At 51.8% G+C, this 116,084-nt stretch overlaps 4 protein-coding genes across 8 annotated transcripts; all 4 read left to right on the top strand.

The window, feature by feature from the left end:
- The first annotated feature begins 8,973 nt into the window (after nt 1-8,973).
- Nucleotides 8,974-18,850, top strand: Cbx6 (chromobox 6). 2 transcript variants are annotated; one of them, XM_028789971.1, is made up of 5 exons: nt 8,974-9,071; nt 9,251-9,294; nt 9,443-9,508; nt 9,627-9,693; nt 13,909-18,850. In XM_028789971.1, the coding sequence occupies exons 1-5, from the start codon at nt 9,003-9,005 to the stop codon at nt 14,851-14,853; spliced, it is 1,191 nt and encodes a 396-aa protein (XP_028645804.1). In that variant the 5' UTR covers nt 8,974-9,002; the 3' UTR covers nt 14,854-18,850. The 2 variants fall into 2 exon arrangements, with proteins under 2 accessions (XP_028645804.1, XP_028645803.1); XM_028789970.1 differs by having other exon boundaries at nt 13,855-18,850.
- An 18,696-nt stretch (nt 18,851-37,546) lies between these two features.
- Nucleotides 37,547-55,214, top strand: Nptxr (neuronal pentraxin receptor). The gene is made up of 6 exons (XM_028789888.1): nt 37,547-37,577; nt 37,681-38,564; nt 47,167-47,386; nt 48,754-49,005; nt 51,277-51,452; nt 51,748-55,214. The coding sequence occupies exons 1-6, from the start codon at nt 37,547-37,549 to the stop codon at nt 51,970-51,972; spliced, it is 1,788 nt and encodes a 595-aa protein (XP_028645721.1). The 3' UTR covers nt 51,973-55,214.
- Nucleotides 55,215-66,241: 11,027 nt separating this feature from the next.
- On the top strand, nt 66,242-78,668 carry Dnal4 (dynein axonemal light chain 4). The gene is made up of 4 exons (XM_028789968.1): nt 66,242-66,350; nt 75,042-75,246; nt 76,538-76,621; nt 77,615-78,668. Exons 2-4 carry the CDS (start codon nt 75,178-75,180, stop codon nt 77,777-77,779), a joined length of 318 nt encoding a protein of 105 aa, XP_028645801.1. The 5' UTR covers nt 66,242-66,350; nt 75,042-75,177; the 3' UTR covers nt 77,780-78,668.
- Nucleotides 78,669-95,835: 17,167 nt separating this feature from the next.
- Sun2 (Sad1 and UNC84 domain containing 2) lies at nt 95,836-113,063 on the top strand. Of its 4 annotated transcripts, none has more exons than XM_028789901.1 (18): nt 95,839-95,966; nt 98,442-98,591; nt 99,304-99,494; nt 99,654-99,794; nt 100,543-100,638; nt 100,949-101,042; nt 102,037-102,110; nt 103,784-103,911; nt 106,749-107,003; nt 107,552-107,629; nt 108,025-108,068; nt 108,517-108,682; nt 109,006-109,227; nt 109,489-109,573; nt 109,926-110,041; nt 110,135-110,302; nt 110,476-110,568; nt 111,551-113,063. In XM_028789901.1, exons 2-18 carry the CDS (start codon nt 98,467-98,469, stop codon nt 111,662-111,664), a joined length of 2,190 nt encoding a protein of 729 aa, XP_028645734.1. In that variant the 5' UTR covers nt 95,839-95,966; nt 98,442-98,466; the 3' UTR covers nt 111,665-113,063. The 4 variants fall into 4 exon arrangements, 3 of the variants coding, with proteins under 3 accessions (XP_028645734.1, XP_028645732.1, XP_028645733.1); XM_028789899.1 differs by having other exon boundaries at nt 102,031-102,110; XM_028789900.1 differs by lacking the exon at nt 95,839-95,966 and adding an exon at nt 96,668-96,783 and having other exon boundaries at nt 102,031-102,110.
- Nucleotides 113,064-116,084: the final 3,021 nt, after the last annotated feature.

Genomic DNA, 116,084 nt, shown 5'->3' with positions numbered 1-116,084 from the left:
GGACCAGAGGCCAGGAAGAAGAGAGCCAAGGCTGGACCAGAGGCCAGCCTGTTGCTTCCATTTATTTGCCTGTTTGTTTTCTTTTCTTTTCTTTTTTTTCGAGACAGGGTTTCTCTGTATAGCCCTGGCTGTCCTGGAACTCACTCTGTAGACCAGGCTGGCCTCGAACTCAGAAATCCGCCTGCCTCTGCCTCCCGAGTGCTGGGATTAAAGGCGTGCGCCACCACTGCCCGGCTGTTTGTTTATTTGTATGTGTATGTATCTGTGCATTACATGTATGTTTGGTGTCCACAGAGAACAGAAGAGGACACTGGATTCCTTGAAACTTGGGCTATAGACAGTTGTGAGCTGCCATGAGGGGCGATCTGGATGAGCAGCCAGTGCTTTTAACCACTGAGCCATGTCTCCAGCCCCCAGGCTATAATATTCAAGGATCTGCCCCTAGAGACTACTTCTAAAAGTGAGATCTACATCCTAAAGTTTCCTTGGCCTCCAAAACGGCACCACCAGCTAGAGGACAAAACACGAACATGTTGGGAACATGTGGGGAACATAGCAAACTGAAGCTATGTCAGTACAGTGTGTGTGTGAGCCTGTATGTTATGTGTGCCTCGGTGCCTGTATCTGGTTGTACGTGCGTGCGTGAGAGAGAGAGCCCACATGTGTGCTTTGATGCATGTATCTGTGTGTGCACATGCACGTGTGTGAGTGTGTGTGTGTCTTGATACTTGAGTGGGCCTGGCTCTTAGACACACATACTTTCAGCACCACAGACCTACCACATGCCAGACTGAATCCCAGATGCCTAGAAACCAAAGGTTGTGTCCGCACAAGGCAGGAGACTCGCCATTTTACAGTGGAAGAAACCAGGCTCAGAGAACTTGCCAGCTCCAGGGCCACACAGCTGGGTGCACCTTAGGCTTCCTCAGCTGCTTAGTGTCTTTCCACTTTGTGCTTCCAGAGCTTGGTGTGTGTGTGTGAGGGAGGTTGCAGTGAGAGTCTGACCAGCTTCAAAATATCTCTTAGGTGACCCATCCACACATCTGACACATACAAACTGGATGCCTGTCTTTTTCAAGGTCCTGTGCTGGCAACAGTGAAGGAAGAGAGCCGGGCAGGCAAAGTTCCTTCCCTCAGGAGCCTGGGGATCTGGTGAAGGGGTTAGACGTTAAATGTGCAGGGAGTGTGGAGGGTCAGGAAGGGAATATGGTCAGGTAAGCCGGTCGAAAATGCCAGGGAGCAGAAGTGAGCTCCCTGACAGAAGGTGGTCAGAGGACACTTTCTGAAGAAGAGACATTTGGCCTGTGGTTCCTGCAACCCAGGGAGCTGAAGCTGGAACATTGCTCGGGCCCAGGAGTTTGAGACTCGCTGGGGCCATATAGTAAGACTCCATTAAAGAAAGGGGGAGGGGCTTCGAGGACGGCTCAGCAAGTAAAGGACCTGCCATGCAAGCCCTGAGTTCACTCCTGGGAATCCACACGGCGGGGGCCAGGAATCTATCATTTTAGCACTTATATAGTGGGATGGGAGGCAGAGAGGAGAAACTTCTGGAAGCTGGAGTGCCAGCGACCTCAGAGTACACAGAGCAGCAGAAATAAGAGGCTCTGCTTTAACGAGGTAGAGAGAGAAATGTGACCTTCCAAAGCTGCCCTCTGATCTCCACAAGGACACCATGGTATGTATGTGCACACACACACACACACACACACACCACACACATACACACACACACAAGCACACTTACACACACCACACACACACACACACACACACAAAGAGAGAGAGAGAGAGAGAGAGAGAGAGAGAGAGAGCATTAATAATATTTTAAATAAAGGGGAGAAAAGTGTAGTTAAATCCATCTGAAACCTCATGTTTTCCCATCCATCCACTTTGTTTCCAGAAATTATGATTCTGACACTAATATTTCATGAATAAATGCCTAGGCTAAAAGCTTTGCTTGTTCCCTGACTAGTTCATAACTTAATTACGTATTTGTTCTCTTCTAAATCATACCTGGTCCTCAGTTCCATGTGACCTGTGTCTGGGGCGAATCTCTCATGCCTGACTATCTCTTAGAATCCTTGCTCTCTTTACAGGATGTCCCACCTTCTCATCCTGTCTCAGCTTATTGGCCATAGGCTTTTTTATTGACAGATGAAGCTTCCACACATCGCGCAAGAAATTATTTCTAAAAAAAAAAGAGGTAACATTTGAATAAACACTAAAAGCATGAAGGAAGCCTGTGAAACTGTGACGCCTAAAAATGTCGTCTGCTCCACCTGTGAACTCTCTCCAACATGGCTGCCTAGGAGCTGAGCAGGGATGGCACCCGTGTTAATGTGGTGAGGGAGCCCATAGACAACGAGCTAAGGCAACCATGGAAACCACCTGCTTATCCAATAGCAAACGGCTAGCCCTAAAAGCATACATATAAGTAACATACCCAGACCGAGCAGGTTGTAGTTATATATTTAGGAACACACAATATTAAAGAAAAAGAATTTGAATGTAAAGAGGGGAGTAGTCACACATGGAAGGAATTGGAGAGTGGGGTGAAAAGGAGGAAATAAAGTAATTATATTAATCTCAAGAAAAGAAAGGAAAGGAACAGCCGCACATCCATCTGAAGGAGATACACATGATGTCTCACTCGGCTGACAGAGGGAAGGGCACGTGCCAAAGGCCTGGGGTGAGTGCCAGTTTGGAATCTGCAGAGTCTATGAAGATGCATGGGCTGAAGTGCTAGAGAGGTGGCCAGATGTTAAGACCACTGGCTGCTCTTGCAGAGGGCCCAGGTTCAATTCCTAGTATCCCAATGGCAGCTCACAACCATCTGTAACTCCAATTCCAAAGGATCCAGTGCCCTCTTCTGACCTCTGGATACACCAGGTAAGTATATGGTACACAGACATACGCGCAGACAAAACACCCATATACATAAAATAGTGTTGTCTCACTGAGGCACAGGAATATAAATGCTCTGCCCAGATGTCCTGGATCATTTAATCCCCACTCCTGATGCTGTTGTCCTCCTCCCAAGACCACACCCAGAATACTAAAGTTCACACAGACAGAAGCAGGCAGTGCCTAGAGTTAGCCTTCCTCATCTGCACCCCCATAGTCTTAAACTATGAGGAATACACTGATGGATAGTCCATGTACCAGGCCCCTCAAAAGATCAAGCTAGGGCCACTCACTGCTTGAACATTTACTGGGTAAGCCATGGTACTGAGTAGCCAGCAGGTAAATGAGAAGCATAGCATCTTCCAGTTTTCAGTGAGGGTGATGAGGACACAGTACCCTGCTGAGCTGAGGGTGATGAGGACACAGTACCCTGCTGAGCTGAGTCAGTCCTCTGGGCCAGAGCCCATATCATAGCCCCCAGGACCCCGCTGTGAGTGCAGAGAGATGGCCTGAAGTTCCCAAGCACAGGCTCTGCTCTGTGTCGCTAGGAAGGGATGTCCCACTCAGCAGTGAACTTGCCTTGGGACAACTGTGGGACAGATCTTCCATGGATGGACCTTCCATGGGTCCTGGGGAGTTACAGATCCTCCTTTCTAATTTTTTTTTCAAGACAGGGTTTCTCTGTGTAGCCCTGGCTGTCGTGGAACTCACTCTGTAGACCAGGCTGGTCTCAAATTCAGAGATCTGATTGCCTCTAGGGTTACTAGGGTTAAAGGTGTATGCCACTACTTCCTGGCCTAGTTATTAATTTAAAAAAACATTTATTTGATTGTTTTTCTGCATGTACATGTGCCATGCCTCACATGTGGAGGTTAGAGGACAGTCCATGAAAGTCAGCTCTCTTTCCCCCATGGGGATCAAATTCAGGCTGTCAGGTTGGTAGCAGGCACTTTCAGTGCTGTCTGGCCACAGTTACCTGCTCCCAGATCCTCTTTCTCTTCTGGTTCTGACCTTGCTCAAAGTCAGCAGGTCTGAGGGCATCTGTGACTCAAGACTGATGTGCTAATGCCAAGACTGATGTGCTAATGCCAGACAAGGCCCTTCCCTCCCCTCTCTGATCCACTTTCCTGCCCCAGGTGCCCCTCCCGCCCCCTGCACAGGGGTCTCCACACATCTGCTTCTTCACTTTAATTAAAGCAGTCACATGTGCCAAAGACTAAGGACATAGCATCAGCAGCTGGATGTCACAAAAGAAGTGTCCCCAAAATACTGCATTGTAAAAGGGGCATCTGCCCCCAGAGACCTCACTGGTTTAATTTTTTAGGTTTTGGTTTTTCCAGGCAGGATTTCTCTGTATGACATCCTTGACTGTTCTAAGCTTACTCTGTAGACCAGGCTGGCCTCAAACTCACAGAGATCCACTTGCCTCTGCCTCCAGAGTGCCAGGACTAAAGGTGTGCCCCACCACTGCCCAGCTGAGACCTCATCATTTATAACATGAGATTTGTCCCAAATTGGGACCTACTTGTGTTATTACAATAACCCTGAGTTGTTATAATATTATAATATATTATAATTATTAATAATTAATAGATTATTAATAATTATTAATAGAAGAGCAATTAATATAATCATATTAATATACTATTTATATAACTTGCCATTATATAATATTATATGATGTTAATATTTTCTTTTATATTAATTATGATATATAGTAATATTATAATATATAGCACCGACTTATATTATTGTAACAACCCTGAGTCTTTGTTACTGTTCTATTGCTCTGAAGAGACACCATGACCAAAGTAACTTATTAAAGAAAACATTTAATTGGGGACTTGCTTACAGTTTCAGAGAGTGAGTCCATGATCATCATGGCAGGAGATATGTGGCAGAAAGGCATGGCACAGTGGTTGAGAACTCACATCTCGTCCACAAGAAAGAGGCAGCGTGAGACTAGGCCTGGTACCAGCTTTTGAAACCTCAAAGCCTAGCCCCAGTGACACACATCCTCCAACAAGGCCACACCTCCTAATCCACCAACCAAGGGCTAAGTATTCATGTATATTAGTCTATAGGGTCCATTCTCATTCAAGCCACTACAGTCCCCTCACCATGTGACCTTGTCATTCTTCCTGTTTAGGGGAACAACTGTTTTCCCATTCAGGAGTCAGCCAGGACTTAGTGGCTGAACACAATACTAGCTTATTGCATCTATACCTGCAAGTCAACACACCAGAGACTGCGTTCTGGTCTCCAGGACCCTCATCAAGCTCAGGAACCTACAGCAAGCTCCAGAACTATTGATCCATTTCATTGCTTGGGATTGTAGGACGGAGGTCCACCATTTCTAGAAGCCATGCTCCATTCCTGTCACCGACTCTCTCTGAAGTGTGGCAGTTTGCCTCCTCAAAGCCAGCAGGATGGTATCTCTGTTGGCTAGATCTGTCACATAAGGAAAGCCTACCCAGGCTAACTTCCATTTGTGCAATTAAGAGTTAACTAATTAGGGATGTTAATCACATCTGCAAAATCATTTTACTTTTTCCAGAGAACCCAGTATGGGAGTACAATCCTAGTCAGTTCTGCAAGCTCTCCCCACATGTGAGGGGAAAGGTTTACTAAGGATATGCACACTTGGAACCTTGAGCCTAGGCCTTGCTTTGGCTGTAGGATGTGTGGATGGGAGTGTTGTGTAATTTCCCCAGTTGGTCCTTCAGGGCTCCTGCAGAGCTCCCAGGGAAGGGCAAGCGCTCCCCTGGAGACAAGAGGACCAGTCAGCTTTGGTCTCTCTCATTGTACCCACAATGAGGACCCTGGGCAAGACCAGCAAGGAAAACCATCAGCTGGGCCCAGTCAACAGAACAAGGGGAAGGAATACATTCTAACAACTTGAAGCCACACTTACATGTTTCATGCTTCAGGAAAGACAGTGGTTCTCAACCATGGGTGGAGACCCCTTTGGGGTCAATCAGAAATTCTGCATATCAGATATTACAATTCATAACAGTAGCAAAATTACAGTTATGAAGCAGAAACAAAATAATTTCATGGTTGGGGGTCACCACAGCATGAGGAACTGTATTGAAGGGTCACAGCATTAGGAAGGATGAGAACCACTGAGGTAAGAGGACCGTTTCTCTATGGACAGCAGCTTATGCAGACCAGGAAAGAAGTGTTTTCCTTATAATGAAGCAAACATCAGTACAGCTTGCGACAGGTGGAACAAACTTTGCTCCTCAGGATGAGATGGCCTTCTAGAGGTTGACAACCACAGGACAGGCTTCTAGGGGGCATCTACAAACTTCTCATTTTTTTTGAATGAATAACATCCAATATTTCCATTGAAAAATAATTGACTGTAACCATTCTCGGAATAGTCGACGACCAAAAAGTGCTATAAACCACTGAAATTTGAGGCGAGGCACTGGAGAGATGTCTCAGTCTGTAAAGTGCTGGCCACACAAATATGAGGATTTGAATTTGGATTCAGAGCATCCATGTGAAAAACCAGTAGTACAGTCTGCAATTGTGGGACTGGTGTGTGTGAGTGTGTCTGTGTGTGTGTATGTGTGTGTGTGTGAGTGGCTGGCCAGACCAACTAATCAACAAGCTTCAGGTTCAGTTGAGAGATCCTGAAATAAGTTGAATAATGATTGAGAAAGAGTCATGGCAACCTCTGGCTTCCACATGCGTGTGCACCTACTTACATGCATGCACGCATGTGCACCCCCCCCCCAAGCGAAACAGAAAAACAGGTCTAGAGAGGGGACCAGGGACCGTGTGAGAAGGCATAGTGCTGATATACTTAGACTAAGGTTGCTGCCACGGAGAGGTTATTTTGGTCCAATATATCCTCGAGGTCCTCTTGAAGAAGCAGGAAGGTAGTCAGTGGTGGTGAAGGTTCCATAGCATTAAAGCCGTGAGCAACAAAACCGTGTACCAAAGGAGCGACAGCCGCCTCTAGAAGCCAGCTGAGGCCGGGAGCTGGTTATCTCTTCAGGGTCTTTAGCCTTGACTTTAGCTCATTGACAGCTACCTGGGACTTCTGCACTCCAGAGAGTGTCACGTTAAGCTGCTATATTTGGGGCTGTCTGTTACAGCGGCAACATGACGGGAGTCCATCTCTGTCGGGGAACTATCTGTTGTGTGGTCACGCAGGGGAGAAAGGCAATCTTCTCACCCAACTGACTTTGGTTTCCTGAAGCTTCCACAGTGGCTCACAAAGATGGCTGAATGATCCGCTATGTGGATGGGTGATCATCGTCTTCATTCTGTGGCCTCCTCAGCTTCCACAAGCACAGACATTCAACTTACCACACGTTCAACTTACCACACGTTCAACTTACCACACGTTCAACTTACCACACATTCAACTTACTTACCACACGTTCAACTTACCACACGTTCAACTTACCTGCTCATCCACGCCACCCCGGCAAACAGCTCTCTACTCAGGTGAAGTTCACCTCAGGTTTGCTGTCATGTCAGCTAAGAGCATTTTCTCAGTAGCATAAAGACCTTGGGGGGGGGGGGGCGAGGGGCAGAAGGATTTCAGTCATATCTACAGGAGTGCGGGATGGGGAGATGTGTTTTCATTGGTGAATGTGCACCTTCTGGAAATGATGCTACAGTGGAGACTTGTACAACCCTCTGCCCCCTCCCCTTTCTAATAAGCCAATCATAAAATCAAAAGACAATCCTGACCCTTACAAATCTCCACACACACCCCTCCAGCCCACCCCTAGACAACAGGTGAACAGGGCAAAATCTATGTTAATGTCCACTCAATATCATTAAGGGAGAACAGCGTCTCCAGCGTAAATAGTACAACCCTGTGGTGCTTAAACATTTAAATATATAAAATGTATGTGCCTGTACTCTCCATGTGGGTGACGTGTGTGTGTGTGTGTGTGTGTGTGTGTGTGTGCATATTCATACAGGCCTGAGTTTAGGGAAAAACTGGGCTAGAAGATCCTAATGGCTTAACGCAGGTTATGAATTGTTCCTTCACCTTTCGTTTCCTTATTTGTATGTGTGTGTGTTTTGTTTTTCAAAGAACAAGACCACTGGCCTGATGGAAAATACGATTAAATAATTTGAAAACAAACGAACGGAATGGAAGATTTTTCGATGTGTGTTTCGCCAGGCGGGCTACATCCAAGAGGGAAAGCTCCAGATCCCACTTGCGCCTCCCCGAGAGCAATGGCGGAGTCATCCCTGCAGCTGTGGGCTGTAGAATTGTGTTGTGGCCTGAGGCCTGAAAATCCAAAAACAGATTTGACCACGGGGGCGGGTTCTGCTGAATGACCCAAAGAAAGCCTGCTTTGGACTCAATCTGGGGTGCCTTGTGGTCTGAGACCTCTCCCTCTTTGCTTTACAAACACACTTGCAGGTGTTGCGACCGTGGTCAGACCTCGGTCACCTCCGTCTCCACTCCCCTTTCCTGTGGTGGCGTTTTTTGTTTTAACTTATCTGAACCGGTTACAAAACCACACTCCCACGGATACATAAATAATGGATGGGGTGATGTATTAAAGAAATCCCCACAAGGCCTGGCAAAGCTGCAGTGAATGCATTTCTGCTGTATCATATTTAACTGTTTGCAAACGTCTGCAGGAGGATGCACTGCGCCTGCCGACTCCGGGGCTCATCGCACCTCTCTGTCGAGGGCCTGGCAATTCTGGCATGAGGAGTTACAAGGAGGGTGGGAGGTGGCAGGGATTCTGGGCCTGCAGGATGAAGGGGGACAATGTAAGATTGCACGGCACCTCACTCGACTTGCCACCAGCCAAGCATCTATCCATCTCTCGCCAGACTGCGGCGGAGAGGGCAGGCCCCTTTAAGAGCCTTCGCGCGCCCCCGCCCCGCGAGCGCTCATTTTCCCTAGCAACCGCCCCGGGGGAGGGGGAGGTCCTGGCAACGGCGCTCAGGCCCGGAGCATCACGTGACGGCCCGCAGCTGGAACACGAGCGCGCGCCCCGCCGAGCGCCCGCCCGCCGGGGGCCTGAGCGCTGGGGCGCGTGCGCGAGCGGTGCAGCACCGGCCGCGGGAGCAGGGAGTATTATGGGCTGTGGGTGCCGCTGAGCAAGATGGAGCTGTCTGCAGTAGGCGAGCGGGTCTTCGCGGCCGAATCCATCATCAAACGCCGGATCCGCAAGGTGAGCCCTGGGCCCGGACTGCCCTGTGTTCCCCGCGGCCGTGTCGGAGCCCGCGGCCCCTTGGGGCGCAGCGGTCCCGCTAACCCGGTTCCCTCAGCCACCCCCGCGCCGCCGTCTCTTCGCGTCCCTGCATCCTCCCCACCCCCACCCCTTATTTTTTTTTTCTTTCTGTTTTTCAGGGACGCATCGAGTACCTGGTGAAATGGAAAGGGTGGGCGATCAAGTGAGTGTCGTGGGATGGGTGGCATGGGGACCGGGGAGGCGGCAAGAAGACACCTGGGCCTTGGATAGGGGGTGCGTGATTGAGCCCTCGCGGTGTGCCCCTGCCCCTTGGGTTTTCATTTTGCTTTTCTGTACGCGTGACTCGGCAGGTACAGCACTTGGGAGCCAGAGGAGAACATTCTGGATTCGAGGCTCATCGCAGCCTTCGAGCAGAAGTGAGTTGGAGAAGCTGGCAGGCGCGGTGGGGCGCCGTGCGGGGAAGCGGGAAAGGCGGGTCGGGGAGTGGGGCCCTGGAAGGGACTCTTTTTCATCTTTGGCGTTTCTTGACTACAGGGAAAGGGAACGTGAGCTGTATGGGCCCAAGAAGAGGGGACCTAAACCAAAAACTTTCCTCCTAAAGGTAACCTGGCCCAGCCCCAGCAGCCCCCTCTTGGGCCCCCAGCCAGGGCGCAGCACAGGCTCTGCAAGGGAGGGACAGATCAGCCGCTGCCTAGGCGGGCAGGCTTTTCCAGAGGGGCCCCAGCTGGGCAGAGGGTGGTTGTGAGTCCCTGACAAGTCCCTGGCAGCAGGCCGCAGCCAGCCCAACTAGAGGGGCCTGGGAGTGGGGTAATCAGGGATGAAACCAGGAACTGGTGGTGGGAGACCTACTGTGCTCCAGGAAGCGGCTGAGTGAGGCAGGTGGGACATACTCAGGAGAGGTGACCGGGAAGCTGTATTTGCTAGTGAGACCCTTCATCTCCTCCAGCCTTGAACACACTGGCCTGTTTTGTGATTTAGAGCCTTGGAGCTATAGAGTATATAGGGTTACCTCCTGGCAAAACACTGGCTTCCCTTGCCCTGAAGCCCACCTCTCTTGGGGTGTATTCTGTGCCTTCTCCCATAGCACTTGGGGGCCCAACTTGAATTTGACCTTAAATTACTTCAATCTGAGTTTGATCATCCACACTGGACTACTAGCTTTCGGGTCCTGAGCCTGTCTACCCCCAACCCTGATATTTCTGGAGGTTCCAATGAAGATGGGGCGGGGCATGGTGAACACAGCCTGTTTGGCAAGAGAGCGAAGAACTTCATGGGAAGCCATCTTGGAGAGTTAGGGGTGTTTTTGTTTTTGTTTTTGATGAGGAAGAACAGAACCTGGGAAGAGGAAAGCAAGATGACCCGTGTTGTCCACTTAGTGCAAGGCTGCCGGTGGCCTCGGTACTTTCCCTAAAGAACTGTCAATGTCCCAGGTCTTTTCACCAAATTTGTCACCAGAAACACAGGAAGGGCTCCTTGGAGAAGAGACTGCAAGATGCAGAACCTCTTAATCTCCAGTTTGTCCAAGAAGCTCCAAGCTCAGTGGGGGAAGGGTGGACCAGTCTCGCTTTCTCGGCCTCCTCCCCCAGCCAAAGGACTGAGTGTAAAGAGTTAGCTTTGGACCAAGTGCAAATGTGGAAAAAACGTTTGGTTTCCGGAATCCTATAGTCTTGTAACCCCTACTCCCCTCCCCTAGCCACGGTGCATCTTCGGGGATTAACGCAGCAACCTTAACACTGACGCTTGAGGGTGGGGAGGGGTGGGTGGAGCAGCTGGAAGACTGGTGGGCTGTGTTGACAGCCTGTCGGCGCCCCTGGAGCGCCCTCTAGTGGTCAAGGCGGTAATGGTCTTGAGTATTGATTCTCAAAATGCCTTTTTCTTAAAAGTTGTAGTTTCTGAGTTGTTTTAGGGCCCAGCAGGGCCAAATCCTCTGCCCGAATCATCTCCTTTAATGTTCTCGACATCCCAGTGGAGTTGGTAGTACTAGTCCCCTTTCACAGATGGAAGTTGAACACATCTATAGGAAACAAGGCTCAGAGATGCGTGTGCAGGGTGGAGCTGCCTGCTGTGGCACCTCAATCCAGAATTTAGGAAGCAGCAGGACATGGAGGGATGCTCGTGAGGGATGCAGAGGTGGCTTAGGCTGGACCTGTCACTTTGTGATTAAGAGGCAGTTCAGCAAAATACACTCAGGTTTTTCTACAAAGAGTAATGCTGACACCCTGGAGCCTTTTGAGATGGCTGCCATATCCCCACTCCTCACCCTGGAAAAGAAAACAGGTTAATAACTTATCCACCACCACAGAGCTAGCAGCAGTGTCTAGATGCTGTCTGCAGTATTCCCCAAACCCCGGAGCCACCTGTCCTGTTAGTGCAGTGATTTTGAAATTCACTAAGCAGACCCGGGTCCTCCTGTCAAAAAACTTTCAACCTGAGGAGAATTACATCTGTGTGTGTGTGTGTGTGTGTGTGTGTCTATGTATACCATGTTCGTGCCTGGTGCCTGTGGAGGCCAAAGGTGGATCTCCAGAATTGGAGTTTCAGGCATTTGTGAGATGCCATGTGGGTGCTAGGAACTGAACCTGGGTCCTTTGGTAAGCCATTGTTCTTACCCGCTGAGCCTTCTGTCCAATCTGAGAACCATATCTTATGCAGTACTGTTTAGACACTGTAAAGTGAGAGATGTGTCTTATAGACCATTTGAAAGCATGGTTTAGGAAAAGCTGGTTTCTCAGAAGCCTGGACCTGACGAGTACTGGCTGCCTCCAGATACTGGTCAGCAGGAGCTCTAACGTTGCTCACAGGAGAGCACCATGGCAGGCACTGGGATGGCACAGAAAAGGGGAGTGAGGTTTGGACTGTCATCTTGGGTCCACTTTTGCACCCATTCTGCCACTCTAAGGACCGCTTGTCACCCCTCAACCTCTGTAGGGGCTAGCTAGTCAGTGGGGGCAGGAGAGGTGGCTCAGCAGCTAAGAGTGCTGCTCTCAGAGCACCAGACTCCCAAACACCTCTAACTTCAGCTCCAAGAGATCTGATGGCCAGGGAGTGGAGGCAGGATGCAGAATGAGCAGATGGCAGGCCTTTGTTTCTGAAGAGATTCCTTGAGCTCCCCCAGGGATGTGCCTGGGAGGGGTGTAAGGGGCCCCTTGTGGAACTCAACTGACTGGACAGAGGAGCCCTGGGAGCTAGCTGTGCCTGGCTCAGTGCTGCCACCTAGTGTCAGTGAATGCTGACAGGGATGCTTCAGCAGAGCCAGGTAGTCTTAGGTGTGCTTGCTCCTTGAGGGTCTCGGGCTACCTGGTAAGATAACACAGTTCACCATAAACCAGGAGACCCCGATGGGTTGTGATCTAGGTTTTGTCAGGGGACGTAACAGGTTTTCTCTTTGTACTGATTTAGCATCTAATGTGTAGGTGGAGAGTTCCCCCCCCCCCAACCCCAGACACCCAACAGATTAACCATGAGAATGAGCTCCTCCTTGGTGCCCCTAAAGTCTCACAACTAGACTGAAGTGTCACAACCTAACCCTATGCTTAGCCCCACTGGAGCCGGGGTCGCCATTAAAGTCAGGATTCTTGTCCTTCCCTATTTGGTCCTCGGCCACAGCTGTCCACTCTTACCATTACATCCTCTGAGCACTTGGGTGTGGCCTGCATGGGTCTCTGTCCCCATGTCCCACCATGGCCTCAGGAACTTCTGGGATTCTCTCTATATCTGGGCAGCGTCTGGTCTCTGTTGTCGTGTCTGCACTACATAAAGTCACCGCCTCCTGCTAGGCAGCCTGTGTCTCTAGAAAGCAGCACCTCATGGAAGGGGTGTCAGTCAGAGTAGATCTGAGTAGCTGGCCCTCATCCTTAGTGTTCTAGGTCATCTGGCAAGGGCTGAGCTGGGGTGGGACCTGAGCTGGAAGGGCCTTTCTGGGGTGGGGTTCTCATGAAGTAGCAGCTGAGCTGCTGTTGAATCCTGGGAGTTTCCAGAGCTCACATGTGCCTCTGCACCATTTCCTTGTGCCCACCAAAGGCCTAGGCTGGATTCTCACACGGGCTTCTGAGTATGGGCTTTAGACTGCTGGTGTGAATGCACTCTGGCCTGGGGAGGGAGGGTCCTGGAGCAAGGGCATCTTTTAAAGTCATGGTCATCTGTGGTCAGGGTGGATGGAGCTGGGAGGTACGAGCGGGAGTATCTACTCTGTCACCAAGAATTAGCCCTTGGAAGAGCCCTAGGCTTGCCTGAGATCCTTAACAGAAAAGAGGATTCCTCACAAGGTCCCTGTCACTATTGCTGAGTCAGCAAGAATGGCCCTGGGTTGGGAGGAGCAAACACACACACTTTGGGTAGTAAAAAGACCTTAAGAATTACCTGGCTCTTATAGACACACCAACATCTCTCTGTACTGGTTTCCTGTTTTGTTTTGTTTTGTTTTGTTTTAAAGAAGAGTATTATGTAATCCAGGCTATCCTCAAACACACTGTGTAGCTGAAGATAGCCTTGAACTTACGGTCCACCTGCCTCCATTTACAGGTATGCCCCACCATGTCAGGTTTGTTTGGTGCTAGGACGGAACCTAGGGCCCCGTGCATCCTAGGCAAGCCTGATTTGCTCTCCTCAGACCTTTCCTTTTCTGTCTGAAGGGTCATAAGTCACTGATTGTTCTGGATACTCTTTCTGAACTTGTACTGACGGAGCTCAGGGCTATCTGGCACAGGGGTGTCCAGGGACCGCGGGAAGTCTTGAGGTCCCACCCACGCCCCTTTGCCCGCAGGCCCGGGCCCAGGCGGAGGCCCTCCGCATCAGTGATGTGCATTTCTCTGTCAAGCCGAGCGCCAGCGCCTCCTCGCCCAAACTGCACTCCAGCGCTGCGGTGCACCGGCTCAAGAAAGACATTCGCCGCTGCCACCGTATGTCCCGCCGCCCCCTGCCACGACCAGACCCACAAGGGGGTAGCCCTGGCCTGCGCCCACCCATCTCGCCGTTTTCTGAGACGGTGCGCATCATCAACCGCAAGGTGAAGCCTCGGGAACCTAAGCGGAACCGCATCATCCTGAACCTGAAGGTGATTGACAAGGGCCCGGGAGGTGGCAGCACTGCGCAGGGCACCGGGGCACTGGCCCGCCCCAAAGTTCCCTCGCGGAACCGGGTCATTGGGAAGAGCAAGAAGTTCAGTGAGAGCATGCTCCGCACCCAGATCCGCCACATGAAGTTTGGCACCTTTGCGCTCTACAAGCCCCCTCCCGCCCCTCTGGCGCCCTCTACCGCGGGCAAAGCCGATGTGGCCTCCTCGGGGCCTGGGCTGCTCCTGGCCACCCCAGCTGCTGCCCCCTTTGACGCACACAGCTCTAGCTCTTCCGGCTGCCCCTCACCCACACTGCAGTCCTCTGACCCAGACGATGCACCACCCAAGCTCCTCCCCGAGACCATGAGCCGATCTGCACCCAACTGGCGAGAGTCAGAGGTGCTCGATCTGTCCATCCCTCCTGAGGCGGCTGCCATTGGCCAGCGGGTGCCCCCTGATGTCACTGCTGCTGCAGGCCAGGTGCTTCACACAGCTCTGGAGCCCACAGGTGCCGGATCCTCCGAGCCTGAGTCTGGGGACTGGCGCCCCGAGATGTCACCATGCTCCAATGTAGTCGTCACAGATGTCACCAGCAACCTCCTGACCGTGACCATCAAGGAATTCTGCAGCCCTGAGGATTTCGAGAAGGTGGCTGCTGGGGTGGCAGGTGCTACAGGGGGTGGGGGTGGCACTGGTCCAAGTAAGTGAGGGGCTTCCTCAAGGAGGGAGGCTTTGGGGGGCCTCCTTCCTGGAGTCATACTTGTGCTCCCACCCCGTCCCTGCCCTCAGACCCGTATGCCTGTGCTTTGCTTGCCTCAAACGGCTCAGTGTTGACCCAGGGATGGGGCTGGTAGTCCTGAACTTGGTTAGGGCCCTGGTAGGGCACAGGAACGAAGATCTGCTCCCTGGTGTCCCTGGCACTGTCCCTGACTCTGCAGGTGGGGCCCACTAGGTGGTTTCTGGGGATTCCCCAGAATTTGGGGTTCACCTATCCTATCTACACCCCACCCTGCCTCTCCTAGCTTGCTTCTTGCTCTGTGTGCAGTGTCTGGTCTCGGTGCTATCGGCATCTGCAGGGCCCCCAGGAGGTCCCACCTAGGGTGGACACAGTCCCTCACTACCACCCTGGCACTGAGTGAGGGAAGAGGCCAAAATGGGTCCCTCCCTCGACACCATTGAGGGTGGCAGCAGCTGGGCCAGAGGTCCCCTTCCCTGCTTGCCTACTTGTGGACCAGGCCTATGCAGATCTGCCCCACACACTGTCTCTATCCAAAACCCCCTTTCAAGTTGGAGGGGCTGGCGGACATGGCACCCTGCCACAGCCTCTGGGCATCTGAAAACCCCTTCCGTTTTCTACCAAAGGTGCTGCAAGAACCTGCTGTGGAAACTTCTGGCTGTGCATGTGTGTTTGCCCCTTGGCTCATTCTTGTGTAGATCTATGTGTGTGTTGGGTGCAGGGCCTTAGTTTTCCCCTGCAACACCCTTTACGGTTCCTCAGAACAGGGTCGCTGAAGGCGTGGCCTCTCTTGCCTTAGCCAGACCAGTCTGTGTGGTTTGTCGTGGAAGCCACAGGCCTCTCCAAACCCAGGTTGTTGGGGGGACATGGAGCCCTCAGGCTCTTCTTGGGATAGTCATCTTGAAGGTCAGACCTTTACTGCAGACATGGCAGGGGGGGGGGGACTGTGGTAGCGGAGGAGCCCAGCTGCAGCCTCTTGTTGCAGATGTTTGTGGAGGAAAGAGGAGGCCCAGAGGCCTCCCAGGGGTCTTCCCTTTCCTCTTCTCCTCTGGTTGCTTTCCCTGCTGAGGCTTCCTAACAGTCTAGTCTGTTGGAAGACCAGGTGCCTTCTGCTGCTAGGGAACAGAGGCAGCCATGCCAATGGCAGAGACCAAAGCCCCAGATTCAGGCCAGGCACCAGGAGAGTAGGCAGAGAGGAGAGAGAGCACAGAGAAGTCTGTGTTCAGCAGAGAGGGAGGTGCCGGTCCCCAGGCAGCACTGGCCTACCCTTGGCTACTGCCTGGGATTCACCTGAGTGTTGAATGGCGTGTTCCTGTGTGTAGCCTGAGCTGGCTTCTGGTATACCCAGCCCTTGGTACCTTGCTCAGAAGCATGGGGAGAGGCAGAACCACGTGCTCTAAGGACAAGTATTCTGGTCTTAGGGGGAGATACTCTTCCTTGCCACCTGCCTGCCAGGGTCTGCAGCACAGCCCCAGCCCTCCTTGCCCCAGGGTATAAAACAGGGCTCTCACAGGGTTCGAGGGGCCACAGTCTGGTCCCATCTCGTCCTGTGTTAGCTCCCATACCGTCCAAGTGCCAATTGGCTTTTCCCCCAAATAAGGGCTGGTATTTCGCCTCTGTCCCCAGGGGTGATTTCCCCCTCCCCCTTCCCCAGGTGAGCCACCACCTGGGTGCCAGTTACAGGTGTTTGCAGAGACCATAGAAATGTGTTTTCCTGAGAGTCTGTGTCATTTGTGACCTTTTTTTTGTAAAGAAGTTGTGTTTTCAGAGGTGATTTTATGACAGGAAAGTGAAAGAGTTAGTTTTGCAAAAAAAAAGAAAAAAAAAAAGAAAAAAATTTTTAAAAAGGTAAAAAAAAAAAAAAGAAAAGAAAAAATAGAAAAAAAACCCATTGTGGGACCCCTAAGAGTATAAGGTGGGGAGGGAGAAAGCTATTTAAGAAGAACGTATTAACGCAGCGATTGCACAGGTGAGGTGGCAATGTTGGGGTGGGTTGGAGGCCTGAGCTAGCTGGTGGGTTCCGTGGGATAGAAGCACCACAGAGGTGGCCACGGCTGTCCCCCTTTCCTTGACAGCAGGCAGGGTGAGTCTGTTGTGACATAGGAACATGCTTCTGCTTGCTTGAAAGAAAGGACAAGCAGTCCTAAGGTAACTAGCAGGAAGCCCAGGGACAGGCAGATGGCGGTAGTGGGACTCAGTGGGACCCGACTCACTGCTGCACGCATGCTCAGTGGGACCCGACTCACTGCTGCACGCATGCGCAAGGCCTCAGGGTGCATAGACAGGGAAGACGTGGGCCTGCCCCAAGCAGACTCCTTCCGTCTCCTGAGTGGTCTGGAGCAGGAGACCCAGAGGCTGCACAGACTCCTACACAGCCCTGCATCATCAGCCTACTGCAGGCCCCTCCCCCACCCCTGCTGCTTTTCATTTGCCTAATTACCAAGCAGAAGTTGCAGTCCAATTTGCTTTATTTTTTTTGTATGTGAAATGATCTCCCTACCCCGCCCTGCAGGTTGTACCCTGTAAGCACCCTTCCCACCCACTTGTCAGGAACTAGGAGTGGGTGAGTCCTGGGTCTTGGGTTTTGAAGATGGAGGATTGGGACCCATCCCTGTTGTGGTTCTTGCTCTGATCTCAGTCAGTTCCTCTGTGAAAAGCTGGACAGGGCAGCGAGGCCTCAGCTGGAAGCACTCTGGGACCTCCAGCTGCCCAGCCCGAGGGAGCAGGGTGAGCGCCCCTCCCTGGCTTCAGCGGGAGCTGGTGGAGGAGGGCATTGTCTCATTTCAAAGGAGGCTGAGCTACTTCACTGGAGTATGGAGGCTCAGAGCTCAGGCTGTTCTGCCCTTTAAAGGGAAAGATGGGACTCTCGCTGGCCATGGCCTAGGCTGGAGAGTTGGCCCTAGCAGAACGAGATCAGTCAAGGATGAGCTAGCCTCTGGGGACCTGAGAGGGCACATCTACCCCTTCTCCTTACTTTTCTGGTTTGTTTGGGTTTTTTGTTTGTTTGTTTTTCTTTTTCTTCTTTTGTTTTGTTTTTTTGCACTTCGATGGATGGTGGAGCCCAGCCTGGTCAGTTCTACCCTTGGGTTCCGGTGCACTAGACCAAGGTGGCCTCTCTGGGGCTTCTGTGGTTCAAGGAATCACTTTTTAAAAGATAAGAGAAAATTTAAGGGTTTTAGTTTTGTTCTGTCTGCTTCTCTTCTTGGTTCAGAGAGTGCAGAGAGTGGTTCCCCTTCTGACAGACACTTGAGAAGCAAAAATAGGCACCTGGTCAGGTGGGGGCTCAGGACCCCACTTCCCAGCCTACAGTTCCCTCCGTCCTTAAAGGAGTCAGGGTTTCGCTCCAGCTGTATGCAGTGTTCTGGCCGTGTGATGGAGCCAGAGGGTCTGAAGGGGCCGAGTGGTGGGTGTCAGACGCTGGACACACCTGGGCTGAGGGGGGGAAGCAGGCATCTTTTTGTTGGTTTTAACTTAAAAACACAAAGGCCTAAAGAAATATGTATCTTATAATTTTTTTAATTTTTAAGAAGCTTGTTTGATGAACTGCACGAATGGATTCTATATATATATATATAATATACGTACATAGCTCTATATTTGGGGACGGGCACTGTCTCTTTTCTCTCGCATTTTAAAGATGAAGTGTCTTTGCCTTTGTCTGTGGTTCAACCATCCAGCTCCCAGCTGGCTAAACTTTGCCTCCAGTGGTTAATGGCAGGAACTTAATAAAGCTGGCCAGTGGACGAAGGGGCAGGCCCCCAGTCTCCCCTGCCCCTCGGGGAGGATAGCTTATTTTGGACGTGGGTTTGGTAGATCTGGGCCAGGGGAGGGCGGGCTCGTGCTGATCACTCTGTCTTGTACGTTTTGTTCTGCTGCTCTTCAATATTGTATCGATGCCAGGAAAGGGGGTGAAACCTCCTTCACCCCCAAATAAATTGTCACATTCCGAAGCTATATCCTAGCCCCCTAGGTGAGATGTGTGCCTCATTTCTTCTGGTTCCCAGGGTAGTTTTTCTTGTTTTGAAGTGGTCTCTAATACACGCTGGTGTCACACTCTGGAGCTATAGGTGTGAGCCACTAGCCTGGGACAGCAGAGGCAGGTCAGTCAGTGCAGAGCAGATAAAGGCACTTGCTGTGAAACTTAGTAACCTGAGGTCTAGTCCCAGAACCCACACAAAAAGGAAAGAAGAATAACCAGCAACCAGCTCTGTACAGTTGTCCTCTCTCCACACTCATGACACGGCATGCTTACACATACTTCATGCAGGTGTGTACACACACAAACACACAAGGGGCTGGAGAGGTGGCCTAGAGTTACGAGCACTTCTGCTCTTGAAGAAGACCCACGTTCCAGTCACAGCACCCACGTAGGGTGGCTGTCGATGTCCTATAATTCTAGCTTCACATGTATCAGATGCCTCTGGCCTCCCTCCATGCACGGATACACATACATGTACCTCTTTTAAAATTTAGTCCACGAGGGTAGAGAGTTATTCATGAGGATGGATGGTGCCAGCACTGGGACAGTCCTCTGCCATGGCAAAACCCTCCCAACCCCTACCCACGATCAACTGTAGGCCTGTAGTACACTTGGCCAGGAACACTGAAGCCTGCTGTTCTTGGAAGTGTGGCTTGTGGCTGGTAGGCACATGGCTGGGGTGGAGGGGCCAGGGGCCAGCACCCATGAGGCTGTCACTCTATAGCCTAGAGCCATACAGGTCTGGAGGAGTACATGACTGCTTTCCTGCTGGTCCCCACAGTCTAGCACCATGGTCAGAGCGTGGAGTCTTTCAGATTCTGAGTGACATGAGTCATCCCCAGGACCTGAGCAGGAAGCAGCCTTCATCAGTGTCCTTGGTAAGCTGCAGGCTCCATCCAGCACATTCTGTGAACATCTGTTGGTGGGCAGTGTCACCACCCCCTCCTCCTCACACCCCAGTATGACGTCTCCATGTCCAGTGTCACAATTGCCTCCCCTCTTTGCGGCCCTGTTTCCTAGCCTGTTCCCTTTAGCAGAGCCATAGCCATGGACGACATGTCTGTATTCCTGCCTGCCTCCCAACAGGGGCTCTGCAAACTCTTCAGCCTGCAGTGGAGCTCAGTACCCTCAGCCTACAAGGTGTCCTCTCCCCCACCTCTTGTCACCCACCCCAATACATGTCCTTCAAGACCGCTCCCATTGTCCAAGTGCCTGGCCATTCCGGAAACCTGTCCTCCAGGCTCTGTCCTGATTGCACCTGGCATTGTCCTGTGATCTCTTCTGACCCCTCCTTCGAGGCTGGTTGCCTTCTCTCGTCTGCTGGCAGCTGGAGCACACTCTTGGCACACTGAAGACCCACCCTCTCAAACTGAAACTGAGGGGACAGTGATGCCCTCCAGCAGCTGAGAAGCAGATCTTCGCTGACTGACTCTGTTTTGGCACTGCCAGCGGCCTTGGCTTGTGGCCAGCAGGACCAACAAAGGAGGGGGGGGCATATATCTACCCAAGACTGGCCATGGAGATGAGGGCTGAAGAAACCAGGGTGAACAGGAGGAAAGGACCTCACAGAAGCGCTGGCAGGGGGTGAGGCAGAGGAGTCCAGTCATGAAGGCTATGCTGGGCCTTTGTGGCATTTGCTTTGTGTCATTGACACCTAGACACCATCTCATCACGTGGAGAACCAACCTCACTGTTGCACTCCTGGGAAGCTCCCAGGAGGGAAATTTTGTTTCTTGAAATGGATTCATGCAGCCCAGGCTAGTCTCATATTCAGTAGGTAGCTGAAGGTAGCCTTGGACTTCTACTCCTTCTGCTTTTACATCCCAAGTGCTGGAATTACAAACATGCACAACCAAACCTGGCAATGGAACTTACCCTGTAGACCAGGCTGGCCTCCAAGTCAGAGGACCACTTGCCTCTGTGTCCAGAGTCCTGGGGATGAAAGTCAGACTCGGGGCAGGGTGAGGAGTGGGGTTGCTGTTGGGTGAGAATGACTGTTCGTTTTTGCAAGCCTGATTTGTTGATTTTGAAAAGCTGTTGGGCTGTGTGAAGCAAGTGGTCAGAGAAGCTGTATTAGAAGGCCACGCCCCTCCTCCCAGGCCAGATGAGGATGCTATGATGCTTCATCCAGATGCTAGCCTCAATGAGAACTCAATTCAGAAGGTCCCATAACCTGCAGAGGCAGGGCACACCGACACCTGCTCTTCAGTGGTGTGCCATAGAGGAAGTGACAGGGGAGAGAGGCTGGGTCCTGGCCTCCTGAGTCCCAGGCAAACTGAGTATCTGTAAGGGAAGACATGTACCTAGGAGAGTCCTGGTGTGTGTATGTGTGACCATGGCCACTCCACGGTGAGATTTGAAGTGACATCTGTAGGGATGATGAGATCTGAGCATGGGAGACAATAGGACCAGAAGAAGTAGGTAGAGTCCGGGGTGTTTGGAATGTGTGGGACTTGGTGATCAAGTGCCTTTAGAGTTTTCTAGAAGGAGCTATAAAAACCACTAGTTATGTGAGGTGTAGGTAAAGAAGTAGGAGTTGGCACAGGGCCACGAACCCAGTGAGGAGGCAGCTGGGGAGATGACTTAGTGGGTAAAGTACTTGTCACACAAGCACAAAGCCCTGAGTTCGAATCCCAACTCCCATGTAGATAGTCAGGTGTGGTCCTGTGCATCTGTAATCCCAGGACAAGGGAGGTGGAGACAGAATCCTTAGGGTTTACTGGGCTAATCTAGGCTCATCTGTGAGTTCTAGGTTCAATGAGAGACCTTGTCTCAAAAACTAAGATAGAGGCCAGGAGGTGGTGGCACACGCCTTTAATCCCAGTACTCAGGAGGCAGAGTCAGGCAGATCTCTGAGTTCGAGGCCAGCCTGGTCTACAGAGTGAGTTCCAGGACAGCCAGGACTACACAGAGAAACCCTGTCTCAAAAAACTAAACAATAAAACAACAACAAAAGACAGAAAACCTAAGGTGGTGGGTCAGTGATAGAGAAACACCTGCTATGGACTTGAGGCGACTACAAGGAGGTTCTGGGGGGATATACACACTCTTGGAACACCTTGAGGGTGAGTGAATTAGACAGAGGGCCCAGAGGAACTATTTAGGAATATTCCTGAGGCTGAGCCAGTCCCTGCCAACTCAAGCACCACTGGAGTCTTGAAGTCTACCCCTGACATCCCTCAGCTCTGAGGTAACTCCACATCAGTCATTTTTTGAAGACCACCAGGCACTTGGGGATTAATTCTAGAGGGTACTGGGAAACTCAGGTGGGGGACAGTGTCAGCCCCTTGTACTCCCTGTCCCCTTCCCATTTCATGCCTTCCATCACTGTGAGCAGCTCAGTGGTGAGACACACCTCACACAGGTGAAGAGGCAAGGTACATTGTGGGGGAGCCCCCCAAATCTGTCCAGAGAGTGGAGCCTGGTCTGGGGTACAAGGACTAGAACCTTGTGTAGTAAATCAAAATATTAGAGGCACTATATAAAAAGTCACTGAAATCTTTTCAAATATTCAAGCTTCTAAGGTAGTATATTTTAGAAGTCCCTGGAGACCAAAAAAAAAAAAAAAAAAAAGAAGAAGAAGAAGAAAGAAAGAAAAAGAAAATGAAGCATCTGAGAGGCTGGCAGATGCTGCCCCATGGGCACTCCGTGGGCTGCTGGGAACAGAACTAAGACCTATTGGGAACAGAACTGGCCCCTGCAGGTCTTGGTAGTTAAAGAGCTTAAACTGCACCCCTATGTAGGGGTGGGGCCCTGGGACTGGGCCAGCAGAGATTCAGAACTAGGATGTCTGTGTTGAACTGGACCCCAGCCCGGGATCACCCCTGTACAGAGGTGATGCCTGAGAACTTGGCTCATTCCTGATGCTGCTAGAAACACACAGAAAGAATCCTCTCTTGAGAAATTATAACTCTAAACCTTTCCTGGCACAAAGTTAAAAGTGTGAACTTGTGTTTCTCACACAGCCCCAGAACTCTCAAATTGAGAAATTAATATAAAAACAACCCCGTGTTGCATGACACCAGAGAGCATGTGGGAATAGCAGATAAAAATCTCTCTGGAACACTGTGCCCACTGCATAGCCCACATGGGATTTCCTCTGAGGAAACCCCTGGTAGCCATGAGATCCCAAGCTCAGATGGCAAAACACAGCAAAGGCTCAAAGGTGGACTGTGGGTAAAGGATTTGGGACCGAACACTTCATTAGCAGTAAAGGGTAGGGAGCTCAGAAGATCCTGAGTGTCACTCAAAGAAGTGCTGGACCGCTGATCTACATCCCTGGCCCAGTTTTGATCTAGGGTCTCTCTCATTGAGTTGTCCAGACCAGCCATGAACTCACTCTGTAATCCTGGTGGGTTTTGAATATGATCCTTCTACCTCCATACCTGAATCTGAGATACAGAGTCTACACTGCCAGGCCTGGCTCCCAACACCTTTTAAAGTATGCACCAAGGATTTCAAAACTTAGCATGTCTATCCTAAACAGAACATAAAGCAAATCTCAGTAAAATTTTAAGAATCGGTGTCACAGATTACATAATTGGATTAAGAGTCAGTGGTGGTATCCTGGCACTGTGGTATGAAGGCCAGCGAGAGAGAGCAGAGAGCCCAGACACAGACATTCATTTATAGGGTCAGGTGACTTGCTTACATTTACTTACTTGCTTATTGTGTGCTGCAGCCACAGGTAGAGATCAGAGGACAACCTTTGGGAGGAATCTCTCTCTGTGGCTCCTGGGGAACAGTCTTAGGTCCTCTGGCTTGCCTGGCAAGAATCTTTACTTTCTGAGCCACCACACCAATCCTCATAAATTATTTTTTTCAAATGGGCCCAAACTAGCCAGTGGCAAAAGAACAGTCTTTTCCCTTTTGAGACAGGCTGCCCTTAAATTTTCTGTGTAGACAAAGATGTTTTTGAAGTCCTGCATACCACATGTGGTTTATGTGGTGCTGGGTGGGGTGGAAACTAAGGCTCTGTGCATGTTAGACAAGTGTTTTACCAATCGGACCACATCCCCAGCCGCCACCTTTTCAATGGATGAAACTTTGTCTGTTTGGAAGGAAGAGGAGGAGGAGGAAGAGGAGGAGGAGGAGGAGGAGGAAGAGGGGGAGGAGAAGGAGAAGGAGAAGGAGAAGGAGAAGGAGAAGGAGAAGGAGAAGGAGAAGGAGAAGGAGAAGGAGAAGAAGAAGAAGAAGAAGAAGAAGAAGAAGAAGAAGAAGAAGAAGAAGAAGAAGGAGAAATAATTAGATTTTTTAAAGATAGACACATGGTGCAGTAGAAAAGACTTTAAGGAGTTCTGGCAATACAGTCAGCTAGTACACAGTGTTTAGATGAAATATTTAAAATCTTGAGAGCTAGCGAGACATCTCAGCTGTCAAGAGTACTGGCTGCTGGTTCAGAGGACCCAGGTTTGGTTCCTAGTGCCTACAAGGTGACTCACAACTATCCTGAACTCCAGATCCAGGAGATCTGGTGCCCACTTCTGGCCTCCTATGGCACTGCACACATATGGTGCACAGACATACATGAAAGTAAGACTACCACACATAAGTCTAAAAATTTTTAAATGTTGTTGACAGCAAAGTAGCAATCCACAAATGGGCAAAATTGCAAAATCAAATATTTTAATAAAAGAATATATTTAGAATACACTGAATACACAAAAACTCTTAAATTTTAATGACAGAAAGGTTTTTCTTGATTCAAAACTGGGGAAAAATCCAAGCATGGTAGAACACACCTACAGACTTAGCATCCCAGAGGCTGAGGTAAGAGACTGAGAGTTCCAGGCCAGCCTTGGCTAGTTAGATACATTGTCTCAACAAAACAAAAACAGATGAACAACAAAATAAGCAAAGGACTTGGACAGAGAGTTCTCCAAAGAGGATGGACTATGCAGAGGCCAGTGAGCCCAGACTGGTTTGCATCAGTAACCATTAGGGAGCTGTCAGTCAAAGCTGCAGTGAGGGCTGGCCTTTCCCGTTAGGCACAGACCCTGGGTTTGATCCCAGCCCTGCATCAACCTGGCACAGGCTTCCAGGTAAATCCTGGGCTACATGACACTCTGTCAGAGAGAGAGAGAGAGAGAGAGAGAGAGAGAGAGAGAGAGAGAGAGAAAAGAAAGAAGAAGGGAATACCTCCAAAATCTCCTTACCCATGCACTCTGGTGACATTATGGAATTTAATATTTATAATATTAATATGTAATATTACATAGCACAAACACTTCAAAAAACGGGACAAAACATGATTCAAAACTTCCAAGTAGAATTACTGTAGGATCCCAGAAACTGATTCTGATTAACCTTAAAGTAAGACCTTCAAGAGATCAGTGGTTCCTCATTACCAAGAGCAGCACAGTTACCAACAATGAAAATGAAGAAGCAACCTGGGGGCCGTCGATGGACAATGAAAACGTTAAATGTGATACCTGCTACGGTAGAGCATTGCTCAGCCTTGATAAGGAAGACTATTCTGATACGTGCTACAGCAGGGATGAACCTCATGAACCCGGTGCTAAGGCAAAGCAAGGCGGCTACAGGACAGATTCTGTGTGACTCTGCTGCCTTATACTGAGGTATGTGTGTAGAATGGGGCCTGGAGGGCTTCAGGCAGAGAATGGAGAGTCTGAGGAAGAGCTCTGAAGTGGTGGTAGTGGTGGTAATATGACATTCTAACAGCAGCTGGGAGTGCTGGTACATGGTATAATCCCATAGGAGGTAGAGGCAGGAGGATCAGGTGTTCTAGGTCAGCTTTGGCTACATAGAGGGTTCGAGGACAGCCTGAGCCACTAAGATCTTATCTCAAAAAACAAAACAAAGACAACAGAACTGAAGGTCCTCCGGAGCCAGCTCAGGCAGGACAGTGCTTGCCGTGCAAGCATGAGGATCGTGTCCATCGTTAGCACCCAGGTTAGAGCAGAATGCAGAGACGGGCACTGGCAGCCCCAGCTCTGGGGACGTGGAGACCAGTGGATCCCTGGAGCTCATGGGAAGCCAGAGTAGCTAAATCAGTGAGCCCCAGTTTCCATGGGAGACCTCATCTCAAAAGACAAGGTAGAGGACATGGCTGGATGTTTAAAAGCTCTTCCTGATCTTCCAGGAGACCTGAGTTTGGTCCCCAGCGCCCATATCAGGTGGTTCATGAACACCTGTAACTCTAACTTCAACACCCTCTCCTGGTCTCCAAAGATACCTACACATCACAACACACACACACACACACACGCGCGCTTAAATAAAATAAAATCTCTTTCAAAAATTAAATAAGTCGAAGGGCTCATGAGAAGGCTCGGAAGGTAAAGGCTCTGGAAACCTGAGCACTCCTAAACCATGTAAAGGTGGAAAGAGAACCAGCTCCAGAGTTGTTCTCTGAGCTCCATTCTCACACCATGCCATTTGTGGACCAGCATCACACACACACACATACACACACACATACCACACACACATACATACCACACACACAGACACACACACACCACACACACAGACACACACACACACAGACATACACCACACACATACATACCACACACACACACAGACACACCACACACACACACACCACACACATACAGACACACCACATGCACACACACACACACACCACGCAAAACAAGTGAAATATAATATATTAAAAATAAGGTGAGTAAGCATTGAGGGAAGATGCCTGGCATCATCAACCTCTGGCTTACACACACACACACACACACACACACACACACACACCACACCATACACACACCCCAATGTGTACACATATAAGCACACAAAAAAATGGGAAAACATCACAAAAGCACTTACTCCTGCTGAGTTACATTAGTTTTTGTTTGTTTGTTTGTTTTTTGTTTTTTCGAGACAGGGTTTCTCTGTGTAGCCCTGGCTGTCCTGGAACTCACTCTGTAGACCAGGCTGGCCTCGAACTCAGAAATCCGCCTGCTTCTGCCTCCCAAGTGCTGGGATTAAAGGCGTGCACCACCACCGCCCGGCTCCTGAGTTACATTAGTAAAGATGGTCAATTTTATATTGTGCGTTTTCTGTAGTGAAACACTGGAAACAATATCAGTTCCCCAAATCACACCCAACTTCACCTACTCAGTAAGCATGTCACTGCTGTTGTTCACCTGTCCCCGCTGCCTCCACCAAATGTGTGTAGTCTCAGTGGGACAGTGAGATCTGAGGACAGCCATGACAAAGCCTAAGAGAAGGCGAACCACCCAGGAGGCCCGCATCTGATCCCAATTAATGCTGGATGGGACAGGGTCTCCTCCTGTTCCTCAGCTGGGATATGGCTTTCATTAGAGAAAGCTGGGACCAAAGTCTTTTCTGCCCTTTTCCAACGGCTTTGTGAGCTCAGAGAGTGACGAAGACCTGTGCCTTGGTTTACAATGATGGTCGGTGGTTACGGTCAGTTGCCACAGCAGGGGCCTTTATGAGTAAGTGGGCCTGGGGGGTGATTGGCAGAGCAGAGGGCTCATGGAAGCAGGACAGGCTTGGTGGCAGGGGTTCTGTGTTCTGGGAAATAATGACACCCCCTGCCATGTCCTCTGGTCACTCTTGCTTCATGGTCTAAAATGGAGCTGTAAGCAAAAGCCTTTGTGGTTGGATTTAGTGTCCCAGGCAGTCTCTGTCATGGCGGAGGCTCTGGCTGTGTGCAGGGAACCAAGATACGCTTTGGAAAGGCAAGCATGCCTCTGTCCCTGGTGGAGGTTCATAAACATGATTGTCATGGCTCCCATGGAGACCTCTGCCACACTCAGGTTTGCTTTTAGGGCAGTGGCACCTCAGCAAGTGGATTGCTGTTCTGAGTACCTCCCAGCACTCTTTACCTGCTTTCAAACTCAGGTACCATTAAAAGCTGCGTCCAGAACTCATGTGGCTTGCTGGGAACCTGACGGTCACCTCCCATCAGGCCTTGGTGTTCCTTTACCTTGAAGGAAAACAGGTCACCCTGGCAAACTGGGTTATCTGGGAGGATGTGGCTAAGAAGACACACCTTCCAGATCTATGTTCAGATGTGACTGCTCCTGGCATCTGGTTTGATGTCCCAGCTGCTTGGGCACCACCAGTTACCACTGGCCAACACCACCACAAACAGCTTGAAGATAGAAAAACAGGCTGAAGTCCCTGCCCTCTATGACCTCAGCCGGGCCAGTAGCCTGGCCATGCTTCTTCATTCTTCACCTGGAAAATGGGGGACAGGGCTTCCTCATTAAAGATCGCAAACATAGGCGGAGCATAATTTGTAGGGATTGGCCTACTAAGTTGAACTACCCAGCACACCGCTCCTTTAACGCCCAGAGAAGTCCCAGATCCTGCCAGGCAGATTCCTGAGAGCTAGTCCCCAACCCAGGCCCCAACCATCACACCACCCTGGCACAACAGAATCCCTGGAGCCTGGCTGCCTAGCTGTGTAGAACTCATGACACATCTCTTATCTGCTAGGATATCTTCATATCCCCCATCTACAAAATGGGGGAAAGTCTGGGGAGATAGTCTATGAAGTGCCTGCCTCAAAAGCATGTTCCCCCTCAGCACCCACAAAAAAGCCAGGCACGGTGGCACATGACTAACCCCAGGGCTGTACTGGGGCAATGGAAGAGAGAAAATGCAGGTGCCTGCAGTTTGTTGGCCAACCTTGCTGATTCCCCAAGCTCCAGGGTCAGTGAGAGACCCTGTATCAAAACACAAAAGCAGAGCAATCTGGCTCTATGGGTTAAGGCAGTTGCCGTCCAGCTGTACAACCAGAGTTTGAGCCTCATGTCCCCCATGGCGGAAGGAGAGAACCAACTCCTGCAAATTGTCCTCTGACTGTGTACACATGTGCACACATGAATAAATGAATGTAATTTATAAAAAAAATAGATAAAAGTGGAGAACAGTCCAGAAGACACCCGCTGATGATGACTGGCTTCCACGCACATGCACACACATGCACACATGTGCACACTAACAGGTATGCACGCCCTCCCCACAAACAGAACACAGTAGGAAAGCACAGTGACAGCCCTTTCTTTGTGAGGTTGCTAGGAGCCAGACTCTGACCGTGCATTTGTCCCCATGGTGCAGCCAATGAAGCTGGAGAGAGGTTGAGGCACCTGCCCTGGCGACGGCATTAAGTTGTACAGCAGGGATTGAAGCCAAAAGACTTACTTCAGAGCTCTGGCTCTCAAATCTCCCGTTCTACCTCAATGCAAGCCCCTGAGGTCCCACATTCAAAACCTAGCTCCCCACCACATGTGGTCCCCCAAGGCTATGTGACTCACCCCCTTTCCCTAGGAAGCCCAAACCCTATTCCTGCCTGTGACTCATTCCTTCCCAGCCAGCCACCAGCGGCTGTGACTAAGTGACCCCTGCATGGAAATGTTACTCTGATCTATCATTTCCTCTGCAACCTGCTGTCCCCTTCCAGTCCAGACCTCCAGTGGATGCCCTGCGACCACTCCAGAGTGTGAAGTCCCATAGGGGCAGGACAAAATATGCTTACTTCTCATGCCTTAACTCCACGTGCCCACAGAGCTAGGGGACCATGGATGAGGTGGGAGGTTAGTGCAGTGGGCCCTTCTTAGGGACAGCTAATGTCACTGGTTTTTTCCAAACCCTATCTCCCTAGGGAGAACCGAGTGCATGGTGGGTGTTGATGGAAATTTGGAAGTGAGGAAACATGTCTGAAATGTACTGTCCCATGAATCAGGATGGGTTCCTTAGGGCTCAACTGAGACTCTCAATATCTAGGGGTCACTAAGGAACATGTTTTTTTGGGGGGGCAGGGTAAATCTTGAAGAAGATGGCTGATTTGAGGCTGGAGAGATGGCTTAGTGATTGAGGTTTACTACTCTTACAGTGGACCCGGGTTCAGTTCCCAGCACCCACATGATGGTTCACAAAGGTATCTAACTCCCATTCCAGCAGATCTGATGCCCTCTTCTGGTTTCCAAGGACACTGAATGCATATAGTACACATAAATTGACATAGGCACACATGCATACACAAATTTAAATTTAGAAACTTTTCATATTTCAAGACAGGGTTTCTCTGTGTAGCTCTGGCTGTCCTGGAACTTACTCTGTAAACCAGGCTGGCCTCAAACTCAGAGATTCACCTGCCTCTGCCTCGAGTGCTGGACATCTAAACTCTGGAGAACCAAGACAGATGGGATTCCCCATCCACCTTCCTCCTGACCCAAACTGCTATGCTGGAGAATGCAGAGGCGACTGGTGAAGGGCAGATGCGGTCTTAAGAGGAGCATCCCTGAGCTCACACAAGAGACACACGCATGCTCTCCTCTGTCTCTGTTTCTCTCTCGTTCACTTCCTCCCTCCATCCTTCCTCATCCTTCCTCCTCTGTCTCAAAAGAAGGTAGAGATCGATATAGGTAGACACTTCTGGCCTCTGACCTCTGGCCTCCCTATGAATACATGTGTGCGTGTGTGTACACACGCACTCTCACATATGAAGGAATCTAGTAAAACCCAGAGGACACCGAACACATTGAGACTGCATCATCAGTGGGAAAGATGAGCGAACTGACTGGCCTAAAAAGGAAGCCACTGGACAAAAGTGAAGCCATTGGTGCCTGAAACAGCCTAGCACAGCTCTTCCTGGGTGTCTAAGGATACTCTTGTTTTGTTGAGAGAAGTTCTCACTAAGTAGCTCTAGCTTTCCTGGAATTCACTATGTAAACCAGGCTAGCCTTAAACTCACAGATATTCACCTGACTCTGCCTCCCAAGGGCTGGGATTAAAGGTGTACACCACCATGCCCAGCTTCTATGCTGCTGCTGCTGCTGCTGCTGCCGCTGCCGCTCCCCCTCCCCCTCCTCCTCCTCCTCCTCCTCCTCCTCCTCCTCCTCTTCCTCCTCCTCCTCCTCTTCCTCCTCCTCCTCCTCTTCTTCTTCTTCTTCTTCTTCTTCTTCTTCTTCTTCTTCTTCTTCTTCTTCTTCTTCTTCTTCTTCTTCATTTTCAAGACAGGGTTTCTCTGTGTAGCCCTAGCTGTCCTGGAACTCACACTGTAGACCAGCATGGCCTTGAACTCATACAGAGATCTGCCTGCCCCTCAAGTGCTGAGATTAAAGGCATGTACCACTGCCACCACCAGGCTCTCTGGATATTCTTAACAGGCCCTTCAGTCATGTCCTCAAATCCTGCTCCAGGCACTGGACACAGACTGGCCAGATGACATAGTCATCTGGCTATTGCCTAGAGACACAGAATACCCCAGCAGCATGGGTTTCAATGTGTGAATTTGAACATCAGTGCCCCAAATTAGCCACTGAGCAACCTGAAGCCACTTGCTTAACCTCTCTGTGGCTATCTACAACTTGGGAATGGTGGCAGTGGCCCAAGGTTTCCTAAGGATTTTGTGAGGCTTTAGTTGAGAGCTTCAGAGCAGTAGCTAGTGTGACAGCCATGTAGGGACAGCTCCCTCCTTGTCACATGCCTCTCCCGTAGATCCTGTAGCAGGCACTTCCCTTCATGCTTCCTGTTTTCCGAGTTGAGAAATGACATGTGGGTGCAGTTTGCTAATGGCTGCAGTTTTGGCGGGTTGTAGACAGACTTTAGACAAGAGAGACCTAAGCTGGAGTCAACTGAGGCTCAGGGACGGAAGCAAGGAGGATCTGGCTCATGGGGTTTCCCACTTGCCCCTCCTAGTTGTCCCATTTTCCAGCCAGAGAGGTTCCCTAACCATTTTTAGATTCACCCTAGGTACAGGAGGAACCAGATGGCATTGGAAGTTGCTGTCAGGCACATAGGAAGGACCACCCGAGCAAGGTCCCATGGCCTTGCCTTGCTGTAGCCAAATCAGGGCTGTTCAGACCCATTTAACAGACAAGAATGGGAGTCTTCCAAAACTCGAGGCTCTAAAGGCAGCATCTGAGGAACTCCCGCCCCCCCCCCCCATTTACTTTCCTAGATCACAAAACCCCCTTTGTGTAGAAAGCAGATGTACCTGGATCTACCCAGGGACCAGATACCCACATGCAGGGAAACTGGCTCCTGGGCCTCAAAATGCATGCAGGGCTCAGTGGTTAGAGGTGCCTGCCAGGAAGAGTGATGGACTGGATTCGATCCCTGAAACCCATGTGTGGGGGGAGAACTGACTCCTGCCAGTTGTTCCCTGACCCCTGGATGTGCGCACACATCTAGCTCCATCACCCCACAATAGATGTAAATAACTTAAATGTCTACACAAGCCATCGATTAGTGGGTGTGGGGCCACTAAGATGGGAAAGGAGGGGTGGCTGTCTAGCCAACAGAGCCCGGTGACTGTGCAGGAAGAAGCCATTTCTTAGGAGACCCATACAGGACAGGGACAGCAGGTGGCAATGGGAGATGTTGACTGACAACTGCCACACTCAAGTGCCAGCTTGGACATCCACTGTCCGTGGGACCCCAGGACAAACACTGAACCTGAGTTTAGCTTCCCCAGGAGTGGAATAAAACCTGGGTAGCATATAGCTGAGGTCTGGCCATGGATGAGACCCCCACAAGGCAAGACTCGGGAGGAAGAGGCCAGTATCTGGGAGCTACTGGGAACCCAGCCTGTCCCTCCCTCATAGCAACAGACGGCAGCCTTGCTGGCCCTGTTCCTACTGGCCTTTCTTCTCTGGCTCTGGCCAGGACTCTGCACAACTCGAATGCCTCTGCCAGCAGAATCCACTCTTCCTTCTGCTTTGGGGTCCCTCCAGAGCCTGCAGGAACAGATGTCCCCTTTCTGCCCAAGCCTGTGGCTGGGTTGTCTCTCTAGCTGCTTCCAGGAAGCATAGAGTCTGGATGGAAATCTCTTGGTTTTCTCAGGAGGCGTGCTCTTCCCCACGCCTCGCTCCCACGCTCCTCCCTATTGACTCAAACTCCTGATCCCAGCATTCACCACAAATGTGCAGACATTTTTGGATCCCAGAAAAGTCCTGCTTTCCTTCAGGGAGGCTGGAATGTGTTAAGCCAAATTTATAAATGAGTCCAGGATGCCAGTCATAAAGAGGCAAGAGGGCACCAAAAATGGGAACTAACATGACACCTAACCCATGCCCAGGAACACATAGGAAGCAGGTAGCATTTATTAGTCACTTGAATGTCAGGCACTCTACTGCAAACTGGAAATACAAAGCGATGTGGTAAGACATGGAGCCTGGAGCCTGGAAGATTTCTCAGTGGTTAGAGACACGTGCCACCAAACCCAACCCAAGTTCACTACTCAGGATCTACATGGTAGAAGGAAAAGAAAGCTGACTCCTGAAATTGTCTTCTGATCTCTATACATGCATGTGCACATGCACACACACACTAGATAGACAGACAGAGGATATGTAGGTAGGTAAGAAGATAGATAGATAGATAGAATAAAACAGTAAAAAAGAAAAGAAATGGCGCCTGTCCTGACTCCTGGAGAGAGGTCTATGCAATGTCTGTTACTTCTTATTACATCCTGCTGAGCAGGTCTCAGTGACTCCACAGCCCAGATGAGAACAGACAGCTCCTGCCAGAGACCAAACCTCATGGAGACCAGATCTACTCCTTAAAATGGAGAGGCAGCTCCTTCCCGACCCCCTTCAAGGAAGGGGTTGCTTTGCCCACAGACACACCCTCCAAGGAGGACACTGGCTCCAGTCACTTTGAGTGTGAGCATCCCTGTGTAGCAGCAGTTCTGGAGATAGGAGATGGGGCTGTGAAGGCTGGTCCCAGCCTGTGTACAGGCAGGAGGCACTGAGAGGTGTTGCAAGGGACGGCACCCAGGGCTGACAGGAGGGAAAGGTGTGTGGTGACAACTGGTCTCCTGGCAACATGGAGGGCGAGTGGCAGAATGGCTGGGGATCCAGGGGCGGGGTCACATTCATGGTTTGTCCATGGACTGAGAGATTCCCTGGGGTGCAGGACACTCACCCCTGAAACCGAGGAAAATCCCAGGCCATCTGGTGTGGGTTGGTGGCCCCAAGCCCACATTCAAATCCTGGCTCTGCTCCATGCCTGCTGTGGAGACAACCAGTAATCTATGTAGCAACGGCGCATGCTTACAGTTTTTATTCCATTCAGTCACTTATGGGGAGGGGGCAAGCATGCCGCAACACATGTGTGGAGGTCAGAGGACGACTTTCAGAAGCCATCCTCCTTCCACCATGTAGGTGCCAGGGATTGAACTCAGAATGTCAGGTTTGGCCGCAAGTACCTGCTAAGCCAGCCCACTGACCTGTGACCTATGTTTTTAGAAGGGATGTGATTATATTTCTTTCATCTGTACGGTGCCTGTTCCTTTTAAATTAACCATAGTGTGAGAAACAGTAATTGAGCAGAACTTTTATTTGTCGGATCACTTACTTTGTTGTATTTGTGGCATATTGTGCCACGTGTTTATGTACGTGGAGGTACACATGAATGTGTATACATGTATGCATGTATGTGTAGAAGCCAGAGATTAGCATGCATGCCTTCCTCACTTGCTCTCTGTCTCCATCTATCTGCCCAGACCCCTGTCACACTTAGGTTTGTGCCACCACACCTAGACTTTGGATTTTGTTGCTATACAGGGTCTTACGATGTAGCTCTAGCTGGCCTGAAATTCACAGCATAGACCAGGTTGGTCTGGCACTCTCAGAGATTCCCCTCCCAAGTGCTAGGATTAAAAGTGTGCACCACCACACTCAGCCCACCCCCAAATCCCAATAAGTAAATGTGTGATTTATAACAAAATTGCCTCATCCTAAAAATGGAATAAAAATGAAGAAATAAAAACCCCAGGAATCCTGAGGGTATAGCCCAGGATAGAGCGTCAGTGTGACAGGCACAGGGCCTGGGTTCTGTACCACACTAGAAGAGAAAATAAAGAAGGGATGATATAAGACTTGTGAGGAAAAACAAGGTTGCTATTGGTCTTAGGGGAGGTTTCCTGAGAACAGTGATCCCTGTAGGATCTTTATTAAGATTAAGGAGGGGCAGTCCCAGAAGAGATGGACCCAGAGCAGTGGTACTCACTGCCTGTGGGGAAGTTTTCTCCAAGAACCTACTGGAGATGGGGAAGGGGCTTGTGCTGAGTGCCAGAGCTAGAGAGAAATGGAGGCAGTGATCCTGCAGGCTGGGCGTCCGAGGACCAATGCAGGGCTGGGAGGTGCTGCCCTGCCTGGGGAATTCGCAGTGTGTGATCAACGTAGGCAGCGGGCACAACAATGGAGAACCAAGTTATGGTCAAATTACCAATTATCTATCTATCTATCTATCTATCTATCCATCCATCTATCTCCTCTCTGTATGTTTGTGAGTGTATCTGTCTCTCTGTTTCTGTGTGTGTTTTTCTCTCTGTGTGTGTCTGTCTGTCTCTCTATCTCTCATTATCTCCCTGTCCTCCTTTCTCTTTCTCTGTCTCTCTGTCTTTCAATGTTGTCTCACGAAGCCCAGAATGACCTGGAACTCTTGATCCTCCTGTCTCCACTTCCCAAACACTGCGATTACAGACATTACACTTCCTGGCTTTATGGGGTACCTGGGCTTCATGCCTGCTAGCCAAGAACACTGCCAGCTGAGCACTCTCCAGCCCAGACAGAAATGTTTTGTATACTCTCATTTTATATTTTGTATACTCTCATATTCCTCATTTTATAGAGGGAGACACAGAAGGTGTCGAGAAAGGTCTGAGAGCCAAACTTACCTGCAAACTGGCAAGTTAGGGCCAGGTGTAATCTCAGCTCTCTGAAGCAGAGGCAGAGGGATCTCTGAGTTTGAGGCCAACCTGGTCTCTTGAGGAACTTGAGATAGAGTTCAGAGCCTGCAAGGGCTACATAGAAAGACCTTGTCTTAAAAACAAACAAAAACAAACCAGCAAGTCATCAGGTTTCACAGATGCTGGAGAAAAGTCAAGATCCTTCCCTCCAGGAAGGTGGAGAGAAGGGGGTGGAGGTGGGAGTTGGGAGAACAAGGGGGGACGGGGTGAGGCAAAGAGAAACTTCATTCACATCAAAACAGGCAGCATTTACTGCATGTAGGCAATAGGTCCCTGTGCCTTCATGGAGCAATGTTAGGAACTCTAGATAGACACACACAGTAGGTCTGCAGTATAGCCAATACACTGTGAGTTAAGACAGCCTCAGTCTTCTTTTGATAGTGTATCAGCTGACCCACCCCACTGTGGTCCCAGAGATGTGAATTGTAATCTGATCAGCAAGCAAACCTGTTCTCTGCTCAGAGGACAACACTCGATGTTATTCATGGTTGTTACCATATAGACATTCCTGTAAAGACAGTCCCCAACAAGAGATGGGGTGCCGGTGGCAGGTGTTTAAGCAGAGGGGTGACTTATTAATACCATTGACTTAGTAATCATGTCATGCTAAGCAATGAATAGACCAGTTTACACAAGATTCACCTCCAGCCCCTGTACTTGTCTACTCAGCTGTCTCCGAACTCTCGGGGTGACTGATGACACTGAAATTACAGTTCTGCTACTAGAAGCGGCTTCCTCTTGGCCTCTCCTGGCATTCCTGGCTCTTGAAGGACATTTTCCCTGGGGATTTTGTCTGTGCGTCTGTCTTCATGGACATAGCCGATGCCTGTCATTGGCTCCAAAGATCTGAGGCTACATCTCCAGCTGTGGATGCGTCCTCTCAGCCGTGCTTCCTGGGCTGGGTTTCCAGGTTGTTAATTATCATCAGCTCAGCTCTGGGCGAGCCCATGATGAGCATAGCCTGCATTTGCAGGCTTCCTGTGCTACTCACTAGCATATCTGGACAACAATCCCTGACTCTAGGAGGAGGGTGAGCAGAGGGGACAAAATCCCCATACCTGGAGAGTGAAGGGAGTTGTAACCAATGTCCATGGACCATCTAGGGGGTATTAGTGGCTAGGTAAGGTCTCCCAGGATTCTGGGGGCTGCTGCCTCCTCAGGAATGTCCTGGTCCTCAGTCATGTCCACATTGGTAGCTGTGGGGGTCAGAGACTTTGAGATGGTGGAGGCTTGGCTCAGGATGTAGTGAGCAATTGCTGTGAGCCCCCGACTGCAGCACAAAAACCTTCATGGCCTTCCAGGGTTCCTCCAGCTCAGGGAATCCACCTCAGGCAGAGACAGCCTGCAGAAGAGTAAGGCTGAAGCTGGACTGGAAAGGGTGGGAAGATTTTTAAAGTTTTTCATTGCAAAGTTAGTTTTCAACAGAATATATATATAGACATTTTAGACACGATAAAGTAAAACCCACACACACATAGCCCACTCCTGCCTGGTCTTGGCGCCCACCAGCATGTGTCCCACCTGCCATTCTGACGGAGGCTGGAGCCAGCTAGGAGATTCTCCTCTGGGAACCTTGATGCTTGCAGGCCTAAGGACTCAGATGGGGTGCTAGAAAGAGGAGGCAGCAGGTGACGCTCAGGGAACCACAGCAGAAACAGATTAGGTCAAATTGCCTCCTCATTCCCCCCACACACACACACACACTACTGTTCTCTTTTCTCACTAGTTTCCACCATAGTAGTTCTGTCCAAGTAGACACAGCTCACCTCAGACGCTGCTTCAAATGGATTCTAGCTGTGTGACCTTGGGCTGCCACTTGACCTCCAAGGGTCTCAGTTTCCAATTTGTTATCAGGAGCCTGTTCACGCTGAGGTTTAACTACAGCAGAGCCAGCATCATGCTGGGCCCAGAGGCCTCAGTTTCCTCATCTGTACCGTGAACATGTTCAGGCTGAGTGTTAACTGTAGGCTGCAGCATGTTGAGACCAGAGCCCGGAAGCGACGCAGGTGTGGGCATTCCGGGGACCCGGAGAGAACCAGAGGCCAGAACGCAGGGTCGCCTTAGAACCTAGGCGCCACGTAGCCATCCAGTCACCTCCCTCCGCGTGAGATGAAGCCCTGGGCGTGGCTCACGCACCCGTGCTCCCGGCACGGAACGGGTGCGGGGCTGGGCTTCGGCTGGCCCCGGGGGAGCGAGTGGGGCGGGGCCGCCGCACCCGCCTTCTCCTCCTCCCGCCGCGCGGGCTCAGAGCGGCGGCAGCAGCGGCCGCGGCGACAGCTCCGGCTCCCGCTCCGGCTCCCGCGCTCCCGGGCCCTGCGCCCCGACCCCGCCGCCGCGCCTGCCGGGGGCCTCGCGCGCCCCCTCCGCGCCTCACGCTGAAGTTCCTGGCCGTGCTGCTGGCCGCGGGCATGCTGGCGTTCCTCGGTGCCGTCATCTGCATCATCGCCAGCGTGCCCCTGGCGGCCAGCCCCGCGCGCGCGCTGCCCGGCGGCACCGACAACGCCTCGGCCGCCTCGGCCGCCTCGGCCGCCGGTGCCTCGGGTCCGCAGCGCAGCCTGAGCGCCCTGCACGGCGCAGGCGGCTCGGCCGGGCCCTCGGTGTTGCCCGGGGAGCCGGCGGCCAGCGTCTTCCCGCCGCCGCCGGTGCCGCTGCTCAGTCGTTTCCTCTGCACGCCGCTGGCCGCTGCCTGCCCGTCGGGGACCGAGCAGGGGGACGCGGCGGGCGAGCGCGCGGAGCTGTTGCTGCTGCAGAGCACCGCGGAGCAGCTGCGCCAGACGGCGCTGCAGCAGGAGGCGCGCATCCGCGCAGACCGGGACACCATCCGCGAGCTCACCGGCAAACTGGGCCGCTGCGAGAGCGGCCTGCCGCGCGGCCTCCAGGACGCCGGGCCCCGCCGCGACACCATGGCCGACGGCGCCTGGGACTCACCCGCGCTGCTCCTGGAGCTGGAGGACGCGGTGCGCGCGCTGCGAGACCGCATCGAGCGCATCGAGGTGAGTGGCGTGCCGTCGGGGGACACGGGGTGGAGGGGCCCTGCTCTGCCTGCGGTGCGCCGGTCCCGGGTCCCTGGAGCTGCTGTCCGGTCACCTGAAGCATGTCCCTGGCAGGCACCATGGGAGCGTCCTGGTCTGAATCTCGGGTGGGAGCCTGGCATGGTGATCTGGGCACGAGAATGGGAGACCGGCGTCCACTTGTAGTGGGAATTGATTGAGACGCAGGTGTGCGGATGTTTGGCACGTATGATGCTCTCCTTAGATGTCCTTCCTCCGAAACCTAGAGCGGCTCCCACCCCATACTCACTACCGTTAGGTGTACCGTTAGCCGTACTCCTCGCAAGCCCAAAGGGTGCCTCAACACCAACCTGCACGCCTGCATCACCTCTCACCCTCGGGCCACGCCCAGCTTTATATACCTGAAGCTCCGGACTTTTGGAGAAATCAGCGGATGATTCCTAAATAGGGATCCACTTAGCTCCCTCCGCCTCCTTTTCCAGGTCAGATATAAGGAGCCCCGGGAGTAGGGACTCTACACGGGTTTGTGTGTGATACCAAGGCATTGATTGATTATACCTATGGTCCTTTTCCTTGCTGTTACAAATTCCCAGTCAGGGGAAGTATAGATAAGACAGATTGGGCAGAATGAACAGCCAGGAAAGCCTTGCCCATTCCCAGTCATGGACTGATTTCCAGACACAGGATAGATCCTCGAAGGAGGGGAGAGATAGGGCAGGTGCTGTGGGCTCTGCTTTCTCCCCCAGGCTGCAGCTGGGCACGGCAAATGTGAGGAGAAAGGGTGAACGAAGTAACTGGGCAGGGAGGCCGAGCATATGGCTCCAAGTTCAATCTGGGGTGCAGGAGGCCATACCTGTGGGAAAGTTGGCCATCAGACCACCAGGAAGTCGGCTGCTCACACCCCCACCTTCAGAGTATCAGACCTCAGCTTCCCCATACCATCTTCAGGGCTTCCACTCCCCTTATAGAGATGAGAAAATCCAGAAATTGGAACCTCCTGAGCTGAGTGGCAGAGGCCCAGGGGTGAAGTTCCTAAAGCCAAGAGCAGGAAAATGACCAGATAAAAGCTGCAAGGAAGAACAGCCTCAGTCTCCTCACCTGTACAATGGGCAGACACTCCAGTGGGAAAGATACAAACAAATACATAAAGGGCAGCAAATTCTCCCTTTAAGACTGTACTAACTCGAAAAGCATTTGAGTTTCCTTTCAACTTTCCCTCACTGCCCTATCCTTGGCACTATGGCTGACACAGGTGGCCCCTCCTACGTCTGTGACTGGCAAGGCTGTGCTGACCCTGGCCCTGTTCCCTGGCACCCAGCTCATGGCATGGTGGGCTTCCCTGCGATTGGCCTGCTGAGGCTGAGGGATCCTGGCAACTGGGACTTGGCAGTAGGTTGGCTTCCCAGGCTTGGGGAGCCCCGGCTTCTCCACATTCCCCTTCTGTTTTCTGAGTGAGACAGACATGGAGCTACCAGGTCTGGTCTCTGAGCCTGGCAGCAGCCAGAGTCAATGTCATGGGGCCACACCGCCACTCTCAATGGGGGCTCATGCACTTCTAGGCCACTGCCTGGTTTCTTCCCCTCTCTTCTCATTCAGTGTGGGTGAAAGCCCCAGATTTCCAGGGTCTGCTGTCACAGATGCAGTCCCCTGAGTTCACTCTTGCTAATGTCCCCAGAGGTTTTACTGAAGGGGTTTTCCAGTCTTTGCCTTGCTGGCCCCCTTCAGTCCTCTGCCACACAGTGTTTTCCTTCTTGGTCTCTAGATGCATCTCCCCTTCCCCTTCTTACTCTGAGAAGCGTCTCTGTCTGCTCTGAGGTCCTTGGTTCTCTGGTCCCCTGGGTGGGCTGAGCCACACATAGGCGCTTCCACTGCTCACTCCACGTGCCCCACAGATCCTGTTCGCATCTCTGTATGCTCACTCCCAGCTGCCTCTTGACTGGTCTCTCTCCTCCACGCACATCTGAGATATTCTTAAAGCCTACCATGGGGTCCTTCATGGGGGCACACAGAAAAAAACATTCATCTTTTTTAAAAAAAACAACAACTTATTTTCATTGTTCACTAAAAAAAAAAGTCAACAGGTTTGAGGAGATATTTCTCAATTAATTCCTTTAGTCTCTCTCCTCTTGTACCCCCGATACCAGTCCACTAGCAGGCACTGTAACAGGCCAGGGCAGAAGCACCATCCACCAACCCCCTGCCCCCATCCATCCATCACTAGCCTGCTCGTCTTGGATGGACACAGGTTGCCTCTGGTTCTTCTTTTCTGCATACGGTGGCAAAGCTGTCTGTTTCCTCTTCAGTCTGGTGAAAGGAGCCTCTAGCTGGCGTCCCGGGAGAGCCATTCTCGAGGGTCAGGGGATGTTCATTTCCAAGTACCGCTTTCCATGGCAGCCGGTCCACTTACGTGGCATCCGGCCATGCCAGAGTGTCCCAGAGTTCCATTTTTGTGTTCATGTATGTGTAGGGTAAAAATTCAGGATTAGTTTCTTTCCTTGACAAAATCCCTGCCCTCCACCACCCTGCCCCCTGTTCTGGAGCAGAGCCATGGTGAAGAGCGTCCTGATGAGAATCCCAGAGGATGCTGGGTTCAGGGAAGCAACACTTACTGATGTTCTAACAGCGATCTCCCGTATCACGAAGCACTTACTGTGCATTGGGAACTTCACAACATCTCATTTAATCCTACCTTCACTCTATGGAGGAGAAACTATTCCTCTCTTGCCAACAAACTGACCCAGAGAGATTAAAACACCGGCTCTTGGTCACCTAGCATCAGAGCCTAGATTTGACCCATTAGTACCTGGCTCCAGGGCCCTGTCTGGTTCTTCACTCTACACTAGGTGGGGTCAGACATTCCCCACCTACAAGACAGTGAGGAGTACAAGCGAGGGCCATGCCCACCTCCATCTTTGGGTACTAAGAGTGAGCACGGTGCTGGCCGGTCTCAGAGGCTGGCCCTGCTGGTGTGGAGGCTCCCCCAGGGCTGCCAGGAGCATCTGGCCCTTCTGAAGTATGTATTATGCATTAGCCCTTCTGTCTCTGTCATGTGAAATAGGCCATGCGGATTTCTGTCTTGGGAGAGGACACCCGAAGGCTCAGAGTCTGAGGGATGCAATACAGGCAGAGCTCTGCCCCTTGCTCCTGGCAGGGCTCCTCATTGTGAAGACTCGCCAGGGAGGGCCGGGGTGAAGTCCCATTGGTAGAGGGTTTGCCAAGCACGCACAAAACCCCAAGTCCAATTTCTAGCTCAGAATAAGTGGGACATTGTGGTACACACCTGTAATCCTAACTCTAAGAAGGTCGAAGCAAGTAGATAGGACTTTCAGAGTCTTCCTCAGCTATGTGGCAAGTTCAAGACCAGCCTAGGCTACATAAGAGTCCATCTCAAACAAAACCAAACAAAACCTTACAGCAGACTAGATACTTCCTAGACACCTTACAAACTCTAAATGGACCCAGTGGGCCCAGCTGCATGGGGTTCACTTAATGCTTGAAACACTCTCTTTCCAGATCTCAATTTTCATATCTGTAAAATGGGTATGCTGGGGTGTGAAAGGTCCTTAGCCTGAGTCTCTAAATAATAGGCCTTCATCCTAGGAAGAAGCCTGGCTTTATAAACCATGGGCCTGCCACTGTCATGCTGTGACCTCTGAAACCATCCAGTGTCTGATCCTCAATTACCCCGTCTGTTGGATGAGATGGGACATCCCATCCCCTAAAAAAAAACAAAAAAACAAAAAAACAAAAAAAAACTCTCTTGTCCTCGTAAGAAGAGAGTCTCTTCCTGCTGTGTCAGAAGCACAGTTACTTTTTATTTTTCTGGTTTACCACCAATAATAATAATAATAATAATAATAATACATCCACAGGCTGTAAGGGTTCATATGTCACACAAATCCCCAGTGGACAGGTCTGGGTAGAGATATGTGGACACCCCTTGGAAAACATCTCAGGGTAGCGGCTAGAACATTTGCAGGTCCTGAAGGCTCTCTTGGGCCTCCCAAATCACTGGGGTCCCCCAGTTCTCACCATGGTCACCACTGATGAGTTTTGCTTGTATTTGAACCTTGAACAGCTTTGTTCCTGGGCCATGAGTCAGGCGTCTGTGGCAGTGGCCATTTGTCACTGTGCAGAGGCATCATCACCCGCTTGTCCGAGGACAGACCAAATTCCGTCTGATACTGGTGTGAAGCTTCTGTGCACACTGTATGGTCTCTTTGGGTGGCCATCAGCCTTTCTGCTGGCCCCATCCCCAGCAGTGGGATGCCTGGGTGCCAGCAGGGACATATATTTAGCATCGGTAGATACTGTGACACATTTTCCCGAAGTGGCTGTAAGAGTTTCCACACCCACCCGAGAGCGAGCCTCGCCCACCAGGCCTGGTCATTTGCAAGCTTCCGGAAGCCGGTGGGTGTAAAGGACTCAGGACTCTCACGGTTTAAGTATGTATGGTTTGCTAAGCCATGATGTTGGGCACTGTTCAGCTCTGGAGGTCTTTGTCTATAGTGGGATAAGGTAGGAAGGATTAGGATTAGGCTGCTCACAAAGGAATGAATTTAACAGGGTGTCCCCAGGAGGGTTTGAGTGTCTTATCCCCACTGAACACCAAGGACCACAGTTGAGCTTGCGTGTCCTCCATGGCTCCACCCGTTAAGAATAGCATCAGAGAGACCGAGAGGCTTGTCCAAAGCCACACAGCTCAGTGGGGCTGAACCAAGACTGTTGCCAGGATTTCTGACTAAAATGAACTGGTATGGGGCTAGAGGTCCTGTCTCTGCTGAGGACACCAGGGGAGGCTCAGTCTCACCAGGAGCATGCCCGAGTGGCTCAGCTGGCTTTCTGATGCGGCCCTCCAGTTCTATTACCCTGTAAAGGTAACAGTAATGATAATAACCGTTCGAGGGCCACTTGTGACACGCCAGACTTAGGTCCTGCCCTGCATCTCATCCTTGCACCCCTGGACCCCAAATGTAGGAAGTAATAAAACCTGACCCGACGCTCACGGATGATCACCATGAGGGCCACAGATCCCGTGAGAAATCCAACACCTCGCAGACCACCCCGCTGGGAGCCAGCCGGTGACTGTTAGGCAGGCACGATGTTGCCAGGGTGCACACAGCTGGTGGAAGGGTGAGGGCTTGGAAGCCCCGGCAGAGCTCAGAACCCCATTCTCTTGCAGCATCCTGGCTCGGGAGTCAGGGAAGCTGCCATCTGGGAGAGCAGGCGCTCTCTCGGGAGAGGATGGGCTGGGGCAGGAAGAGTATTCCTGGCAGGAGGAACAGCGTGTGTTAAAGCCACAGGGTGAGATGGATTTGGGTTGTTGGGGCCATCTCACCCCTACCTTCTCCCTGCACCACCCCCTCCCTCTGTCACCTGACACCCGGCAGTGTGGACTCCTGGCCTCCCTGTGCCTAACTTCTCTCTCAGTGTAATAACTTGACACATGGTTTCGGGGCTGGGTATAGAGAAGCATGTATCTTTTCAAAGCAATTATTTGTTTGTTTATTTTTGAGATGGATCTCATGTAACCCAGGCTGGCCTTGAACTTGATATGTAGCCAAGGATAACCTAAAATTTCTCACCCTCCTGACTTCGCTTCCTGAGGGGTCACAGGATGTGCACCACCCCACACAGTTTGTGGAGGGCTAGAGTCCTCTGTCAACCGAGCTGTATCTCCAGCCCCCTTAGGACACAGTGAGTTAGGGTTGGTGGCAGTGATGACCGTTAGCACTCCACACAGCTCCCAGGTCCCTGGAGAGCCCTGAAAGTATATTGCTCTTGTGCCAATAGGGAAACTGAAGTACAGCATCTCTCCACAGCGAGCCACTCAGCTGGTGGAGAGCTGGCGGGACTCACAGGATATAGGCACAGTTGGGGGAGGGAAGCCTATACTACTGTCCTCAGAACCTGGGCGGAGCAGACAGGGACAGACTGTGCATGGACTCTGAAGTCAGGCTCTTCCTCATCTCCAACACAAAAGAAACATCTACTTGCACAAGGTCATGCAGTCAGCTTTCCAGTTCTATCTGCACCTCAGCAGTGTCACACTTCTGGATCCTCCTATGGGGCCCTCTGTGAGGCCATCCTACACAGTGTGACACAGCCTACCTTTCCTGGTGTTCTCATGGCCACTCAGATCATCCCTTTAGGCAGACAGGGCAATACTGCATACCTACTTGACAGAAGAACAAACTGAGACTCAGGCTGTGAGGGTTGGTATGAGGAGTGGGCACAGGACTGCTGAGTGACTTTAAGCAGGCAGCCCCACCCTCTCTGAGCCTCAACACTTAGTCCTCAGGAGATAAGAGCATCTGAGAAGTTTGCCCCCGTCCTCGGTGCTCCTTTCTTGGTGTCCCCTATTGAGGCTAAGGAGCTTCTCACTCCCACCTCATCCCCAGTAGCTCCTAGCCACTGAGCTGGGCCTAGAACCCTCGGCTTTGGCTCTAGGCCCAGATGTAATAAACTCTACCACGGTCTCTCAACAACTCGCCTGGAGTCCAGACCTCCCTTCCTGCCCTATCAGGCACTGAGTGGGGGATAGTGTGACATCATCCCTGCTGTCCCCCTACCGTCTCAGGCTGGGGCCCACTTGGTACAAGGCCCACAGAGCCCACGCCACACAGCCTGCGCAGTGGCAGATGGAAGCGGGGTGGGCGTCGTGTTTCTCTGATTCACATGCTGGGATGGGGGGAGACTGCCGCCCAGCCCCTGAACCCCCTCCTCCCTGGCCTCCTGGTGCCACCAAACAGGAACTTTGACCAAGGACAGCTTGTACACTCTCCCCACCCCCGGCCACCTTTGTGTCCCCTTTAAGGAAGCAGCTATACCCTACAATGTAAACTGTTCTGTCCTGGTCACTCTGGAAGGAGAATGGAGGGCACCCAGTCCCCAACTAGAGACAAGGCAGTGTCTCTCAGCCCTTCAGCATCCTGAGTCTCAAGGCACTGGCCCTGCCCCCAAGAACAAGTTAGGGACTCTTTCAGCCTCAGAGACCCAGCCCTGGCCTTACTGGTGGTCACTTGCTTGGTGACACTGGGCATGCCTCTTAACCTCTCCTGTGATAAGGGGATAAGTGTGTCCCTTGCATTAATGTGCTCTGGGGCACAGGAGCTGCCATGATAACCAACAATGTGGCCTCAGGCAGAGGATGTGTAGGGTTCAAACTCAGCTTTGGTATTATCTCTCGTGAGCAGGGTAGAGCCGTGACTGCCTGGTACCACCATTCTGACTATAGGCTGGGGCTCTGCGACACCCTACATGAGGGCTATGGTCAGGACTGTGGTGTACAGGGAGGAAGGCCCATAGCCTGGCCAGGATGTGTGTCAGCTACAGGGTTTCAGATGCATGGGTTGTGCCAAAAGATACCAGCAGAAGACAAGCCATAGTCACCCACTCGATCTGTCATGGTAGGGCAGGTCAGTGGGAGTTGCAGGAAGTCTACAGTCACGAGGAGCTTCAGACAGTTCTCCATAGCACCAGAAGGTTCAGACAGTTCTTTGTCCTGCTCACCACCACCAGCCACACACTCACATCATGAAGCCCCCTGAGAAGCCCTGCACCCTCCATGTCTCTCATCTGTCCCCAACTCTGCTGAGTGGCTCCTAGAAAAAGGTATGAGGTTACCTCAAAGGATTGGAGGTCTGGGACAAATTCAAACTTGGCCCTCACCTCTGCTCAGAGAATCTACCCAGTTTGTTCATTGACCAAACACGAATGAGCACCTGCTGTGTGCCACAAGCACCCACTGTGCGCCATGAGCACCTACTGTGTGCCAGATGCTATCCTAAACACTGAAGATACTATAGAGCTTCTGTCTTGGGGCCTAAGCCAGGGACTTAGGTATCACTCACTGCCTGGTCCCCTGAGGAGTGTGGAAACGTTGGGCCTTGCAGAAGTTGGGGGGAATGTGGAGGGCGAAGGAAGACATGCAATTTGGCTCCTCAAAGCTCTGCTGACACTTCTGTGATGTGTTCACCAAAGAATGTTCTTTCCAGTCTGAACCCATGGCCTAGTCTGCCTGCCTCAATTCTGCCCAATTTAAGACAGGACAAAGAGGACCCTGCACACTGCTCTCATCCTGGGCTAGACACAGAGTGTCGGAGCCAGCCTTGGAATACCCTGAATGCCAAAGACATTGGCAGCCAGCAGGCTCTGTTTATTGGTATTTGCCACATAATTCCCCCCAGAACGATTCCAAGGTGATAGTGCAATTGTCTCGTGAGGAAATAAGTTCAAAACAACTCACACGGTTTCCTAGCATCATACAGCAGGTTGGTTCCCAAGCTGGGTTTGAACCCTTGGCTGTCACTTGAGTCTGGGATTGTTTCTACAATCCCAAGATAATGGAATACTAACTAGAGTCCCATCCAGACGACTAGATCACAAGTGTCTCCCCGGAGGCCCTGCCCTCAACGGTGTCCCGGCCCTTGTGTCATGGGGCCCAGTCTGAGGGCCCTAGAAGCTCTCAGTGTGGTCCTTGTCCACTATGAGGCTGTTTTTGTGAGGGTCCTTGCCTGTGGTGGCCAGCAGGGTGGTGGTACCACCGTGTGACATCACCATCCTTCTTCTCCCTCTGGAGCAGCAGGAGCTCCCAGCCCGTGGGAACCTCTCCTCTGCGCCAGCCCCAGCTGTGCCCACCGCCCTGCACTCCAAGATGGACGAGCTAGAAGGCCAGCTGCTGGCCAAGGTGCTGGCTCTGGAGAAGGAGCGTGCTGCCCTCAGTCATGGCAGCCACCAGCAGCGACAGGAAGTGGAGAAGGAGCTGGACGCCCTGCAGGGTCGCGTGGCTGAGCTGGAGCACGGTAGGTCCTGGGGTGCAGATGGCTGAGCTTCCTGTCCTTCTGGCTGGAACTTCCAGAGGCTGTAGAACATGGCAGGGAGAGCCAGCTGGGGGATGGCTGTCACTTTCAAAGTCACAGTTGTCATTTCTAGCTCTGCTGGACCTGAAGGTGGGCTGTGTAATGACACCCTGGCTGATTTAATCTTCACTAACCACAGGGTTTTCACAGGTAAAGGCAGTGAGTTTGACAGAGGTCAAGTGACTTATCAATGGTCACACCGCAGGTAAGAGGATGGTCTAAACCTGTCACCTGATCCTTCAGACTCCACGCCATGCATTTAACCACCCACAATTGGCACCTTTGAGTAATCAATCAACCTCTGTCAGGGGTCAGAGATTTGTAATATAAGTGTAGATGTCAGACTCCTGGGTTCTAAGTCTGTCACAGGTTTGCTCTTCAACCTTGGAAAGTCATTTATTTCTCTCAGGCCTCACTGTCTTCATGTGAGAGATGGAGGGAGGGTTAGGGACTTAGGAGCTCTCGCTGGTCCTTATGAGGGCAAGTTGGAGGGACAGGGGAAGCAGGGAGTGGCTCAGGTGCAGGGCAGAAGTTCAGAAGAAAGAAATCTGGGTGTCTTCCTGGAGGAGGGGGTCTGGAGCCAACTCTGGAGAGCAAAAGCAGAAAGTACCTGTGGGAGCCAAGGGGCCACGGTGGGTTCAGCTGTGGGGGGGGCCAGTGGGCCTGGGGTGCTCCAGGGAGACACCCAGTTGACTGCTTAGACTATGGCAGCAGCCCCCATCCCCACTCAGTCCAGCTCCTGTCCCTCTGACATCCCTGAGGCCAGGGGAAATGCACCCTCTTTTAACTGTCTGCAGGAGGGAGGAAGTCGTGGATGGAAAATAACCTGTGTACCAAGGCATACCTGAAAAACGAGGATGACAGGGCCTGCCTCCTAGGCTTGTGACGAAGTGACACGAGGAGCACCACAAGTGGTGCGAGGAGCACCACACAGTGCTTCTTAAGTAGGCGAACAGCTGTAAATAGTCATGATTATAGCTAGTATCTGATGAGACTATGGGCCTACCACCCCTCACAGTGTGGAATGGAGAACGGTTCATTAGCCCGTTCTACTGAAGAAATGGAGGCTCCGGGCGAGGAGGCTGAATTTATCTCATAGAGACTCACAGGTCAGAAAGTAGTGATGGCGAGATTTGAACTCAGGACATCTGAATTCAAGAGCCCCTGGGCTCAATTTAATCACACTTCACAGCCCAGAGGCAAAAGTAGACTAGGTGAAGTCACGTGGCTCACACCCCCATCCCGCGGATGGTTTGGAGCCACCAGCCTTCATTGTACAGTGTTCTCTGACCCCGCCCTGTCTCTTCCAGGGTCCTCGGCCTACAGTCCCCCAGATGCCTTCAAGGTCAGCATCCCCATCCGCAACAACTATATGTATGCCCGCGTGCGCAAGGCGCTGCCGGAACTCTACGCCTTCACTGCCTGCATGTGGCTGCGCTCCAGATCGGGTGGCTCTGGCCAGGGCACCCCCTTCTCCTACTCGGTGCCTGGGCAGGCCAATGAGATTGTACTGCTGGAGGCCGGCCTTGAGCCAATGGAGCTGCTGATCAACGACAAGGTGGGCGGGGTCTAGGACCCTGGGCAGGGCATAGGGCCTCTGGGCGGGGACAGACGGGTTCCCGCTTCCCGCAGCGCAGTGCCCTGCACTACCTAGGAGCGGGATGAGCATGGATTGACACTTTCACTCTTCTGTTCACTATACTCAGCACACATTTAATACCTACTATGTGCCAAGTTCAGTTCTGGGAATATAGACAATTCAGATGCAGGGCTGGCTAAAGAAGGGGAAACAGAAGTTGCTCTGCTAAAGGCCAGCCTATAGGTATCTGTACCTGGAGCCCTGCTCATTCTAAATGAAGAGTGGGGGAGGAAAGGCGGAGGGGAGAGAGAGAAAGGAAGGCAGTTACCACGGAGGGCTGCTGGTGATCTCCAAAGCTTGCCCTTCTGCGCTCCCCACCGTGGAAGGAATGATGCCCATATGGGACTCCATTCTGAGGGTCACGTTTAAGTCCTGGCTATTTAGTGTGCTCACTAGGGGATCTCATTCACCAGCCTATGACTTAGTTTCCTCATCTGTCATGGCCTCCGGAACTTCCTTTTTTACTCCCACAGCCCTGCCCTTAGGTCATCCCCTGCCTGTCCAGGCCACCTGTCCCCATGACTAAGGCAGGCCTACGATCTGCCTGGCATCTGTGAAGTGACGGAGGAAGAACATGTCTCCCCAAGCTGCCTGCTGTGCCTGCTGCTTTCAGCCTAGGGGATGTCTGGTGTTATTTTGAGACACCCTGGAAATGCAGGTCACACTCATCTGGGACCAGCCTACAAGCTCTGCAGCAGGCAGCCCCACCGAGTGTCCAGGAGGTAGTAGCCCAGGGGGTCAGTGCGGTGCCTTAAGGTTCAAAACATCACGAGTGACCGGGCTCCGCGTGGAGAGGGCTGTCCTGCTCTGCTCATCGTGGCCCATCAGAGGGCAGGGCTAGGCCCGCGAGATGGAGATTTCAGCACCCTGGACAGGGCACCACTCGTCACCCTTGTTCCTGCCAGCCACCCTTCTCACCCGCCTCTGGGCCCTTGCTCTGGAGCGGGCACCATGTTTTCCCAATTCCATGTCCTTCCAGGGGGCCTTCAGTACATTCCCCTCCCATTACCCCCCCCCCAACCTCCCCTGCAGCCCCAGGCTTTTTTTTTTCTCTCTCTCTCTGAAGTCTATATCACTGCTGTGGCAAAACACCAAACAAAAGTAGTTTAAGGGTTTGCTCTGGCTCACAGTTTGAGGGAAGACTGAGTGGCAAGAGCAGCTGTAGCTGTCAGAGCAGGGGTGTGAGGAGGCTGGTCACATTGCATCCACAGGAATGTATCCTGTAGTCAGGAAGCGGAGCCAGAGGAACTCAGACTGTCAGCTGACCTCTTCCTATTTATTCTGTCGGGAACCCCAGCCCATCAGCCACATCTGGGGTAGGCCGTCCCTCAGTGAGATCTCTCTAGAAACTCCCTCACAAGCAGTAGTGCACAGAGGCGTGTCTCCTGTGTGATTCCACATCCAGTCAAGCTGACAGTAGACATGAATAGTTAGAGGCAATGCTGTCCCTAAAAGCCCTGCGTCCCATACAGACACAGCTTGTTCAAGGCCACGCCCAGATTCACCCTCTGAGTCTGGCGTGGGGCCTGGTACCTAGCAGGCATCAGAGAGTGCCTCCTGAAGTCGTGATCTCAAAGCAATTGTGAGGTACCGGAGCCATTTAAAGCCACAGGCAACAAGTAGCTTTCACCTCACAGACCAGCATCAAGCCATCAACAGAGGCTTCTAGAGCACCATGAGCAGCTGGAGTTTAGGCTCATGATTGATTAGTCATGTCTGCCTTGGATACAGGAAGGGGCAACAACTGGCTATTCTCTCTCCAACTTTATAGATGAGGCGCTGGAAGGAAAGAAGTCTCCCCAAGGTCAGATAGGGGGCTAGTGGCAGAGTCAAGGCCAGACACTGGGACCCACCCATCCTCTGAGTCCAAGGCACATTCTGTCTATGCCAGTGAATGAGCCTCACTGTGTGCTGGAGTCTATTTTAGGTGTGCAAGGGAAAATGGATTTGTGGACACTGTCCCTGCCATGTGTGACCTTGAAGCCCTGAAAACCAAAAAGGTAGTCCCTGTGAGCTGAAGAAAGCTGCTTGGTGGGGTCATGAGAGAAGAGGGAGAGTCGGGAGGGCAATAGGCAGGATGCAGGTCAGGCCTTGGGTTCCATCTGTGGAGGGAAGCTTGAGGCTGGCTGCCTCATCATCACACTTCTCCAGCCTTGGGCCTCTGACCTGGGGTTTGGGTCCTGTATCCAGGTAGCCCAGCTGCCTCTGAACCTGAAAGACAGCAACTGGCACCATATCTGCATCGCCTGGACTACAAGAGATGGACTGTGGTCTGCATACCAGGATGGAGAACTGCGGGGTTCTGGTGAGAACCTGGCAGCCTGGCACCCCATCAAGCCACACGGCATCCTTATCCTGGGCCAAGAACAGGTAAGGATCAGGGAGAGTGCTTCCCCAAGTCATTAACCCGCCCACTCCAGTTAGTATCCTGTCTGACCCGCCAATTTGCCTATGGGCAGCTGAGGGCTAAAGAAGCAGCTGGTGGAACTGGAACCTTGGAGCAGAGCTAGAGAGTGAGGCTAGAGCCCTGGGAGATAGCAGCCTTGGGGGCAGGGCTAGAACTTTGGGAACCAGGCTTTGACAGGTTCAGGACCTGGCTTGATTACCCTTCCCTTCCTCCCTCATTCCATGTTTCTCTCCTTTCTTTGTTGATGTCTTGACCCAGGATACCTTGGGAGGCCGATTTGACGCCACGCAGGCCTTCGTCGGTGACATTGCACAGTTCAACCTGTGGGACCATGCTCTGACACCTGCACAGGTGCTGGGCATGGCCAACTGCACCGGGCCACTGATGGGCAATGTCCTCCCCTGGGAAGATAAGCTGGTTGAGGCCTTTGGAGGTGCGAAGAAAGCCACCTTTGATGTTTGCAAAGGGAGGGCTAAGGCGTGAGGGGCCACCTCGGTCAGGGCCCCTCCCTTGCCTGTCAGTTCGGGGACTTTGAAGGGGCACTTCCCTCCTCCGCTTGTCCACATGCTGGCCTTCCCTTCTACCCTACTCCTAGTCATACCTCCCACTTCTCCTCACGGGCTCCCACTGCTCCAGAATGCCCTGGATGGATGTCCCCTCAGCCCTGGATAGGGACCAGTATCTCACATCAATTGGTCCAATGTAGGGGTTGAGGCAGTCCTGCCTCCTGGCAGCATATTGGCCTGGCCTCTCCCCTCTCATACACTGTCCTGTTAATCACATCAGATTCCACAAACTCCAAGGACGTCCCCTGAGGAGTTGTGGGTAGAGGTGGCCTTTGACCCTCGCATCCCCTATGCTTCAGGCCTACATCGGGCTTTTGAAGGGATGCCAGAGATGTGTGAGATCAGACGCTTCTCCTCTATCTTCCTCAGTTGCCCACAGGGGCTGCAGGGTCATCGTGCTCACTGCCCCTGCCTCCCTCCCCCTCACCACTTTCTCTGTGTGTTGTGGTTTGAATGTTGGTTTGATGTTGGTTCAAGCCCCACCTCAGTTTCCAGAATGTTCCCTTCCCAGCCCCTACCCTAACAGCTAGGGACCAAAACCCCAGAAGCCAAAGGGCTGTAATCATCCCCTGTACCCACTGTCAACTTTGCCCACCAACATGGTTGTCCACCCTCTCCATGCTGGAGACAGAACCTGCTGGGTCACTCTAGCCTATCCTGAGAGCATCCAAAACAGAGGCACACTATGACTGAGGAGACACTTCCCAGACAGAGCCTGGTGGCTTAGCCACCATATCACCTCTTTCTGCATGGCCCTGGAAAAGATGGAGGATGCTGAAATGGAAAGCAGAGCACTGAGTGAGAGAGAGGACCCCTTTGTTCCTATGACTTGCTGTGTGGCTTTCAGTAAGAACCTACCCTCTCTGGGCCTCACTTTCTCCTAGTCCCTACCAACTTCCCCAAAAGCACAGAAGAATGTCAGAGCTGAGAGAGGCCATCCATTGTAAGCTCTTGCTGATGGAAGATGGGAAAGAACACAACAATGAGCTTGTCCAGGATTAGACAGCACAAAATGGCAGGCCCAGGGCCTCTGAGTCCCTCCCAAAGTGCTCTTCCCTGTGAACCACACTGCCTGTCCTTGAGGACCTTTGAGCCCTGCAGGGAGGCACTTGAGAGAATACGTGTCTTCAACAGGACACCAGAATATCTTTATGGGATACCTCAACACAGTGACAGCCTGAGGAAGTGAGAGAGAGAGCCCAGACAGACAGAATTCCAACAGACAGCAGAGGATGCAGGGCCCTGTTGGTCCTCTCCCAAGTATTGGAGCAGTAGCGGGTCGGCTGCATCAGTGGACACTGGTGCCTCTTGCCCCACTCCCCACTTTTGTCCCTGTCTGTGCTCTCTATGGCCACTCAGCCCAAGACATGATGCAGGAGAGGCATGGGAAGGAAGCATGTCCAAGACTTGCCTCTGGCCTGCAGATCTGTGTCTCCATTTTGAGAGCAACTATATGGCTCAGCACCTCCATCCCCATCCCCTGGAGAGAACTGCAGAGGCTTCACCGAGACCTGCTGTGATCCCTGTTGCCCAGTAACAACCAATGACATCAGCCCCAGTGCTGGGTCAAGTGTCTGAGAACACCAGTTGTTGCTGGGTGACAGCTGGATTCAGAACTTAGACCTGGGGGACTCTGAGCCACACTGAGCTCTTGCTATTGTTCTAGAAGAGGCCTTTGCTATTGATTTAGAGGAGGCCTTGGGAAGACAAGAGTCTTAGGAAAGACATAGCAGAAACTGCCTGGTCATTTGAGCCCACCCTTCCCCATCCTTTCTGCTTTGTTTCAGTGGTGATGAGAAACAACACCTCAGTCACATTACCATGCCAGGTCACCCTGGTTAAACTTCAACCTCCCCACCCCCAACCCCAGCCAGGAGGAAAAAATGGAGACACTGGGTCATAGCTCTGAGTATGGATTACTGGGAAGGGGCTGGTTCTCTATTTCCAAAGTCTCCACCTGCTCTCACATTGTGCTATGAACATTCTCTGAGCACGTGGAGCCCCGCTGTCTTCTGTCCCCAAGCACATCCAGCGAGACAGCTGTGGCCCTGAGCTGCCCCTGGGTCTGCCGAAGACGGAACTAGGCTGGTTAGAAAGTCTTAGGCACTGAGACTGCACAAAGTGCTGTATCCGCACCATCTGGTTTATATCCTCACAGCACAGTTACAAGACGAGACTGTTCTTAGCCCTGTGATGCAGAAGAGAAGGATGAGGCTCTGAGGGGGTAAAGGAACTTGCCTGGTGTCAATTGGCCAGCTGGGAATAGTGCAGTTTCCATTTGGAGGCAGATTATATACCTAAAGGACCTTGTCACCTTCAGAGTGCAGAAGAAGCAGAGGTGGGGTGTGGGGCTTGAGATCGGGGAGGGACGGTCTCATACCTATGCCCAGCCTCAAACTGAGCTGCAGTCTTCAGGGCAAGAAAGGAGTATTTCCAGCATAGTCGGAAAAGGTGGGGTGGAAGTGGTTCTTCCTCAGCCCCTGCTCTGGCACAGCCTGTGTCAGGTTCTCTAAGCTGTTTTCTGCCAGATTCCTCACCTGTGAAGCATAGAGTAGTCTCTCCCATATCCCAAGGGATCATCTTACCACAGTTACCACTGACCGAATCATGAGGAGGTGGGGGTGGGGGGAGTAACTCAACCCTTGATTTATAGATGAGGAAGCTGAGGCCTGGCGAGGGAGTTCAAATGACCCTTGAAGCTCCCCTGACCATCCTTCTCTTCTCCAGGACCCAGTGGCCACTCCCTTCCCCCTAAATTGGGTCCTACCTACTAGCCCCAGCACCTTTGGCCTGAGAAAACTGGAGAAGGGTCTCTTCCTAGATAAGGGACTAGTGTTCTCCTCACCCCTTGACTCCAGCTGCCTGCCACCCCAAATCCCACCTCCCACCCACCCTATTCCCTGCCCCTGCAGGGTGGAGAACAGGCTCTAGGCTGAGCAGCCAGCAGTGAGCATGTGAAATTGTGTCCTTGGACACTAGGAACTGAGGCCCCTCCACTGCCCTCCTGCCCCACCGTGCCCTATTTTGTATATAACTGACATGAGATGCTTTGTGTGTGTGTGTGTGTGAGTGCGTGTGTGGTCTGTGCCATGGCTTTTGTTACCATTTCTTGTTTTTGTAAATTTGAATGTTCAAAATAAACACGTGGTTTACTCGGAGGAGGTTCTTCTCTAACGTGGGAAGGAAGGGAGGCACCCTGCCTGCCTCCAGAGCGACATCTTCCCCTAGCCTGGCCCAAAGCCTCACCCATCCATATATGCCCCCACCTGCCCTGATCAGTTCTACTGAGCTCAGCTCAGACATATAAGTTCCCAGGATTCTCGAGGAAGGCTGCACAGAAGCAAGTCCCACGTGGAAAGTGCCCCAGTTCTAACTCGGCTTTGGCCTCATTCCCAACACCCCTTCCCCAACTGTGCCCCAGTTCCAGGATCCGGGTCCCTGGTGTTGCTTAGGACCCAATCTTCCTGAGTCACATGCCCAGACCTCCAGAGAGCTGCGTCCGTTGGGGGCTTGGGAAGTAGTATAGGAAGAGAAAGACTATGACATCATGCACAGCCTTTCTGCTTCTGGCTTTTCCTTCCCTCCCCAAGTTTTGCCTAGGCTCCCCTCTCCAACCTCTAGACTGGACTCGAACAAGCACTAGGATCTACAGCATCTCAGAGGGCCCTTACCAACACTGTCACTGCTGGACTTGACCTCAAGTGGTGACCTCCAGAATATCAGGGCTGAGGGGCGGGGTTGGGGGTTGTGCATACCAACAGGACAGAGCTTTCCAAACTCCCAAGAGTGAATTTAGCCCTGAAGAAGATGTACATTACACAGGAGAGCCACAGCTGAGTCTGCTGGGGCCCCAGAGAATCTGTGCACTCTCAGGTTTGTTTTAAAATATGACCCCAGGGAGCTGCAGACAGATCCACCTGGAAAACTGAGCTGCTGGCCAACACACCTTATTCATCACATCTTGTACCTCTTTCCTTGCAAACATCCTCTTCTGTCTTTGTCCCAACTGAGCTGGCAATGTCCCACCACCCAGGGAAATTCCCTTCCACCTGCTCCACACTTACACAGGGGAACAGAACACAGCAGGTAAGCCTCGGGCTCCATGAGCATTAACAAGCAAATTCACAGCTAGAAATGGCCAAGGAGCAGCCATTCCCTCCTGCCTCCGCTCAAGGTCTTGCTCTCCCAAACAGCAACGTCCTAGCTTCTCTGGCCTGAGTCTCGAATCCTCTGCCCCAGCCCTACACACTCAAGGGTGACCTTCCCTCTTATGTCACCTAAGCATTAGAAGGATGGGCCAGTCTTAGTATCTTCTCCAAGCCTGACATCACGATGTGCCAGCCTCGTTCTCAGCTCCTTCCTGCCACTCCAGATGAACTACGTCTGCTTCTCTCAGAGGCTGGATCCTTCCATTTGACCTTTTCAAGAACATGTCTTCTGAATCTCCAACTCCTCCTCCTCACTCTGTCATTCCTGTGGACCTGCAGGTGACCATGTGCCACCTCCCTCAAACCGGTCTTGTTTGGGCTTATAGTTACTGAGATTTCAAGTTGGCTCCATTGTTTCTGGGAGGCGGGGCGGGGGGAGGCGGGGCCAATACATCATTCAAAAAAGCATGTCCCAATGACCAGTTCCTTCAAACAGGCCTCTCTTTAGAGTCCACACCTCTCATAAGTGTAGTTACTGTTGGAGTCAGTGCGCTCTGAGCCAATCACCTCTCAACAGTGTCTCCCACTCCTCTGAGTCAATCACCTCTCAACAGTGTCTCCCACTACAGACCACCTGTCAGTCACCTTGAGCAGAGACTCTCTCGTGACCATCCCACGTGTCTTCTTGTTCTTTTTGTTACAAAACTCCCTGGGAAAGCAGTTGTTCAGGCTGGTAGCTCACTTCCATGTGGGCTGCCTGCCCAGCAGGTAAAAAGGCCTGGGTTCCTCTCCCGGAGTAAACCAAGGGTAGTAGCAGGCCTGCAGGCTCTGGAGGAGTTTGGAGCTGGCCTCAGTTCTAGTTCTTCATCTGTGGGACCCAGGTACACAGCAGGTGTTGAATGAGCACTGGTCTCAGCTGTCTATCCAGGCAAAAGGACTAGGTCAGCCAATTCAGCAAATTCCAGGGCAGGGCCCACTGTCAACCCCAGAGCTGGAGTGGGCCTCTTCTCAGAAGCCTGGGACCAGGAACTTGACCTCTGTGCTCCCATGTAGGATAGAAAACACTGCAGGAGAGGGGAGGAAGGCAGAGCTGGAGGGATAGAGGGTTTAGAAGTGTCTGTCTCAGCTCAGTCTCCAGGATACCATGCACAGGCTGCCACTGCCAGTGATATGTTAGCTCTTTCTCTCTCTCTCTCTCTCTCTCTCTCTCTCTCTCTCTCTCTCTCTCTCTCTCTCTCTCTGTGTGTGTGTGTGAGTGTGTGGTGTGATGTATGTGTGTGTGTCTGCGTAGGGGGGGTGTTGTTTTATTTTAAACAGGATCTCTACATAGTACATAGCCCTGGCTGTCCTGGAACTCACTATGTAGACCAGGCTAGCCTCAAACTCACAGATCTGCTGCCTCTGCCTCTGCCTCCTGAGTGTTGGGATTAAAGGTGTGTGCCACCCAGCACCCAGCATGTTTCTTTTTAAGACTTGGTTTTACCATTTCATTTTGGCCTGTTGTGATTCAAAGCACGTGCCATCAAGCCCAGCCTCCCTGGTGTATTTCGTGTGCAGTAAAGACATCATCCGTCATCCCAGCCCTCACTCAGCCACTCTCCCCCTCTGCCTACCACACTCTGGACATGTTGGCCGTCATGCTGTTCCCTGACATGTATCAGATGGAGAGAATATGCACATGCATCTCCCTGGGACCAGACTGCTCCTTCTCCTCATTCCCCGCAGACTGACTTTCACTTGCTACTTAAATCTAGCTTGTTGTATAGCACTCACAGAAATCTCAGTTGGGGTTTTACTACTGTGAAGAGACACCATGGCCAGAGCAGCTCTTATAACGAAAAACTTTTAGTCGGGGTTGGCTTACAGTTTCAGAGCATCAGTCATTTTTCATCCTGTTGGGAAGCATGGCAGCATGCAGCTAGAGACAAGGCAGGCATGATAGTAGAGACGGAGCTGAGAATTCCATGTCTTGACTCACAGGCAGCAGGAGGAGACTGGGCCACACTGGTCAGACTTGAGCTTATAAGACCACAAAGTTGGCTTCCACAGTGACACACTTCCTCAAACAAGGCCACACTTCCTAATAGTGCCACTCCCTGAGAACTAAGCATTCACACACATGAGTCTATGGAAGCCATTCCTATTCAAACCATCTTACTGGCTATCCTGGGCTAATTGGCTGCCTGGTCATCCATCATTTGTCCTATCTTTTCCCTGTATTCCAGATCTGGGGACCAAGCCCTTCAGCATGGACCTAAATGTGTACCTGCTTGGGGGCCACATTCTGGTGGTTACAGCATGTGCCTCTCTTTGTAAAAACCCCTTGTTTGTTTTTATTGTGGGCCATCGAGAGTGTCCTACAGAATGTACATCACCTCCATGGCCAAGGAACCAGATTTTCCTTTTTCCACTGCTATGTATACACCCTACTTAGTGCAGACTAGGTGCTTACTGAACACAGTTTCTGGATAATAGTGACTGAAATCTACCGAGTGCTTACTACGAGCCAGGCTCTCACCGTTCTCAGTAGTTGGCCCATAGTAGCTGAACAGCTCAGCAAGGGAAGTAACAGGAGAGAACTGAGACCCAGGAAAAGGCTTTGCCAGGATCAGGAAGTGATAGCACCCAGGTATTTATGCAGCCCGGATTCCAGAAGGAACACACTGCTTTAGCCTTGGCCACTGAAATTAACCACCTGAGCTGATCCACTTAAGAGAGAAAGTGTTTCCTTTTACCTCATGCAAATTTTAGTCCATGGATAGGCTCCACTGTTTGTTTTGTCTTCTGTCTGTCTGTCTGTCTGTCTATTCATTCATTTATTGCATCCTAACCAGTTTCCCTCCTTTCTCTCCTCCTGGTTCCTCCCCCCACCTTCCCCTTTCACTAACCCCACCCCCACCCCTCCTCCACTTCTCTTCAAAAGAGGGTGTGTTTTGAACCCAGAGCAACATACTACAGCAAGAGTTTGTGAGAAATAAAACCACTCACCTCATGGTTAGGAAGGAGGAAGAGGAGAAGGAAGAGGAGGAAGAGAGGGAGAAGGAGGACTTTGAGGGACATGTCATCCATGCCCTAAGGGCCTCCTACTAAGTTCCCACCAATCAAAAGTTTCAAGTCCTTCCAATAGTGCCAAGCTGGGGACCACACTTTAAATACTGGGGCCTTTGGGAGACATTCATCTGAACACAGGGACGATGCATGAGGGAGTGTGTGTGTGTAGGACTTAAGGAGCCTTTAGTCCCCTCAGGAACATCAAAATATGTCTCGAAGAAACAAAAGCTGAAGCGGGGGCTTCTTCTGCAGATTGACTGTCTCACTGAGAAAACCCAGAGACATCAAACACCCACACACACACACACCACCCAGTAAGGCACCGGGCTAGAGTTGGGGAACAAAGGTCCCAGAGAGAAGAGTATTTCAAAGGGATGAGCCTGGCCTCGGGGCTACAGCTTTCCTCCAGGGGCACCTGGACACTTAAAAGAGATGCCTCAGGCAAGCAGCAGGTTTGTATGTACAAGAGGACAAATAGGTGAGAGCATCTTGTTAGAAGTGAAGGTTCAGTGACTGGAGAGGTGGCCCAGTGGTTAAGAGCACCGATTGTGCTTTCAATGGTCCTGAGTTCAATTCCCAGCAACCACATGGTGGCCCACAGCCATCTGTAATGAGATCTGGTGCCCTCTGCTGGCCTGCAGGTGTACAAGCAGGCAGAACACTGTAGACATTATAAATAAATAAATCTTTAAAAAAAAAAAAGTGAAGGTTCAAGATGAGGTGCTCCAGAAGGGCTTTCAGGGGTCCGCACAAGTTGCACTCTTGAAGTACAGTGCATGGGAAATAGTCCCACAAAGTCTCAGTCTCTCATTCGTTAAATTAAAATACCAGCCACTTCAGGAACTCAAACAGGGAAGGCTTGCTCCGCCGGCTTCCTTACAGAACCCAGGATCACCAGCCGCCCAGGGATGGCCCCATCCACAATGGGCTGGGCCCTCTCCCATCAGTCACTAATTGAGAACATGCCTTACAGCTGGATCTCATGGAGGCATTTCCTCAACGGAGGCTCCTTCCTCTCTGATGACTCTAGCTTATGTCCGGTTGACACAAAACCAGCCAGGACCCACAAATTCACACATCTGCACACACATACTCACAGGAACAAATAAAATAAGGGGAGCCACTACCTCTATGCTAGTGACTCTGTCCTTTACATTTGCAGGATTTTGTTGTCGGGGGACACTGTTGAAGGGCAATAAGGGATTCTTCATTTTTTTTTTAAGATTTAGTTTTATTTTTTTATTTGCGGTGATTGGGGGTGTGGGGAGATGTACAGGAGCCCCTGGAGCTGAAGTTGTAGGCAGTTGTGAGCCAGCACGTGGGTGCTGGGAACTGAATTTGGTTCCCCTGGAAGAGCAGCAAGCGCTCTTCATCACTGTTCCATGCCTCCAGGGCCGTTCTCTGTTATTTATTTATCTCATGCATGTGAGTACACCGTCGCTGTCTTCAGACACACCAGAAGACGGCATCGGATCCCATTACAGAGGGTTGTGAGCCACCATGTGGTTGCTGGGAATTGAACTCAGGACCTGGGGAAGAGCAGTCAGTGCTCTTAACCACTGAACCATCTCTCCAGCCTCCTATATTATTTTTTTTACAACTGGTTGGAAAAGGAAAGGCCACAGCCTCCCCTGAGACCTGGAAGGAACACAGCACTAGGGATGCCTTAATTTTTTAACCCAGTGAGACTCATTTCCGACCTCCAGAACCAGCAGATGGTCAGGCTGTGCTCTTAAGTCACCGACCTTGGCATCGTTTGTTATAGAATCGGTAGAAGAGTAATATATAACTCATCCTGTGCATGAACAAAAGCCAGTCTCAAAAATTCCAGAAAATCATACTGAGAATGAAAGTAGATGTTAGTAACAAAAAGAGGGATTCATTACTAATGCTTGTGAATCATGTGATACACTTTATTTTATTTTATTGAATCAGGGTCTTACTTTGTAGCCACCTTTGCCTCCTAAGTACTAGAATCAAAGGCATCCAGCAACCAGCGGCTTGATACAATACACTTTTAAGTAACACACAGATGTATTTGTGTTGCTGTTGTTGAGACAAGCCCTCACTATGGAGCCAAGGCTGACCTTGCACACTAGATTCTTCTGCCTCAGCCTCCCAAATGCTGAGATTCCAGGTGTGAGCCACCACACCCAGTGAAGAAGTCATCTTTGATCAGGCAACTTGTTTAGTTGAACTGAATGATAATGAAAACAGACAACACTAACACATGTGTCTTCGTTAACAGCCCTATCACTGTGCTGAAAGGATACAGCCACATGGGGGAAGAAGGGTTTATTTTGCTACTGTATCTTGGGTCACAGTCCATTGAGGGAAGCCAAAGCAGGAACTCAAACAGGACAGAAACCTAGAGGCAGGAGCTGATGCAGAGGCCATGGAGGAGTGCTGCTTACTGGCTTGCTCCCCATGGCTTGCTCAGCCTGTTTTCTTATAGAATCCAGGACCACCAGCCCAGGGATGGCTCCACAATGGGCTGAACCCTTCCCTGTCAATCATCAATTAAGAACATGCCCTTCAGGCTTGATGTTTTCACCACCGAGGTTCCCTCTGTCTCAGATGTTGAGATGAATCTACTGTGTCAGATTGATGTAAAACCAACCTGTAGCTGAGGCCCTGGTAAGAGGGAAGCTTGTTTGTTAAACACAAAGGTTGGGAAGGAGGAAGGACGGATAGTAAAATCTCCATCCCCAGGAGTTGGAAAAGGAAGAGCTAGCGGAAAACGGGAACAGGGTGGCATAAAGATAAGACAGTAGAAAATACTAACGTAGAAATGGAGCTGGAGGGGGGCTCAGTGGTTAAAAGCACTGGCTGCTCTTGGGGCCTTGGTTTGATTCCCACCATCTGTTAACTCCAGCTCCAGGGGATTTGATTCTGGAGTTTACAAGCACTGGACACGGATGTGGTACACTAATATGTGTGCAGGCAAAATACCTATACACATGAAAATTAACAAATTAATTTAAATAAATAAATCATTTTTGGAAGAAGAAAATAAAATGGAAAACAAAAACATTATTAATAGACTCAATACATTCAACAGTTGGTCTGAAGCAAGGTCTCATGGCTGGGCCTGTTGGCACATGGCTGTCATCTTACCACTTGGGAGGCTGAGCAGAAGGAGCAGCAGTTAAGAGGGTAGCCTGGGCTATAAACAATGAGATTTGACTTTTATAAAAAATGAAATGCAGACTCAGAATGGTTACATTTCAGTGCGGAGGGTATAAGAAAATAGAACTTCTTGTTTATCAGATTGGTTTAAAGCCAGCTCTGTTCTAGAAGAGGGGACAGGAAGGGACACCTGATTTTTGTTCCTCCTCCTCCTCCACAACTAAGCACACCTGTGTGTGATGTATTCCTCAATCCAGTGGCAGGCCTGAGAGCCGAGACACCTCCCTACCACTGTGCCTCTGGGTCAAGCATCAAGGGTCCTTAGAACACCTGGTCCCTGTTTAGGATCTCGGCCTGGAGCTCACAGGAGAGGGAATCTAGCCATGGGACAGACAGGAGGTTTCAGTAACACACAGAGAGAGGTGAGAACTCAAGGGACTTATGTTTACCTAGGATCCTCATCACAAGAATGTATAGGCTCATGTGACCAGAGCAAGAGAATAAAGAGCCAGGGGAGAACACAGGGGCCCGGGAGGAGAGAGCTCAGTGAGAAGCAGCCTTCAGCAGAGGAAGAGCCTGGAGGGTTGGGTTTCTCCTGCTTCGTACAGCTAGGGGCTTGAAGCAGGAGGAAGGTGAGCCCTGACCTCCAACCTGGGACATTCACATGATCTCTTGGTGCACTGTGGGCTAACAGGAAGGAGCTACTAAACAAGGGCCTTACGTTGGTTTGGGAAGGAGCAAGCTGACTGGAATGGAAGACTAGAGAAGGGCAGGGCTACAGATGGAAGCCTGGGGCGGAAGTAGTTTCTACAACAATTGCTCCAGCCTTAGTGCCGTGCTGGGACAGCCCTGTGAGAAGACAGGACTGAGGACTAGCAGTCCAGTCACTGGCTGGGGTAGGCTAGGGTGGAGAAAGTCTGAAGATGACAGCTTGGGGTCTGATAGAGGCAACTAAGTAGCGAGTGCAGTCATTTACTCAGATGGGGAATGTGGGAAGACCAAGCTGGAGACACGCTACAAGGAAAAGCTTGTGGGCCACTCTGGTAGAGGCAGCCAGGATTCTGCTGGACATCTGGGCTGCCTTCGAGACAGAGGCCTATCCTGGGGAATACAAGATAAGAGCAATCAGGATCTAGCTCAGTGGTCCTCAACCTTCCTAATGCTGACACTTCAAGTTCCTCCTGCTGTTGAGACCCCCCAAGTATAACATTGTTTTCATTGCTACTTCATATCTGGAATTTTGCTACTGTTACAAATTTTGTTTTCCTATGGACTTAGGCGATCCCTGTAAAAGGGTGGTACAACCTCCAAAGGGGTCACGACCCACAGGTTGAGAACTGCTGATGTAAAAGGACAAGGGTAAAGGGAGCTGTGGGCCTAAGAGCCCCTCCCCTTTTTTTTTTTTTTCTTCCAGTTTTTACAGTTGTAAAACAGCATTTCTCAACAAGGCACACATCAAGAGCACTGCTTCCTGGAAGAAGGGGTCATTTCCAGGGTACCCACCTCCTACCTACAGTTCCAGTAAGTACTAGAACCCCACTGGATGAGAAAGCAAGCAAACAGAGAGGAGGTATTATTGTTCTTGTCAGTCTGACAAGGTATCTGACAGAAGCAATTTAAGCAAAGATAATGTAGCCAGGCATTGTGGCAGATCCTTTAATCCCAGCACTTAGGAGGCAGATGGATCATTGAGCTCCAGACCAGCCTGGTCTAAGATTCGGAACAGTCAGGGATACACAGAAAAGCCCTGTCCAAAAAAAAAAAAAAAAAAAGTTTCTTCTGGTTCATAATCCAGAAGTATTTCCATTATAATAGGGAGGGGAAGCATGTCTACCAGGACATGGCACCTGTGTCTTGGTGGCTCTGGTAGCCAAGAGGAAGGCAGGAAGCAGGGCAGGACAAGGCATGGCTGTAACCTTCAAGGCCTGCTCCCCAGCTGCCTCCCAGCTAGGTCTGATGTCCCAAAGGTTCTACAACCTGCCCCAACAGTGTTACCAGCTGGAGAGCAAATGTGCAAACCACAAGCCCGTGGGTGACATTTCATATCCAAATCAGAACCACTTGCCAGAAAAAGACATTCACGTTAAGGAGCAAAGCAAGAGCCAAAGATGGGAGCCAAAAATGAATTAGAAATCTGAGGGACACAAGAGAGTGAGGTGCCCTGTGACCCAGTGGCTCTTCCTGTTAATGGGCATAAGGCAGCCTGTAAAACCCCCCCGCACTCCCCCATTCCCTTGCAGGAGATCCCGGAGTCTGCACTGCAAAAGAGACCTGTAGGTACTCCTTCTGTGATGGAGAACTATGTAAAGGTTTGTGCAGTTGGTGCTGCCAGCAGGGAAGCTGGATTCCTGTGAAATACAGACTAAGAAGGTCTATCAATCGCTGCTGCTTCTCAGAAGGTCACTGGTAACCATGAGAGAGGGAATTTCAGAGACATCGTGGGAGTGGAAGCCAGATTGCCGTGGGCGGAAGAATGAATGGGAGGCGAGAAAGAGAAGATGGCAAACAAGGACCCCTTCGAGGAGTCGTTTGTGTAAGCGACAGAAGCGAGAGCATCATCCCCCTCAAAGGCTGCCCTCCGTCTCCTGGAGAAAGTTGGAAAAGAGAATTAAGGGAATTTGGAGGCTGAGTAAGACAGACAGTCCAGAACTTTCCAGGGAGGCAAGCTAGGAGCTGGCATGTGCTAAGCTGAATTCATGCTGCCAAGTCTCACACCAAGCCCAGGGTGTGTCCTTGGTCTGCACAGGGCTAGGATTAATTCAGTGTCCCAGATCACACCTTGTTATCACCATCCCTGAAGCTTTCCAGCAACTACTGTGCTCTATTCTCACCTCCCACCAGGGGGCATGGGTCTCAAACCTCTCCTACTGCCCTGCTTCCTTCTCTCCCTTCACCTTTACACTACATTGACCCTGCACCCAGGCCTCCTGGAGCTACCTCCGATCCACTGTTGCGCTGTTTCCCAGGCAACTTGCTGTCCCACTTACATTAGCCTTCTGGTCATCTTGGGCTCTGCCCACCTCGGTGTCACACTTAAAAGAGCCAGTACTCCGGCAGTGTCTGCTATAGAAGCATGTGGAATAGATGATTCTCTTTCCATTTCTTCTCGTGGCTCTCTACCTGCTGGGCTGTGCTTTCCTCAGAATTACCAGCTAGTGGAGCTTCATCAATTGAGTACATGTTAAGCATAGAGTAAATGTTTAAATTATGGGGTATTCCACTGACTCTCTGATCCACTCTTCCTCTTTACCTTCCCCTCAGTAAGCTGCTCTAACATTCTCTGGTCATTTCTTTCCAAGAATCAGAAGCAGGTTCCACACAGCTGCATCTGATGATACAGGTGTCTCCCAGTCCCTAGGGCAAGGCGACTCTGGAGGGTTTGCACAAGGGAAAGATCTGCGTTCCTTCTCCGAGGTTATTCCTTGATTCTTTCCTTCCGTCTCTCTAGTTTTATACATTGGTTCAGACAGGATCACGGTTGCTGTTGTCAGTAAGTACTGTGTTGAGAATCAATGAGACAGTCATTTTAAAGGACTAAAACACTACATAAATTATGGTTGTTATCAGACTCTTGCGGTCCTTGTAAAATAGCAGATCAGCGTCACGACACCAGCAAACTGCATCTGTCATTTTCGATGTCGAAAACTCCCAGGGCATTAGAGCTTTACGAAGTTTGTTCCTCTACAAAAACTACTTCTGTCTGTCGGCAGCTGCTCCGGCAGGCTTTAAGACGACTATGAGCGAAGCCCCACCTCCTCGATCTTTAAGCCACGCCCCTCGCGTAAGCTCCGGCCTCCTAGGGAATTAATTGGCACTTCTCTACACCAATAATAAGTGAAATTGCTGTCAACGTCCGGTGACGGGAGGGGACTTCCGTGATGGTTGCTAAGACACTCTTGCTCGCTCCTTGACAACCCTGGCGAGGGTGCGCTGGCCGCGGCCTCGGCTCCGGCCCCCGCGGGAGCAGGTGAGGCCGCAGAGTGCGGCGGGCAGCGCGGCGGGGAGGGCTGGCCCTGAGGGAGAGCGGGAGGACGCGCGGGGCGGACAAGGCCTGGCCCAACGCGAGGCCCCACCTAGGTCCCCAGCCCGCGGTTCCCGGCCCAGTACCTCCCCTTGTCCCACTTAAGGGACCGCGGAGCTCGGCAGGGACATTGCGTACCACCACCACTCTGCAGGCCGCTCCTCCTCACTCATCTTGGGTCCTGTTTAGTCCCATGCCCTCGCATCCTCCCTGTTCTGACTCCCGCAGCACTTTGTCCCCGCACCATCTTGCTGCTGGCTGGTGGTCTAAATCGCCTGGTCCCAGACCACTTGGTTTGGAGATTTGGCGACACTCTGGGAATCTAAGATGACTCCTATTGCCCGACGGGGGGTACTCAACTCAGTCTTCCCATCTATAAAGTCGAAATTGGGTTTGAATGGTCGCAAAGGCCTTTTGGACTCTGACGTCCTAGGATGATGTTCTTGGACTCAACTGTAAGCGCCCCTTAGGATGTGTTCTCCTAACCTTTTATGTAATGCAAAGAACTTGGCAGACCTAAGTTGGATTCCCATTTGTAAGAATGACTTGAGATCTCTCTGGACACCGGTCAGTGCATCTGTAAAACCAATAGTCTGAAGCTCATCTCCTTTGGCAATTGAAGTACAAAGGCCCCAGTCCAGTGTAGATTCTGTACTTGCTAACTTGCTTTTTTCTGTGCGTATGTGCGTTCCTGTGTGTGCAGTTTCGTGTGGAGGCCGGAAGTCAACATTTGGTGAATCACTTTCCACCTTATTGAGACAGGATCTCTCTCATTGATACCAGGAGCTCCCCATCGGGCTGCATGGCCCATGAGCTCCAAGGATGGATCCTTCCAGCTGCCTCCCCAATGCTGGGCTCACAGGCGTAGCCGCCACACCCAGCCTTTTACATGGGTGCTGGGAAGAAATCTCAAGTCTTCATGCTGGTGTAGCAAACACTTTATAAACTAATCCATTTCCTCCAATTTCTTCTTTTTGTCTGTTACTACCTCACGCTTTCCCTCCTGGGAGGAGCCCAGTACTTTCCTGTGAGGCACCCTCAGTTTCCCATCTGCAGATGAACCTCAGGCCTGCCCTCTGGCTCTGCTCTTCCCCTATACTTTGTAGCTAGGGAGTCTTGGGGTGGGGGAGTAAGGAAACAAAGAGCAGGTTGGTAGGAGAATGTGAGGATTGGATTCACAGCTTCCCTTTTCCAACCATCCATGATTCTGCCATCTTTTACTCCTGACTAAATGTCTCCATTTGTATTTTGCCAGCTGCTAGCATCAAGCTGGCCTGCCTCTCCCTGCCCATCTGTTCTGCCTGGTTTCTTCCATGCTCTGGTAGGTTCATTCCACTGAGGAAGTTGTCAGGTTACCTTGATTGTGCCTCCATGGGGCATCACACCCTTCCCATTCCTGAGACCATTTTGGTCTCTTAGGTCTGTTATCTGGGCTGTCGCTGTAGCTTCCTGTCTGCCATCCCTGTCAATCCAACTCCCCAGCCTCTGTGCTGCCAGCCACCCTGAAAGCTCCAGGAAAGGTTGTGCATGCTTACAGCCCAAGTGCTTGGTCATAGCAACAGTATCAGGAGTTCAAGGCCACCCTGTGTTATGTGAGAGCAAAAAGAAAATCTATGCTTTTATGCCTGGGTTTTAGGGCCCTCTATACTTCCACAACCCAACCCTGGCTTTTTTTTTTCTTCTCCCTTCTCAATTGTGTTCTGTCTCCTGGTCCTGGGAAGCCTTGAACTTTCAACCACTGCATTGCTCCTCTTGTCTGGAGACTCTTCCCATGCCCACATGTCAGGGAGCCTTTCTGCCACGGACCACAACTCCTAGGTCAGTTTTCGTGTATGCTGGAAACTCTATGATGGAAGTGCTGCCTCTTGCTTACTTATAGTGAAGTTGTTGAAAGCGTAGTCTTGAAGTCGTGTACACTTTGAGTGGGCTCTGGCCCTCCGTGTCTCAGCTGGATGGAAAGGCATTTTGCTTTGCTCAGGCTGTGTGCTCATCAGTAGTAGCATGGGGACAGTAAATAGTGCCCGTCTGACAGCTTTTGGGGGGTGATGAATTTTTGAGAGCCTGTGTGTAGAATCCCTCTCCTGGACTCTGGCTGAACATCAGTGTTAAGTAAATATATGTCTTTAAAACTTGTGTGTGCGCATACATGGTCCATATGTGGGAGCGTCTGCGCACATGTTTGTACATGCATATCATATGGAGGTCAGAGACACATGGCTGGTATCCTCAGTCACTCGCCACCTTTGGCTTTGTTAGACAGGGTCTCCCTTCAGACCTGTAACTCACTAATTGACTCTACTGGCTGGCCAACAAGCCCCAGGGTCCTCCTGTCCCTGCGTACCCAGCTCTAGGATTACAGGCACATAGCACAGCACCCAAACACCTCTGGGTGTGTGCACTCATATGAGAGAAAGAGGGGGTGCAAGCATGCACATACTTCCCCAGTGTGCACATAGAGATCAAAGGAGAACTTTCTGGAGCTGGGTCTCTCCTTTCACATGGGTTCTGGGTTGAAGTCAGGTGTCTGACTTACATAGCAAGCACTTTTAGCATAGAGCCATCCTTCCAGCCCTGCACCCAGCTGTTGGAGTGGATGCTGGGAACCTGAACGAAAATCCTCATGGTTGTGCAGCAAGCCAAGCTGAGCCATCCCAGCTGAAGCGCCTACTTAGTATTATTGGATGGCTTTGAATGGCCCTCTCCCCTCCCAGGAGGCAGTTTAAATATACTCTAATTACATTTTGGATATCTTTTGGACTTCTGCCATGTGCCCACCACTGGAATACTCATTCTGGGACAGTAAACGCGCCCGCATCCTGAAGCTGTGGGGTATTGTCTGGACTCGGACACGTGGTAAGATTGTGATCACTTGTACGATGTGACTGCTGATTAGCAATTGTCAGCGGTTTCCTAGGAAATGAATCAGTGCTTCATGCAGTTCGATCCTGTAATAACGTCACCTTTAATTCCTTGCGTTCAAATCTGTTCTGCTGAGTGTGGAAGAAGTGGGGCGGGAGCCTGCGTAACCTGTGCCGTAAGCAGCTGCTCTCGTGCGGAGTCCACGGCTGCCATGGGTATGACTTTTTATTACACTTGTCTCCTACAGAAATGTTTGGGGACACATCCAAATTTGGGTATATCCGTGGGGGTGTATGGTGTGATTCACTGTCGTTTAGCACGAGGTGTTGGACAAAGAAAACGTTGAATCGCCTAGCTCAACGAGTCAACAGATGTTTCTCCTAATCCCACCTCTCATCCGCTTCCCTTCTCTTCCTCTTCCCTCCCCATGATCAAAGCAGAACCAAGTTATCCCTGGGCCTCAGTATGATTGATAAAAAGTAAAGACCTTTTAAAAGCAAGTGAGACAGCTTTTGTATGTGTAGAAAGATAACTTTTTTTAAGGATTGAAGTTACCCCCTCCTTACTGTCAACCTGTCTCTGGTTTACAGCAGATGATGGCGGGCTGGCCTCCCTATGGCTGCCTGCCTATGGCTGCCTCCTGAGCCTGCCTCCCTGTGCCTGCCTCCCTGTGCCTGCCTGCCTATGGCTGCCTATGGCTGCCCATGGCTGCCTATGCCTGCCCGTCTATGCCCGCCCGTCTATGCCTGCCCGCCTATGTCTGCCTGCCTGCCTTCCTTCCATCTTTCCTTCTTTTAACTTTTAAGAAAAGTTTTTTAAGACAAGGTCTCAAGCCAGGTGTTGGTGGCATGCACCTTTAATCCCAGCACTCTGGAGGCAGAGGCAGGTGGATCTCTGTAAGTTTGAGGGCAGCCTGGTCTATAAAACAAGTACCAGAACAGTCAGGGATACTCAGAGAAAGCCTGTCTTGGAAAAACCAAGCAGGGAAGGGTTGGGGGAAGATAAGGTCTTGGTCTAACTCCTTGTTTGGTCTGAAACCCACAATATAGGCCAGGCTGGCCTCTGAGTGCTGAGATTACAGGCCTGTGCCACCACACCCGGCTAGATGAGAGAAATCTGATGTTCTTACAGTCAGATTGGAGAGTGGCAGCCTGGCAGCCCTGGCTTTGCTCCTCACTCTGGCCTGACCTGGTAACCCAGGCCTTTGAGGATCCGATCATCACCTGACCTGACTGTCGGTGTCCCGGGACCCTTCTCACTTTATCAGCTTTGTTCTCATGTGTTTGTAGAGGCAGGGGGCAGACATGTCAGAAAAGGCAGTGATGTGATGACCGAGGTGCCAGGTGCATGTGCTGGGTGGACGTCCCCGGTGTGGGCATGTGGGAGGCCCGGAGAAGCCACAGTTTTACAAAGAGCTACTGTAGACTAGCTGTTGCTCAAGCATAATCTTAGTGACCACAATTTGCTTAAATCATGTATTGCTTTAATGTGCCAGATTCTCCTCATACTGTCAATGGTTAAATTAATGTTTTGCATAAGGAGAAAAACAACATCTCAGAAGTGACCTTTGATTGGCTGGCATGGTTGAAATGGCTTTCCCCTTTCCTTGGTCCTCCCTTAACTAGTCTTATAATTAATCTTCTTATGCTTGCCTATGATAGACCAGCCATGCAGGCAAGGCGTTCAACCTTGTGCAGCCAAATTCAGTCCTTAAAACATTAAAAAGGGGGAGATCCGGGAGCCACAGAGGTCCTTGTGGTCACATAAGCACACAGGGAGCCTGGAATATTAAACACACAGGCTACTTCTTCAGAGGAAGGAATGCATAACCTGATATCCTGCCCAGAAGGCTGGAAACAGACATGGCTAATAGCCTGGGGACTGTTGTGCTGTGTGACTGAAATCACACTGGCTTTTCCCTAAGACCCTAATCATGAGTGTGACAATCTACAGAGCCATCTTTATGGAAAATGTACATCTTTATGGAAATGTACATTACAAAGAGTCGCTGCAGGCATGCCTCAAGCTTTATTGTGTGTGTGGGATTGAGTTAATTACCACCAAGAAAATTTTCACCTAACTGTGCTGTTGTTAAATATGCCTAAAATAAACTACTCTAGGTCAAACTCTAGAAGTTTGAACCAACACCAGCTACTTAGTCATACTGAACCCAACTACCTTCTTGCCTCTCATTCCTTACTCTGCTGACTGGGGGGGGGGGGCCTCAGAACACACCTGCTATGGATAGAGGTGGGGGCAGGCACAGAGAGGGGGCTGACCTGGAAGATGCCAAGACTGGAGTTGTTTCACTAAGTGAAGTCAGGAGGCTGATCTAGACTCGGATCCTGGCCCCACACATGTTGGCTGTGCTCTTTCCGGCTAGCTACCAAAGCTCTGTGAGCTCTGGATGGCGTATTCTCTCCTCCCTTAGGGGCCTGAGAGTTGGAGGCCAGTTCCCTGGGGAGCTCTGATGGTGTCAAGATGAAACAGCCTGTGTGAAGATGAAGTGGAATGTAGGCATGCCACTGCCTTCACCGGTCCAGCCAGGCTTCCCTGGTGGCCTCACGACCCTTCTCCTCCAGTGCTAAAGCAGTGGCTGGCCCGCAGTGGGAATGGGGCAAGTCACAGTGTGCTGGGCCAAATGCTTAATATCACTGGCTCCTGGGAAGAAAGATGGCAAAGGTCCCCTTCCTGCCACCCCAGCAACAGCTGCTGCTCCTTCCTGTGAGGTAGGGCCTGCTCAGTCCCCATATCCAGATGAGCATCTGCAGTGTCAGAGCAGATGTGAGTTCAGACCCACCCACTGAACCTGCCTTTGGAAACACTGTTTCCAAAACTACCTGACACGCTCTAAAAGCTCCCGTAGTCTCTTGGTTATGTAGTGGGCTATAAACCTAAAGACCAAGAATGTTCCAAGCATTAAGTGTTAGCACATATGCACGTGAACACACAACATGCATGCACACACAGTTGGCAGATACTTTTGGCTTTACTTTCCAGAGCCCATGTCCTCTTAAAGATCCTCCTCAAATACTCAGAAACACAGTAACAAATGGTGATTTAAGGTCAGTGTCACAGAGAACAGGGCCTTCCAAACAGGTGCACTGGCTGTGACAAGACCATGGGCAGCCCTGTGTCACCTCCTGGGTGAGGTTGCTTAGAACACTAAAGGAGTCCTGAGGGAAGCACGTGCCACCACGGGCCTGATGGCATGCCGTTGAACTTTTGGTCCCCTGACTGTGGCACTTACATTATTAAAGTGTGGTCTGGTCTGATGTAGCTTCTCTCAGGCATGCGCTCATTCACACGGGAGATTGATAAGGTTATTAAAACCCAAGCTGTGCTATTTTGGTAACATCCGTTCAGCAGGGTGTGCTAATCGTGGCTGAACTGGAGCTGCACCAGAATGATACAGGGTCATAAGAAGCTCTCTTCCCTTTCTTTGTGGAAGCTCGTCATCTCTAACGGTCTGTAAGTCTTACCCGTTTGGATTGCCAGAGCATCTGCAGTCATTAGGAGGAGCTGTGTGGTCGTGAGTCATGGGCCATAGCATGTTTGGTTGAATAATGTTGGCTGAGTTCTGGCTGGAAGACGGGTAGCCCTAGAGGGCCGAACAGCCAGCCCCACAGAACAGTGGGTGCTTCACGCCATTCACAGGAGGCTTGTGTCAGCCTGCCGAGAGGAGAGAGCCATCTCCAAGAAGAAACCTAGGCCTTGCTGCAGCCCCTTGTTCAGGCCTCCAAAGCCAAGGAGGTGGCAGAACTCCATTCTCTTACAGAACCGGCGTCTAGACCTCAATGTCCCATCGGTTTGTGGCTTATATATCTATTTTGCAGCGTTAGGGATCGAACTCAGGGCCTTTCCCCTGCTAAGCGAGTGCTTTGCTAGACCTGTAGTCCCTAGACATAAATGTTCTGACTTGGCATTCCACTCCATGCTGGTGCTCCTTAGAACTATCCTGGTGAAGAGTGGGCTCTGGTAGCACCCCTGAAGTCCTGTGAGCCTCCATAGATTCTCTTTGAGGCTACAGACATGATGGTCTTTAAGGTGGTGTTCACTATGGGTGTTGTGTCTCCCTATGCCCCGCCCCATCTCCTGCCTGGCAGCCTTTCTTAGTTCTGAGGATGAATCAACTTGAGTTGAAGCACATAAGTGGAAGATGCTGAGCAGCTGCTCCCACACTTTAAGTCGTTCCCACTTGGGATTTGCAGAGGTAAACAAAGTGGAGAGCCTGGCACCCCCTGCCAGATGAGAGTGGCTCAGGAGCCAGGGAGGTGGCGTCACTAAAGCTGGGAGAGCAAGATGGCAGGCAGTCTTTAATGCTGGTGAGCAGAGACAAGCAGCCCACTGGGTTTTGTGGAACAAGAAACCTGACCAAAAAGTGCTCGGTGAGACTGTGCTTGGTAAACAGCCAGCTCGTATGTAGAGACAAACAAAACCTGCTAAAACCCAAGTTGTACAAATGCCCAGAGTTGGAAGATAAGGGGAGCCATCTGTCCCCTGGGAAGTCAGAAAACACCGTGTTGTGGAGTGGTGGAGTCCATGCCAAGCTTTGAGCCTTGCTGAGGGTATCCACCAATGGGGCAGCATCAGAGAGGTGTGAATTAAGAGTAGAGTGCAGCCTGGAGAGAGTCCCCAGGAATCGCAGTGCTCGACCAAATCAGTCACCCCAGAACCACAGGCTCTGGGAAGGAGGTGGAGCATTGAAATCACTGCCAGGTCATCTGAGCCACACTCATGGCCAAGTGTGCAGCAAGGACCCATGTGTGTACATGAAGTGAGGGAGCTGACCCAGGGCAAGGCTGTAGCCAGTGCTCCTCCTGAGCTGAGTGACCTCAGGCCAGAGGTGGCGGCTCTCCTGCTATGGTGGGTGGCCTCGTTTGTCCTCCGTGAGCTGCTGAGAACAGTTCATCATCGCAGTGGTTTGCACCCATGCACATCAGTACCTGTGAGAGAGGAAGCCCTTTGATTTCATCCTAGGATGATGAAGCAGCATCCTGGCTTCTCCAGGCCTGGAGCTCTTCGGGTCATTAGATGCCCAGGTGTACTGGGGAGGGGCTTGAGTCTAGAAAGGGTCTAGAAATCCTGTCTTGGAATGGGGTGGTGAGGGAAGGTCTAGAACTATCATTGAGTCCCCTGGAGGCCAAAGGAAGGGAACAGCCAGTGACTGAAACCCAGGTGCCTGCTCTTTGAGTTCCCTGTCATGGGTGTGGCCCCAGTCACTGATGAGAACTCCCTTGCTCCAGGCTGTGTTGCTGGTCATTGGCTGAACTGGTACCAGCACCTGGGTCTGCCAGCTCCTGGACCAGCTAGACTAGACAGGACCAAATAGCTCTGGGGAAAATAGGCAAGGACCAGCAAGGCACCTGGTGTGCCAAGAAGGCCACCACACAGCACTGTTCTATTCTGTAGAGCAGGGTCCTGCAGAAAGGACCCCTCACTTTGTGACAGGTCCCAATTGTCAGTAGTCACCTGTGCATTTGGCTTCCTTTGAACCAGACATGCTGTCATTGGTACTCAGAAACTGTCCTTGCTAATTGTTAGCTCTCAGCTCCATCCTGGGCCTGGCCCACAGTGAGTATCTGTCTTGACAATGACAGTGTGTTCTTGCAGCATCTCGGGTTGACTCACCCTCCGTCTGCAGATATGCTGGCCATTTGGGAGAGGAGGCAGAGGCGTTGAGATGGGGAGGTGTCAGATTGTCACTGAGACATTTCTAATTTGTGATGTGTGGTTTTGAAGCCAACTCTTCCCTCCTGCTTTTCCTGTTTTCTGCAGCACCCCTTGGGGAAAGACATTTTCTGCTCCCGCCAACTTGGCAAGGCCTGCTTCCCCAGCCTGTCGGGCGCTGTGACTGCTGGGCCCAGCACCTCCTAAAGCCCTCCTCTCCTCCTGAGGGCACGCTGGGAGGATCATGGGAGAGACTGAAGGGAAGAAAGAGGAGGCTGACTATAAACGGCTGCAGACCTTCCCCCTGGTCAGGGTAAGCCTGAGAAGGGAGGGAAGTGACCACCAGGCCCCACTGCCTGCAGGTGGGTGGAGCGTGCAGTGAGGAGAACAGGGCTCTGCTGGCTTCACCCCAAACATTAACAGTCACAGTGATTCATTCTTTCATCCATTCATTCAATCACCAGTTATGTTCAGGCTACCTGCTGTATGTCGAACGTGCTCTAGGCGCTGTGGAGATGGTAGGCAGCAAGGCAGATGATGGTCTGGTCTGAACGATGGCAGGCAATAGGTGCTATAAAGAAAAACTGAGCTGGTACAGAGGCCAGTGCCTGGAAGATGTCAGATCAAGGGCACTCATCTAGTTAGGTGGCCTGGCAAGGACTTGAGGAAGCATCTGTCCCTCAAAGAAGCAGCCAGCATAGGGGGCTGAGTGGGACAAGTTTGTCGTCACCAACACTGCTGATTTGAGGCCCCGAGGAGTGGCAGGTGTGAGGGTCAGAGCTATGGTGGGGTCAGCCTGTGCGGGCCTGGCTGGCAGCCACTTGAGAAACTCAGTGAGGAATGTGGTTTCTGTCCTGAGGTCCAAGGAGCGGTGAGGGGACAGATGTAGGGTGTCATGTTGTTAGAAAATCACTCGCTGATCTTAGGAGAGTGGATTCAGAAGAAAGCGTTAAGACCGCCATTGCCCAGTGACAGAGGTGCAGTAGCCAAGTCCTGTAGTGGAGGTGTGAGGCTGGCCCTGGCCGAGGTGCTCACTGACGGTGGGACCTGGATGTTAGGGGAAGAAAATCAAGAAATTGTCCAGAAATTTTAGACAACTGAGTGAAGTTCACCTGGGCAGTGGGACATGGGAGACCAGAGCCCAAGGAGGGGGTGACAATCCCCTCCCCCTGTAAGGTACGGCTGTGTGGAGAGGAAAGGCTTGGCTGAAGAGGAGAGGATAAAGACAGGCCCAGGCTTCCATCTGGAAGGAAGAGGAACCTGGCAAACTGCCTGAGAAAGAAGAGCCAAGGAGCAGAGGGAAGCGGGCCCAGGAGTGGCTAGGTCATCCCTGCTGGCTCTGAATGAGAGCCCACTTCCTCTGGTGGAGCTCCCTCCCACACATGTCCCTGGCAGAGAGGCATAGGCCCCAGAGCCTGTAGCGCGTTGCCATCATGCCTGTTCCGCCCCAGCTGTAAGCCCCAGCCAGGAACAAATCACTTGCCCAAGGCTGGGCCAGGGAAGCTGCCTAGTGTCCATGCCTTAAACTTAAAACTGAGAGGCTGGCCAGGAAGGCCAGGTCACGGCTAAGCCTCTCTCTGTTTGTCACCCTGCCCTGTCTCTAGCACTCGGACATGCCAGAGGAGATGCGAGTGGAGACCATGGAGCTTTGTGTCACAGCCTGTGAGAAATTCTCCAACAACAACGAGGTATTGGCGTCAGTGCAGGCGGCCCCTTGTGCCTCTGGTGACCCCATGTGTGATAGGGTGGCTCCTGTAGCCAGCTCCACAGTCCTGCTGGGACAAAGCTGGAGCCTTGTTTGGAGGTGGTCCCTATTCTGGAAGGCCAGTGAGAGAAGAGGGCGGTTCTAGCCAGGGTACCAAGGGCTACACCCAGCCCCTGAGGGAGGGAAACCAACAGGCTCTCCATACCATCTCTGCCCCAGACTCTTCGAGTGGGCTGTTGGCTAGGGCTTCTCCATCCCAGCCATGAGCAGAGGCTTGCCAGGCATTCATCCATGAATTCATCCATCCATTCAGAAAGAGTCCCAGCTCCACAACAGATATTGCTCTAGGTCCTGGGACTGTGGCCACGGGTCTCAGCACAGTAGTGCCACTCAGGCCGCTGTGAGAGAGGGTAGTGGCAGGCTGGGGGTTGGGTGGGGGTGCCTGTCTCCTGAGCTATTGAGGTGTGGAGACACAATGCTCAGTGTCTCCAAACCTCCTCATGCTGAAGGAAGCGTTCGGAAAGAGCCTGCAGGGGATGTGGAGTGCCACTGTGGACTGGGGTCCTTCTGAGGCCTGCCACCCCTGCTGGGAGCAAGCCGTTCTCAGGACATCCTGCACAGAGCCCCCCACTCTCTTATTTCCTCTGGTCTCCATGGCAGCCTTGGGCCCCTTTGCTCTGGCTCACAGCTGAGGGTGCTGGTGCTGGTCTGGATCCCAGAGTGACACAGCCAGCCCTCAGCCAGCCTTTCTCAAGCCACCATCTCTTCCAGCCTTCACCAGTTCCTTCCTGACAGGTGTCCAGGTGCTGTTCCCCTGCAGGAGGGAACTGTGTAGAAACATCTGTGGTGATCTTGCAGGCAGACTAAGGTCAGGCAGCAGCCTGTTTGTGCCTAGAGCTCAGGGCCACGCTTCTTCCTGGTGTAGGAGCTGGTGTGTGCCTGTCACTGCCCCTGACTGGCATCCTCTCTCTTCCAGAGTGCTGCAAAGATGATCAAGGAGACAATGGACAAGAAGTTCGGCTCCTCCTGGCATGTGGTGATTGGCGAGGGCTTTGGGTTTGAGATCACCCACGAGGTGAAGAACCTCCTGTACCTGTACTTCGGGGGGACCCTGGCTGTGTGTGTGTGGAAATGCTCCTGACCCCCATCCTTGCAGCTCTCCCGCCTGGCCTCTGGGCTGGGGGGCTGGCTCCCCAGGCTCCCCTAGACAGAGCCTGGTTCTTTCGAGGAGAGTAGAGTCCTTTCTTTTGTCCTTGTGTACCAGTTTCCTGAGCCACAATCAGAGTGTGAACTTGTTGACCTCCACTCCTAGGCTCTCTGTCCTCTCCCTCAGTGCTCTTCATGAGGGTGGGGTGCGGCAGGTGAGGGGGTGAGGCGTATAATTCTTCTCCTTGAAATGAACTGGCCCCACCTTCCATCCCAGCAGCCCTAAAGCCCTTCTGCCCCGAGGAATGCTGGGAAGTATCTACTGCCCTTGTTAGTGGCCATTTGGAGTCAGCCGAAGACAAGGCTCCTCTCATGAGACACAGGGCAAGTCTCTCCTTGTCATTGGAGAAGGAGCTCCCCCTCCCCTTCCCCAGCCTGACCCGGGGCTGAACAAACCACCACATCTTACTGGACCAGCAGTCCACAGCCCTGGCTGTGGCATGAGGGTCACACAGTCTTCCTGTCCCCTTCTCCCAGCCCGGGCCACATGAACCTTTCAGACCACCTCCACCAGAGCCGCTGCATGGCGGAGGGCTAGGGCCATGGTGTAGAGCGACTTCTCAAAGCGTTGCTGAGCTCCCGGTGAGACACCTGGGCCAGGAGTGATCTCACCGTGAGGCCCCGTTAGCAGGGAAACCTGGCCTGCCAGGGACTTCATCAGGGACCGCATGCGATTTGTACTTCTTACCTTGCTGGCTTTTCTAGATTCTTTTTGAGTGTGGGAAGAAGGGTTTTAGTAGAAGGGTGAATCATATTTTACACAGCGGTCTTATTTATATAAACGTCTTGGTTTTTACAATTAAAATGACCAAAAACTAAACTTAGTCTGTGGTGTATTGAACTTTACTGGAACAAGGTCTCCATTCTGCCCTACTCTGCCTGCGTGCCCAGTTATCAGATCCTCTAGACAATGATACAACAAGGGCCAGTGCCCCTGGGGAGGGGTGAGTGTGCTTGTGTGTGTGCATATGCACAGGGCACAGACCTGGACAAGTGTCACCACAGCCATCTGGGCAGATGTGAGCAATAGGAATTAGCTCTCCTGAACTGGGTGGGAGGCAGCTCCTTGGCCCTATTGGAGTGGCTGCCAGAGAGATGGACAGCCCTGTGCATGGGACTGGGAGGGGCAGCCAGGTGGGCGTGCTTCAGGAGGCGGTGAGGGGGCACCAGCCTGGAATAGCTGCGGCTGATCAACGCCTGCCTTGCATCTGTTCATCCCTTAATGTGCCGCAAGTGGGTGCTGGCAAATGAGGCTGGCTTAGCCAGCAGCCAAGGTGCAATGGTGGCTGGGATTCTGGGCCAAGGGCCCCGTATCTGGTCTCTCTGTTACGCTCTAGACCTCAGCAGCTTTGTCTGTAGAGTGGGTGTAACCCTTGCCCTCAGAGGTTGCTGGAGCATTTGCACAGTTGACACCCCAGTGATTTGCACTGGGCCACTACTGAGACACTTCCCCTGCCAGCTCACGCTGACTCACTTGGGAAGGATGAGGCTAATGTAGTGCCCAACCCACAAAGTATCACAGGGCCACAAGCCCATGTCACCATGGTCATTGCTGTCATTGCTGTCACTGCAGTGGCCCCCTCCTGCTCCCAGGGAGTGTGGTTGTGTGGCCACTGTCAGGCAGGTAGGTAGGTAGGTAGGTGCTTCCTCTTCCTCCCTCTCCGTTCCCCCTCATCCTCCCCCTTAACAGTATGTGAAACATAATTAGAGTTTGAGGGTGAAGTTAGAAAAAAATATTGTTATAGCTAGAAACTAAGTGCCCCTCTCCGTTTCCCCCACATAAAATCATAGTTTACAACTTAATGACACCTCTGATGGTTAGTGTTAGCTGTGGACATAACCTAGAATCACCTGGGAAGAGAGTCTCAGTGGGGGGTTGTCTACATGGGGACGACCTGTGGCATGTCTGTGGGAAGTTACCTTAACTAAGTTAATGGATGTGGGAAGCTCCGCCCACTGTGGGCGGCACCATTGCTAGGAAAGGGGTCCTGAATGTGGAAGAGTGGAAACACTGCCTGCTCTTGACTGACAGAGATATGAAGGGCTGCTTCAAGCTCACGGAGACCTCCCCACAGTGACGATAACCCAAAAGTCAGATCTAAAATAAACCCTTTCTCCCTAAAACTTTTCCGAGGATATTTTATTATGACAGCAAAAAGAAACCCGGATACAGCCTTAGTTTTTGTTCAGTACAAGGTGAGCATAGAAGCTATCATAACTATTTCTGCGAATATAGGGAGTATTTATTATAATTACCTCCATGGCTCAGCTGACGTGCCACACATGACTCCCAAAACTATAGTCTGGGGCAACTGAAAAGCCAAGGTCCCAAGTTGCAAAACCTCCTCTTAAAACATTCAGAGCAAGCAACCGGGAGATGGCTCAGGAAAGATTGCCACACAGCCATGAGGACCTGAGTCTGATCCCCAGAGTCCGTGGAAAAATCCAGGTGTGGCAGCATGCACCTGTGACCCCCCCCCAGGTGACGAGGCTGAGACAGGAGGATCCCTGGGTCTCTCTGGCCACCCAGTTTAGTTATATTAGCAAGTTTCAGGCCAATGAAGGACCCTGTCCCAAATAGTAAAGTGGAGGCAGGCTCAATGGCTGAGTGGGTGGAGTTGCCTGCTGTCAAACCTGATGACTGGAGCCCAATCTGTAGGACCCAAGTGCTGGTAAGAGACAATTGCCTCCTCTCTTGTGTTGTCCTCAGACCTCCATACAGACTCTGTGGCATGCACACACTCAGAATAAATAAGGAAAAATCTAATAAGGTGGAGATCCATTGAGGACACACACACACACACACACACACACACACACACTACAGGGTGCTCCTATAGTTAGTGCCCAGCCCTCTACCTTCACAGTGTAGCCAGTAAATGCTTCTTTCTAAAAAGAGAAAAGGCCTCCCAGGATGCCATAGTCAAGGTCATGTTCGCTTCTCAGTCAGGTACCTCAGTCTGCGCCAGCACAAGAACAATTACTATACTGAACGGAGCAGAGGTAGACCATTAAAAGATCCGTTTCTCCACGGCTGGAGTGATCATTGCAATCGGGTTTGTGTTTGCCTTCCTCCAAACACTCTGTACAGCATCAACAGCTAATCCAGTCCTCCAAGGACTGTGTCAGGTTAAGTGGATGCAGTGTACGAAGAGGAACAGATTCCATCAGCAGTCAGGATCTAAACCTTTATAGTCATAACTGTGTAAGGTGATCCAGTCGTGCCCACCGCCGGCTTTTCCAGAAGGGGACTACCTCTGCTCACACGTGTCTGGACCGCCCGGGTGTGTCATCCAGCTTTCTCAAAGACTCTTCACACAGCAGCTTACTCGGTGTGTGTGCACACACCCATTGTTCTCCCAGATAAGAGACATTTGCCCCAGGACGCTGTACAGCTAGGTCACGGGGGTCCTTTTAAAGATTTACTTTACTTTTAATTATGTGCACACGTGTGCATCTGCATGTGGACATGTGCATGTGCCAGCACAGGTGCACAGCAAAGTCCAGAAAGGGCATCATCTCCCCTGCAGCCAGAATCACGGTGGATGCTACAAAGCAAGCTTGGGTCCTCTGCAAGAGCAGCAAATGCTTTTAACTCAGAGCCATCTCCCTAACCCTTGTAAATGGCAAGAACAACAATGTCGCGATCCCTGTCCAACGTCCCAGTTTCACCTTTCAACACCAGCAGTCTTAGGACTCATGGATTTAGTATTGTCATCTTTATCTTCATCACTGCCAGATTTTCCTCAGCTTCTTTCAACCATTCATTATGTGTGTGTGTGTGTGTGTGTGTGTGTGTGTGTGTGTGTGTGCGCACACACACGCGCCTCTGTGTCTGTGGAGAAGAGAGCATGGGTATGTACACGCATGTGTATATGGGAAGGGTTAGGGTTGTGGCACTGTCTGAGTGTGTCACTCAGAGAACAATGTGCAGAAGTCAGTTCTGTCCGTTGACCATGGGAGTCCCAAGGACTCAGGTCAAGCTCAGTGGCAAGTGCCTTTACCCACTGAGCCACCCTGCTGGCCCTATTATTTGTTTTTGTTTGTCTCCTGTAGCCCAGTCTGGTTTTGAAGTCATCCTCCTGCCTCTACCTCCCAAGTGCTGTATGTGTGCCACTACACCCAGCCCTGGCAACCACTTCATCGATGTTTCTGTTTTGCCTCCCAAGTGCTGGGATTAAAGGTATGTGTCATCATCACATATCCTATGTCGATTTCTTAAAGGTTTGTTTTGGCCAGCTCACTGAGACTATATGGAGGGGTCCCTTTTCTTGACCCCAGGAGGTCTGCATTCTGAGGTCCATGCCAGCCATGGTCAGCCAGGACTTCCCCTCAGGGTGGCTGACAGCTGAAGAGATGGCATGACCACAAAGAGCACAGTCCTTGCTGGCCAGGGGGAACACTGAGGATGTCACTGGGCAGGAACGGAGTGTGGGGCTCAGGGAAGCACAGTCACTGCCTAGGAGAGGATGGAGGAATGCTGGGAGGCTCCCTGTAGCGGTTGCACCCAACTGGGCCTTAGCATTTTCTGGGGGAAAGTCCTGCGTTTGACAGCCCCTGGCCTTCCTCCCTTGTGACAGCATGTAATCCTCAGCAAACCTTTGAGTCAAGAATTGCCCTCATCTACAAGGAGAGGAACTAAGGCACAGAGAGTGACTAGTTAGCTCAAGATCTAGCCAGGAAGCAGTTCCATGGAGGACCAGGCCTAGGCTGCCAGGCTGAGGGTCCTCCTGACACCTGCTCGTTCTCAGGGCTCCTTTACCTCTGTCCTCCTGAGGGGCTCCACATTCCAGGCGTGACCCTGGCTCACCTATTGCTTAGCTACCTCTGCCCTCGGAGAAGCCACATCCACCTGCACTGTGGCTCTCCACTGCCATCTGTGGTACAGGGAACACCTTGGTCCCCTCCTCCTGCACGCCCCCCACCCCCAGCATGATTCTGAGTCTTCAAGGGGAAATGGACAGCATTGTCACACACAGTTTGAAGCTGAGTGCCAGTACCCTGGCTGGAGGATCAGTGCCTGGTGCCAGCTATCTCAGAGAATGGCATCCTAGTGCCCTGTGGGTACCACAGAAGTAAGGCTCTCAGGAGAGTGGAGGACACCAAGGAACTGGCCTAAGAGGCAGAGGGCAAGGACTTGGTCACAGGCTCCATGGCAACCAAGGAGAGTGGACAGCTGGAGGGGTATAGCCTTTGAAGTTCATGGGGCCTACAGAGAATCTTCTAGTAAATATTTCATGTTGTCTTGGAAGTAGGCAGAGAAACCCCAAGAGCTTAACCAGCTTCCTGCTTCTCAGAGGCAAATCTTATAGCCAGGCAGGAAGTGTCTCCTCCCGTGGTGGCATTCTGGTCCAAAGCAGGATTGTCCTACCCCAGCAGGCAAGCCTGATGCACAGCAAGGCCCACTTCCTCAAGAGCCCTGGGGACACACAGAGGCTGGTGGTGGCTGGTTGGTGACTTGGGACCCTAGGTCTCTCCCCCAAGTTTGTAGGAGGATAGTTGGCGTAGGCCACAAACCACCCCCCTGTTCTATTTTTCCTTTGTTCTCCTCATCCTGTATTTAAAGCAACCACCTCCCACTGCCAGCTGCTGTCTTCAATCCTTAGAAAGATGGTGGGGGTGGGGTGAGAGCAAGCCATGGAGGCAGAAGGTTTGTATTATTATTAATAAGACTTCTAGACTCTTGGGAGCATGGATGTGCTGGGCTCTGTGCTGAGCATTCTGTACACTGGGTCTGGTTTGGCTCTTCTGTCCATTCTAGGACGATGCTGCCTACGTTTCTCTAACAGGTGAGGAGTCAGGCCTAGTGGTTACAGGGCAGAGCAGGATTCAGGTAGTCAGCCTGTGACCCCAGGGCCCAGCTTGAAACTGCTCAGGCGGCTGCTGCCAGCTGGAGCAAGCTCCCTGCACTTCTGTGACCTCATTTGCAGAATAGGGATCATCCTCCTGCCTCAGGAAGACTGTGGGACCCAGGAAGAGGTGACCATGAATGTTTAAGGATGTCCACATTGCTGGGCCTCATGGACGTGGAGTAGTTGTAGAAGCAGAGGAACCTTCTGTTCTGTGTGGATCCCTTACCAAGCTTAAGGCTGTGGTTCAATACAGTTAGCTGTAGGAAGCATGGAGGTCCTTGACTCACAGATCAACCCTAGAGGAACCTGGAATGTTAAACACACAGGTTTTGTTCCTTCTCAGGAAGAGATGCACAACCTTCTATGTCCATCACATGTCTGATGGGTCAGCATCTGTGAGGCTGACCAGGATCCCTAGCAACAGAGCCAGCCCAGCAAGCAGGCTGGGATGATCCTGTGCCGGACCAAAAACCATCTCTCTGCCTCTTATCTGAGTAAACCCGGTGTTCAGAATAGAGCCCCCCTGTGGTCTCCCATACGCCTTTTCTCCTTCCTCCACCCCACCTCGCTAAGAGCCACATGTGCTGCTGGGTCCTGGAATACTTGGTGAAGCCCACTCCCATCATGGAGCAGCCAGAGCCTTAACTATAAACCCAGCTAACGTGAACAGTAAACTCCATGGCTGGGAGGCCAGGGAACATGGAGGAAGAGAGACCTCCAAAGAAGCACTGGCCCCAGGGGCTGTATAATCATTTAATTAGGATCAAGATGTTTGGAAGGTCCTGGGGAAGTGAGGAGGGTCCCAGCTTTTCTGTCAAAGATGCTACGGGTAAGGAATGGGCGGAGCCATGACGGTCGGGGTGAGACTCATATGTGATTGGCAGGAGATCATATGTGATCCCCAGACCCAGAGTTCCCCATTGCTCTTGATAACAGCAGCTCTCCACCCTGGCTGGCAAGACCCAGCATAGCTTGGTCCCCTCACTCTCCCTAGGGCCAATGTTCCTGGCACCAACCCTCAATCTAGGGCTTGGAGCCCCAGAACTGCAGGGCATGAGCCACACTAAGCCCATGTCCTGGGAGACCAGTACCACCCAGTTCCATGTTCACATCATCCAGGTGAGCTGGACCCAGCTGGGCCCGCTGTGACAGAAAAGAAGCTTATGATGTCAAGTAAGAGCAGGCCCACATTAGGAGCCCAGACCTCTGTGGGTAAATTCCTCAGCTCTGTCCCAACCATCTTGCCCTTTCTGTGAGTCTAGCAACAGCTTTCTGCTGCTGGCGGTGCAGGGCGACCTCTTGTGGCCATAGATGGGTATAACATGGCTATCTGTGCCTGCCGAGTGGCAAGCCAACCACTGGCCACCTCTTCAGGCTCATCAGGCCAGAAGAGAAAAAAGTGGGTTTGATTCAGCCAGAAACAGACTTCTGCTCTTCATCCACAAACCTTTATCAAGCATTTCCTCCACGATCTCCCTGCATAGGTTCCGAGGCACAGGCAGCCTAGTAGATTGTCCCCTGACCTCCCTGGAGGAATAGGTCAGCTAGGGCCTGAGCCTTCACTTCAAGCTCAGAGGCCACAGTGCCAGTTCAGCACCTTCTGAGGCATACTCATGGGGATCCAGTGACATGGCTGGCCTAGCACCAGCTACCCCCTTCTACCATGCAGGCATCGCATGCTGTCTTCTTCCTGAGGGTCATTACAAGGGCTGCCAAATCCAACACATCGGCTTCTTCCTGCAGGGTCAGTCCCAAGAAGTCATTGAGTGACAAAGTGATGCTTAGGAAGCTTCCGGTAATACAAGGGTCTATTGTCGGGCTCCTTGAGTTCTTGACTTGGCTTTGCCTGCAATAGGGCTATCCTGGGCTGTCTGGGTAAATGCTGCTTCCACAAACCCCACAGGCCATGTGGGTGTGAGTGCCTTAGATAGGGACATCAGGCAGGGCCATCTCCTCCGCTCCCAATTCCCAGTCCTCCTAAAAAGCAGGGTTCTTCTCCATCTTATGGCTAGGGGGTCACCTCCAGAGTGGCCCCCTAAATCTCTAATCCTCCTAGAAAGTAACCATACTGGTTAGTTTTTGTTTGGGGTATTTTTGTTTGTTTTGAAACAGGGTTTCTCTGTGTAGGCATGACCGTCCTGGAACTCCCCCCTGTAGACCAGGCTGGCCTTGAACTCTCAGAGATCCACCTGCCTCTGCCTCCTGTGTGCTGAGATCAAAGGTGTGTAAACCCCCTCCCCCCCCAGTAAGTCCTTGTTTCAGGCAGATTTGTCCAGGGAGCCCCAACATGAGCAACAGCTGGAGGGAAGGAGCTGAAGTGGGGGACATTGCTTAGCTCTCAGGGAATGTTTTCTCTGGGCCTCCCAGGGCTGAGCAAGGAGCCAGTGGTGCTCAGAGCTGCCTGGACATCTCAGCAGCCTAGCTGGTATCTAGGTGCACCCTGCTGTTACTCATGGGGAAGTGATGACAGGATAGGCTGCAGGCTGCTGCCTCCTCATATCTGAATAACTTAGGCCAAGGTCTCATGAACATCCTCAGAGCCCTCTCCCAATACCCAAGTAGCCAAGGGGAGCCTCTTCCCCTGGCTCTCTCACCTTTTCTCCAGGAACCTCACTGGATCTTTCGTTTCCTGCCTTCCTACTTTCCAATCTAGACATCTGGACTAGCACTGTATGATGCCTTCAAGAGAGGCACCAATGACAGCTTCCCGCTCCCCAGAATACAGATGAGGAGTGGCCAGGACCAGTTGAGGATGGTGTGTGTGTGTGTGTGCCTGTGTGTGCACGCACACACACTCACACTCACTCCCTCACTCCCTGGTACCTCTAGCATCTGTGTGTTCCTGTGCATGTCTGGAGGTAAGCATGCAGAACCCCATTGGTTCTCTATGTGAGGAGAGCACCTGAGAGAGCAGGGAGGGCCTCCTTGACGAGCTCTGTGATAGGCTGGATGTCTATAGCTCACACAATGAAAGTCCTGGTACTTTAGAGACAGAGGCTGATTTCAGACCTGCAGGGACCCCAGTAACACGCATCCCAAAGCCATTTAAAATGTGCTGCAAAGATTTGCCAGCATGTTCACTCTATTTTAATGTTTTTTTTAAAGTATTTGAAGTAAGGCAAGTTGTGATGGTACAAACTTTTAATCTCAGCATTTGGGAGGCAGAGGCAGGTGTTTGTGAGTTTTAGGATAGCCTGATCTATATAGCAGATTCCAGGCAAGCCAGAGCTACATGGAGACTCTGCCTCAGGAAAAGAAACACACACACACACACACACACACACACACACAGAGTCCCCACATTTAACCTTCACACTAACTCTACAAAGTCATCCTCTAAGACAGGAGAGGCTTGACAAGGGCCCATGTGATTAACACACCAGTTTATGGGATTCTCCATGTTATGACCCCACACTTAGGACGCCTGCATAACAGGGCTGAGAAAACCATTGCACCCAGGGAAAGTCCTTGTTGGTCCTCTGGGGAGGACGGGAGAGGTTTAAGGCAGAGGTCAGGTGACTTCCATTAACACAGCCTCATGGTCATTGTTGGGTTTTTTTTTTTTGTGGGGGGGAGGGAGTGTTTCAAGACAGGGTTTCTCTGTATACCCCTGGCTGTCCTGGAACTCACTCTGTAGCCACAGGCTGGCCTCGAACTCAGAAATCTACCTGTCTCTGCCTCCCAAGTGCTGGGATTGAAGGTGTGCACCACCACCGCCCGGCTCCTCATGGTCATTGTTAACTTAGCCTGCTGCTAGATGTTTAGAACAAAGATACTTCCCAAGGACTAGAAGACTTTAGCAAGCTAACTGCAAGAGTTGTCCAGCCCCTTCCTGGCTCTCGGCCCACATGCCCAGCCAGTGTCTTCACTCAGCTGGTACCCTCAGCCCTTGTCAGGCAGTGTGTTGTCGGCCAGGCATGGGCCAGGGCCTACTTCACAAACAGGAGCCTCCAACCGCTCCCAACGACTGCCAATGTTGAGTTTTGTGTCAGTGGAGACACCAGGGTGGAGAGCTCCCTCAGTTCTCAAGACAATTTAAAAAGAAATTAGGAACTGGGTGGTGATGCATGCCTTTAATCCTAACAGAGACAGGCAGATCTCTGTGAGTTCAAGGCCAGCCTGGTCTACAGAGTTCCAGGACAGCCCAAGCTACACAAAAAATTCTGTCTCAAAAAAAAAAAAAAAAAGAAAGAAAGAAAGAAAGAGAAAAAGGAAACTAGTCCTATGTACTTTGTGTGTGTGAGAGTTTTGCCTACATGTGTGTATGTGCACCATGTGCATGCCTCGTAGTCACACAGGTCACAGGATGGCCTGGGAACCCCTGGAACTGGAGTTTGAGGACTGAGAGATGGTAAGGGAAACACCAGTACCTTTATAGCTCATGAGCCTCACATTGGACTGGCATGTTCTGAGCAAGCCTGGGCCCTTCCCAGAACACTAACTGGGTGTGCTCAGCCACCCTGCTATGTCCTTAGAGACCTCCATTGCCATCGCCACCTCTGTCTTACATACACCCACACAGGCCCCTCTCCCCTCTCTGGTATTTTCTTCTAGACCATTTTGGCTGTCACTCTACTAATCAGCTGTCTTTCTCACCCTCCTAGAGAGGCCCGGAGTACCCTGATCCTTGCCGAACGACCTCACGACGGAGGGAAGAGACATTCCTGAGACCTCCGGGATCCTTCTTACTTCTACCTTCTAAACTAACAACTTCTAAGTTCTAACTTACAACTTCTAAATGGTTCTGTCCAGGTCTGCGAAAGTTTGTGGCTCCGGCTTTGCTTCTGGACGCTCGCTCCTGCCAACAGCAGAGACCTGCCAATCACTTGCCAAAACACAGCTGCAGAGGGCTGCAGGCCTGCTGAAGCCAAGGGAGGCACTACCACCCAGGGTTTGTCAAGCAGGCACAAGAGGGAGGAAGTGGTCTCAGTTTAGAAAAAGGAAACTTTGAGCACGTAAGCTCCACAACCTACGGCAGCTCTCAGGGCTCAGTCTAAACGGATGCTACAGATGATACCTTATGGTGAGAACACAGCACAGGCCCAAGGCACAAAGAGACCCAGGCATAGCTTCCAGGCATCTTCTCTAGGTGGTCACCCAGCTCCTCAGAAACTAGCTGTGACAAGCCAGCTGCTGACTGGCAGGGGAGTCAGTGGACTCAGAGCCCTGGGTTTGTATTGAGGGCTGGTCATGTGTGCACCCTCTGCCTCACTTACCAAAGTTCCCAGCTGACAGGAGGCAGTTTGAACAGACGGGGTTGGGCACAGAAAGCTGTTCTTCTTATAATGTGATGGGAATCTTACCCAGATCCAGCTGCCTGGATGTTAGCTAGAGCCAGACTTACCAGACACCAGAAAGAGGGGGAGACTATGAGAGTAAATGGGGTAGAGGTGACCTTAGCAGGGGTGTGTGTGTGTGTGTGTGTGTGTGTGTGTGTGTGTGTGTGTAGGGTGGGCTTGATGAAGTCTATACTCAGTGAAGATCACTTTAGAGCATGAAGGCTGGAGGAGACAGAAAGGGGGTGTCTGGGAGCTGCAGAGTATTGGAGAAAATGATGTCATAATGATCCCTGGGGCTAAAGAGATGGCTGGGTGCTTAAGAGTGCTCACTGTATAGCCATGAGGACCGCGTCTGCATCCCAGCAGCCTCGTACGAGCTGGACGCAGTTGGAGTGTGGGCCGGTAACCCCACACAGTAGGGGAACATCCCTGGGGCTTGCTGGCTGCCAGCTGAAAGACACAAGCTCCCGTGTCAGGGAGAGACCCTGTCTCCAAGGAACAAGCTAGAGAGTCGTCAGAAAACAACACTGGGTGCCCTCCTTCAATCTCACCACGGAATGGTTTGAGTCTGGGGAGGGATGCAGAAGGAAGCCCATGGTCTGTGAGCATGTCTCGACAGCAGGGCAGAGCCCGCTTGATGAATAAGCACAGCCACCGCGGCCCCAGAACAAAGCTGTTGAGAAGACAGCCCAGAAGAGGAGTGGGGCGGAGTGGGAAGGGGACAGAAAACGGAAGAGACTCCGGAGTGTTGTAGACAGACAGGAGTCAGGTGATAAGGCAACGGTCTGCGTGGCTGGATCTCAGCAATCAGTGGGGAAAGCGGGTAAGTCAGAGGGACGCATGCGTAATAACACCCCACCCCACTCCCCGCCGCCCCAGCTCTCCTCCAGGCAGCAGCTCCCGCCCACTGAGCCACAAAGCCTGGAGTCTCTGGCCACCTGGAGGACTTGTATGGTAACTGCAGGTTGTACTGTCTCCAGTGTGCCCTGGGCATGCTAGCAGAGAGGAGGGACTGGCCGCGCTGAGCAGAACATACAGCCACACTGGTTTTTGCAGCCCTGCCCCACTGTATCCTGTGCCACAATGACAGCTCCCCAACCCCCACACCTGGAGGACTGGGGCTGGCAGGAAATACAGTCCTGGGAAACAGGGACCATGTGAGGGTGTGATGAACACAGACTTCCTGGGGTCCCAGATTGGGATGCCCTCATCATAGAGAGGAGACTTCCGGCCCTGTGTGCTTTCTGGGGAGCACTCCAGGGGCTTACTATAGAATGCTCCTCCCATGTTGGATGCTGGGGTGGGGGGGGTGGCTCTCGGTGTTCATCCTAGGCTGGGCAAACGTAAGAACACCGCTATGTCAGCGCCTCAGTAGGTCCTTCTCCTCAGGCTTGAAGGACCTTCACACTGCCCCCTGTCAGGAAGAGGAAGGGAGAGGGGTGCTATTCCCATTTTGCAGGTAGGAAAACTAAGGCCAAGTAGCTTAAAGTCTGGAGGGTGAAGATAAAAGTTTTCGGGGGCAGAGGATTGCTATATGCTGGGGTCTCCCAGGCCACCAAAGGGACAAGGTGGAGGTCTAGGCAGCAGGGCCAGGATAGGATTGAGGGCAATTCTGCAAGCTATCTTAGTGGGCTTGCCCCTTCCACAGCTGCCTATAGCCGAGCTGTCCCGTCTTGTCCCTCTTCCCTTCCCTCCTCTCACACTTAGGACGGTTTCCCAGCAGTTCCTTTGACCTTTCAAGTGTGGGTAGGCCATTGGGCCAGAATCCATGAAGTTTTAAGGTCAGTGGAAAGGACAAGTACTACTTCTCCTCTTCCTCCTCATCGCCATCATCATCATCCTCATGAAGAAACAGACGTAATCAAGTTTGGAATATGTTTGCCTTTCTATTAAAATAGTTGCAAACCGTACTTTTAGTATTTTTTGAAGATCGCATGTGTACGTGTGCATTTGCATGTGTGTCCGTGTGTGTGTCCATGTGTGTGTGTCTGTGTGTGTGTGCCCGTGCGTGTATGTGTGTGTGTGTGTCCGTGTGTGTGTCTGTGTGTCCGTGTGTGTGTGCATGTGTGTGTGTCTGTGTGTGTGTCCGTGTGTGTGTGTGTGTGTGTGTGTGTGCTCGTGTGTGTGTGTGCACGTGTACACCATGAGCACACTGGTGGACATACCTGTGGAGACTTGAGGCTGATCCCATGTCTTCCTGTACCACTTTTCACTTTTTTGTTTTTTTGTTTTTAAAGACGAGGTCTCACTACATAGCCCTGGCTGGCCTGGAACTCACTATGTAGATCTGGCTGGCCTCAAACTCACAGAGATCCTTCTTCTACCTTTGCTGCTGAGTGCTGAGATTAAAGGTATACACCACTATGTCCTGCTCCGCCTTGTTTTCTGAGAGTCTCTCATTGAACTTGGAGCTCACAGGTTCAGCTCCACTGGCTGACCAGCAAATCCTAAGGAGCCTCCTCTCTGCCTCCCCAGTGCTGGACTCTAAGCAGATTTATCTGGGAACTGGGGATCTGAACATGGGTCCTCTTTCTTGCAAAGCAAGTGCTTTGGTGGTTAACCCATCTTCCTAGTCCTGGAGGGAGAGCTTTAAAAAAATGCTACTGAGGTCATACTAAGGGCCTGGTTATGGGGCTCATTGTGGCCTGTGACCCAGCTGGGACTTATGTCTTGTTGTGATATGCTGAAACTGGTCAGTAGCTCATCCCTACAGCCTAGTGGCCTGCCCTGCCTGACATTGCCAGAGCAGGGCTGTTGTCAGTGCTCCTGCTGGCTAAACAAGTGCTCATTAAAAACAAACACAAACCCCATCACTGATAGCCTTCCAGGGGACCACACGCTATACTAAGCTCATCCACACATCATTTACACACCCATTGTTCAGATGGGGACATTGAGGCTGACGAAAGTTAAATAACATGCTCACATTGTTCTTCGGGAGGGTCTGAGTCTCAGGCCAACTTTCTGAACCACTGGCCCAGTAATGTCACTGTGGCAGCTGATGCAGCTGCTGTTTATGTCAGAGGGACGACTTCCCATAGACATGGAGCAAAGTGTCTGACCTATACAGCCACCGTCAAAGATGCTAAGCCTGCTCTGCCTTCCTTCTGGATGCTCGACCCATCCAGGCTATTCTTCTGGGGCCTATCCCAGAATGGAGAGCAAGGGTGTAGGGATAAAGGGAGGCGCAGAATGTGCGAGCAGGCATGGAAGTGCTGCTCTGCTCAGGAACTTGAGTTGGGAAGTGTCAGGGAAGACACCTAGGAACCTGTTCTGAATGATTGGCAGGACCTCATCAGCAAAGAAAAGGGGAAAGGGCAAGCCAGGCCCCAGCCCAGCCCAAGCACAGGTTTGGCCTTAGGAGAGGCCACAAGCAAGGCTCTGGGTGTGAAACTGAGGCCCACAGGGGCTCTGCATTAAGGCTCCCTGAAGGCTGAGCTATGGAGTGAGGTCATTGAAGTCCTAGAAGCTGTGTTTAGTTAGCATTTACTAGAAGCTTGGCACTGTAATAGGCGTGGGGTCAGAGATGATGGAGACACAGTCATTCCAAAGAGTCTAGGTCAACGGCTGTGTGCCTGGGAGTGTCCCCCTCAGTCAGAGACCTTCGTCCCTCCCCTGTTGTAACGTGTATCCTGTGTCTTTCTCCTTGGAGCAGACTCCTTCCATAAAACAGCTTTACTGGGCTGGCACCTGCTAACAAACCCTTAGAATGGTTGGATCAAAGAGCCTGTGGATGCCTGGAGCCCCATGGCAGGGCTGGGTGGGGTGCAGCAACACCCCACATCAGATCCCAAGGAAGCAGAGAAACAGCCTCCAGGACTTGGGGGCACCAGGTTTCTCAGGAGTCCTCACCCTGTTAGCTGCCAAACGTGTTCCTGTAGCCAGGAAACATGACATGAAAGTCCCCACCCTGCCAGGTTGGCGTGTGATGGTTAAATGACAGACGCCAACACCTGACCTGGCGGCTGATGCTGACACTAGCCTGGAGCAGTAGAGGTGGCCTTGGTTGCACAGAGGGGAGGGGACCTCCCACAGAAGTATTGAGCACTTGTCCTTGCTACGGAGCAGGCAGACATAGCTCATCCCACCACCATGTGGGGCACAGCAAGGGAAGCCCCCCAAGCTTGGCTGTAGGTCAAGGACAAACCGAGGGCCGTGTGCTGTCCCCACAATGCTCCTCCTTTCCTCGCCTGACCTCACGGGGGAGGCAACAGAGTCCAGAAGGCCTCATTAACTTCTTCAAGGCCAGAATCACGTGGTGTGGCAAGCAAAATGATTGCTGTTATTCATGCTTTATAAAAAGAGAAAAGAGTTCAGAGAGGTTGGTTAAGTGACTTGCCCTGTCACAGAGTGAGCAAGCAGGACACTTGGCCCAGGTCCACCTGCCTCCACTGTAATGGCCCTTCCTCTTCTCACCTGGACAAGAAGAAAGCCAGTAGCCAGGAATCATCCCATGGTCCTGTGTGTTGGGAAGGGTGGTTTAATCTTTGGCTCACCCCACTGCGCTCTGACTCTTGGTATATCTGCTGCAGGCAACTTCATCAAGTTGACTTGACGAAAACCTAAACATATCTGGGAAGAGGGAACCTCAACTGAGGGATTGCCTCCATCAGATTGGCCTGTAGGCAAGTCTCTGGGGACATTTTCTTGATTGGTAATTGATGTGGGAGGGCACATTGTGGGTGGTACTGCCCCTAGCCAGGCACTCCTGGGTAGTATAAGAACACAAACTCATAGGGAACAGCACAGCAGTTGGTAGCGTCTCTTCATGGTTCCTGCCTGACTTTCTTCAGCGATGGATTACGATAAGGACGTGTGAGGCAAAGAAGCCCTTTTCTCCTCCGTGCTTCGGCCTGTGCTTTATCTCTCAGCAGAACCAAACTAGGACATCAAGTTCATGTCGATTTCTTGTAAATCAAGAAAAGCACTACACATGATAATAAAGTATCACATTTATACCCACATGGGTAGAAACTTAACTTTATTATTGTTCTAGAGCCCTCGTGCGTGCTGTCCGTGCATATACTCCACCGTGGACATAAGATGGGGAAGGCACTATCCAAGGCAAAGGAAAAAAAAAGGAGGACCATAAAGTCAAAGTGTGTCCCCACTCTCGTGGCCAGGGTCAAAAAAGAATAGTATTTTTCCCACACAGTTCTGTAGGCTTGAAATCTGTGATCGGTCACTAGCCTATCCATAATGAAGGTGTGGCAGAGCCCCACGGCCTCCCTTTCTCTAGGGACAGTCCTTTCCTTGTCCTTTCTAGTTTCTGATGATTGTGGGCACTCCCCCTCTCTCTGGGCCTTGATCTCTATCTCAGAGGTCATACTACCTCCCTTTCCCCTATCCCTGCCTTTTCCCGAATGAATTCTTGTCACAAGGCCCCTGATAATCCAGGATCATCTCACTCCAAAGTCTGAAAAGCCCTTCCATTTCGGATCCAATCATAGAACCCAGGATTAGCACCCATTGGTGTGGAGGCCTAGCATGCATGGGAATGGTTGCCTGCAACCAGCCCAAGGGCATGAGACTCAAACCAGCACCTGGGGGTGGAGGGAAGCAGGCTCTGTACTGGAGGTAGAGACTGCAAGGAGGGAGCCAAGACCCAACCGGGAGTCCCTGCCCTGCTTAGGTGCGGCTTGTAATCAGTGTCTTCCCTGTGCAGCTAACTTCACGCAGGCATCAGTTCCCAGCAAGTGTAAGTTGTTCAGAAGTAATTGTCCATAGATACTGTAAGGGTAGGCAGCGCCCATTTCCAGATGGGACAGTGGAGGTCTAGAAAGGGGGTTGGGTTTTATCTGTCGGTGAAACCAATCAAACATGAGGGTTTTTGTGTTTCCTCTCGGTTTCCTATTGCCTTCCAATACCAGTTTTTGTTATTTTTATCATTTTCTTGTCCCAGTTTTTTTTTTCCCTTGGCATTTTAAAGTGAAGGACACTGGATCCCATCTTCCTTAGAAGAGATTGAACGGAAGTGTTTTATCCTCAGCCGCACTCCTTCATCTTTGCGGGGAGGGGGTGGAAGGGGACAGGTCTGTGGAATCAGGAACTCATTCCTGGGGGAGGAAAGTAGGAGAATCTGTCGCCAGCCCTATCATCTCTTGCCACCGGGTGTGGATGGAGCCTTCCTTAACATAAAAGCTGTTGTGAAACTTGGGGTTTCTAACCGGACATGGCGGTGCTCTCTAATTTCAGAACCCAGGAGGCAGAGAGGTAGGTGGATCTCGGTGACAGTAAAATCCTGTCTTAGAAAAACTAAAACAACAACAAAAAGCTGTGTTTTGGGAAGATGGGTAGTATCTTGCCCATCTTGGAATTCATAAAATTAAAACGGTATTAATCTTCTAGATTCAACTTCCCCTCTAGGTGGGTTCTATATAAGAAACAGAAAACTTCCACAGACCTGTTTCCCCTGTCTTTAAAATGGGCAGACACGGCTGGAGCTGGCAAGCGTCCACACCATCCGCGCACTATCCTTCAGCGCGGGGCCAGCTTAAGGACCCTTCCCCGGGGCCAATTCCATGACACCCTGGAGCATCAGCACCTAAAGCCTTTAGAGCCCCGGCGCCGCGCGCGCGTGGGCACGGGTGCGCGAGGGAACGCTCAGGTCCCATAGCCTGGAGGTCGTACTCGCCCCCGCCTCCCACGCGCGAGCTACAGGGCCCACGCGGAGGGCGGGCCGAGCCGGAGCCTTTGTGTTCAAACCAACCAATGGGCGGCGACGGAGGGTGGGGCGGGCCTGCTGGGTCCGGCCAATGACTTGTGGGCTGTCAGCGTTGACTGACAGGCGCACACATACACACTCGGCCACGCGCGCACCGCCCTGCCCCACTCGCGCAGCGCGGGCCTCCGCCGGCCGCATTGTCCGCTCACCGACCCCGCGCCGTCCCGCGTCTCCGCTCCGCGCGCGTTTCAGCCCCAGCCCCGGGTCCGGCCGGGCCCAGCGCGCGGCGCCGCCCGGGGGACTCTGACGCGGGAAGAGCCACGCAAGGTAAGGAACGGGTTGGGCCCGCCTCCCACGGCCCCGCGCCCGCCTGACCTGGGTCGCCGTCCGGCCGAAGCGCGGACCTGCGCCTCCCTGTTCGGCCAGGCCGGGCCACTCCAGCCCCCGCGCGACGCACGCCCCGGGACACTCGCGGGCCGGCGCCCTGACGCATCGCGGTCACGGGGAGGGCGCTGTCCCCAGGCGGGACTTCCCCAGCAGCCTCCCGGGAGGAGGGCAGCCAAGACCCAGCCGCCCCAAACCGGACCAGGGCAGTGCCACAGGCCGAGTCCTGGCACTGGAAGTTCCCAGCCTGCGCCACCGCCGCCTGTCACAGTTATGGGGGGCGGGGGAGGGCCCATTTAGCTCAGTTCCAAAACAACCTAACCCAACCAAAACAAAACAAAGCCTTCGCGCGCCGGGTGTGACTTAGAGCCAGGACAGAGGGTGAGCGCCTGGAGCACTTTTTTGTGTCCCAGGGGAAATGGAATGGAAATGTCACGTATAAGATTCCCCAGGACAGGGACCATGTCTTTCAGGGGCCAAGGCTCTGAAGTAGGAAAGGATGTTTTATTTGAGGGTTTTCTAACTAATGGCTGGATGGAGGAGTGTCTATCCCCGCGGCTCCCCACGGTAGACCTTTGTGATCTTGTGTAACCTGGCTGGCCGCTGTGGTAAACTATTTTTTGACAACAGGATGAAGTAAGAAAGTTAAAGATAAGGTCCACACCGCTCCGGGAGCGCTGGGAGGTGGCACACGGGCAGTGTTCAGTGCCCCGCCTCTTCACTTTCTCAGAACGTTTAGATTCTTGCAACAGCAGCATGGGTACTGTATAAACATGTTGCATCCTCCCCCTCCTCCCGCCCCCAAAGGCTTCATGTGCTACAGCGGGGCAGGGGTTAAGAGGTGGTGGGTGTGGGCATCTGGAGCTGTCAGGTGGGGGTGGCAGTCATGGGTGGAACTACCTTATAAGGACTGGAATACAACCCAGGACCAAGGCAACTTCCTGCTTTGGCTACTACCACTTGGTCCCTTTACCAGCACCAGTTAAAGAGAGTGAAAGATGCCAGATGGGCATCCCACCTGGGAAGATGCCAGTTAGCCCAGACAGGAGGCTACTTGTCTTTCTAGCTGGATGAACCTGACCTTCTGGTTTCTGTGGTTGGGATTTGGGTGTGTCTCCTACTATGGGAGGTCAGTATCCACCAGGAATGTCAGAAGCAATACAAAGCCATAAATACCAGGGACTCTTTTTGGATGGGCTTGGGAACTAAAGTGTTGTAATAACGCTAGCCCAGACTTGGTGATACTCCAGTGTTGATATTCTGAGATTTGAAATTGGGTCCCAGCGCTGAAAGATTTGTTTATCTTCACTCAGGTAGTGGAAGGCTGTCTTTGGCCAGGTCTTTTCACCTTGGCCTTCTTATCAGTTTCGCCCCACCCCATGTGGTGACTCTGACTGTCCTATAGGCCAGACTGACTGCAGCACCACATAACAGCTCCACCTTCTGCCTTACTTCGTTAACAAATATTCGTTGTGTAACTGCCATGCAACCACGAAGTTCACAGCTATGTTCCAAGTGTGTGCTAAATAGAACACTCCCCAAATGACTGGCAAACCTTCTGATGGACTGCAAATGTCCAGGCCATGCAGCCTGTCAGTACTAAGCAGAGAGACTAGCGTCCCAGGTTCCTTCCCGTAGATGGGTGATGATGGCCGTCTTGCTTGTGCCAGGGTCATTAATGAGTAGAAAGGAATTAGGCAGCCAGTAGTCATTTATCATTGTCATTGTCACATCAAGATGTCACAGCACAGTGTGCTGAGGGGCTGCAGAATATAGTGGGACGGGTTTCTGCAGTCGGGATGTAGCTGGGTCTGTGAACCAGAGGTTGTGACTATAAAGATAGGATCTGGAGAGATGGCTCAGAGGTTAAGAACACTGGCTGCTCTTCCAGAGGACCCAGGTTCAATTCCCAGCACCCACATGGTGGCTCACAACTGTCTGTAACTCTAGTTCCAGGGGCTCTAACACCCTCACACAGACATATATGCAGGAGAAACACCAATGCACATAAAAACAAACCCATAAAAAAGGAAAGGAAGGAAGGTATGCCCCATAGTGATGCACATGAGACTGGACAGCTGGAGAGAAAAAAGCACTGGCTGGGGGTTGAGGACTGTAGGGCACACCCCAGGAAGCCGTGCCTGTCAAGTGTCAGGCCCTGCTGCACCTCAGAGGTCGAGCAAGGCTTGATTCTGGCTCCCACAGAACTCAGTGCCAAGGGTGATTAAGACAAGCAACCTATAAATTAGGAAACCTTGTGAAAAGAGCCATGGAAGAAGCTCCCTAGTCCTAAGTAAATCCCAAGGCAGGTGGTAGGCAGGGCTGAGGGGAGATGCCCTCGAGCACAGAGCTGCTCTGCCTAAGTGCACAGGGCATCTGTTCTCCACACACCTTATATGTTGCCCTGTCTGCCTTCAGGAGAACCATCCCCACCCACCCCATCATGTCAAGACGAAGCCAGCGCCTTACACGCTACTCCCAGGATGACAACGATGGTGGCAGCAGCAGCAGCGGAGCGAGCTCCGTGGCAGGAAGCCAGAGTAGCGTGTTTAAAGACAGTCCTCTCAGGTAGGAGCAGAGCAGGCAACCCTCCATTTTGCTGCTTTTGTTGTGGATGAGCCAAGGGGGTTGGTTCTGTCTGTCTTTACTCCTGTAAGGATGCTCGGAGCCAGGATGCTGCCTTCTCTACCCACTGTGAGTGCAGGGGCCACCCAGCCTCCGATTTAGTGAACAGGAAGTGGGGAGAAGCAGCTTCACACAAAAGTCAGGCAGGAAACGACAGAGTTGTAAGCCGGGCTCATGTCAGCCAGTTGACTATGGACAGGTGTGGCAGTGCAGCCACCTTCCCCAGGCCCACATTTCATATCTCGACAAGTGGAGAGCCTCAGTCGCTGGCCAGTGGCTTGGGGCAACATGCCTTGTCATCCTGCCTCCCTGCAGCCATGAGCCCCCGAGGCCCTGTCAGGTTTGTCCAAATTTCCAGTAGGTTATGGAAACTCCAAGCCCCCCTAGGAAGCATGGGAAAACGTTTGGCTTTGAAGTTAGGAACCTGTGTTGGATGGTGTCTCTGTCTCTAACTGATGGACTTGCTCATCTCTGGTGAGATCCAGAGATGGATACTGGGAGCAGAGAAATATCTGTGCTGGAAGTAGTTGGGTTGTTGGGCGCCTGGCAACAAGGCCTTCCCACACAAAACAGGGTCGCAAGGGTTGTTGGCTTCCCCTTCCTGGCTGGGCTCACCCCCCGAACCCCTATCTCTCCCCTCATGGCTGACCCACAGGACTTTGAAGAGGAAATCCAGCAACGTGAAGCGCCTGTCCCCAGCTCCACAGCTGGGCCCCTCCTCTGACTCCCACACCTCCTACTACAGCGAGTCCTTGGTTCGAGAGTCCTACATAGGCAGCCCCCGGGCTGTGTCCCTCGCCAGGAGTGCCCTCCTGGATGACCACCTACACAGTGAGCCCTACTGGAGTGAGTACCCCAGCTCTCGCTGCTGAGACCTGCTCTCCAATTCCTCTCCTCTCAGTGTTCCCAAGGTCCCTTGGAGGACGATCCCTGAAGCACCCCTCAGCTCCAGGCCCACGAGGATGGTGGCTGTGAGCGCTCAGCAGAGCCCCTATCTCCTGCCAGGTGGGGACCTTCGGGGGAGGAGGAGGAGAGGAACGGGTGGATCTGAGAGCAGCAAAGCCAATGGGCTCACCACGGAGAGCAAGGCCGCAGAGGACTTTTTCGGCTCTTCCTCAGGCTATTCTTCAGAGGATGACCTTGCAGGTAGGTGCTGCTTTGTTACCCCATGCCAGGGTAGACAGGAGACAGAGGGCAAGGGGCATCCTGACAGTGTGAGATGACTTCACATGTCACAGGCCTTGGGCACTTCACAGCTTCCCTGAGAGCTGGGAATAGAGTTTCTTTCATTGGTAGAGAACTTGCCTAGCAAATATGGGGCCTTGGGAGGGTGTGTGTGTGTGTGTGTGTGTGTGTGTGTGTATTCGCACATGTGAGCACCTTACTGGGTGTCTCTGCACCAAAGCTCTCCCTCCTGGCCCAAGCTGTCCCTCACCTAGGACTGTGTGTCTGTAGGAGCCTCCTCCAGTGGTCTGTGAGTGACCCAGAACCCACACCACTGTGCTGTAGACAGTTTTATCTGGGGCCCAAACATGGTTAATACTCAGAAATTTCTGATACATGTTGGAGCAACTGCCTAGAGATTGTTGGCAGGGTAAGGGTGCAAAGGGCAAATAAAATGTCGAGGCCTGGGGACTTAGTGCAGGAGGCGCAGTGCTAAAGCAAGCACAGGTCCTAGGTTCAATCCCCAGCACCAGGAAAAAGACTTTGGAAACCTCGCATCTCTTCACTTCACAAACATTCCTGGACCACACTACTGTGTGCTGGGCCAGTCTGACACTCTGGGCAGAGGATGAGTGGCTTCAGCTCAAGGAGAAATCAGGTTCCACGGCTGCGGCTCTAAGGAATCAGTGCTCTTAAGGAGCTACGTTTGTTTTCCTCCCCTTTCCTGCAGCCTACACAGACTCAGACCAGCACAGTTCAGGGTCAGGGTTAAGGAGTGCAGCATCTCGGGCCGGCTCCTTTGTCTGGACTCTGGTCACTTTTCCAGGTGAGTGCTGGCTGTGTGCTAGACAACTTCCACACTCTGTGTCTGTGATGGGGCACCCAGGCTACAGAGTTGGGAAAGGCTTGCAGGGGAATCATGACTGGGAGCCAAGGGCTGTGGGAACCCTCTAGCAGGTGAGAGCAGGAGCCACCTTGGAACAGGCTGAGTTATAGGAAGACCGTGGGCTTGGAGAGGGGTCACTGTGGAGTGGGACAAAGGGGGCTTGGCAAGGATTGGGCAAGAGAGCACACAGATGGGGGAAGGGCAGTGTGCTAAACACAACCAAGTCTTAAGCTCAATGGCCACTTTTCAGGCCGCCTGTTTGGTCTTCTCTACTGGTGGGTTGGCACCACCTGGTACCGCCTGACAACTGCTGCCTCCCTCCTGGATGTCTTCGTCCTAACCAGGTGAGTGAGATGCCAGCCTTGAAGAATCAGAAGGATGTGATACCACAGGGCTGAACAGACTCTAAGCTTGAATGTGGTCCACTACTCCTTGAAGGTTCCCCAGGCTGTGTAGCTTCTGGCTTAGGTGGGATTTCCCTCCTAGTTGATTACCTTCAGGCAGTACTCTGGAACACAGGTGCTTGCTTTACCTAGACCCTTCCTAAGGACACCTGGATCCTTTACGTCCTCAGAGAAGGGGTGGCTTTGTTTCCACTGGCAAACTGAGGCACTAACCCAAAAGAGGGGTTCTCAGAAGTCCTGCCTCTCTCTTAGACCCATGACAGGCTACATTCCAGAAGTTCCTTCCCATGATCAGGTCATGTCTGAGGATGCTGTGGGGTCATTCCCCAAGTTCCCAAACCAGCAGGACAGACGTTAAAGACTGTGTCCCCTGGGCAGAGAACAAAAGCTAGACCAGGAGGGGGTCAGGGCATCTCTGCCAAGTCCATGTCAGGGACCATGGCTAGATAGCCTGAGCTACATGGGGAGTCCAGGTCAGCCTGGGCTACCTATCAAAACCGTTTGAAAAATATATATGTGAGGTGAGGGGATGTGGCTGGAGGGTTAGCTCAGCACAAGAGCACTTCCACGGGACCTGAGTTCAATTCCTAGCACCCACATGGTGGCTCACAACATAATGTTACTTCAGTTTCAGGGACTTTGAAAGAACCTGTGCTCATCTGCATACACACACACACACACACACACACACACACACATACACACACACACACACACAAATGTTTTACAGTTCATGGAACCAAAATGTCCCTGTAACTCTTAGGACCTACGGGTACCATTCTAGTGTCCTGTCTGATCTTGGTCCCATAGGAAGCCCAAGGGTACATATTTTAACTCTAGTTCAGAATTCTAGAAAAGTCCCAAGGGACTAAGTGCAGAATGGAGGCCCAGATCCCACTGACATCTGTCTCTCGTCTGTCTTCCTGAGGTCCAGGCACTTCTCGCCGAACCTGAAGAATTTTCTGTGGTTCCTTCTACTCTTGCTACTCCTGACTGGTCTGACCTATGGTAAGCAGGGGTGAAGAGAGGGAAGGCAGAGGCAGGGTTAGGGTGTGGCAGAGTTGCAGCTAATGGTGATCCAGCAAGCCATGCAGAGCCCTGAGCCTGACTTTCCTACTCCCCTAGTCCCACCCCAAGTCCTCTACTGATGCAGGCAGCCCTGTCTGACAATGTCCCAGGGCTGAGGGGACATGCCTCACCTCTGACCTTACTCTTGCTATATAGTACAGGGAGCTTCTGGGAGGAACACACCCCCGGATAGCTACTTTCTGGGTAGCGAGCAAGAACTCTGAGCTATTATTAGGAGCAGCTATTTTCCCTCTATTCCAAATCAGGACAGAGTCTGTGTGACTGGACTGTTCTTACAAGATCAAGTGAAACCTTTGGCTGCCTTTAAGCTAGAAACAGCCAGAAAGGCACTGGTTGAGACCGTAAGAGCTGCTTACCCACAGCTCTCCCTGTTGTGCCTGCCGCTGGACCTTCTTGTCTTTGTCTTGTGTGTTCCGCTTCTCATTAGATAGTTTAACTGAGTTTCCGGTTTCGTGTGACTTGGCTGTGTAGACCTAGGCTCGCTTTCAACACCTGCAGAGCAATGCTTTGTTAGTGTGTGTGTGTGTGTGTGTGTGTGTGTGTGTGTGTGTGTGTTTTCCAGAGAGTTGGTTTAGTTTTATGGTCTTGTACTTCTCCTTTTTTTTTTTTTTTGAGATGGGTTCTCTGTAACGCTGGCTGTTCCACCCTGGAACTCACTCTGAACACCAGGGTGGCCTCAAACACACAGGTCTGCCTGCCTCTGCCTCCTGACTGCTGGGATTAACGGTGTGTGCCACCATCACCCGGCTTCTTTTATTAATAAAAAGGGCAGGACATTTTTCCAAATGTTGATTTCCTTTTTGTTTCCTGTTACAAGAACAACTTGTTCATACTCAGTGGAAACTGGGCATCACCCTTAAAATAACTTTACCTTATTATTCACGACCGTGCAGTGTTTATCCTGCCAGCCCTTTCCCTGGTGTTAAGCACAGCTCAGTCTGAGCTGTACCAATTCCTCATGGTTGATAGAGACGATGTCGAAGCCAGAGCATGTGGAGATGGGAGGCGAGAGGGGCCAGACCTGCTCAGTGAGGTCATGTCCACTTGGGACCTCAGGCCTAGTGGCTTGTGTATGCTGCCTTCCCCTCCCTGCTCATGGCTGATAGTAAGAGGCAAACATGGAATTAGGCACTGTTTCTCTGTGGCTGCAGTCTTGGGCCCCAATCCTGGATCCCACACCTTGAAGCGGGTGCTGTGTTGTCTGTGATGCTCAGCCATGAAGCCAGGGAGCTGCTAAGCCCACTCACAAATGCTACTCGAGCCAGCTAACCCTTCTGGACAAGGCAGTCAGTGTTGTTGTTGTCAATGTTGTTGTAGTTGTTGTCAAAGCTCCTAGGGGACTGTTCACTGAACCATGAGTGTGTCCATCCAGGCCTGGGCTCCACCCCTGAGAATCTGTAACTAGTAAAGGAAGTTGTTTTCACCTAAGTCTAACTGTCTGTGGGATGAATGAGGACACCCGGAGTAAGGTGTGAGCATGAAGGTGCTGTGAGGCCATGGGCTGTCACTTCCACCTCTGGTAGAGCAAGACTCACAATGCATGACACAGGCTGTGACCAAGAAGATTCTCAGTACTCTCTCCATGTTCCTAGGTGCTTGGCATTTTTACCCCGTAGGGCTGCAGACATTGCAACCCGCGGTGGCCTCCTGGTGGGCAGCAAAGGAGAGCAGGAGGCAGCCGGAGGTGTGGGAATCCAGAGATGCCTCCCCGCAATTCCAGGTGAGTCTGAGGGTGAAGAGGACACTTCTCCAGCCTGGCTTTGCAAGTAGGAGAAGTCACACAAAACTCACACAAAACCAGAAAACTACAACACCCTTCCTGGGCTGTTTGTGGTCATGGGGGGGACTAACTTTCCTCTAAACGGGACTCAACAACTCAAAAGTTATGTACATCTTCAGAAAGCAGAAGGAAGGGGCTGCCAAACGGTCTTGTTGCTTTCCAATGTGATTTCTCCATACTGCCAAGGTTTCTGTGTGTAACATCCTGACCTGGTACCTCCCACCCCTCCCCCAACTTATACTGTGGCTTAAAACTTCAAGTATGTAGTAGCTGTGAGTCTGGAGGACTCTCCCAGGACAGTCTGTGCTAGTTGCTTAGTAGGCCAACAGGCCCAGGCCCTCACAGGGACAACTGCCCCTACCTGATCTTTGTTCACCTGTCAAGCTAGCCTGGGCTTGCTCCCATAGCAACTCAGCTGTGTTCTAGGCAGCCTGCCAGGTCACTCTGCAGAGGCTGCAGTCATGGGGGTGAGAGACAGTGGTCAGTGCCTTAAATTAGGGCAGGTCTAGGGTGTGCTCTTTAGGGGCCTGCACAGTTAAAGGTGACATGTATATCCAGAGTGTAATAGAATACAGGTCACCTGAAACTCTGTCCCAGGGCTGTGGTGCTGGCTCAGCGTGCACAACATGCTTGTGTGATTGTGAGACCTGAGTTCATATCACCAGTCTGACTAGCACAGGCCTGTCACCTGGTGCTGGGGTGGAGGGGTGGAGTCAGGTGGATCTCCAGGGTTTGCTGTCTAGTCAGTCTAGCCAAAATACTGAGCTCCAGGTTCAATGAGAGGGCTTAAAAAATAAGGTGGAGAGCCATAGAGGGAGACATCTATTGTCAACTTCTGGCCTCCCCTTGTGCACGCACAAGCAAGTGCACCTGCACACACATGTGCACACATACATACATGTGTGCACACACGTGTTGAAGTTAAGATCTGGTTCTTTTTCCTAGTCCCATGCTCCTAGAAATAAGACTCAGACTCAAAATATATTTACAAATACCCTGGCCATATAGCTAGGCTCTTCTCTTACTAGATCATAAGTAAAATAACCCAATTATTTTAACCTACGTTCTGCCATGTGGCTGCTTACCTGTGCTTGGGTACCTCACATCTTGTCTCCTCACATCTGCCCTGGGCCAGTCTCCTATGCCTGGCCTGTTCCAGAATTCTTTCTGCCTTCCAGATGTCCTACCTTCTATTCCCTGCATAAGCCATAGGCCATAGACTTTTTAATTGACAGGTGATGCTTCCATACAATACACAGATATTCTCTGTGCACACATGCTTACACCACACACAAGAACATGGCACACACACAAACCTCTTGGTTTTTGCAGGGCATGGTGGCTCACACCTGTAGTCCTGGCACTTAGGAGGCTAAGGCAAGAGCTTCACATGTCTTCGCAGTCAGCTTGGGCTACATAGTAAACTGCAGGACAGTCAGGACTAAGAGTGAGACCCTTCCTCAAACAAACAGCCCCTTCCCCCACCCTCCAAACTGTTAGTCCTCTAGTGAAGTGAACGTCGCCTGTATCAGCTGAATTAAGCTTGCCACATTTTAAATATGTTCCAGCGCCGGGCGGTGGTGGCGCACGCCTTTAATCCCAGCACTTGGGAGGCCGATGCAGGCAGATTTCTGAGTTCGAGGCCAGCCTGGTCTACAGAGTTCGTTCCAGGATAGCCAGGACTACACAGAGAAACCCTGTCTCGAAAAAACAAAAACAAAACAAAACAATATGTTCCAGCACAGTATGCTCTTATTTCTTAAAATGATGACATATTCTGGGAAGCAAGGCCAGCAGAGCAGAGACAGGACCTGCTTGTGGGAAGACTCAGTGAAGACAGCTGCTTGGGAGAGGTGATGGCAGGGGCGGGGCAGGGCAGGCTAGGAGTGGATTCTGTGCTCGCTGCCTTGGTTTTGTGCAAGCATATATTTAAAAGAGAATGTCTGAAAACCTGAGACCTCTGCCCCAAAGTCCTTTGCCCTTTAAGGGACAGTTGGTAGATTGTGTTTTGTAATTTCCCTTGGCAAAGATTTTGTTGTCTGGCCAACAGTAGTCCTCATATTCATGACATACTACTATGTCATATTTGTGACATATCCAAGGTGCCACCCTTGGGTCTGATGGCTGTTACTACATCTTCTCTAGGGCATTCATTTAAAGGAAGAAAATACAAAGCCTTCAAACCATTCCCCTTTTGGTATAGTTATCTATAGAAGAGCAAAAGCACTTGAAAGCCAAAAGCTGCCTCCCCCACCTTATACAGAGCATGAGGTGGGGGCTGCCTAGCTGGGCCCCTCTGACCATTCTTCAAATTCACAAAATTTTCCTTGCCAGTCCCTGTGCTTAGACTCCCTCTCCCAGCTACCTTTCCCTCCACATTGGGATCTGATGGTGACAACATGTTGAGGGGGGCCTGGAAGCGGGGGGGCCCTCCTGCAGTGCACGCTCAGTATCTCCTGGCAAATGCTGCACCTACTAACCATGTCCCAGCTGTTTTTGCCCTGTTTGTTTTTTCCTAGAGAGAGTTTCACTAGCACTGGCTATCCTGGAAGTCACTCTGTAAAACAGGCTGGCCTTGAACTCACAAAGATCCACTTGCTCTGCCTTCCAAGTGCTGGGATTAAAGGCCTGTACCACTGCCCAGCTGCCATGTCCCAGCTGTGCAGTCAGGAGCCCCTGGGACTTTTTTCTCTCTGCCGTCTGTCTCAGTGGCCATACTCAGGAAGCCTTGTGGTATCTCCCCTGGGCCCTCTGTTCTTTACCTCTGGCCCCACCAGGCTGAGCAGCGTATTCTCTCCCGGGTTCACTCTCTGGAGCGGCGCCTGGAAGCTCTTGCTTCTGAGTTTTCCTCAAACTGGCAGAAGGAGGCCATACGGCTGGAACGCTTGGAGTTGCGGCAGGGGGCTGCTGGCCATGGAGGAAGCAATAGCCTGAGCCATGAAGATGCCCTGTCTCTCCTAGAAGGGTTGGTGAGCCGCCGTGAGGCTGCCCTGAAGGAGGACTTGCGCAGGGACACAGTGGCTCGTATCCAGGTAGGGACATCGTTGCCTGGGGGTGGGACTGCATATTTCATAAAGGGGACACCATAGAAAACCCTGATAGTCATATGCAGGCGTAGGAGGCCCTACAGGGCTGCGAGGAGACAGTAGTGTGTCTCTTAGGGCCATTGGCCAGGCACCCTGTCAAGATGAAGCTGCTCCATCTTCTGTGGTGGGAGTCGCTGGCACAGTGCCTGACACAAGTGAAGTGTTAGGCACAGGTGCTACTCCTTGTATTTCAGAGCCTTGTAACATAGGGCCAGGAGCTGAAACTTGGGAGTTGAAGAAACCCTAGAAGGAACCCAGTTAGGCCATGTCTAATCACAAGTGTTCCTCCAAGGGCAACTGTCAAACTCTCTCCCTGTGGTGGTGCATACCTTTAATCCCAGCACTCAGGAGGCAGAGGCAGGCAGATCTTTGAGTTCGAGGTCAGCCTGGTCTACAGAGGGAGTTCTGGGACAGTCAGGACTACATGGAGAAATGCTGCCTCAAAAGCAAACATATGACCCCTCCCCCCAAAAATCAACCCTCATATCTGGTAGGAAGAGCTGGCTACTCTGAGGGCAGAGCATCACCAAGACTCCGAAGACCTCTTCAAGAAGATTGTCCAGGCCTCTCAGGTCAGTGGGCTAGGCATGCAACCCTGCACTGGGATCTCACCCAAACTTACATCTGTCCTTGATTCTGCTTTGGATACGCTGGGATGTTGCCTTCTCTGGGGCCTGAACTTGCCACAGATGTAGATGCATCACAGTGACCGGGGATGTGTGTGGGGGGCAAGGATGGTATTTGCGCTGGGTGTGTTTGTGCACAGTCTGAGAAGGGAAGGCGTCTGAGAAGGGCCGAGACTCACAGGACTTCACCTGCTTTGATCTTTGCTGAAAGAGCTGGGAGACCCTTTCAGGGCCGTGGGTGGGTACGCTCCAGGGAGTGGGTAACACTCCCATATAGAACAGTCCCTCAGACGTCTCTGAACTCATCCTGTCTTGTCCTTGTCCCTTCTTGCTGCCCCCAGGAGTCTGAAGCCCGTGTCCAGCAGCTGAAGACAGAATGGCAAAGGTAACGGCAGCCATCTGGCGGCGGCTTGCTCTGCCACCCGTCAGGATTCTGCCTGGTTGGTTGCGACTTAGCTTAGGATCCCGCCTGTGGCCTCTAAGGTACAAGGCAGGTTGTTAAGGCCTGGGGGAGGCGGGGACAGGCATGGCAGTGAAACTGGAGCTTGTGAGCTGGTCTTTTCTGTATGCCTTCTGCTCTTATGACCGAGTTGTGAAGGCGTGGCAGGCTGTGACATTGTGAACTGTGCTGTCCAGGCCTCCAGAAAATCAGGCCAGAATTAGCTGTGAGACAGGCAAGCCCAAGCTCCTGGGCTGTGTTCTACTCCCAGACTGCAAGGCAGCCCTGCTCCTTCACACACAGTGATGGGCTTACACCTTCTGACTGGAGTCAGTCAGGGGTTCCTCGTCCTTCCTCAGCATGGCCTTACCTGCTTCCTTCCATCTGGAACTAGCATGACCCAGGAGGCCTTCCAGGAGAGCTCCATGAAGGAGCTGGGACGGCTGGAAGCCCAACTGGCCAGCCTGCGGCAGGAGCTGGCTGCCCTGACTCTGAAGCAGAACTCTGTGGCAGATGAAGTGGGCTTGCTGCCACAGAAGATCCAGGCTGCCAGGGCTGATGTGAGTGGGAAGTACCCTCCCCTCTGAGACCGCCCACTGGGAGGGGTGTCTGTCAGCTGGAGCAGTGTCTTTGACCTGTAGGTCTGGAGGCACATGCATAGCTGATCCGATGCAGGGATGCAGGCCTGGGCTCTGAGGGAAATACTTTCTAATCGCCCTCACTGTTCCCTGGAGAGAGTAGTTCCTAACCTCTAACATCTCTTCCAGGGTCTTCATCCTTCCCTTTCAGCTCTGCTTCCTCCTCCAGTGACAGCCCACCCACCCTGTCATAGCAGCCCCTGCCATTCTTGCAAGCTTCTGAGTGACATTGCCTTTGTCCGTAGGTGGAATCCCAGTTCCCTGACTGGATCAGTCAGTTCCTTCTTCGAGATAGGGGTGCCCGAAGCGGGCTCCTGCAGAGAGACGAGCTGCATGCTCAGCTGCAGGAGCTGGAGAACAAGATCCTTGCCAATATGGCTGAGGTGCAGGGCAAGTCAGCCAGGGAGGCTGCAGCTTCTCTGGGACAGACACTGCAGAAAGAAGGCGTAATTGGGGTGACAGAGGAGGTAAGGGATGACTACTCTTCCAACACATTGCTTTTTCCCCTGGAAGTCTTACACGGCCAGCTCTTCATGTGTATTTGGACATGACAGATCCTCCTGGCTGGAGTTTCGAGTGTTTATTCTGGGCCCAGTGTGGGTGGTGGCAGTGTACAAAACCTGCTTGGGTACCACTGGTTCTAGTCCAGCAGGGCCAGTCTATGGATATGCATGCAGTACCTGTTCTGCCCCATTCACATCCCACTGACTCCCTGGGGCATGTTTTAGCAAGTGCACCGGATTGTCAAGCAAGCCCTGCAGCGCTACAGTGAGGACCGGATTGGAATGGTGGATTATGCCCTGGAATCAGGAGGTATGTGCCGCCTTCACCGCTTCACCTTAGCCTGGTGAAGCCAGCTAGGCCCCAGGTCTGCCAGGCAGCACAGTGCTAAGCATACAGCGCTTGAGACCAGCACAAACTAGACTTTCATCCAAGGCCTGGGATGGCTGAGGGAAGCCGTGAGCCACTGAGCGGACCCCTGGATGGGAATGGTTCTGTGAGACTGGGTTAGAGCTAAGGGGTGGACCTGAGGGACTTGTCCCCATGTTCTTGGAGACAGGCAGTAGCAGTCTCTTCTCTGGCCGCCTCTTCAACCCTGGAACCACCACCCGAACTTATTGGGCCTCCCCACTGTGAGTTTTAAAATTGTTCTTTCCTGCGACAGGAGCCAGTGTTATCAGCACCCGCTGTTCTGAGACTTACGAGACGAAGACGGCTCTTCTCAGCCTCTTTGGCATCCCCCTGTGGTACCACTCCCAGTCACCTCGAGTCATTCTGCAGGTGGGCACTCTGAACACAGTGGGGAATGCCCTGTCTCAGTCAGCCACAGCTGGATTAGAGGCCCTGTTCTGACATGCCTCCCACCCCCTCCAGCCAGATGTGCACCCAGGCAACTGCTGGGCCTTTCAGGGGCCCCAGGGCTTCGCAGTGGTCCGCCTCTCTGCTCGTATTCGCCCCACAGCTGTCACCTTAGAGCACGTGCCCAAGGCCTTGTCACCCAACAGCACTATCTCCAGTGCACCCAAGGACTTTGCCATCTTTGTGAGTACCTGATCTTTATTGGGGTGTGTGGGGTCTTTGCTGAGAATTACACTAGGTGGCTCTGGCAGTGAGGGGTTAGTGCATTAGAGAGAGCCTGGAGAGACCTGGCCCTTCAGCACGGCAGTGAGAGTGAGGTGGCCCTCTCTGACTCCTCCCTGTGTGCTTTTCTGTAGGGCTTCGATGAAGACCTGCAGCAGGAAGGGACGCTTCTTGGCACGTTTGCCTACGACCAGGATGGGGAGCCCATCCAGACCTTCTACTTCCAGGTACAGGGTGTGTGCTTGTGGGGTGGTACCTCACACTCCCAGTCAACAGCAGACATCTTCCAGTATCCAGTATCTGCAATGCTAGGCAGAGGATTCAGGGATGGGTGTGTCTTCCCACCCTGCCTTACTTCAGGGTGTAGGATAGAGATGACCCTCTCCTGTCAGGGACACAGATGGCAGCGTCCAGAGCTTTCTGATCAGGGGCTCCACTGAAGTGAGTTTTATTAAGGAAGGGTTGTGACAAGGAAGTGACTGTGAAGGGTGCTCAAGATGATGGGTGTGCAGAGATCTGGGGCCCCAGGTAGGGCACATGGGCGTCAGATCTCCTAGGCCTGTTAGAGGCAGATTCTGGAGCTAGGAATATAGGACAGTTCATTTTAATTCTTTTAAACTTGATTTTGTGTGTATGAGTATTTTGCTGGTATATATATCTGTGCACCATCTGTGTACTGGTACCCAAGAGGCCAGAAGAGGGCTTTGGATGCCTTAGAACCACAGTCACAGACAATTGCAAGTTGCCTTATGAATGCTGGGAATTGAGCCTGGATTACATGGAGGAGTAGCCAGTGCTCCTAACTGACCCAGTTCCTCAGTCCTGTAACACTATAGCTTTAAGCATAGAGATCAGGCTAGACGCTTGAGGAAAAAGCCCAAGTGTCCACAAGCACTGATAATGCTAACCATGACGGGATGAATTCACCTGTCTCAGATGAACTGTGCTGGTCCTGGGTCCTCAAGACTGTTCATATATGGCCCAAGGGCTGGCTCATGTGGGTAGTGACACTTAGGAACCCCAAAGTCCCCCCAGGGCCTTTGGCCTAGAAATTCTGTTCCAGGAAAGAGAAACTTTAGAAATTCAGTTTTTTGTTTTTGTTATGAGTCCCAGGGCAGGAGACATCTGGCTGCTGGAGTGGCTCCCCACCCCTTCTGTTGCTGAGGTGTCAAAGGACTCTGTGACACTGAACCCCTCTTTTCTACCTAGGCCTCTAAGATGGCCGCATACCAAGTTGTGGAGCTACGGATCCTGACCAACTGGGGCCACCCTGAGTACACGTGTATCTACCGCTTCCGGGTGCATGGAGAGCCTGCCCACTAGTTTTTTGAGATCTTTTTGCCTGTTGCTAGCCCCATGGGAAGCTCACCGTTCCCAGCATCTACCCTTGCTCTGAGAATAGGTGCACAGCACCCCACCACTGCCCGCACATGCTTGTTAGCGCTGACTTCCAGGAGTAAGAACGAAGAGGCAGCATGTGTAGACTCCCTGCATAAGCCAAGCAGCTGGAGGTTGCCAACAGGCCCATGCCTCTCTTAATCTTCCCCCAGAGCTAGGCGCCTACCAGGGTGTATATATGTAGCATACTTTGGGGGACTGTGAGTCAGGAAGTGAGGTGGAGGGACTGGCACCAGTGAACTCCTGGTAGGTGCCAAAGCCATGGGTATGCCAAGCCAGAGTCCCAGGGATAAGCTGGGAGTCTTGTGGCCTTTTAGGACAGTCCTTAGTACTATTGCAGCTGGGACTGTCCCTGGCAGGTGCCTGGTAAATGACTCAGAGGCTGCTGTGCTCTTCCAGCATAGAAGGTACCATGGCCCATAGGAGCCCTGGAGTTTCTAGCAAATGGGACAAAACCAGCTCCTGTGTGCCTCTGAGGACTACTGTCTGTCTGTGCCAACCTAAGAGATTCCCAGTGCTGGGGACCATTGCTTTTTCTCCTGATGTGGGGTGAGGGTCTGTTTTCCATTCCTGCTGCATCCTGCCTGTGCTCCACAGCAAGCTTCCCATCCCCCGGGGAGGACCTAGCCCTGTCTTTGGGGCCTTTCTAGCAGGGTAGTCTAGAGGAGAGGGGAGAGGACTTCAGGGGTTCTCCTGATCCAGTGCCAATAGCCACAGTGTGGCTCAAGATATCAGGTAGAGGGGCTACACTAGCCCACCGCACTTAGAGTGGCCCTGTCCACTCTAAAGCAACTCCTTAAGCTCTCGGCTTTTGCTTAGATTGCTTCCTTTCTGGCCTGTATTGTGGCAGTTGGATGGGGGCTGAGAGGGAGGGAGGCTGGCAGAAGTTACCTTGTGTAGGGAGGAGGAAGAGGCTTCTAGATTGAACAATCCTGCTGTATTATATATAGAATTCTCAAGGTCTGTTTTTTTTTTGTTTTGTTTTTTTTTTTTAACTGAAAAAGCTACAGGCTTGATTTCTAGCCCCATTCTGAGGGGCACCAGCTGTTACCCAGTTTCCAGTTCTTGCCTCTGAGAGGGGCTTGGTCCTGCCTGTCTATGGAAGGGGCCAGGAGGAGCTGCTAGGCAGGGCAAGCAGAGGCCTGGTTAAGTGTTCAGGCGAAATGGCAACCTGTTCAGCCCTGCCCTCGGGGCTTGTTTTGTGCTCTCCTGTCACAAATGCTGCACTGTTGATTCTTTCAAAACAAAACAAAACAAAACAAAACAAACCTCTCCAGACTCTAATTTATGCCTATGCAAAAAATAAAGGATGCCCAGGATCAAATGGATTGTGCTTTTTTTCTGGTTGTCAAAGAGCAACTCCGCCGGGCGGGCAGTGGTGGCGAACACCTTTAATCCCAGCACTTGGGAGGCAGAGGATTTTTGAGTTTGAAGCCAGCCTGGTCTACAGAGTGAGTTCCAGGACAGCCAGGGCTATGCAGAGAAACGCTGTCTCAGAAAAACAAAACAAAACAAACAAACAAACAAAAAAGCAACTCAGCTGCTCTTGGGGGATACAGGGCCTGAATTCTTAGCCAGACCACACTAAAGACTTAGTCCTAATGCCCAGAAACCCAGGCCTTTGGTTAAAACCACTGGACAAACTTGGAACCCCAGCTAAGGTCCACTACAGTGTTTTCTGGATTTGAGGGCTGCCAGGAGGAAATGAGATGGCTTTAGGAGCTGTCAAGAACACTTCTATGGAGGAGGATGGGGGGGGGAGGGAGAAGAGGATGGGGGCTTCCCTGTCTGCTTAAACTCAGGCAGAGGGCCTCAGGCTGATAGAGGTGTCTCCTGAAGAGCCAGGATCTGCCAAGATGACAGCCAGATCGTTGCCTAGATTCAGCTCAGGTGATGCTTTACCAACCCGGAGGCGAATCCTACTGACCATGGCATCTTGCTTAGAGCTGGCCCTTGCCATGGCTGAGAAAATAAAAGCAGGAACTGGTCAGCAGGGAGGAGAGGGCACTGGCTAGAGTACAAGTTGGCCCAGAGCTTGGTCCAGAGCCCAGGGGCACTAGATCTGTACTCAGACCAAGGGCATAAAACATAAAACAGGCATCATGGGCAGGAGGAGCCCCAGCAAATTGCCCTGTAACTTGTCACATACTACCAGGGCTCAGTGCCTCTGCCGCCTGCCCGTGTTCAAATCCTGAGCCTCAGAGTCTGAGCTTCACACCATTATCTCCCTAGCTCTCCCCAAACCCAGCCAAACACACCGCGGCACCATGGCACATTGCTGTTCTATCACCGCAGTGCCAGACACCGATGAGCTGGAACTGTGCTGCATGTGATGTGAGGACCTGGCCACCTCCACCCCACTCCGAAGCCTCAGTTCTAGGAAAGTTGTACACACAATTTGCACATACAAAAGGCTGGGCCTTACACTTATGAGACTGACAGATTAGTATCTTTATTCTTTATTGACAACAAACAGGCTGGTATTTTCTCTAGCTGGAGAACCAAGAGGGCTGAGTTCTGCAGGGATCTTTGTAGTCCCTGTTAATGACAGTTCAACACTGAATTCAGTCAGCTCCCTTGGCCATATGCAGATCTACCTTCCCTGAGGGGCAGAGTCCAAACTGGTAGTTATGGCTGCTGAACACAATAGTTCTAGTGACCACTAATGCTGAGGGCACAGTTAAGTTCTACTTTGGCCCATTGCTGTAGGAAGTCAGAGCTGCCACCGTGCCATGCACCACCATGCTAAGGCCCCATTATTACAAAGGCAGCAGCCTAAGTGAGCCAGAGCCACAAAGCACAGGTAAACAGCTGGAGGGAGAGGACTGCTCCCAGCTGGGCAAGTCTGCAGGGCGAGCAGGAACTAATGCCACAGTACATAGCCCTTCCTTGAGCTTCAGTGTCCTTGTCCTCTGAGACAGCAGCAGTGAATGTCCAGCCGAGCAAGCCCACCCACAGCAGCACCACACTGCCTTCAGCCTGTCCAGAGCACCTGGTTCCCTCACACACTCAATGAATCCCTGGAAGCCGGGATCTGTAGTGAGGAAAGTGAGGTTCAAAACTAGCTGGTGGAGCACTATCACCTGTGGAAGAGGGACTCCGTCAGGTGCACAGGGCAGATAGAACCATGGCATGCCCGTGGCAGCACCCCCACCTGGAGGGCTGGGCAGGGAACATGACACTGTCAGCTTAGAACAAACTTTTATTGTGAATGCTGGTCTGGTCAGTCCATGGCCACGGGGCAGTGGTAACTAGAAACAGCTGGAAGGACAGGGAGGGAGGGAAGAGCAGTCAGGAGCAGAAGACAAGAGAACTTGGGAGAGGAGGCGGGGCTGTAGAGGGCCCTAGCCAGCTGCGTATCTGTCCTGGCTGAGAAGGAGCATCCCAGCCTCAGGTGGTGGTGCAGGGCTCTGCTCACACTGCTCTGGACAGCCCACCCTGCCCTAACCCAGTAGCAGTGCTTTTGATGGCCTAGAAGAGTCTACACTGCCATCTGCCCTTGTAAACCCCAATTAGGGCATCTGGGCTCAGGCCCTTCACTGCTATGTGGCATGGCTGTAGCAGCTGTCTTGGGGTGACATGTGGAAAAGGAGGGTTTCTAGTCCTGGCTTAACTCAGGAGTACCTCCCCTCCCCACCAAAGGAGGTACTACTACAAAACCCGATTCCAGGAAGACTCGGACCCACTCTAGTGCCCCGAACTCTGAGGCTCAGCCAGAGATCTAAATGGAAACAGGAAGAGCCTCCAGTGGGCACAGAAGCCAGAGCAGCCAGGGCCAGCCAGGGCCAGCCAGGGCCAGCCAGGCAAGCCCAGGATTGTCTCGAAGGATAAGCCCACCTAGTTCTTTGGATCCATGGTAAGGGTCAAGAGTCAGAGTAGGCAGTCCTACAATGCAGTCACCACAACCTCGATACACCACAGGTGCCCCTGAAGAGCTTGGAGGAAAAAGGAAGGACAAGAGAGGCCACCATTTCCCATTAAACTCCTCAAATCGTAGTTTGGGGGATCCCTGTTCTGGGAAAAGCTGCTAAGCCCAGAGGTCAGCCCCAAAGAAGGACTTCTAGCTAAGAGGGGCAATTGGCCAGGGAAGACAGGTACCTTGGGCTCTGAGTTTCCCTAAAGGTTCTGAGGATCTCGTCGAGACAAATACAGACAGATGGAAGGACAGGCAGGCAGTCAGCTCTTGGAGGCTGGTGTCCAGCTAGGACTGAAATGGAGACTGACAGGGTCAGCTGCACTTCTGCACACACCTGCTAAAGGTGTGTACATGCACACACTCACACAAACACACAGATACACACACACACACACACACACACACACACACACACACACACACACACAC

The sequence above is a fragment of the Grammomys surdaster genome, unplaced genomic scaffold, assembly GCF_004785775.1.
Source record: "Grammomys surdaster isolate TR1022 unplaced genomic scaffold, NIH_TR_1.0 125852, whole genome shotgun sequence".
NCBI classification, from domain to species: Eukaryota; Metazoa; Chordata; class Mammalia; order Rodentia; family Muridae; genus Grammomys; species Grammomys surdaster.
Note: the sequence above shows the minus strand (reverse complement) of the source record. Positions and strands in the feature narration are given on the sequence as shown.

Excerpts from the sequence above, each read along its gene's own strand:
- Cbx6 (XM_028789970.1), top strand. The coding sequence starts at position 9,003 with ATGGAGCTGTCTGCAGTAGGCGAGCGGGTCTTCGCGGCCGAATCCATC. Across the intron at positions 9,295-9,442 it reads TGGAAAGGGTGGGCGATCAA|GTACAGCACTTGGGAGCCAG; the intron begins GTGAGTGTCGTG and ends GTGACTCGGCAG. Across the intron at positions 9,509-9,626 it reads ATCGCAGCCTTCGAGCAGAA|GGAAAGGGAACGTGAGCTGT; the intron begins GTGAGTTGGAGA and ends TCTTGACTACAG.
- Nptxr (XM_028789888.1), top strand. The coding sequence starts at position 37,547 with ATGTTGAGACCAGAGCCCGGAAGCGACGCAG. Across the intron at positions 47,387-48,753 it reads CGTGGCTGAGCTGGAGCACG|GGTCCTCGGCCTACAGTCCC; the intron begins GTAGGTCCTGGG and ends TGTCTCTTCCAG. Across the intron at positions 51,453-51,747 it reads TTATCCTGGGCCAAGAACAG|GATACCTTGGGAGGCCGATT; the intron begins GTAAGGATCAGG and ends GTCTTGACCCAG.
- Dnal4 (XM_028789968.1), top strand. The coding sequence starts at position 75,178 with ATGGGAGAGACTGAAGGGAAGAAAGAGGAGGCTGACTATAAACGGCTG. Across the intron at positions 75,247-76,537 it reads AGACCTTCCCCCTGGTCAGG|CACTCGGACATGCCAGAGGA; the intron begins GTAAGCCTGAGA and ends CCCTGTCTCTAG. Across the intron at positions 76,622-77,614 it reads AATTCTCCAACAACAACGAG|AGTGCTGCAAAGATGATCAA; the intron begins GTATTGGCGTCA and ends TCTCTCTTCCAG.
- Sun2 (XM_028789899.1), top strand. The coding sequence starts at position 98,467 with ATGTCAAGACGAAGCCAGCGCCTTACACGCTACTCCCAGGATGACAAC. Across the intron at positions 107,004-107,551 it reads ACACAGTGGCTCGTATCCAG|GAAGAGCTGGCTACTCTGAG; the intron begins GTAGGGACATCG and ends CATATCTGGTAG. Across the intron at positions 110,569-111,550 it reads TCCAGACCTTCTACTTCCAG|GCCTCTAAGATGGCCGCATA; the intron begins GTACAGGGTGTG and ends TTTTCTACCTAG.